Genomic DNA, 140,523 nt, shown 5'->3' on the forward strand with positions numbered 1-140,523 from the left:
TGCAGGTCAAAAGGCCATCGTCTTCCCATCAGGAAATTCTTCCAGCCTTAAGCACCTGTTGTAGCCTTCGCTTGAATTGAGTGTTTGGAAAGGAATGGTGAGGAGGTGGGAATGGGGTTAGTTAGGGGGAGGGATGAGGGTTGTAGACAGTAACGTAGGGAGGTGGGAGGAAGGGCTACAGGAACAAAGTTGAATAGAGAGGGAGGGAAATAAAAAAGCAGCTGAGCCTTTTAAAGCTTTTTGTGCAGAACTGCTTTCACACTTCGCCCTTTCATTGAGCTGATTCTCTGAGTATCGGTGAGAAAGTGAACTCATACACTCTCAATGAGGACCAGATGCAATACATTTGCTTCCCAGGCACCGCAGGCCTCTGTCGGTTTTTTTCTTCAAAAAATAAAACAGCACCAGTTTTAAAAAAAATCTCCTCGAACGCCAACTACTCATGAATAATTTTCCCATGCTAAGATCACAAACTAGAATGAAGCTTTATACTCACTGTCATGTTTCAACATAATGTGTCCAATTTCACAGAAATCTGTGTCTCCTCTCACCTGTAAGTGCCTGCTGTGGCAAAATTGTGGGTTTATAATCCTTCGCCAAAAAACTTCATCTCAATATCTAGACTGAAGCTCCCAGTGCAGGACATAACTGAGGAGCCAAGTTCGGAAACATTTCCAAGCAAAGGCAGTTGTAGCAATTTGAAATTGTCTCTCGCCAATGGCAAATGATGCTAGACTAATTTTATATTTTTTAAGGTTTTTTGTGTAAGATTGATAGATTATTCTGAAACAAAGCAAACAAGTGACTTGGTGCAAAAAAGCAGGCACAATCTCATTGAATGCCAGAACAGGATCAATGGGGCTGAATGGCCTTGTCTTATTTCCAGGCACTGTCAGAGATGTTAAACTGAGACAGTGCTTGCTCTCTCAGGTGGGCATAAAAGAGACCTTGGCAGTATGTTGGAGAATTTAAGGAGCTATCTCTGGTCTCCTAGCCAAAATAATTTCACAGTCAGCACCATCAGAAGCAACTATCAGTTTATTTTTCATATGCGCCTTACCATGTATCAATCAACTGCCCCCACCTTTCCTATATTACCACAGTGACCGTCTTTCAAAAGTAATTCACTAGAATATACATTGGGAAGTCCTGAGGTTGTGAAAGGTGCTAGACAAATGTAAGTTTTTCTGTCAAATCTGCTCCAAACTACTGCCCCAGCCCATGTCCCTTGGTGAGGTTGATGACAACAGGAAAGGTAAACGAGTGGAGGAAGGGCTGGTTTCACTGTAAACTCCTTCCCAATCCTCCACCCACATCTGTGTCATCCCAGGCTTCAGATTGTTGTTCACTCGAAGTGAGCTGCCTTTTGACAGAGTACTGGTGTACATTTTCTAGTGAGAGCTTATTTCAACCAATCATACATCGCAAACTGTCCCCCACACCCCAACCTTCTGGCTGACTCTTCTCTTTAGCTATATCAACCAACTTGTTCAATGATGTTATGACACAACTCTGGAGCATTTGGGACTCAAATGCAGGCCTCCAGGTTCAGGGTTAGGGAAAATATCACTGCACCATAAGAGCTCTATATATATTTTAATAAGATATTTTTCTAATCAACCTGCTCAGCGACATTATTGCACACCTCTGGAGCAGGTTAGACTTGGACTGAGTCTCTCAGTCTGAGGGTAGGGACATTACCACAAAAGCCCTACTGCACCTTAATATAATTTATTAGCATACCACTAATTGCTATACTGGATTGAACTTTAAGAATACAGTAAATCCTAGTCTCTTACCAGACACTGTCGAAATAACTAACTAAATAACTAACTAACTTGTCCCATAGCAGAGTAGAAACTAATTCTTGAAGGCCATTAGTGACCGACAATGTTTGTGGTAGCAACCCACATGATGTCAAGGTCTGGGTTGGAGCAAGGACATGGGAGAAGGTGCTCAGATTCCAAGATTATTAATTCAATATTGAGTCTGGAAGGCTGCAGACTCCCCGCATGGGTGCTGCAGAACTTCATTGTAAGTTGTACCCGTAACTCCTAAAAACACCCAATCCTATTGTAAGCTGCTCTTGAGTGTTAAGTCGTACACAGTTTTATGTGGTCCCAAGGCAGAATTCTTATATTTTACTCAAATAATGAGAAACTAGTTGCAACCTTTCCCAATCAACCTGTTTAGTGATGTTACTACAGTCCTCTGGAGCAGGTGGGGCTTGAACATGGGTCTCTGAGTCCAGGGGTGGGGACACTACCTCTGCACCACAGGTATGCACCTTAGTACAAATAGCCAATTGGCTCACAAAACCTGTTGGACTTATTTCCTTTAATGCTTAGATAGTTAGCATAGAATGAACTGAATTAGATACCAAAACAGACATTTGCCCCCTCCCTAGCTGTCCCTTAATTCTAAGGGTCTGCATTGCCCTTAATGGGGTTTGCATGTACATTAATCAATTAGAAAACATGTGTGATTTACTGGTTAACAGGGTTAATAAATGAAAAAAAATGCCATAGGTGGTTTGGTGATGGGGGTAACAAAAACCATTCAGTTGTGTGTATCAGCACCTCTGGATATAAAAATAACTAACTCTGAGGCCAGGAATGTGGACAGGCAGGAAAGGACTCAAAGCTCAAAAGTCATCATGAGATAGTAAGAACTGCTGATGCTGGAGTCAGAGATAACACAGTGCGGAGCAGAAAGGAATACAGCAGGCCAGGCAGCATGAGAGGGACAGGAAAGCTGATGTTTCGGGTCTGGACCCTACTTTCTTCAGAAAGAAGGGACCCGACCCAAAACGTGAACTTTCCTGCTCCCCTGATGCTACCTGTCCTCAAATGTCTGAATACTGCTTGAAATCAAAGGCCTAAATATACCAACTCTTACTTTGAGTCATCTGTCCTATTTCCAATGACTGCTAGGCAAAATCAGTGTATGCCCGTTTCCCTTCTACTCCTCAGGACAATAAATTGATGGAGATCCATTTTTAGAAACTAGTTTGCAGGGTAGGAACCCTCCACAGTAGGATGAAACATTGATTCTTCAGATCGACCACTATTACGTGACTGTCCAATTCAATGGAGAGTGAAATTGGGAGCAGGAGTGCTTTGGAGTTGTGTGGAATGCAGAGAGGGGAGGGTAGGAAATAGAACCAAACCTGTACCTGATCCAAGCGCTTTCCCAAAGACTAGCTTTGTTTAAGATTTCCTCTATGTACTGTTTATACAGTGCCTCAGGGGTTAGCACTGCTGCCTCACAGTGCCAAGGACCAAGGTTTGATTCCACCCTCAGGCAAGTGTCCATGTGGAGTTTGCACATTCTCCCCATATCTGTGTGGGTTTCCTCTAGATGTTCCGGTTTCCTCCCACAGTCCAAAGATGTGCGGGCTAGGTGGATTGGCCTTGTTAAATTTCCCACGGTGTCCGGGGATGTGCAGAATAGGTGGATTAACTGTGGGAAATGCAGGGTTACAGGGATAAAGTAGGGGGCTGGGTGTGGTTGGAATATTCTTCGGAGGATCGGTGTGGACTCATTTGGTCAAATGGCATGCTTTCCCACCGCTTGGATTCTATGTTTGTGTAAAGGTAATTCCGCTCCCCACCCCCCACCCCCCCCCCCCAACCCGGCCCCGAAATGATGCTTTCACATCTCCACACTCTCAGCAGGAGCACTTGTAACTGCTCCCTGAATGTTAAGGTTTTTATCTGTCGAAGTAGGGGAGCCTTAAACCAATCCACCGCACCTTACTTTTTCACATCACATTCAGGTGTGCAATAACAGCGAAAAACTTTTCATTTATACAGCACAGTTAGCATGGTAAAACATCACATGGCAGGTGGGAAGGCACATCATTTAGGTTTTGAATCGAGGAGGAAGAAACAATTGATGCCAAATTTGAGGGTACATTGAAAATAGATACAATTGGCACTGGGGAGACCTTGAAGTGAAGGAGCCTTTGAAAAGATAAAACCAGGCAGTCAGCTAACAAGGAGCAGAAAGTAATGTGGGAATCCTTCAACGTAAGCTGGGTGGTCAGTAAAGCTCATGTAACAGCTTACCAGTGACAGAGACAAAGCTGAATTTAAGACTGTTAAAGGATAGCAAGTAATTACAATGAAATGGCAGTGGGACTGGACTGTAGATGCACTTGACAGCCCTTTGCTTGTACTGCATAGAATTGCATTTCTCTTCATTTCAATGTCAGTCAGGTTTATTTTCTCAGGGTCTCCACATGTCCTCAGAAAATGTAAATGTTTGGCACTTTATTTGGTGCATTATCACAACCTTAAGAAAGTATTGTAACTTACTTTATCTTTTGAACTCCTTGCTATATGAGGCAGAATCATTGTGTATATTTAGGGCTGAAACAGATTCTTGATCAGTAGAGGAATTGAGGTTTATGGGGAAAATGCAGGCAAGTGAATGTGAGGCAATTTGGATCAGCCATGAATGAAGAGGCAGGCTCACTTTCATCTTTATTATGCTTTTACAGTCTTATATATTCAACTTCCTGACCTCACAACATTATTGTGATAAGGGGTCATTATTGTTCAATGCTTTACACGTGGATATTGTCTATTTCCATCTATAAAGAGATCTCTCCTGAGCTTGATTGAAAAAAAAACATTCATCATAAACATGTTTCTTTGTATTTTCAAATTTCTTTTTCTCCAGGACCACCACATTCCCTGTAGCTGGGAGAAAAGTGGTGTAAAAAAATTTTCCTTTGGTGAGAGACTAAACTGTATAAAACTGACCAAAATTCATTGCTTAAGCACCTGTACTATTGACTAATTCTAATCCTTTGAAAGCAATTTCCTGTGGATTGTGTTTTGTCATGGGACAGGGCAGTTTATTTGTCCAACAAGCTTAGGTCAATTTGTTATGATTTACTTTTAAACACGTCACTAACATTCTCATTTGGAGGTCAAACTTGTTGCTGTTTCCCCTTGGGGTTTAGCCAGTAAAGTTTACAGCCCAACGATCTATAAAGAACAGGACACTCCCAACTTCATCCCTTTGCGTTCTCAGTTAAATGATTTTATCTCGAGTGTTTGCTTCTGCTGACGATTCAGGGATGTGGTTGACTAAGCAGCAAACATTCACTGGAGTAGATCTTGGCTATGATTGTTAGGGATAAAACCAATCTTGTACCAACATTTATTACCCATTCCGTATTGTCCATTTACCTGAACAGCTTGCTAGGCCATTTCAGAACCAACTGTATTTCTATGGATTACATGTCAGTCAGATTCAGTTACAACAGCATATTTCCTGCCCTATGGTACACCAGTTGATGATACTTTCAAAATCACAGGGCTGTTTTTAATTCCAAACTTTTATTCACTAAATTGAATTCCATCAGCTATATGTGGTGAGATTTACTTGCCCATGTCCCCAAAGCATTTTTCTGGCCCTCTGGATTATTAGCCCACTCACATTAACGCTGTCCCAACACCTTAGAGAGCTGGCAGCCCATCTCACTGATTTTAGTTCCTCACAGTCTTCAGGAGAAATGAAAATAGACTGCGGACTCTGTACAGAGCTGGATGAAGACAGCAAGTCAAGCAGCATCTTAGGAGCACAAAAGCTGCTTGGCCTGCTGCATTCATCCAGCTCTATACCTTGTTATCTCAGATTCTCCAGCATCTGCAGTTCCTACTATCTCGGCGGACTCGCTATCACTTGTTTTGTACTATTGAGTAACATCTACCACAGAGGCCATGTAACTTCCAAAAGAACAAAACTTTCGCTAACACAGCTAACGCTGAATGCTTTTGCCTCAAATGGAAATTGTTTCAACACTAGCATGCTTCATTTTAATGACCACCCTCCCACATAAGCATCCTGTAATGTGCATAATGTACAGTTTAATCCTGCCTTCTTCCCTCTTATTCCTTCACCTCCAGATAATGCTTAGTAATACTAAGGCTTGTTACCATGGAGAGCAGAACTCCAATACTGTACACTGCGATGGCTGCAGTACAATGTAAAACAGTAGCCGATGAAATTAAATGTAGAGACGTAGACGTAAAAGGATCGACTCAGAATGCTTTCTAAAAGATGAGAATCGCAACTGAATGAGTGAGCAGAGAGATTTTGATGTCGGAGTATAGGAATCAATATAATCCAGAGGAGATGTATAAAATTAATTTTTAAAAACCTTCGGACAGCAGTACATTATTTCAAGGGTTCTGAAATACAAAGTGTTGGAGGTTGTAAAACAACATTCAGTTCCAGGTGCCACATTATAGAAAAGATGTGTTGTCTTCAGAAGGCTGCAGTGCAGTTGCGCAGAATGGTACTAGAACTAAAGAAATGCTAAAAGTGAGGCCAGGTTGTGTTACTGGCCTTGAATTCCCTTGAATTTAGAAAATTACAGGATATTCTAATTGAGAAGTTTGAGATGGGATAGGAGCTGATAGGTTGGACAGAAAGAATCTATATCTCATGGTGGGACAGCCTAGAATGACAGGAAATCGGCTCAGAATGAGAAGAAGGCGTTTCAGGGTACTGTCAGATAGCATTTCTCCACACAACGGGAATTGAAAATCCAGAGCTGCTTCTTCCAATTTGCTGCTGAGTCTGGAGGTCAATTTGAAGCTCCAAAAACTAATTTATCCATATTTCTATTATCTAGGGGCTTTAAGGGTTACAAACTTAGCAGATAGAATTAAGATAAAGATCAATCATCATCTATTTTGACAGTGAAACAGGGTCATGGGGCTGAATGGCCTCCTCCTGAGTCTAAGTGGCTTGTAGTGATATAACACTGTGTGACTCCCGGTGTAGTATGATTCCAGCACAGTGCTGCTAATTAAGGTTAATTTACATGGATATACAGTATTATTATTAATACTCCCCCAACTACAACCGCCCCAAAAGATAGCACTGAACATTGAACTGGGTACAAGGCCCAACAGCTTCTGTACAGTGTCTGCCATTTGTCTTATTGAAAAGGCTTGTGTTTGTATTATAGTCTGAAATATGCCCTGATTTAGAAAATGACGACAACTTGAAGGGAAACAGGTCACACCGCTCCGTGATAAACAGCTTGCCATTAAAATCTGAGCTGTTCCTGGCCCAAGCTGGAAATCACGTGTCGGAGCACAACTGTAACTTGGGTGTGCTTGCCTTTTTTTTTAATCCACCAAAATCAGTGATTCAGATCGACGGGACTTGTCCCAACACTGTTTTGGAATTTTGTATTTCTGAATAGAATTTGGTTTACTTAAGGTATAACCATTGCACCTGTGTGCATGAAGTTTGTACAGTAGTTGAATCCTGTTTACAAAGCAGAATAGTGCAACTCCCATCAATCTGCATGGACTCTATTGGCACTGTCTCCCAACGCAGTACCTCAAGTTGACTCAGTCCTCAAACTTGTATTTATCATAGATGAAGGTGACAGGAGTTTGGCAAAGAAGCACATTTTTTGCAAGTGAATCCACTGAGCTGACATTCTCTTTTAGGTTTCCAGCATAAGGCTACTGAGGAGACTTTGTGCGGTGTTTACATTAAAGAATTTAGTTGTGATAGTGACTTGGGGTCAACACAATTCAGCGCAGGCAAGTTGCAAATCGATTTCCTTTCTCTGCTGGCTGTGAAAAAACTAAACAAAGCAAGTTTGGAATGGTCTCTAGCTTAAAGGTCTTTGCTCACCTCAATAAGACCTACCTCATGAATGAAAAAGATACTTAACCATTTGTTACTCAGCCTGCCCTGAGGGACATTAGAAATGGAAGCAAGGATAGGCCATAAAACCGTGAGGCTATAAGATATAGGAGCAGAATTAGGCCATTCAACCCATCAAGTCTGCTCTGCCATTCAGTACTTTCCTAAACCCCATTCTCTTGCCTTCTCCCTATAATCCTTGATCCTCTTACTAATCAAGAACCTATCTATATTTATTTTAAATGCACTCAATGACTTGGCCTCCACAGCCTTCTGTGTCGATGAGTTCCATGGATTTACCACCTTCTGGATGAAGAAATTACTCCTCACCTCAGTTTTAAAGGATCATCCCTTCATGCTGAGGCTGTGCCCCGGGTCCTACTCTCTCTTACTAGTGAAAACATCTTCTGCACATCCACTCTATCCAGATCTCTTGGTATTCTGTAAGGTTCAATCAGATTCCCCGTATGCGTCTAAACTGTATCGAGTATAGACCCAGTGGCCACAATCACTCTTCATATAACAAGCCCTTCATCCCTAGGTTCATCCTTGTGAACCTTCTCTGGTCCCCCTCCAATGCCAATACATCCTTGCTTAGATACAAAGCCAAGAACAGCTCACAATATTCTAAATGTTGTTTGACCAGAGATTTATACAGGCTCATCTGTATTTCTGCTCTTATATTCTAGCCCCCTAGAAACAAATGCTAATACTGCACTTGCCTTCCTAACTGCTAACTGAACACAATGTTAACTTTAGGAATTTCCTGAACTTGGACTTCTAAATCCCTTGGTGATTCAGACTTCTAAAGCCTTTCTCCATTTAGAGAATGTTTCTATTCCTCCTACCAAAGTGCATAGTCTTACACTCAGCCACGTTGTATTCCATCTGTCACTTCTTTGCCCATTCCTCTCACCTATCCAAGACCTTCTGCAGGCTCCCTGCTTCCTCAACATTATCTGTCCCTCCACTTATCTTTGTGTCATCTGCAGATATAGCATCAATGCCCTCAGCTCTGTTGTCCAGGTCATTAATGTATAAAGTAAATAGTTGTGGTCCCAGCACAGATCCCCTCCCCTTCTTTGTGAAACAGGAGTGTTACATTAGCCATTTACCAATCCTCTGGGACGCTCCCTGAATCCAGTATTCCTGAAAGATCATCACCAATGCTTCTACAATCTCCTTCGGAATTCTGGGGTGTAGTCCATCTGATCCAGGTATTTTATCTACCTTCAAATCTTTCAGCTTCCCAGAACCTTCTCCCTAGTGATAGCCACTGCTCTCCCATATGATCCCCTGACTCTGGTATGCCACTGATCTCTTCCACCAGTGAAGACTGATCCAAAATATCTACTCAGCTTCTCTGCCATTTCTTTGCTCCCATTACTACGTCTCCAGCCTCATTTTACAGTGGTCTAATGTCCACCCTTGCCTCTCTCTTACCTTCTATATAACTAAAAAAATTCTTGCAACCTTCTTTTATATTACTACCCCATTGCCTACCCTTGTACGCCATCTTTTCCCACTTTATTGCTTTGCCGTTCTTTCTTTTAGCCACCTCTGCTACTCCCTTAGGTCATGGCTGTTATTTTACTTGAATAACATTTGACCAGTTTACCCCACAATCCATATTTCCTGTAATATAGAAAAATCTATTGATATTTTTCTGGAATCCATTCAACAACTGAACATCCAGAGTCCTCTGCTTCAGAAAATACCACAAATTCACAACTCTTTGAAGAATGAAATTCTTCTTCATTTTAGTTCTAAATGGCTGATATCTGTACTTTAAAAATGTGATCATTTGCTATAACCTTCAAAGTCAGACAAATCAATTAACTAATCCTTAACCAAAATTAATATAATGTTCCAATCCTAACAGTCCAAATAATGAATAATAAAATCTTGTACACCACTTAATTTTTTAAAAAATACATTACACCTACTGCCTTCCCTATCTACCCCGTTAGTTACAACAATAAGAATCTCGAAAAGATTGGACATGATTTTATTTTCATTAATTCAACTGTAGTATGATTTTATAAGCAACTTGATATCATATCCGTAATGTTAGGTTTCTATGGAGCTTTTTCCTAATTATTTATGTCAGGACTGTTTGCATTCTTTTTTTGTTGAATTACATCTTCTGATCTGCAAAGACCATTCTAGATTCTAGGTAACTCTGGAGGATCAAGCCCAATGCATACACCATTTTTGTTGCTGCCTCATTTATCTAGCATGTAAACTATCAGATTGAAGGAACTTGTTAGATTTTAGTCAAACTAATTCCTCTGCTTCTATTTCCTTTTCTTTTATGTAGAATCTCCACAGTGTGTAACGAATCCACACCAACCATCTGAAGAGCATCCCAATCACACCTCCCTACTCTGTCCCTGCAACCCTGCATTTCCCCTGGATAATGCACCTGACCTATACATCCCTGAATACTGTGGATAATTTAGCATGTCCAATCCACCTAACATGCACATATTTGGACTGTGGGTGGAAACTGGAGCTCCTGGCAGAAACCCACACAGACACAGGGAGAACATTCAAAGTCTATACAGACTGTCACCCAAAGCTAGAATCAAACTCAGGTCCTTGGTGCTGTGAGGCAGCGCTGCTAACCACTGTGCCACTCTTTAACAGGAATTCATTTCAAGCTCCACACTCTCAACAGATCCCTGGCTCCCTCCTATTTTCAGATTTTTGTTTCTTACATTATGAAATGGGTACTAATCATTAGTCAAAGATCCCTGCTATTTCCTATTTCCCATGACTCTGCCTGTAAAGGATTCATGCCTACTTTTGCTACTCTTTTCATCGTTGCATAACTTTGGAAGCTTTTGCAGTGTGCTCTTAGGTCCCTTGTTAGTTTACGCTCAAGGTCTAGTTTTCCTATTATCATCAATTTAATCAACATTTGCTAAATTTTAAATCCTCATGCTCTTCCTGACAACATTATAAACCTCATCCTTTGATCTAACACTATATTTTAACTTCCCTTGTCAACTATAGTTGGACCAGTTTTTCCTGCAAGGTTTTTTTTGCTAGTTATTTCACATTTGGCAGAATGTTGCGTGAACGTGCTCTGGATATTTCCCTCAGTTAAGATTAACTCAGGAGCAAACTTCCCTGAATGTGAAGCCAGAGTGACTTGTCTTTAAGCACTTTTGGGTGATCCCAGGCAGGGTGGCTGTAGGGAACCTGATAAGGGAAGCTGCCATTTCTTGACCACTGTTGGAAATTGCACATTCATGAACACCAGACAAGAAGGATTGGAGATAGCAGGAACTGTAGATGCTAGAGAATTTGAGATAACAAGGGGCAGAGCTGGATGAACACTGCAGGCCAAGCAGCATTAGAGGAACAGGAAGGCTGATGTTTCGGACCTAGACCCTTCTTCAGAAATGGGAGAGGGGAAGGGGGGTCTGAAATAAATAGGGAGAGAGTGGGAGGTGGATAGAAGATGGATAGAGGAGAAGATAGGCGGAGAGGAGGCAGACAGGTCAAAGAGGTGGGGATGGAGCCAGTAGAAGTGAGTGTAGGTGGGGAGGTAGGAAGGAGGTAGGTTGGTCCAGGGAAGACGGACAGGTCAAGGGGGTGGGATGAGGTTAGTAGTAGGAGATGGAGTGGGGCTTGGGGTGGGAGGAGGGGCTAGGTGGGAAGAAGGACAGCTGAGGGAGGCAGGAACGAGTTGGGCTGGTTTTGGGATGCGGTCGGGGGTGGGGGTTAGATTTTGAAGCTTGTGAAGCCTACATTGATACCGTTGGGCTGCAGCGTTCCCAAGAGGAATATGAGTTGTTGTTCCTGCAACCTTCGGGTGGCATCATTGTGGCACTGCAGGAGGCCCATGATGGGCATGTTGTCTGAGGAATGGGAAGGGGAGTTGAAATGTTTTGTGACTGGGAGGTGCAGTTGTTTAGTGCGAACTGAGCATAGGTGTTAGAACATAAAACATAGAACAATACAGCGCAGAACAAGCCCTTCGGCCCTCGATGTTGCGCCGACCTGTGAACTAATCTAACCCTCCCCCGACCATATCCCATCCTTATCCACATGCTTATCCAATGACTGTTTAAATGCCCCTAATGTGGCTGAGTTAACTACATTGGCAGGCAGGGCATTCCATGCCCTTACCACTCTCTGAGTAAAGAACCTGCCTCTGACATCTGTCTTAAATCTATCACCCCTCAATTTGTAGCTATGCCCCCTTGTACAAGCTGAAGTCATCATCTCGGAAAAAGACTCTCACTGTCCACCCTAACTAATCCTCTGATCATCTTGTATGTCTCTATTAAATCCCCTCATAGCCTTCTTCTCTCCAGTGAGAACAGACCCAAATCCTTCAAACTTTCTTCCTAGGGCATGCGCTCCAGACCAGGCAACATCCTGGTAAATCTCCTCTGCACCTTTTCCAATGCTTCCACATCCTTCCTGTAATGGGGCAACCAGAACTGCACACAATATTCCAAGTGAGGCCACACTAGCGTTTTGTAGAGCTGCAGCAGGACATCACGGCTCCGGAACTCAATCCCTCTACCAGTAAAACCTAACGCACCGTAAGCCTTCTTAACAGCACTATCAACCTGGGTGGCAACTTTCAGGGATCTATGTACATGGACACCAAGATTCCTCTGCACATCCACACTCCCGAGAATCTGTCCATTGACCCAGCATTCTGCCTTCCTATTCTGCAAAGCAATCCTCAAGCCTCCGCTTGGTTTCCCCGATATAGAAGTGGCCGCAAACACAGGAACCACCTAGAAACCAATATCCATTTCCGGCCCACCGACTCCCACAGCTACCTAGAATACACCTCTTCCCACCCACCCTCCTGCAGAAATATCATCCCCATTCCCAATTCCTTCGCCTCTGCTGCACCTGCTCCCAGGATTAGGCATTCCATTCCCGTACATCTCAGGTGTGCTAATTTTTCACCAAACTACCCCAACTCAGTGGTCAAGAACGCCCTTGACCGTGCCTCTCGCCTTTCCCCAAACTCATCCCTCACACCCCCTCCCCGCGTTAACAACCAAAAGAGAATCCCCCTCGTCCTCACGTATCATCTCACCAACCTCCGACGCCAAAGCATCATCCTCCGATACTTCCACCATCTGCAATCCAACCCCACCACCAAAGACATTTTTCCCTCCCCAGCCTTATCTGCTTTCCAGAGGGACAACTCTGTCCGGGACTCCCTTCTCCGCTCCACACTCCCCTCTAGCCCCACCGCCCCTGCCACTTTTCCCTGCAACTGCAGGAGGTGCTACACTTGTCCCTACACCTCTCCATTCACCCCTATCCTAGACCCCAAGGAGCCTTTCCATATCAAGCAGATGTTCACCTGCACATACGCTAATGTGTTATACTGCATCCACTGTTCCTGTTGTGGCCTCCTCTACATTGGGGAAACCAAGCGGAGGCTTGGGGACTGCTTTGCAGAACACCTACGCTCAGCTCGCACTAAACAACTGCACCTCCCAGTTGCGAACCATTTCAACTCCTCCTCCCATTCCTTAGACGACATGTCCATCCTGGGCCTTCTGCAGTGCCACAATGATGCTACCCGAAGGTTGCAGGAACAGCTACTCATATTCTGCTTGGGAACCCTGCAGCCCAATGGTATCAATATGGATTTCACAGTCTTCAAAATTTCCCCTCCCACTACTGCATCCCAAAATCAGCCCATCCCTGCCTCCCTCACCTGTCCTTCCTACTACCTATCCCCACCTCCCACCCCAAGCACCACTCCCATCTCCTACCTACTAACTTCATCCCACCCCCTTGACCTGTCCGTCCTCCCTGGACTGACCTATCTCCTCCCTATCTCCCCACCTACACTCACCTCTACTGGCTCCATCCCTGCCTCTTTGGCCTGTCTGTCTCCTCTCCACCTATCTTCTCTTCTATCCATCTTTGATCCGCCTCCTCCTCTCTCCCTATTTATTTCAGAACCCCCTTCCCCTCCCCCATTTCTGAAGAAAGCTCTCAGCCCAAATGTCAGCCTTCCTGTTCCTAAGACGCTGTTTGGCCTGCTGTGTTCATCCAGCTCTACACCTTGTTATCTAAGAAGGATTGGACTCAGTTTTGGTCTGTCATGTCAAATAACTCCTGTACTCCCTTAATTTTTTAATTCTCGAAGAAAATTACAAGGTTTTATCAAACCCAGACTTGACATCATCACCAGCAACACCTCCCCCCTCTACGCCACCCCCCACCTCCCCCATGTCCAGATTTGTCTTCTCAGTCTTCCTCTTTGTAACCCTGTTTCACAACCCCAGCACTTGGCCATGCACCAGGGCCTCTCAGTAATAGTAAAACAAAAGGCTCAGTATCAAAAAGCAACACATGTCCTTCCTGTGTCTCCAGCTAAATTTGATAGATGACTGTGAAGTTGTTTTGTGCTGGAACTGCGCAAAGTCAGTTCTGTTTTAAGATGAGTTGTTTGAACACAGGCTGCCACAGAGGAGGCCAAACCCCACCTACATAGCAAAGTCTGTCTACATCTGCTTAACTGCAGTGAGAGCTGATGAAATTCAGGCCACCTGTTCCTCGGCAGTAAAGCTGACATTGCTTTGGACTGGAAATTTTACCAGGACTCCTGCCAAGTCAATTGCATTTGGGTTCTTCTGATACGAGATCCACTATTTTCAGTCTCAAAGCCTTGTTGAAGAGCCCTTCGGTCAAAGTCAGCTCTTTCCCAGTGCATTGTCCGTTCCATCTCTCTACACCGTGCCACCCCAGCACTGCAGCCTCACAGCGCCAGGGACCCAGGTTCAATTCCCGCCTCGGGCGACTGTCTGTGTGGAGTTTGCACATTCTCCCCGTGTTTGCGTGGGTTTCCTCCGGGTGCTCCGGTTTCCTCCCACAGTCCAAAGATATGCAGGTTAGGTGGATTGGCCATGCTAAATTGCCCACAGTGTTCAGGGGTGTGTAGGTTATGGGGGCATGGGTCTGGGTGGGGTGCTTCAAAAGAAAAGGCGGTGTGGACTTGTTGGGCCGAAGGGCCTGTTTCCACACTGTAGGGAATCTAATCTAATCACAATGTCTGTTCACAAAGCTATGAGCTCTCTGTCCTACACTTCTACAGTGAAAGGAAAGTATAGCTATATCATGTGAATATTTTCACTTCTAAGTTGCCCGCCAAATCACATGCCATCTTAACCTGGACCCTCATTGTGCTCTATCAATATGGAAACATCCCAAAATTCCCTGGCTCACCCATTTTGGGAGCAGCATCAACAAGAAGGGCTGCAACAGCGCAAAGAGAAAATCCATACTCTCTCTGAGCAATGAAGAATGGTCAATACGTTTCTATCCTGCAGTCACTGAGTCTTGCCGAGCATGTCATCAGTGCTATTTAGTTAGTTGAAGAATGGACATTGACCAGGATAGCTGGTCTTCTTTGAAACATAGCACCAGGTGAGGGCAGGTGTTTGGTTGGTTCACCATCTCATTGAAAAGTCACAATCTCCAATGCAGCACGGCCCAAGTACCACACTTGCAGTGTGGGTCAAGCACCCGAGTCACTTGGGGAAAAAAAATCACTCGGACCTTGTTAGAGCTGCAAGCAATACAGAGTGTACTAGAGAACTCAGCAATTCTAGCTACATCTGTGGAAGAACTGAAGAAGAGTCAGACTGGACTCTCTCTACAGATGCTGCCAGACCTGCTAAATTTCTCCAGTATTATCTGTATTTGTTTTCATCTGTAGTATTTGTAGCTTTGTTACAACTGCCACTGGTGTATTGCACAGAAGAAGCTGTATTTTTATTTTGAGAGGGGAATGAGTAGTGTCACGTCTAACCCCCTGAATCTGCTTCACATTCACTGATCACCAAAACCAGATGCCCACTTGGATATCGTCGAGAAAAGAAGACTAGGGGCACACTTGGGAAATTTGGGGAAGGGTTGGAGACAATAAATAAATTATTCTTAGACTGTAACCTGCCAAGATGCAAAAAGCATGAAAAAGCCTGCACCTCTAATGCGAATGAGGCATTTGGTGTAACACAATATTGACTTAATTGTCAGGTTGCAGAAAGTCATTATTGATGTTAGATGTGAGTCGCTGGTCATTTTTTATTCTGGATCCCTTAAGCCCTGGGACATTATACTGACATTCCATGCAGTGTATTGTACTGCAGGCAAGTATGAACTTTATAAATGGTAAACCCCAATGGATCCCTGAGTAATGTCACCCAGGATCTATTGGAACCCTACTTAAAAGGAAGATCCAGTGTTCAGTATCCACACTGTTCCACACTGATTTGATGCCCTGTGCAGTTTGAAATCAGTAGAGTCAGAGGTAATGAAAGTCCCTTGCTCAGGCCTGAAGCTCAGCCGCTACAATGTGCGGGTGAGAAATGCGTGATCCTATGTATGAACCTAGGAATGTATAGGATTGGAAAAAATACATTGTACTTTCTGTCCCAAGCCACATCTAGGTGATGTACTTTGTATTCCAAGCTAGCTCAGTACTCTCTGGTGGGCCTTAGTGAATTCTATGTTATTCTTGATAAGGTAGTGTTAGCGAGTTTTGAGAAGATTTGTAGCTCAGGTTGAGGTTCTGGATGTGAGTTTGCTCGCTGAGCTGGAAGGTTAGTTTTCAGACATTTCGTCGCCATTCTAGGTAACATCATCAGTGAGCCTCCGACGAAGCGCTGGTGTTATGTCCCGCTTTCTATTTATCTGGTTAGGTTTCCTTGAGTTGGTGATGTCATTTCCTGTTCTTTTTTTCTTAGGGGATGGTAGATTGGCTCCAAGTCAATGTGTTTGTTGATGGAGTTCCGGTTGGAATGCCATGCTTCTAGGAATTCTCGTGCATGTCTTTGTTTGGCTTGTCCTAGGATGGATGTGTTGTCCCAATCAAAGTGGTGTCCTTCCTTATCTGTATGTAAGGATACGAGTGATAGTGGGTCATGTCTTTTTGTGGCTAGTTGATGTTCATGTATCCTGGTGGCTAGCTTCCTGCCAGTTTGTCCAATGTAGTGTTTGTCACAGTTCTTGCAAGGTATTTTGTAGATGACGTTCGTTTTATTTGTTGTCTGTATAGGGTCTTTTAAGTTCATTAGCTGCTGTTTTAGTGTTAGAGAAGACAAATGATTCGAGTGCTATCCACAATCTGTTGCTTTATCTGTTACAGTATCTTAGAACATAGAACTGCACAGCATGGGAACAGCCTTTCAGCCCATGATGTTGTGCCAAACATGATGCTAAATTAAACTAATCCCTTCAGCCTGCCCTTGGTCCATATCCCTCCCATCCTTTGAATATTCATTTGCTTATCTAAAACTCCCTGTTGTATCTGTTTCCATCACCACCCTGGCAACATGTTCCGCATTCCTCCCAATCTCTGTGTAAAACACTTGCCCCACACATCTCCTTTGAATTCTCCCCCTTTCAACTTAAATGCATGCCCCCTGGTATTTGACATTTCAACTCTGGGAAAATAATTCTGACTGTCAACCTTATCGATGTATCTTATAATTTTATAGGCTTCCATCAAGTCTCCCTCATCCTCCGCTGCTCCAGACAAAACAGCTTGAGTTTTTCTGGCCTCTCCTTATAGCTCATACCCTCTAATCCAGACAGCATCCTGGTAAACCTTTTCTGCACCTTCTCCAAAGCCTGTAATGAATTGAACACAATACTCTAAGTGTGGCCGAATCAAACTCTTATAAAGCTGCAACAGGACATCCTGACTCTTATACTCAATTCCTTGATCATTAAAGGCAAGCATGCCATATGCCTTCTTTACCACCCTATCTACTTGTGTGGCCACTTTCAGGGAGCTATGGACTTGAAATCCAAGATTCCTCTGTACATCAATGCTGTTCAGGCTCCTGCCATTAACTGTATATTTTCCTTTAACATTCGATCTCTGAAAGTGCCGCACCTCATACTTGCCCAGATTTAACTCCATCTGCCATTTCTCCGCCCATATCTGCAATTGATCTATATCCTGCCATATTCTTTGACAACCTTCTACACTATCAACAACTCCACCCATCTTTGTATCATCTGCAAACTTACTGACACTCCCACATCAACATTTTCATTCAAGTCATTTATATATATCACAAACACCAGAGGTCCCAGTACAGATCCCTGCACAAAACAACTAGTTACAGACCTCCAGCCTGAAAAATACCCTTCCATCACTACCCTCTGCTTTCATTGGGCAAGTCAATTCTGATTCCACATTCCCAAGTTACCATGGGTCCCATGCATCTTAATCTTCTGGATGAGCCTGCAATGAACTTGCCGAAAGCCTTACTATAGACATCCACTGCTCTACCCTCATTGATCACCTTCGTAACTATCCTCAAAAGATTAAATCAAGTTAGTAAGACATGATCTGCCCCACACAAAGCTATGTCCCTAATTAGGCCATGCTTTTCCAATTGTGTGCAAATGCTATCCCTAAGAATTCTATCCAATACCTTCCCAACCACTGAGGTAAGACTCACTGATTATACTTTCTGGTTTAATTTTTCCTGCCCCTTTTAATGGGGAGCATCAATTCAGAAAGGTAGCACTGGTTCCTCACAGAGGCAGGGACCTGTGTCTGCGTGGGTTTTCTCTGGGTGCTCTGGTTTCCTCCCACTGTCCAAAGATGTGCAGGTTAGGTGGATTGCCCATGTAAAATTTTCCATTGTGTCCAGGAACATTCAGGCTTTGTGGATTAGCCATGGGATAGGGCAGTGGGGGGTGGGGGGGGGGGGGGTGCTGTGGTGGTGGATCTGAGTGAAGTGATTTTCAGAGGATCATTGTACACTTGGTGGGCTGAATGGCCTGCTTTCACTCTGCAAGGATTCAATGATTCTATATTCCTGCATCCAGCCCATGCAATGTGCTAAGTTCCTATCATTCAAATGCGTCTCAAGCACTGACCAGATTTGTTAAATTTTCCTAGTCAAACGTCAAAGAAATGCACACATTTTCTTTCCTGGCTAATTAGTGACTGAATGATCCAAAACTTTGTAAGTGTAAACAAGCCTGCTGCACCACACAAACTCCAATCCCTACAAAAGGAGCTAAGCAGCTATTTCCCCTGTAAATTCCCAATTGGATTTAATGATTGGATTCAGCCATTGTTCCAAACATCTGGTCCTGTAGCTGGTTGATTTCCAACATTGATCTGCGTTTAGTTACTATCTTTAATCGAGTAAAACTTTCTCACAAGAGATTCATAAAACTAATAGCCGCCATGAAGTCCCAAAAAGACAGCTAACTGGAGGCTCAGTTAAAGAGGCCAGTTTTGCAAAGCAGGGCTTAGAGAGGCAGAGAATGTTTGAGTGGGAATTCCGGAGTTGAGGATTGAGATAGCTGAAGGCACAGCCATCAATGGCAAGAGTTGAAAATTGGACATGCACCAATAAAGAGGTTAAAAAATTAGGAAAAGCAGAGAAATGGGAAGTAAAACATAAAGGAAGTTTACAGGTATAAGTGAGCATTACACCATACAGCACACAAGTTCCATATGGTGTCACCTTACTGTGAGGTCAACTCTGTACTTTGTCTAGGTGTCTGTACTCTTCATGTACCCATTCAAGAGTAGTGTCTATTGTCTTGGAGTCCTGAAGTGATGAAGTGGAGTAGAATTTTATTTGTCTTTTTCGCTACAATCTCAGGTGAAGTTATGATGCAGTTGCTGGAATGACAGCTCTGTGTGCTGTGATTAATGCAAACACCCTCTGGTGAAAGCATGGTAGCACAGAAATTCTTCTGAAGGCTGAATTCCCCTTCACCTGTGCAAACAGAAACAATATTTTGTAACAGGATGAGAACTTGAAACCAACGAGTGATGTTGTCTTTCAACTCCTTGCAAGTGAGTTCAATGCTCATCGGAGTTCATGAACTGCTGCTGAGCAGGCTTTGAAATTCATGGCACACCATGAGGGCAGGGAGGAGAACGACTGTCAAACACATCTATTTATTCAGCTTTCTCTCCTCCTCAGCTGAAACGGCTGGCTCCTGCCACAGTGCAATCCCATTCCTCACCCAGTTGACTATTCTACATGGGTGGGCCCGGCCAGATCACAGTCAAGCAGCAACTAGAATCAGTTGCAGCTTTAAATAAACCAGACCATCAAACAATCTGCAGCCTGTGTTCGCTGGTTACTCATCAGGCACAGAAATGCCCATTTTTTCCTTTTCTTACTCGAAGGACAATTGTTGGACATTGCCAATGTTCTGCTGAATGTGGAATATGGTTAATGTGCTAAACTAAAATACACCATTTGTGGTGTATCCAGCACTGGATCAAAATACTCAAGCAGGCCTTGTTTTATCTTGCAATATAATAAGACAGAATGGAAAAGCTGAACAAAGGATTGGTGGCACAGTAATATGATGGCCAATACTCCTGCCTCACAGTGTCAGCGACCTGGGTTCGATTCCAGCTTCACGCAACTGCCTGTGTGGAGTTTGCACATTCTCACGGTGCCTGAGTGCTCTGGTTTCCTCCTACAGTCCAAAGATGTGCAGGTTAGGTGGGTTGGCCATGTTAAATTATCCATAGTGTCCAAGGTTGGGATGGGTCTGGGTGGGATGTTCATTGGAGGGTCAGCATGGACATGATGAACTGAATGGCCTTCTTCTCCACTGTATGAATTCTATGATCTTTCATTTAAGATGTTCCATAGCGTGTCACAGCCAATGAAGTACTTGGAAGTATAATCACTGCCATCACATAGGGAACTGTGATGGTGCTTTGGACACAGCAAGTTTCCAGAAACTGGCAATGAGGTCAATGATCAGATAAAGTATTTTTGTGATTTTGGTTGAGCAGAACTGGGAGACATACTCCACTTCTCATTAAAATAATTTCACATCTTACCGAAACCTGAGGACTTTGCAGGTCTGATCTCTTTGAGCATTTTTTTTATAAACTTTCATCAGTTTGAAGCTCTGCTTTTATTCATTCGTGGGATGTGGTGTTACTGGCTAGGCCAGTATCTGTTGCCAAAATCTAATTACCCAGGAGAAGTTGCCGTTGAGCTCCCTTCTTGAGCTGCTGCAGTCCTTGTGTTATAGGGATACCCACTGTTCTTTTAAGAGGGAAGTAGCTGAATTCTGACCCAACAACAGGGAGGCAACAATCATATACTTCTCAGTCAGGATGGTGTGTGGTTTGGAAGAAAACTTACAGGTGGTGGTTTTCCCATCTACCTCAACCTTTGTCCTTCTAGATGGTACCATTCTGGTTTAATTTGAAGTCTGACTTTGGTTTGATCTTTTCCAAGCAGTTTAAAATCCAAAACATTAACACGTATTTCCATCGTATTTATCTTCCTTTGAGGCTGAAGCTCCCCAGTTTTTCTCATCTGCCTTAGAAAATGATAATGTCTTTGTGACTAATATTGTGAAGCATTTTTTGGGTCAATCACAGGCCCCGAACTGAATCATTGACACAACAGTGGATGTGAAAGACTGCATTGTTATTTTTGCCTCTAGCTGTGTTGCTACCTGATGTAGCAAATTAAAATGCTAATAAGGCATTTTTTTAATCCACATCTGTTAGATTCCATTAAAGAAGGCAGTGTACAGGAAAAAGACTTTAGTCATTGCTGTATGTGTGCAGAATGTGAGAGAAATACCAAAGTGTATTGAGAAATGAACACAAAAACATAAAATGCAACACATACATTGTTTTCCTTTTGTTCCAGGGATACTGACATAAGGAATAATGGACTGAATGGCCTTGTCCTGTGCTGCATCACTCCATGACTCTATGTTGTTGATGCTGGTAAGCCTGCATATATCGTCCCCTCTTGCTCCTCCAAGAAGGTAAGACATGAAAGGTGAGGAAGTCTAAGTACAAACTGATGAAAGGCAAGTTTGCTCTTTGGGCAGTGCCAAAGTAAATGGATGCTTCAAAGGGATGGATTACCAGTTTTAGCACTTACAGCTCTTGTCAAAGGTATGGGTTTGAAGTCTGATTCTGACATTTGTACTCAAGAGCTGACCTGCTAGAGCAGTACCAAGGCCCCAACATCTCCCTTAGCTGGATGCAAAAGATCATCATCGCCAAAAGATGCACAGAAGAGAAATCTCTAGCTGTTATGATACGATGGCAATCTAACTACAGTTTGTAGGATCTTGCTGTGTGCTTGAGAAGTGCCTACCTCAATTAATTTCTCACAGTCCAAGGTAGCTTTACTTCAAAAGTGGATCATTGACTGTACAATGGTTTGTAATGTCCTAGAGCCTTTCTCATGGAATGATGCTCGAGTTGGGCTGAATGGCCTCTCATTAACTTTGGAATAAGTTTCCATGACATCCTCAGATGGTTGCATAAAAGGCAGATGAAAACCTGAAAGGGTTAACAGACATCACAAGATAAGTTCAACCCATCAAGATATGAAGAACTGTGCCTGGGAGGAGCGATCCAGTTACTGGTTTATTTGTTGTTGATCTAAATGCTAAATTCCATGTAGCCAAACAGTATTATATACTTGCTGTCCATTTAATCTGAGATCTGACAAGAGACCCTCATGTAACTCCGATGAAATACAGCTAGCTATTAAGTACTCTGTAGTAAACCAATTCTGTTCAACAAGACCAAACCCATCTTTTGCCTATTATTGGCATCCTTCCCCATTTGGCATCTTAGCAAGGCACATGTGGAGCATCTAGATCAGACTAGAATCTCCATTCAATGTTCTGGGAGGTCTTCCCTGCCAACGCAGCTATCCTTCCAATGAAACGTTGAACCAGTGACTTGTCAACAATTCCCAGGAATTGCCTGGTTTTCTTCACCATAAGATACAGGAACAGAAACCATCCATTCAGCCCATTAAGTCTGCTCCACCATTCAATGATATCACAGCTGATCTGATAATCTTCAACTCCTGTCTTTCCTCCATAGCTCTCGATTTCCTTACTAATTGAAAATATGATTATTTTAGCATTGAACGTACTTAACAACCTAGTGTCTAAGCCCTCTGCAGTAAAGAATTCCATAGATAAACCTCACTCTGACAGAAGAAATTTCTCATCATTTCTGTCTTAAAATCTTATAAGATGATGCCCTCTAGTCCTAGTCTTTCCCGCAAGAGGAAGCAACCCTTCCACATCTATCATTTCAAGTGCACTCATAATCGTGCATATTTCGTTAAGGCCACCCCTCATTTTTCTAAACTACAGTACAGGCCCAACCTACTCAATCTGTCCTTATAAGACAGTCTCTGCATAGCCAGGATCAGCTGGGAGAATGTATCCTGGGCTGCCCCACTTCCACTAACTCTTTCCTTCAAGAAGGAACTGAATATGCTCACAGTAATCCAGCTGTGGTCCAGTTTGAAAGTGGTGCTACCTTCCCTTGCCTCTTAAAAGTCAAACTGGAACTGAGGGCACCCTGATTTTTGAGGAAGAGCGCAGAAGATAAATTTTTCAAGGGTTGGTTAGCTTAGTTGACTGAACAGCTGGATTGTGAGTGGTGCCATCAGTATGGTTCAGTTCCCACCGCAGCTGAGGCTAACATGACAGACTGTCCTTTTAATCTTTCCCCTCACCTGAGACATGGTGACCCTCAGGTTAAATGTCACCAGCTCCTGTCCCCTCTCTCTCTCATGGGAGAACAGCCCTATAGTCCGGTAAGACTATGGGGACTTTGCCTTTCCCTGTAAATATCACCCCAGTGGGGTAATATGGTGTGCAGGCAGCATGGTGGAGCTGGAGTCAGAAATGTCTATGTTAATGCAGCTGACTCTTCCCAATTTAATACTTGAAGGTATTTTCCAGTAATCCGTTGATGAGTGGGGAGCAGAAACTTTGGCTGACTTTTCTCAATTCCTAGTCCAGTGGCAGTTAATCCTACTGTCTCATCATCAATCTTGTCGCATGTGCGCTGCTAATGTTTCTGCTTGTTTCATCCTTTTCGATTTCCATTTAGCACATGCCTGTGGTCAGTCTGCAATCTCACTGAACCATCTAACCTCCCTCACCTGACATCATTCTCTGTGTGGAAACTTCCCATTCACATTTCTTTGTCTCCGCAATTCAGATAGTGGCATAAATCTACCTAGGGTCATCAATTACCTTGGCAAATTGGGTTGGTGATTACAGAACTTCAATGTGATGCACACATGTTTCTCAAAGGCCACCTGTAGCTCAGTTACAAACTACTGAAGGTAATAAAACTGACTGGGTGTGCAGGAGTGTGGGGGGCGTGGATATTGTGGGGGGTACTTCACAGAAACCTGCTGAGACAATATGAAGCAGGAAATGCTTCCTTGTTATTGGCAGTAGCTGCTATTCAAGACTACAGTCATGGACTGATTTGTTCCACTTACCAAACCTTGTCTGAGGCTGGGACCTTTTTTAACGTTAGGGTCTCAGTATAATTTAAAATAATCATTGTGCAACCGAACCCGAATGTCCCCGATTCCAAATTAGGTTGATGTTCAGTCAACTAAATCAATCCAGGGCAGCAATTGACGTCAGTATCTTTAGAGCCGAAAAAGTAAAGGTATCAGTCGACAGACTGTGTTTGTGTGTGTGTGTGTGTGTGTGTGTGTGTGTGTGTGTGTGTGTGTGTGTCTGCGTGTGTGTGTGTGTTTGGGTATTTGTGTGTGTGTGTGTGTGTGTGTGTGTGTGTGTGTCGGGGGGGCATGTGAGAGTGTGTGTGTACGTGTGTGTGTGTGTGCGCATGTGTGTGTGAGTGTGAGTGTGTGTGTGTGTGTCTGCGTGAGTGTGTATGTGTGGGGGGGGGCATGTGAGTGTGTGTGTGAGTGTGTGTGTGTGTGGGTGGGGAGGGACATGTGAGTGTGTGTCGGTGTGTATGCGTGTGTGGTGCACATGCACCAGAATTCGACAGTACACAAATATTCCTGTGTTGCCATGTGTAAAGGTAAAGTTGCCCTAATCCTAGCAGATCATAGGCCTGCTCTCTCATTAGACAGCATTCACCAATGGTTGTTTAAACATAGAATAGAACATTACAGCACAGTACAGGCCCTTCAGCCTTCGATATTGTGCTGACCTGTCATACCGATCTGAAGCCCATCTAACCTACACTATTCCATGTATGTCCATATGCTTATCAAATGACCTGAGGGCCACCATGCCTCAGGTAAGGAGAAGAGTGGGGAGGCTGAGAAGTGGACTCCTTCATAATAACATGAGTCAGTGCAGGAATTGAACTCACCTTACTGGTATCTCTCTGCAGCACGAACCAGCTGTCCAACCAACTGAGTTAATCGTAATAAAGTGTGAAGCTGGATGAACACAGCAGGCCAAGCAGCATCTTAGGAGCACAAAAGCTAATGTTTCGGGCTTAGACCCTTCATCAGAAAAAGGGGACGGGAAGAGGATTCTGAAATAAATAAGGAGAGAGGGGGATGTGGACTGAAGATGGATAGAGGAGAAGATAGGTGGTGAGGAGAGTATGGGTGGGGAGGTAGGGAGGGGATAGGTCAGTCCAGGGAGGATGGACAGGTCAAGGGGGCGGGATGAGGTAGTAGATAGGAAATGGAGGTGCGGCTTGAGGTGGGAGGAGGGGATAGGTGAGAAAAAGAACAGGTTAGGGAGGCGGGGACGAGCTGGACTGGTTTTGGGATGCAGTGGCGGGAGGGGAGATTTTGAAACTGGTGAAATCCACATTGATACCAATGGGCTGCAGAGTTCCCAAGCGGAATATGAGTTGCTGTTCCTGCAACCTACGAGTGCCATCATTATGGCACTGCAGGAGGCCCAGGATGGACATGTCATCTAAGGAATGAGAGAGGGAATTGAAATGGTTTGCAACTGGGAGGTGTTGTTTATTGCCAACCTAGCGGAGGTGTTCTGCAAAGCGATCAGAAAGCCTCTTCTTGGTTTCCGCAATGTAGAGGATTTCACCAGCTTCAAAATCTTCCCTCACCCCACTGCATCCCAAAACCAGCTCAGCTCGTCCCCGTCTCCCTAACCTGATGAAGGGTCTAGGCCCGAAACGTCAGCTTTTGTGCTCCTAAGATGCTGCTTGGCCTGCTGTGTTCATCCAGCTCCACACTTTGTTATCTCAGATTCTCCAGTATCTGCAGTTCCTATTATCTCTGAGTTAACCATATCTAGGTTTATATACAACAAAGACCATAACACAAATGAGATACAAGGATTCCTCTTCTGGTGATAACAAAGTGTGAAGCTGGATGAACACAGCAGGCCAGGCAGCATCTCAGGAGCACAAAAGCTGACATTTTGGGCCTAGATCCTTCCTCTTCTGGTGGACTTCTTTCCAGCTAAACTAACTTACAGATTGTAGATTAACCCTAATAATAACCCTAAAACTAATTCTAACCCGAACGCGAACCCTAACCTTCAAGTACTACACTGTGTGGAGCCTGTGGTCATGTGACATTGGGATACTTGACTAATTTACATGCCGTGCTTCTTAAGGGGAAACCATTCCTAAAGTGATAACACAGCATTGCGGATCTGACTTGTTATGTGGAGGGTGGCGTCCTGGATGTAAAACTGGCCTTGAGTAAAGAGATCAAAAGATGATCACATTGAAGTATTTAAAATGTTAAATGGATTTGATAGATAGATACAGAGGGCAGAATTTCCCCTCCAGAAAGTGATGGAGAGGCTGGTGGAAGGGGGTAAGTTGACATCTCAACATCACAGGATTTAAGTTCTGGACAGGTAACCTTCCTGCCCCATTGAGGCCCCTGAAATAGTCAAATAATAACCCCTAACAGGCCCGTGATGCCACCACCACAATTGGCTCTGATTCTGTCCTTGCCATGTGAGACACTGCTGCCATACCCAACTGATAAAGCAGGGCAGCCAATTGCTGGCTTTGGAGTGGCAGGAGATGGGCATTGAAATGCTCCAATCTGGGAATGATCGGGAATCAAAGATGGGTGGGGATGGAGTGTCCACTGAGAGCCAGTCCTTGCTTTTGTGCCTCTTATCCCTCTCCTGACCCTCTCCCCACAGCACGACCCTCCCGTCTCTCCACCCGCACCCCTGAATAAGTACCCTACAAGAAGTAATCTACCTTGCCTGCTGTTCCTGCACTAGGGCATGGCTGTGCCACTAGCAGCTTCAGCCTCTGATTGGCCAGCAGCATCAAATGGATAGCACTGTCTCAGGAAGTGATCTGCTGAAAGCTCATCAGTTGACAATTTGGGTCCAATGGACTTTCCCAATCAGAGTGAATAGGTGGTTGTTGGGGGCCATATGCTGTGAAGTCCACTACCATCCTTAAGGAAAAAGTTGACGATCCTGCCCAGAGAACCTGTTCCCTCTGGAACAGGTATTAAACAAGGGTAACTAATCTTTAAGATTTGACCTAGAAACCTCAGGAGGAAAACCAGGAAGCGGGTTCTCATGCACAGGATCACAAAAATCTCAGATATTCTTCCCTGAAAGACTGTGGAAGGAATATGCAACTGAATTACCCCAGACTGAGGTCGATAGATTTTTAAATAAGGGCATTGAGAGATAGGAGGCCAAGGCAGGAAAATGGAGTTCAGATCAGCCGTGGTTTGGTTAAATAGTGAATTGGGTTAGAATGAATTAATAGCACCCCCCACCCACTCCTTTTTTTGCCTAATGTCGCTGACCATGAGTGGCTGAGGAATTGTGGCTATGACTGATAGATTCAGAATGGAAGAATCAGAAACCTTAGGATGGACAGAGAGGAAATGAGACAATGCAGGAAATTGGGTAATAGCAGAAAGTGTGTAACAACAGATCATCCTGTCTGATAATTATCACTGTTCTTTCCCTGCCACAGAACAAAATCCTGGCATTCCCTTTCCAACAGCACTATATGTGTACTGCATAGCACCCATGAACTGTAGTGGTTCAAAAGGTTGACTCAAAACCACCTTCTCATGGACCACTAGGGATGGGCAAAAAATGCTGGCTCGCTGATGAAGGTCACATGCCACGAAAGAATTTTTGAAGAGCTGTTTCTTTCCAGGTTTACAATCATGACAGACAGCTCACTTTGCTAGTTTCCGGTCTGCTGCAACATCAACAAACTGAAGGCCAACCCAGAAGGAAAGGCAGGATTCGCAAAGTAACATCCCTTTGTTATAGCTTCACCATCTCCACTCATCACAGCATTGACCCGGATCTCGGAAATAGGTTTCCCTCTCTCACTTTGGCTGCATCCAGGTGACAGAGAACATCTGTGTCTTAGTGTAAGTCTTTATGTTGTAGTCAGAGCTTAAGCATTCTGTTTTTCAATACTCATACACAGTTTGTGGGCGTTGCTGCCAATGTTAGGAACTATTGTTTATCACAAATGGCCAAGAGAATGTGGAAGTGGATAATTTAGTGGTTTTGCCAGCCATTTCAAAGGGCAGTTAAGTCTCAACCACATTGATATGGAAGCTGAGTCTCACAGAGACCAGACTGTGTAAATGTAAGCAATTCCTCCCCTCAGCAAAACCAACCGAACTTCTACAACATACAAAATAGGAGCCGAAGTAAGCTTGGTATTCAATATCATCACGGACTAACTATTTATCTTAGTTCCACTTTCCTTTCCACTTTCCTTTCCACTCTCTACATTCCATTTCTCTCTGAGGTATCAAAAATCTTTAATGTATACAACAATGGAGTATCCACAACTGTAAGAGTATCTGGGTATGCAGGAATGTAGAGTTAAGGTTTAAGTAAGATCAGCCATGATCTTATTGAATGGTGGAACAGGCTCGAAGGGGTGAGTGGCTTTCTCTTGGTCCTTATTTGTATATTTGTAGCAAACTAGGAGTAGAAAATCCCAGAGTTATAGCAACCCAACAGCTTGACATTCAGTTTCACTAATGTCGGCTATATCTTTTGTACTAATCTCAAATAAGAAAGAAACATGTTTAAATGGGGTCATAGCATCAAGCCAACAACTTTATTCTGATTATCCCATTTATCCCATTAATCTTTCTCAGCATGATCCACTATGCTTTCAACCTGACTAAATTTATCTTTCCTTTCAATACTCCCCTTTGTCATATTTTCTCTGAGTGCCAAAGCTTTAACTTGTGATATATTTTCAAAAATTACAATTCAACAACAACAAATGAAGCTTTCAAAGGAGAATCTCTTTGTTAGCTTCACTTATATCCTGTCCCCATCTCTTTCATGAATTGATTTAGATCTCGACTGATTAAATTTATATCAAAGAATCTTAGCTGTCATCACTCACAAGTAAAGATTAGATGAGCTATTGGGGAGCCTTGGCACTTGTGCTCCAGACAAAGTTAGTCCATGTGGGAGGGTAGATGAATCAATTTGTTTTTCATACAGGACTGTACACGTTGGCTTCAAAATTAATCTCTGATTAGGATTGTGTTAAAAAACTGATTGGCACACTATGAGTGCAGCTAGTTTCTAATTTCAATTACCCTTTCCTCCCCATACAACCATGTTTGTTGTTAAAATGAGTTACTGGTTATAGGTGTATCACTTCGATGGACAGTCAAGAGGATTTTAGATGTCCCTTTTGTGGTAAGAGGAGGACTGGGAAGATCAGTGGGAGACAAATCACATTACTCACCTCCAAATGCTGTAAAACTTCATATCAAGGACGATGTATCTGAATATCCTACTGGCCATGCAAAATACAAGGTGCATAAGAATCCTGAGGATAAAGAGCAATTATCACATGGTACAGTTCACTCAGGGCTCTGAGTTGCTGGGGCAATATCTACTTTTTACCATCATGTTGAAGCCTGGAGCTTTGTATAGTGATGGCAGAGGCTCCAATGTTCTTTCCACCATGTGGCTGATCAGGAATCTCTACTTGATACTAAGCCTGTTTGGCCATGTTATGAGCACACCTGCATTGGTCATCCAGCCTTGACCATGGAGCTTCTGGCTTAGACACTGCCCGATGTTCCACAAGACATCCAAATGAAGAGGAGCAGAGAGCTATTATCTTTCGAATGATTTATTTCCTAAAAATGCCATTGTCGGCAAGTAACAAATGGCAGAACTGATGGATTTAATTGGAATAGATGAATTGAAAAGCTAAATGTCTCCATATCTCCATATTACACAGAAAGCATACTATTCAGAAGGCTAAGCATAGCTACCCCTTAATTAATGATGTCCAGAATGACTGGGCTTGTATTCACTGGAAATTAGAAGAATTAGGGGGGATCTCTTCAAAACATATAAAATCTTCATGGGACTGGATGCAGGAAGAATGTTATTGATGATGATGATGATCCTCTCTGATGAAGGGTCTAGACCCGAAACATCAGCTTTTGTGCTCCTGAGATGCTGCTTGGCCTGCTGTGTTCATCCAGATCCACACTTTATTATCTAGAATGTTATTGATGTTGGGAAAGCCCAGGACTAGGTCTCACAGTCTAGGAATAAGGACTGAGCTGGGGAAAAATTTCTCTCACAGAAACTGTTGGGGCCAGTCCGTAAGATATATTTTCAGAGGGAGTGGAACATGGCCCTTACAGCGAAATGGATCAAGTGGTATGGAGAGAAAGCGGGAATGGGATACTGAAATTGATAACACAAGGATGTGTTACAGCTTTGTCGAATATAGCTCACTGGGATCTTCCATTTCTGCCTTACTTACCCCCAGTTTCCTCACCATGAGAATGAACAAACAGAGGAATGCTGCCAAATTGGAACTGTAAGATTCCTACTAAATTCTATCCTGTGTCTAGAATGCTATGATCGGCATAGTATTCTTTCTACCCAGCAAACTTCATTTAAGATGTAGTTCCACTCCAAGTTTAAACCTGGTACAGTGTGGCTCCTGGTCTGTACTAATTCATAAGTTGTATAAGTTGTTGTGAACCGAGATAACGGGAACTGCAGATGCTGGAGAATCTGAGATAACAAAGTGTGGAGCTGGATGAACACAGCAGGCTGAGCAGCATCTCAGGAGCAGAAAGGCTGACGTTTTGGGCCTAGACCTTTCATGTTATGAAGATGTGTTATCAGAAATATCAATTTAGAATACCATTGACTAGATCTATATCTGTATTTTGGACTTCTTGGAAAGGGCATTTTAAGATGCAAAGGTGACCAGTTGCAGCAGGGAAAGATATTGAATTTGTAATAGTTCAATTTTAGAATACTTTCAGAGAGAGGTAACTTGACCTACGTTATGAACGTAGTAGAGCTGTTGGATTTCAACAATTACTTGCCTGAAGTCACGTCTTGCTCTATCTCTGACTTCTCTCTCATCAAAATGTAGGCATTGAAAAGCAACTGAAAGGTCTCATCACCACAAGTGAAGGGTCAAAAGGAGAATTGAAAATCAATATCACTGTCTCCAAAAAAGAAACTTTACCCAGGAGGATACTCTATGGCAAAAATTTGTGTGCAAACTGACTCCAGCGACACGCCGATATTTGCCTATCAATGAATAATTATGTTTTCTAAAATTAACTGTTTGTGTGTGTGTGTGTGTGTGTGTGTGTGTGTGTGTGTGTGTGCGTGTGTGTGTGTGTGTGTGTGCGTGTGTGTGCGTGTGTGTGTGTGTGCGTGTGTGTGTGTGTGTGCGTGTGTGTGTGTGTGTGTGTGTGTGTGTGTGTACGCATGTGTGTTAAGAAATCTAGTTGTACATATTTGCAAAGCTCAAACCTGTTAAACCTTGCTTGAAAAAGTTTTGCTTGCACTAAACTAGTTCTAAACTTGTCATCAAAGGAGACTGGTTGACTTATTTGTTGTTGTGAGTTATGTGCAGTCTGATCATTGGTGATATCAGCTCTCCTTTAAAATGCTTTGTTGTGACTGGTGGAGGAGTAAGACAAGAAAAGGAAACAGTTCATCCTCCTAATGTGATCATAACAAAATTGAGAGTTTAGGCCCAATTTACTTTTCAGGTTCAATGGAGTCTGAAGGTATCCTCTTGACCCAACTCCAATTTATACCAGAGATGATAGGAGCTGCAGATGCTGGAGAATCCAAGATAACAAAGTGTGGAGCTGGATGAACACAGCAGGCCAAGCAGCATCTCAGGAGCACAAAAGCTGACGTTTCGGGCCAAGACCCTTCATCAGAAAAGAGGGAGAGCGAGAGGGTTCTGAAATAAATAGGGAGAGAGGGGGAGGCAGACCGAAGATGGAGAGAGGAGAAGATAGGTGGAGAGGAGACAGACAAGTTAAAGGGGCGAGGATGGAGCCTGTAGAGGTGAGTATAGGTGGGGAGATAGGGAGGAGATAATTCAGTCCAGGGAGGACGGACAGGTCAAGGGGCAGGATGAGGTTAGTAGGAAGGAAGTGGGGGTGCGGCTTGAGGTGGGAGGAGGGGATAGGTGAGAGGAAGAACAGGTTAGGGAGGCAGGGACGAGCTGGGCTGGTTTTGGGATGCAGTAGAGGGAGGGAAGATTTTGAAGCTTGTGAAATCCACATTGAGACCATCGGGCTGCAGGGTTCCCAAGCAGAATATGAGTTGCTGTCCCTGCAACCTTCGGATGGCATCGTTGTGGCACTGCAGGATGTCCAGGATGGACATGTCGTCTGAGGAATGGGAGGGGGAGTTGAAATGGTTCCTGACTGGGAGGTGCAGTTGTTTATTGCGAACCGAGCATAGGTGTTCTGCAAAGAGGTCCCCAGGCCTCCACTTGGTTTCCCCAATGTAAAGGAGCTTTTGTGCTCCTAAGATGTTGCTTGGCCAGCTGTGTTCATCCAGCTCCACACTTTGTTATCTCTGATTTACACCAGATTTGTGTTATTTCTGTGGATTGAAGTGTGAAGCAAAATGGATGCTGTAGGTGCAGCACAAATGAATACTCAATGAAGTGTTTAACCTTTGATTTCATAGACCTACGGCAGTGTCTCAGGGAGTAAATACATTATACAAAGTGAATCACACCACATCATTGTGCAGCACCAAAAGGAAGTGGGAACATCACAAGTTTCACTCCCCACTTGTGAACCAGAAAATCTTGCCAGATTTTACGCTGAAGACTGCATCCCTTTGGAAAATGAAGACAGAATGTCAGGTGAGGCAATCTGGTTAAAACAGGAAAACTCATTCATTTATTTCACACTTTTCACAAACACTGGATGTCTCGAAACTCATTACAATCAGTGAAGTGCTTTCAAAGTGTAGTCATTGTTGTCTGAAACCATCATAAACCCCCCTGCCAATCATTGTTTTAGTTTAATGGCTGAATTCAGCATATTTTAACATGTAACAGGGGACATTTGGCAATTGAAGGCTAGAACTGCTGACACCTGTTGCAGTGGATGTAGTGTGAGACATTGTCTTCAAGAACAAAGGGTCAAGGAATTCATACTAAACTAGAAAGACATTCTCAGCTACATCCAGTATTGGATTTAATTGGAAATAGGTGTTTGCCTTCGAGAATAGACTAAGTGTCTAGCAACAGTCCAATTATCACTTCAGTGTTTGCAGCATTGTACAGTGGTTCTGTATTTGCTTGCCCAAAGCAGCTGAAGGTATTTACAGTAGTTGCACACGTCAGACCAAGAGACTCCAGCTGTGCCTCAGGTCAACAGTCATACCATAATATCAGTGATATCATTCACAGAGGAATGTCCTCTTCCCTCAAGTGTCGGAGGGTCTTTGGGTCAAATGGCAGCTGCTACAAATCGCTGTCAATCAAGATCTCAGCTGACAGCAGTGGGATATGTGGAAGGGCTGGATGGTGAGGTCACAGCTCCCTTTCTGCACAGTAAAGAAACCTTCGCAAGATCAAATCAACAGCAATGGCCAATTAATTCAGCATGCTGTTTTCTGGAGCAGTCACCATGACAACACCACTTTGGCACTAATTATTTTTGACTCTCTGCCCAATTAGTTGTTTCTAATAAGAAGCGGTTTCATAGATTTTTTTTCACCCTGTATGGTAATCCGAACCACTTCTTGCACCCCGGAGACCTCAGCTCAGCCCAAACCAGAGATTAGCAAGGGAGAAAGGGAAAGGGATATAGCAGCTCTCCCACAGCCAAAGGGCATCTTGTGTGAGAAAATTTTACTCTCTCTTTAAAACAAAATCTCATTCTTGAGCAGTAATTGCAAATAACATTTAACAATTCTTTCTTATTTTTATTTATTTTCCAATGCTGTTGAATGATAAATGAGGTTTGTATATTGAATGTCATCACAAAATAGAATTTCTCATGAGGAGAAGAATTCACTGTTGTGGTGTGCAAAAATAGAATCATACAGATATGCAGCCCAGAAACAGACCCTTTGGTCCAAATGTTCTATGTCAAAGGGTCTAGGCCCGAAACGTCAGCTTTCCTGCTCCTATGATGCTGCTTGGCCTGCTGTGTTCATCCAGCTCTACACCTTGTTATCTCACATCTCCAAACTAAACTAGTCCCACCTGCCGGCTCCTGGCCCATATCCCTACAATTCCCCACAGAAACTGATGGTGAGGGGAGAGATAGTGAAGACAGGAACAAAAGGAAAAAAGGCCTGTAATCAATTACAGAATGTTGCCAAAATGTGGGGACTGGCAATTTGGACCCACAAGCCCACACCAACCCTCCCAACCCCCTAACCCTGCATTTCCCATGGCTAATGCACCTAACCCACACATCCCTGAACAATGTCGGTAGTATAGCATGGCCAATTCACCTAACATATACACCTTTGGTCTGTGGGAGGAGACCAGAGCACCCAGCAGAAACCCATGCAGACGCAGAGAGGACATGCAAAATCCACACTGACAGTCACCCAAAACTGGAATTGAACCTAGGCCCCTGGCAGTGATAACCTACTGAGCCACCATGACATCCTTCAATTGAGAAGTCCCCATAGAAATATTCCTCTGAGATCCCTAATAGACAGCCATAAGAGTCCTAGCAGGTTTCAGTCCCATGAACTGTTATCCTGAGATAATCTAGACGTACTTCATGATACAGTTTCCCAGGAATGGTTTCTTGAATGACTAATAAATCTGCAAACCCCACCAACCACACCCCCTCCCCCGCAACCAGTCCGATCTTCCACATGTCAATCACTCAAAGAAAAATGCGATTTTTGGACATCCAGTCCTAACTACACCCTCTTCATCAGTTTGTACAAGTGAACCCTAGTCATCTTCACCATTTTGTCACATCATTCTCTCAGGTCATTCTTTGTGTTCACTTCCTGGGTAGTTAGAAGACAGAGTGGATCAACAGCCCTTCATAAAATGCACTATCAGGTGTTATTAGCAAAGGGGTGGTGGTTGACTCAGTCAAATTACCATTCATGCGTTAACAATGAAAACCTGCCTCTCCACCTTCTCTATGTGATGTCCATGCTTTAACATTAAGCACATCAACCCTTGCTTCCTTCTAAGTTTCCATTCCTTCAGTAAGTACAATGGCCAGTTGATGCAGATTGCAGGAAAATCACTGGAAACAATGTCAACAATTGACAGCATCTGTTTTATACCCTAGTTTGTTGTCCATATTAATATACCTCAGTATTGAAGAGCAGGTATAGCCTTCAGGCGAAGGAGGGTTGGAGATTGGGAAATAATTTCACCCGTGTATACTTTTGATTTTATGCCAGCTACTGCTCCATGCAGCCATTCCGACAACATTGTTATCGTTTGTCAATGAAGTGGTCTGAACAGGAGACGTTTACGTTCCTTCAGTCTAAATAAAATAAGAATAAAACTAAGCCTTAGCTGGCCAGTACACCTGGGAGCATGTGTCAGATTGTAATTTCATCCCATCTGGTAAATGCAACTGTCTGGGGCAAAGCTACTGAAAGATGCTGGCTGTATTGGATTCAATAAAATTCATCCTGATTGTAATTGAACCTGAACCTGCTACAAATGAGGTATTGCAGTACACTTCAGTTGAGATTCAGCATTGTACTATAATCGCAGATGTTTCTTGGATTAACCACTACGCATTGAAGAGAATATCAGTTAACGACAATATTAAGTTGAATCTAAATGGCCAGATCGTACATTCACATGCTTCTAAGTGAAACAACTCAATAACTTCTGTTTTGTGTGCAAACAGCAAATCTTTTATTTCAAGTGCGGGTAAGCGTACTGGCATCTCATGGACATTTTATACCCAGTGGCATGAAAAGTACTGGTTGAGACCACATCTGCAGGGCTGTGTGTGGTTCTGGCCTCTGCAATTACAGAAGGATATCGTTGCACCAGAGGCAGCAAACATTCACTAAATTGTTCCTCGGATAAGGGTGTTTGAATTGAATTACCTTAAACTTTGTTGACACGTTCACCCAATTGAGTTCAGTGTAAAGTTTGCAATGTCTCCACTTACAGCGTCATCTTAGGTACAAGTTACCTGGGTTCAGATACTTGAGTATTAGGTATAAAATAGAAAAAAAATAAAATTTCCAGCATAGGAATAAAAAGGAATTTTTTTTCAAAAAGTACTCAGTTTACAGCCCTTCCACTCCAGTATGTGTTAGCATCTAGCCTCCAGATTGCACCAGGCCAAGCCTCCAGACTAAGCTGAGCATCAAAATCCAAGGCCTCGTCTCCAGTCCACATAAAGGCCTTGCCTATCTGCGGTAGCCTCCAGACCAGGACCCGCCTCCCCGCCACAGCCTCCAGTCTGGAGCTGCCCTCTCCCCAACCTATGATGACCTTTGATAAGATGCTAAATAAATATTCTCAGGAGTTTAGAAGAGTAAGAAGCAATCTCATTGAAAGCTACCGAATTCTGATGGGGCTTGAGAGGGTAAATGTGGAGGAATGGGCTCTGGTGGTTGGGGAAGTGAAAACACAGGGAGCACAATCACCAGGTTGATTATTTAAGACTGAGATGAGGGGAAATCAGTGTGGAATTCTCTCCTGAGGGTTGTGCATGCTCTGCCATTGAATATGTGTGAGGATCTGATTTTTGGTCTCCTGGGCAACCAAAGACATGGGGACTAAGCAACAAAGTGGAGTCGAAGGCCAGGATTAACAATAATGGTACTGAACGGTGGAGCAAACTTGACAGTTTTTTTTTATTTTGGGCAATAAACAAGGCCGTGATTTCTGCCTGTGGTTCAATACAATGAAGGATCCACCTATGACTTCTGACGCTGGATTCCACTTTGCTATCTCATGCATTCCCAATACTTGTGCCCTGAGATGGTCATAGGGCAAGGAGAAAACAATCATTCAAAATAAAACCGTGGATTATTTTCTCACTTGTCATAAAATGGTTCTGAAAATATTGTTGATCAGTGTGGATTAAAAAAAAATTCCAATAAGGACCTCAGGAGATACAGAACCCACACTCACAAAGCAGAAGAGAATAGCAGGGATGCATTTTAGGGGATGTTAGACGACAACATGAAGGATCAAAACAAAAATGTTGGAAATGCTCAGCACATCCATCTGTGGAAAGAAAAGCGGTCAATGTTTCAGGTCAAGTTGACCTTTCAACAGAACTGATCATGCTCTGATTAAAGGTGATCACAACCTGAGCTCTATTTATCTCACAGAAAGCACCCTGACCTGCTGAGTATTTCACAGGAATTTAGGAAGTGGAATAGGCCATTCAGCCCATCAAGCCTATTCCATCCTGCAATTAGATCATAGCTGATCAGTTACGTCAACACCACTCTCCTGCACCATCTCGTTCATGTCATTAGTGTCTAGAAATCTATTAATGTCTGCCTGAATATGTTTATTGAATGAGCTTTCTGGGGTAGAGAATCCCAAAGATTCACCCTCTGAGTAAAGAAATCCCTCCTTGTTTCAGTCCAAAATGGTCTCGTGTTGATTGTGGCTAATATAGGCTAATATCTGAAACGCTGTCTTCTCCTTTTCTCCAGATGCTGCCTGGCTTGCTGCGTTGTTCTAGCCTCCTGTTTGTCTACCTAGGATTATAGCATCTGCCATTTTTGTGTCTCAGAACAATTTTCTGACAGTTTGCTGAGTTTGTTACGCAACAGTTTAGATATGATATATTCACTAATTAGACAAATAAAGTATGAGACCATGACAAATGCAGACCCTTAACCAATCCCAATGCTGTTCTGGAGGGACTCGGGCAGTAATTATGGAGTGTTTGTCCCAGACCCCATACAGTCTTTGGTGGTGACAGTCTTTGTTCTTTTCTGAGGACAATGTAGAGAAACTCCTATTCTTCTCCCATGGTGATTCGTTCTGTTGGATTTCCTTGTTTTTCTCTCTCTCATTCTCGTTCTCACACTCACACTCACCATAGACCTTATTTTGGGTTTGGTAGCTTACTATGTCTTCATTCAATTGTCAAAATCCCTTTGGCCAGCTACTCATGACATCAGATGACCATAGCCCCTTGTTCACCTCCTATTGCAGGTTAGTTTTCATTCTAAGAACAAGAACTGCTTATTTTCCAAAGCACTGCATTCACACTAAGGCACTGTGGTGCCCAATAAATCTTTTATTTATGCTTGTACAAGCTTAGTTACTACAGTAACACAGTTACATGAGGTCTCATGCTACACAAGAAGTACTAGCTGTGGAATGCTAAGAGAACACAGTTTAAAACATGACCCCAATTTCCAACATTACCCTTGTCCTGAGGTTATATCTCTGGATTCGTCACTCGCCAGCCAGGAGGAACCTCCAACTCTGTCACACTCTGAAAAAATCACCTCTCATTCTTCAAAATTCTTGAGAATTCAAACATCGTTTCCTCAATCTCACCATCCCAGGAATCAGTCCAATGAATCTCAGACTGAACTCTCTCTGTTGCATTTGTCCTTCCTTTGATTACAAGGCCAAAACTGGTACTTAATTTTAGTGTTTACAGATTACAGATTTCCCAACTTTAGCAGAATACAGCTTATGTAACAGTATGTAAGGGAGACAATGATCTAGTGGTATTATTGCTGGACTGTTACTCCAGAGACCCTAGATTATGATCTGGGGACCTGGGTTCAAATTTGAATTCAATAAATATCTGAAATGAAAAGTCTAATGATGACTATGAATCCATTGTCGATTGTTGGAAAACTCATCTGGTTCACTAATGCCCTTTAGGAAGGAAACTGCCATCCTTATCTGGTCTGGACTACATGTAACTCCAGACCCACAGCAATGTAGTTGACTCTTAACTGCCCTGACCTTATTTTAACCTGGCCTAAGTCTCAATGCTCCCCCCAGCATAGGTGTACCCCCACCCCACACCTCCTGATATCATCAGCCCCTCATCATTGTGACTCCCTCTGTCATCCTTGACATTCACACAGCTTTCCTCATTTCCCACATGACCTTCACTCTCCCCATAATCAGGCTCCTCTAACCAGCTTCCAACACTGAACTTCCCCACATCATCTAGCTTCCTCCCTCTGTCTCCCCCCAGCTACACGCCTTCAATTCCACCCACGCATTGGGGCTGCCACGTCCATTCTTCACTCAGTAGGGTCTTCATTGCCTCCTCCACACCTTCTCCTGGCCCTTCAGTAATATTGAGCAAATTAGGACAATGGTTGTGCTGTAAAGGTATTGCGCTAAGAGAGTTATCATAAAGATGGGTTCAGTCTTATCCACATTTCCCATTCAACTAATTAATTATTAAGGAGTGTCTTTAGTTGGCAAAATAATATCGAGCCACCTAGCTTTACTCCCGCACTTTCAGATGAACTCTGATATGTGGGTGTGTGCCACACAATAGAACCACCTCCTAACCTACCCCTGTCACCCATACACTTCTCCCAGCACCCAGCACCCACCCGTAGCCATTCCTCTCTCCTCTGTTAGCCTTGAACCTTCCCTATTTCCTGAAACCTATAAACATTGCATAAGAACATATGAAATAGAAATTAGCCATTCATCCCCTCAAACCTGCTTACCATTCTATAACATAATGGTCGATCTTCTCAAGTACCAATTCCTTATCTGTGCCAGTTCTTGAGAGCCCTCAACTTCAAACATCTCTTTCTTCTTGAAATATTTTCAGCGATCTCTCCTCCATAACTCTCTGGTGTGTAGAATTTCAGATATTCATTATCCTCTGGGAAAAGAAATTCCTTCACATCTCAGTTTTAAATGAGTGTCCCCTAATTTTGTAACCATACACTTGAGTTTAAGATTCCCTCAATAGTGGAAATGTCTTCTCAACATCACCCCTGTCAAGTCCTCTCTCAATCTTGTACATTTCAATAAGATCACCCCTCATTCTTCTAAACTCTAATGAATAAATCTGTTGAACTGTTTTTGATAAATGAATCCCAGAAATCAGCCTTCTGAACAGGTTCTGAAGCCAATATATCTTTAATACTTGGGTTAAAACTGGATACAGTATCCCATGCGCAGTGTCACCAACACCATGATCACTTGTAACAAGCTTTTCCATTTTTCAACTCCAACACATCAGCAATAAAAGCCAACATTCCATTTGCCTTCTCAACATCTTGCTGTACCTGTATGCTAACCTTTCATGTTTCATGCAAAAGAACAGCCAGATCCCTCTGCGTTGCACTTTTTGGAGGCTTGTTTCTTCCTTGCAAAATGCATGACTTCACACCTTCCCATGTCAAATTCCATCAGCTATGTTTTTTTTGCCCACTCACTTAGCCTATCAGAATGGCCTTCCAGAGTCCTTATGCACACCGCCACACCCACCCCCCCACCTATTTTTGTATCATCAGCAGATTTGAATACATCACCTTCCTCATTCCTTCTCTTTAGCTGAACATACACCTGGTACCAATTCCAATACCCACTTTAACTTTGAACCTTCCCAATGTCCGCCCCACTTCTTTTGTTCGTTTCCATAACCCATCCCAGGAGACTTTCTGATACCTTGGACTGGAATGCCAACCACATTCTACTCTCCCTGCTGACTTTCACTGTTCCCTCAGCTGCCTAGAATCAGTTCAACACACTGTAAACAGCACTAACCCTGGCATCCTTCTCCCTCTTACCATCTCTTCCCAGAAAGTCCCCTGCCACCATGTCCCATATTATAACCACCACTCCTACGATGTTAAATCCTTCCTAACTCTCCAAATCCCTGCATGCTCCTCTTATTTATCTCCCTCTCTGTTCCTCTTTTCCTTTTCTCCTTCCTCACCCCTGCTGCCACCACCCAATCTAATCATCTCCTCCACTTGTTGAACAACACAGTCCAATGAGGAAAAAGAAGCCCATAATCTCTCCAACCCCAGCAGTGTGTTACTGTTGCTGTTGTATTACCACACATGTGCAACTGCCAAATTTGACAATGTGAATCTCATTCCTGGATAACATAATTGGAAAGGTGAACTTAATCCTACTGAGAGAGCTTCTGAAGGAGCATAGAAGACATGCAAATGTAGACACAACAACTTCTCGACATTTATTGTCAGGAAAGTCAAACCATCATCGGACATCCAAGAACTTAATATTACAGCTGCATCCTACAATTGGGCAGCCACATTTTGGTCTCCCACGTATTTAAAAGCAGGGAGATTGTTTCCGTTGGTGTGTGAAACTAGAACTAGGGGGCATAGCCTCAAAATAAGGGGGAACAGATTTAGGACTGAGTTGTAGAGAAAGGTCTTCATCCAAAGGATTGTGGATCTGTGGAAGTCCCTGCCCGTTGAAGCAGTTGAGGCTACCTCTTTGAAGCTTTTAAGGCAAAGATAGATGGATTCTTGAAGAGTAAAGAAATTAAGGATGAGGATAATCAGGCGAGTTATTGGAGCTGAGCCCATGAAAAGATCAGCCACGATCTTGTTGAATAGCAGAGCAGACTCGACGAGCCAGATGTCCTACTCCTGTTCCTATCTTGTGTTCTTATGTTCACGCCAAACATTCACCTTGCTCCCTGCTCGCAGAAATGAAAAGGCACAGAAATTCTACCCAGTGATACTTTGGAAATTCTGGATCTGGTAACCAAAGATGGTACTGGCAGATAAGCTAACAGATTCCTAGCATTAAATCATGAGGGGCCTGAGTAGGAAAGCCTAGGGCACATTCCAGAATAAACACCATTCAGTTTGAAGGAGATAAAAGCAGCAGCCTCAATAAACCTTGGAGGCATTATCTGGACAATGAGCACTGGCAACCATTCAAAAATACTTCTACTGAAAGATTGGCATGCCCTCAAAACTCATCTTCCTGAATTGTATAATTAATTGACTAAAATTATAGGCAAGAATGAATTAATTGACTAATTGAGTAGGTGGCAATTTGGAAGCTGTAAATTTCCAGCCCCACACCAAACTCACGCTGTTAGTATTGCTAAACGTTGTTAAGAGACTTTTGTTTATCTCCATTTAAACTACATATAATCATTCTAATTATGTAGAATTACACGGAATTTGTACTACAGGAGCAAGCTATTCAGAATAGCTAGTCAAAACTAGCATTTATGCTACACGTGAGCTTCCTTCTGTCTCACTTTAATTGTCCTTTCTTTGCTTCCTATACTAAAATTCTCCCTGCTTACCACGATCTCTTAAAATGCCCAGAAATAAGACCACAAACTGTCAGAACTGTGTTCTGATGTACACGTGTATGGTGCCAGGTCATTGGTCAACAAAACTGAAATAATATATCTAAATTACACCTGCAATGCAACTCAAACATGGTGCGAATACTGGTGAGATAGTGGGGTCCAACTGTAAAGATAACAAAGCGTGAAGCTGGATGAACACAGCAGGATCCCCCTCATTCTCACACACCACCCCACCAACCTCCGGATACAACGCATCATCCTCCGACACTTCCGCCATCTACAATCCAACCCCATCAGCCAAGACATTTTTCCATCCCCACCATTGTCTGCCTTCCGGAGAGACCACTCTCTCCGTGACTCCCTTGTCCGCTCCGCACTCCCCTCCAACCCCACCACACCCGGCACCTTCCCCTGCAACCGCAGGAAGTGCTACACTTGCCCCTACACCTCCTCCCTTACCCCCTTCTCAGGCCCCAAGATGACCTTCCATATTAAGCAGATGTTCACCTGCACATCTGCCAATGTGGTATATTGTATCCATTGTAACCGGTGTGGCTTCCTCTACATTGGGGAAACCAAGAGGAGGCTTGAGGACCGCTTTGCAGAACACCTCTGCTCAGTTCGCAACAAACAACTGCACCTCCCAGTCGCAAACCATTTTAACTCCCCCTCCCATTCCTCAGACGACATGTCCATCATGGGCCTCCTGCAGTGCCGCAACGATGCCACCTGAAGATTGCAAGAACAGCAACTCATATTCTGCTTGGGAAACCTGCAGCCCAATGGTATCAATGTGGACTTCACCAGCTTCAAAATCTCCCCTTCCCCTACTATATCCCAAAACCAGCCCAGTCTGTCTCTGCTTCCCTAACCTGTTCTTCCTCTCACCCATCCCTTCCTCCCACCCCAAGCCGCACCTCCATCTCCCACCTACCAACCTCATCCCACCTCCTTGACCTGTCCGTCTTCCCTGGACTGACCTATCCCCTCCCCACCTCCCCACCTATACTCTCCTCTCCACCTATCTTCTTTTCTCTCCATCTTCGGTCCGCCTCCCCCACTCTCCCTATTTATTCCAGAACCCTCACCCCATCCCCCTCTCTGATGAAGGGTCTAGGCCCGGAACGTCAGCTTTTGTGGTCCTGAGATGCTGCTTGGCCTGCTGTGTTCATCCAGCTCCACATTTTGTTATCTTGGATTCTCCAGCCTCTGCAGTTCCCATTATCACTGATACAATTCCAACTGTAAAGATACAGGTTCTTCCGTTTTAGTACATCATGCTTTAACACAAGGTGAACAAAAACAGATTTAAACTACCAGCTTTTCAGTGTCCAGTGAAGAAAATACAAGAGCAAAGGCACTGCCGGAAGGTATATATTTGGATAATATTTTTAAGCCTGGATGTGGTGTTGTTAACCAAAAGAATTCTTTGCGGGTCTTTGGACTCAAAGGAATACTGTTCAGCCACAGAGGAGGCACGTCTAAAAAAATGTTGCTTAAACAACTAGCACTCGAAAGTGTTAACTGAGGTTATGATGAAAGTTGTGTACTTTACATGATATTTATATAATTTTCTGAAGCTGTATTTCATGAGTGTGTTGATTATTTCTGTAAAGAGTTAAAAATATCTAAGTCAGAGATTCCTTTTTGAAACCATAGCCTAACCCAGTAATTGTCAGAGAGCAGGTGATTGAAAACCACTGCAGTGTTAATGGAAGCTTGTTGATACAGTGAGGTTTACAACAAGGAGTGTAAATAGTAAAGGTATTAGCTTGCTTTTTGGTTTAGAATAAGTAAGAATTGATTTTGGCTCATAAAATCCCAGAGTTTGGAAATCTTTTAATACAGTCCTGGAAGAGATCTGACCAGGGTCGGAAGCAAATATAGTTTATTTCCGAGAGCGGGGTCTAGGGCAGTTCAGGGAAGGAACTTTTACTCTAATATAAAAGTTTAGTTTGTAAAACTTCCACACCAGAAGTGCTTAGAGTCATAGTCATAGAATGATACAGCACAGAAAAAATACATTTGGTCCAATTCATCCATGCCAACCAAACATCCCCAATCTGACCCAGTCCCATTTGCCAGCATTTGGCCCATATCCCTCTAAACCCTTCCTATTCGTGTACCTGTCCAGGTGCCTTTCAAATGTTGTAATTGCACCTGCTGCCACCATTTCCTCTGTCGGCTTGTTCCATACATGCACCGTACATGCACCATACATGTTTGCTCCATACATACACCTCTGTGTGTAAGTTGCCACTCAGGTCCCTTTTTAAATCCTTCCCCTCTCACTTTAAACCTACGCCATCTAGTTTTGGACTTCTTCATCCCAGGAAAAAGACCTTGGCTTTTCAACCTATCCATGTCCCTCAAGATTTTACAAACCCTATAAGGTTATCTGCACCCTCCAACACTCCAAGGAAAAGAGTCCAAGCCTATCCAGCCTCTCCCTACAGCTCAAGCCCTCCAACCCTGGCACCATTGTTGTAAATGCTTTCTGCACCCTGTCAAGTTTAGAAAGATGATCAGAATTGTACACAGTAATCCAGAAGTGGCTTCACCACTGTCCTGTGAAGCTGCAACATGACAATCCAATTCCTATATTCATTGCACTGACCATTGAGGACAAGTGTGCCAAACACCTTCTTGACTATCCTATCTACCTGCGACTTTACTTTCAAGGAACTGTGCACCTGGACCCCAAGGTCTCTTTGTTTGGCAACAATTTGCCTACAATTAACTAGATAATTTCTCCCCTGATTTGTCTTACCAAAATGCAACACCTCATGTTTATCTAATAAAAACTTCATCTGCCACTGCTCTGCCCATTGGCCCATCTGATCAAGGTCTCGTTCTGCTGTTAGATAACCTTCTTCACTTTCCACTAAACTGCAGATTATTGGAAAGTGAAGAAGTCTATGTTTTCAGAGATAATGGGAACTGTAGTTGCTGGAGAATCCGAGATAACAAAGTGTGGGGCTGGATGAACACAGCAGGCCAAGCAGCATCTCAGGAGCACAAAAGCTGGCGTTTCGGGCCTAGACCCTTCTATGTTTTCAGTCTGGTGAATATTCCTGTAAGAAAGCTTTACATTTCACAGGACAGATCTGAGTAGATGCTGTTAAGCAAAACCCAAAGAATTGATACAGAAGGATAATTTGTCTGGATTTGAATCAATGTGAGATAGTCATGTTGTGGAAAAGCTGAGACTTTTCTTTTACTTAGCATTTTAGGAACATTCACATTGTGTTCAAATTTATATAGCTTGTTTTTAGTTAGTTCTTTTCCTTTAACGTAATAAACTTCTGTTTTATTGTTAAAGATAATCTGCAGCTATATGTGCCTATGTTTCAATGAATGACCACCATATTAAATAAAAATAACTACGATCTATCAAGACAAATCTAATTCTGGGATCTGACTTGTCTAGTAGTCACATGAAGAGATGAGCTCCATCCATTTGGATGTAAGAACATAGGAACAGACCAGGCCATTCAGCGTGCCCTGCCATTCAATAAAATTGCTACTGATCAAACGCTTTGATGCGTTCTACTCACCCCAATCCATAACCCTGTAAGCCACTGGTAATCAGGACCTAAAAGGTTGATTCTCATGGAGCTAACAAGTTTAGGTATGTGTACCAGATGTTCTAAGTTGTAAGTTGTTGGGGGATGCCGAGTGGTATTATCACTGGACTGTTAATCCAGAGACCCAAGTAAATCTGATCTCACCATGGCAGCTGGTAGAATTTGAATTCAATAAAATTAGCTCCGGAATTAAAAGCCTAATGATGCCCATGAATCCATTGTCAGAAATGCCAAGCTGGTTAGGGAAAGAAACTACCATTCTTAGGTGTTCTGGCCCACTTGTGACTCCAAACCCACAGTCATGTGATTGACTCTTACCTCTGGGTTAAAGATGCTGGTTTAGCAGGAGAATTAGTAATAAAGACCAGTTCACGCACTCATTTCCTGCAGATAACAGTAATGTGTAAAATTTGAGCCTGATAGTCTTACAAGAAACTGATTCCGTTTTTCAAGACTAAGGTTAGTTTCTGTTGAAGACTTCGTAAAGGCACTTTCCTCACTTGATATCAGTAATGTATACCAATAAAAGTGATTGTGATAGTGAATCTATGTTAATCATCTCAGATGATTCTGGTGAACTCAACCACAACACATAGCATTCTGGGAGAGGTACAGATTTTGCTATATATACCATATGTGACAATATTTCAACGTTAAAGCAATGATTGACTGAGGAGCAGATGATACTCAAGGTCAGTCAGAAGATGATAATGGGAACTGCAGATGCTGGAGAAGCCAAGATAATAAAGTGTGAAGCTGGATGAACACAGCAGGCCAAACAGCATCTCAGGAGCACAAAAGCTGACGTTTCAGACCTAGACCCTTCATCAGAGAGGGGGATGGGGTGAGGGTTCTGGAATAAATAGGGAGAGTGGGGGAGGCGGACCGAAGATGGAGAGAAAAGAAGATAGGTGGAGAGAGTATAGGTGGGGAGGTAGGGAGGGGATAGATCAGTCCAGGGAAGACGGACAGGTCAAGGAGGTGGCCATGGGCACCCGCATGGGCCCCAGCAATGCCTGCCTCTTTGTAGGTTACGTGGAACAGCCCCTCTTCCGCACTTACACAGGCCCCAAACCCCACCTCTTCCTCCGTTACATTGATGACTGTATCGGCACCGCCACTTGCTCCCCAGAGGAGCTCGAACAGCTCATCCACTTCACCAACACCTTCCACCCCAACCTTCAGTTCACCTGGGCCATCTCCAGCACATCCCTCACCTTCCTGGACTTCTCCGTCTCCATCTCAGGCAACCAGCTTGTAACTGATGTCCATTTCAAGCCCACCGACTCCCACAGCTACCTAGAATACACCTCCTCCCACCCACCTTCCTGCAAAAATTCCATCCCCTATTCCCAATTCCTCTGCCTCCGCCGCATCTGCTCCCACAATGAGGCATTCCACTCCCGCACATCCCAGATGTCCAAGTTCTTCAAGGACCGCAACTTTCCCCCCATAGTGGTCGAGAACGCCCTTGACCGCGTCTCCTGCATTTCCCGCAACATATCCCTCACACCCCGCCCCCGCCACAACCGCCCAAAGAGGATCCCCCTCATTCTCACACACCACCCCACCAACCTCCAGATACAACGCATCATCCTCCGACACTTCCACCATCTACAATCCGACCCCACCACCCAAGACATTTTTCCATCCCCACCCCTGCCTGCTTTCCGGAGAGACCACTCTCTCCATGACTCCCTTGTTCGCTCCACACTCCCCTCCAACCCCACCACACCTGGCACCTTGCCCTGCAACCGCAGGAAATACTACACTTGCCCCCACACCTCCTCCCTCACCCCTATCCCAGGCCCCAAGATGACTTTCCATATTAAGCAGAGGTTCACCGGCACATCTGCCAATGTGGTATACTGTACCATTGTACCAGGTGTGGCTTCCTCTACATTGGGGAAACCAAACGGAGGCTTGCGGACCGCTTTGCAGAACACCGCCGCTCAGTTCTCAATAAACAACTGCACCTCCCAGTCGCGAACCATTTCCACTCCCCCTCCCATTCCTCAGACGACATGTCCATCATGGGCCTCCTGCAGTGCCACAATGATGCCACCCGAAGGTAGCAGGAACAGCAACTCATATTCCGCTTGGGAACCCTGCAGCCCAATGGTATCAATGTGGACTTCACCAGCTTCAAAATCTCCCCTTCCCCCACTGCATCCCAAAACCAGCCTAGTTCATCCCCTCCCCCCACTGCACCACACAACCAGCCCAGCTCTTCCCCTCCCCCCACTGCATCCCAAAACCAGCCCAGCCTGTCTCTGCCTCCCTAACCTGTTCTTCCTCTCACCCATCCCTTCCTCCCACCCCAAGCCGCACCTCCATTTCCCACCTACTAACCTCATCCCGCCTCCCTGACCTGTCCGTCTTCCCTGGACTGACCTATCCCTTATACTCTCCTCTCCACCTATCTTCTTTTCTCTCCATCTTCAGTCTGCCTCCCCCTCCCTCCCTAATTATTCCAGAACCCTCATCCCATCCCCCTCTCTGCTGAAGGGTCTAGGCCTGAAACGTCAGCTTTTGTGCTCCTGAGATGCTGCTTGGCCTGCTGTGTTCATCCAGCTTCACACTTTATTATCTTCAGTCACAAGATGATCAGTTTTGGGTACTATACTCACTGCAAATATGAAAGATAGATTATGCGATGATGTTTGTAAGTTTGCAAGGATCATAAAGACTGACATGAAGCATTTCTATAGGTACGTGAAGAGAAAGAGATTGGTGAAGACAAAGGTAGGTCCCCTACAGACAGAAATGGGAGAATGTATAATAGGTGACAAAGAAATAGCTAAGCAACTGAATACATACTTTGGTTCTATCTTCACTAAAGATGACGCAAATCAGTTACCAGAAGTGTCGAAGAATGCAAGATTTAGTGAGAGGGAAGAATTTAGGGTGATCAATAATAGTTGAGAAATAGTGGTGGTAAAATTGATGAGATTGAAGGTGAATGAATACCCACAATCTGATAATCTATATCCCAGAATAATTAAGGAAGTGGCTCTAGAAAATTGGGTGCAATGATGGTCATCTTCCAGGATTCTATAGACTCTGGAACAATTCCTGAAGATTGGAGGGTAGCTAATGTCACTCCAATATTCGAAAAGGGAGGGAAGAGAAAAAACAAGGAATTCTAGTCCAGTAAGCCTAACGTCAGTAGTAGGGAAAATTTTCAAATCTATTATCAAAGACTTTATAGTGCAGCATTTAGAAAGCAGTGGTAGGATCAGACAGAGTCAACATTGATTTATAAAGAGGAAATCATGCTTGACAAATCTGCTGGAATTCTTTGAAGATGTAACTAGTAGAGTTGACGAGGGGAAGCCAGTCGATGTAGTATATTTGGACTTTCAAAAAGCATTTGATAAAGTCCCACATAAAAGACTATTGTGCCAGATTAAAGTGCATGTAATTGGGGGAAGTATTTTAAGACGGATGGAAAACTTATTGGCTGAGAGGAAACAAAGAGTGGGAATTAATGGGCCTTTTTTAAATTGGCAGGCAGTAACAAGTGGGGTGCCACATCAATGCTGGGACCCCAGCTATTCACAATACATATCAATGATTTGGATGAGGAAACAAAATGTAACATCCCAAAGTTACCATGATACCAAGTTGGGTGGGAGGGTAAACTGTGATGAGGATGCAAAAATCCTTCAGCATGATCTGGACAATTTGGGTATGTGGGCAAATCAATGGCAGATGCAGTATAATATGGATAAATGAGGTTATTCACCTTGGAAGCAAAAACAAGAAGGCAGATTACTACCTGAATTGCTGTAAATTGGGAGGCGAGAGTATGCAGCAAGACCCGGGTGTCTTTGTGGACCAGTCACTGAAGGTAAGTATGCAGGTGCAGCAGGTGGTAAAGAAGGCAAATGGTATGTTAGCCTTCATTGGGAAAGGATTTGAGTACAGGACCAGGGATGTGTTGTTGCAGTTATATAGGGCCTTGGTGAGGCCACAACTGGAATATTGTGTGTAGTTTTGACCTTCTTTTCTGAGGAAGGATGCTCTTGCTCTCAAGGAAGTGCAGCAAAGGTTTACCAGGCTGATTCTGAGGATGGCGGGTCTGACGTGTGAAGAGAGATTTGCTACATTAGGATTATTTTCGCTGGAGTTCAGATGAATGAGGGGGAATCTCACAGAGACTTTGAACATTCTAATGGGACTGGACAGGATAGATGCAGGGAGGATGTTCCCAATGGCAGATATGTCCAGAATCAGAAGTCTAAGGATTCGGGGTGGACAATTTAGGATAGAGATGATGAGGAGACATTTCTTCACCCAAAGAGTGATGGCCCTGTGAAATTCATTTACACAGGAAATAGTTGATAGCAAACATTGAATGCATTCAAGAGGCAGCTCGATATAGCACTTGGGGCGAATTGAATCAAAGGTTATGGGGAGAAAGCAGGGTTAGGCTATTGAGCTGGACGATCGGCCATGATTGTAACGAATGGCAGAGCAGGTTCGAGGGGATGAATTGCCTTCCCCTGCACTTCTATGTTTCTATGATGCCCACAGACATTGTTGCCTGGCAAGAGCCAGGAGCAAAATGCAGGAAAATAATGACAAACGAGGAACAAACAGGTAGGAAAAGGTAGGAAAATCAGTGCATGCTGATAGGAAGATGAAGATACAGGGAGAGAAAGAGACTTGTTGTAAAGGTAGAGTTGGTAGTGCTTGCCAAATGTTTGACTGCTTTCCAAACACTCCCAGTTTCTAAATTGAAATGGCATCATTTCTGGTAACAATCAGCACCTGACAGAGACAGAGCATCAGATCCAACTGTTCATTTATGGACTCATGGATGATTTTGAAAACTGAGAAAAAAACTTTCAAAACTGGGGAAATGTTCTAACGAAGGTTCTGAATTCCTGACAAGATATCTGCTTTCCTGCCCTCGCAGCAGGTGCCCAGAGTGATTTGATCCCCATTAACACTAACACTGATATTTCAGATTCACTGTAACACTTCCTGATGGCCTAGTTTAAGAGAAAGTTGATCTGAGCTGTTGTTTGCAGTCTCGTATCAGGTCTCTCAGTGACAACCTCAGTTCATAATCAATACGATAGTAGTGACTATAGTAACCCGCCTTCATATTGCCCTCAGAAGGGGCACAAGTGTTGGAAGTTCCATGTGTAGGATTCCCAACCCAAGTTCCTGTAGGTTTCATCACGTGCCCTGTTTCCAATCGTTCCAGTATCCCACTCTTACAGTTAGTTGTTCCACTTGCCCGTTCTCATAATTCCCACCAAGCAGAGTGTGGGCAGACTGTATTATCTTGTTAACTTTCAGACATCAGCATATCTTCTCACCATCTGATTTCTGCTCTCACTGGCGAATGAAAATGGCCAAAGAAAGCTCTGTAAGCGTTTTATATCTTCTTGCCTCTAGCTTTTTATTGCAGCCTGTGGTTGCTTGCTGCAGTGTCCTGGAGGTTAATTTTCAAAGTTTGAGGAGTCTAGATAAATCCTGGCAAGCATTTGTGTACACAGTGGTAACTCAAGTGGGAATGTGCCATCAGCAATGCTAGGGTCAGTAGCTGTAAAGATGTGCACATCAGAAACTAAGATTGTAAACATAGGTTTAATCTCTGAATGTTTAAGCAAACTACCTTTTGAATAATTTTATCAGCCTTCAAAGATTGCAGGTGATTTGATTTTTTTTGTATTCGTTTATAGGATATGAGTGTCATTGACAAGGCCAGCAGTACAGACCCTCCCCTCCCAACGTGCCAATGTCTGACTCAACAAACACTCATAATTAAAAACACAATTGCATACAGTGGTGTAATTTTAGAGGCCTAACATACAGACATTTCCTGAACGTATGAACAGATCCTTTACATTGTCCTGTATTCTTGTGTTCTGATTTGCAGATGAATCAACTACAAGCAGACTCAGGAACGGACCCCATTCACAATTGCCCCGAGTTGCAATTTCCTTGAGAAGGTGTTGTTGAGCTACCTTCATGCATTAGGTGCAGTCTGTGTGGCATAAATGCCCCCACACTGCTGGGAGGGAGGCACATCCCAGGTATTTGACCAAACTAAAGAGATAATTCATGGAAAACTACTTCTATTTCTTGGTAACCCCTAAGCAGTAAATTGTAATTTATGATTTACACAAGAAGTTCAAAGAAACAAACTAAAAAAAAAATTATTGGTGATAACAATTATTAGAGTGAAGAGTGCATCACTGCAAGTGTTTATTGAACATAAACCATTCTCCCAATGGTGATGTTTAATGGCCAGGAGAAGTGAGGTGGCCACTTGATAGTCTCCTTGAAGCGCCTCTCTAATGATAGCTTATGGATCTCTGTCACGGTCCACTAGCTGGCCTCCCAACACAAAACACACATAAAACAGCAACCAGCTGGCAGCCAGTAAATGAAGGTGTATGGCCCAATCTGCTCTCTCAGGTGCACATAAACATTCAGGCACTTTTTCAAAGAATAGCAGAGAGTTATTTTCATTGTCCTGGCCATTCTTTATCTCTCTCAATCAACATTAGAAAAAGAGATTACTGCACATTATCACTTTGCTGCCTTTGGGGAACTCGGTGTGCACAGATTGGCCCCACATGTTCTAGGTTTCCATTTGCTGTAAAGTGCCATACAGATGCAAGACGTTCTTCTGTGGATTAGCTGTGCTAAAACCCAAAGACAACAGGAACAATGGGTCTCGAGGTAGCACGAGGTGAGAAAAGCAAGTGGATAATACCAATAGTGCCAGGTGGCACTCTGATGTGGTTCGTGTCTGTTCTTAATACATGGAAACATCTCCCAATTAGCAGGTGAAGACACGGAGAGGGTCCACTAGGTGTTAAAGGTTGGGAGCACCAAAACTGCAGGAGTCCCGACTCGCCTTCAGTGGCTTGGAGGTGCTGTCATGCTCCTTGATAGCCCTGTAAAGAAGGCATTGAAACTCACCATTTTTGGGCTTCCATTTCACTGAAACCTCAGTGAGACCTGTCTACCATTTAAACACCGAGAAAAATCCAGCGTAGCTCATACATTACTGTGGCTCTCCCTTCAGCCAGAGCCAAAACAACTGTATTAAACCTGCTGTGAAAACCTCCATGTGAATTAACACGGCCAGTTTCAAGAGGAAATATATTAAATGAACAATTAAAGATCTGGATGAGAAGATAATGAAGTTTTTAAGGTGGATTCTAAGATATATGCCTAAAATTTCACGTACAGAAGTTGGAGGGCAGAAAGTGGAGGACAGGAGGAAAAGTGGTTAAGTCAGTCCCAGTGGGTGACGGCTGTCACAGGGTATTTTCGGATGAGCTCCAGTGGATGGCAAGACGATTAGGCATGACATCTGGGATACAGTTAGACCTAACTACATAGAAAGACCAGCACAGAGAGATTACAATCAGTTGGTTTGATGTGGACCAAGCAGTGTTGTTGAAACGATGGGCTGAATGGTCCCCTGTGCATTGAGCTTCCTAGGAGTGAAGAAGTCAGTCATAAGGCGTGTTGCAAGCAGTGAGCCAAGTCAAAACCATTTGTGATAGTAATAAGACCTTTTGTGCATTGAAATGTGGTAGTGTACTTTTATTAAATGTGTACGTATTAACAAGGTCTTGTTAGTTTATAAAGTATATGAACAGGAAGGGATTAAATGGAACGCTGTGAGGACTACTTCAGGGAAGAGGGGAATGTTGGCATTCAAGAAACAATTGGAAAAAATGAAGCTGAGGATTTAAACAGATGCCTCAGGACAAACATTTTTTTATTGTCACTTTTATTATTATTGGAATAGAAACAAATTATTTTAATAGATGTAGATTCTTTCAGTGTGTCAGGCTTTCAGATAGTTGACAAGGAGAAAGTTTATAGCAAAGTTGTTTTCCAAGTTCCTTTTGAACTGAATAGACCATCGGCTTGAGGTTTGTAGACAAGTAGCATGGGAACTAGAGACCAGAAAGCTCCTTACTTATAGAAGAGCTTTTTATGTTGTTTGGTTGGCACTGTTACTTTGAACTGTGTAGCGAAATTGTTCCTCCCGCTCCATTGTATCCTCACTGCCTCAGCTGACAGTCATGACTCAATGGAGTGTTTTGTGGCCCCTTGTTCGCTGGCCTCACATTGTGAGTCTGGGTTGATGCAGGTGCACTCCTGGGGCTTTTCTTGTGCAAAGTATTCAGAGGAACTTTATCTCAAGACCGGGTGAGAGGGGAGAACCAAAGTAAAGCGATTTTTTTAGAGGGTATTTTTGTCTCTTTTTAAGAAAAGTGGCCTTTCAAAACAATTCTAAACATCAAACTGTCGTTGCTAAGCAATGCATTAGAGATATGTAGATTAAACAGAATGGCTGTGAGACACTTTGAAAGGATGATTTCCAGCTTTTTTTCCCAGCTACAAATCGTTGATAGGCTGGGGATGCTCTGCTATGTAAAGAACTGCAAATGATTTTTATCCCACGATAAACCTTGCATTTGATGTTCCTTAAAACTTCTATTGTTGTCTTCTGCTCTTCTGCCTTAAAACAAGTTCACTCTTAAGTTCTGAAATTAAAATTCAGGAGATAATGAATTAGACTTACACTTATAACGTGTGTTGATATCAAAACAGATCAATGCATTTCACACAGCGATGCCTTGAGGGATGATTGAATAAATTTCTGCAGTGCCATTGTCCGTAATTGGGGCCAGCACAATGTATTATTCAGGCACAAGCGCTTTTTTTGATCTGCAAAATGGGTCTGAATTGTCTGGCAGCTGGGCAGGAAGCCGTACATGCCTTAAAAGATCGGATTTACATATTATGGCCCTTTGGTTGGCTGCGGTGAATTGAATCCATTTTGTGCATGTTCATTTCACAAATGAAAGCTTTGCATCATGACTTTGTGCAGCTCTGTTTCACAGCACTCCCAGCGATAATGAAAATAAAAGTTGGGAAGGAGGTAAACTGGGGGTATGGTGTGTTACGTGCTGTGGAGAAATGATGGTTTAGCAGTAATGCCACTAGACTGGTTAAAGCACTCTGGGGTGTGGGTTCATATCCCATCACCTCAGACAGGGAGGGGATGGGGGGGAGGATTTTAAAAAGTAAGACTTGGAAACAAATGCACTGAGCATACTGGAACTCTCCTTTGAAATATACAAGATGAGTTGGACACATTATGTGTCATTTGCAAGTTTTATTGATTGTTTTAGCCTTCAGGCTTGGAGAATTTGCATTCAACTAATAAAATCTGGAATTGAAAGTTAGTTCCAAAGCCACCATTATTGTTGTCATCATTGTTATAGAAAACCAACCGGGAAGGAAATCTGCTGCCCCAGCCTGCTTTAGTCTACACATGACTCCAAACGCATGCCAATATGGTTCACTCTTAACTACCCTCTGAAATGACCCAGGCCAGCAAACTGCTCTATTCAGAGGGAATTAGGTTTGGGAAACAGATGCCACACTTTCCAGTGACACTCACATTCCATGAGTGATTTTTTTTCTAAAAATTGCATTTATACAGCGTCTTTACACTGGAAAATCCCCCGAAAGAATCCTATCAAACAAAACTTGATACAAAGCCACATGTATATAAATGATTGGAACAAGCACCTAAAAACACAGTCAATGAAAAAAAAATTTAAGCAACATCTGGAAAGGCAGAAAGTGAAGTGGACTGATTCAGTGTGGGAACTGGACAGCTTAGGACCTTAGCAGCTGGACTTATGGTCCCAGAGATGTGCCAATAAATCTCAGAGATGAACCAAGAGGAAAAGTTGAAGGAGCACAGAGAACGCAGAGGGTAATAGGGTAGAAATAGTTTATTTGGATAGGGATGAACAAATCAATGGAGAGATTTGAAAGCAAGGATAAGAATTTTAAAATTGCAGCATTGTGATTGTAACAAAGTGTGAATGGGGTCACAGGCATCAGAGCTCTGGATGAGCTCAAGTTAGCAATGCATGTGACACAATTGCACAAGATCATATTCCCTATAGATTATTCCTGATTCAGGCACTGACAAAAATAATAAAGATGCAGCATTATCCTAACTCGGAGCGGCAGATCATGGCAGGACAGCTTTGATTCTTAATCCACACTGAGTTTACTCATCTCAGTGAAAGTTGAGGATGCTACAGCTGAGAAGGAGTTGAGGTGAAGTTGAAGAGGAGAATCACCCGCATTTCTGAGAGTTACCAAATGACTCCTGCTGCAAAGCATGTGCCATGCAGGGACAGGGACATGCTCAACGCAATAGCACACATGGAGGGATACACAGAATATATGCCCATGGGCAATGTTACTGGAACTCGGTTAGCACCCAGGGCAGCATCTTCTGACATTGCTGACCGCTCAGGAGAAGAGTGGAGGGAATTTGAATATCCTCTAATGAATTTCATATGCCCACAGACATGGCACAAAGCCCACCCCACCCTCACCCATTCTAGAGGAGTTTACAACATTATAATATCATTTTAGAAAGCCATTTGGAAAATGTTAACAGTATTTAAAGATGAGTCATGTATTTCGAATTTATGTAAGTTGTGAAGCATTTACATTATCAAGTTCTCTTTACACAATCTGGTCATTTGATGTGGAGTTAGAACTTTGCTTGATAACAGTCCAATGGCTCTGGATTCAGTGCTTCTACTGGGTGTTCTTCTTCTGCTTTCCTGGTTCATTCAGGTCTTGAACAGCTTGCATGGCTCATTTTGGTAAATAATCAATTTCTCTTTTCAGGTTTGCTGGAAGTAAGTTTCTTTGACTCAGTCGGGTGTCTAAACTATTTGCCTGTCTCCATTAATCTGTTTCTTTGCCTTGACTGGTATTGTTTCATTTGCTGGCGGTTTAGTCAGATTCTTTCTATTCATTTCCTGCCTCCTCTATCCACCAGTTTTTCTTTAATCTTCATTCCTTTTTCACCTCTCTTGAAACAAGCATAAATTCACTACCTCATTTTAAAGCATCCATTCATTACATCTAACAGTGAGTGTAGGCAAGCTATTCACCTCACAGGGATATCATATAATAGTCACATTCAGCCAATGGTCAAACTACCTTCCTTCATTTCAGCCCATTGTGATGCTTTATACTGTTTCTGCCGGTGCCCCAACTGAGATTAGCCAGCAGAGAACTGGCCTCAGACTGAGTCCTCTCAGGTCTGCAAGCCCCGGTTGTTCAACGCTTTTATCACATGAGCTGCCCACCGTGTTTAAAAGAAACAAACTTTATAGGAATCGAAAAAAAGCCAACAGACCCAATGAACCTGACATATTTTGATGGATCAAGCTCACCTCCACTTCATTTCTCTCCTTTCTGTATCCAGAAAAAATGTCAAATGGTCTCTTGATCTCATTTGTGCTGTCTGCTTCAATGACTTTGTTTGGTAGCTCATTCATAATTTGACTCTACTTTAATTGAAAAACCTCCCACGGCTTCCATTTCTACTGCTCCTGTTCTCATTTTTAACGCATCTCCTGGGATTTTAGCTTCTGACAATTTTGTGCAATTTGCCTAGCTCACTTTTTCTATTTTATTTATAACGGTGAAAGCACCAATTAAATTACCTTGATTGTGAAAAAGGCCAACCCAGAGACCTTATGATTTGAAATTCTTGCTCTTTTGTGTCTCACTTTTGTCCACACTTGAGAGGCACAATATCTCTAAGTGATGAAGATGATCAGAGCTGCAAATAATGTGAACAATATACCTTAACAAATGCTGCCACTTCCTCAGCATTGTACAGTGAAAATCAATGGAAGTGAAGTAAAACATGAAACAATTTAATGCAGTATTTACAATCCACTATTCCCTCTTGTTTATTGTTCAATTCACCATTCCTGTTGTGAGTGGGCACAAGGTCTTGTAACTGTTGGATTTATTAATGGGGACCCAATTTACCCTCGGGAATGGGGCTATTGATAATAATCATTCTTGACAAAAATATTTATTTCATTTTTCGGTGAATTTTGTGCATACAATGCGAGAGAAATTGGAAATATGTCCCCAAGGCAAACTGTGCATCATGGTGTCAGCATAAAGACCTCTCCCATCTTAGGTTTTGTTTTAAAATATTTTGTAGAGGATTTTTGTTATGCATTAGGGCAGTGATGCACTGGTGCTAAGGCATAGAAATGTACTTCATTAAAACCTGACAACCATTTTAAGGTCACATGATCAGAAAAGTAGTGACTCCACAGCATTAATCCAGAGGATTGAGATTATAATAGGATCATCTAACAGGAAAAGCAAATATACACATTGTCTGTTATCACCTACAGCACAAATCTCTGATATATCTCTTAAATCATCACCTTACTCATTAATCAGGTTCTGACAACTCATAGTGGAGAGATTCTTATCTAGTCACTGCCTTCTATGAAACTCTTGCATTTGGCAATTCTGTAAAGATAAAACTTAGGGTTGTAATGGGTGTTTAATTAAAAGAATTTCTGTTTAGCTATACACATGGAGTAAAAGTCAACCTGTCAAAGCTGGAATTCAATCAGGAAAGAGATCTTTCATTGGAAGTCAAGCACTTTATTCATGATCCAATCTCCCAAAAAAGTTATTTTGCATTTCTTTAAACAGGAAGGGTGAAATCACACTGTGTGATAGCAATGAGAGATACAGTGAAAAACTAGTTTTAGAACTGTTTAACCCCTTTAATACAATAGCACATGGAGAGACCTATGTTTGACTCATGCCAAGCAGTGCAATTCCATTTGGAGTCAGAAGGTTGATACAGGCAAAGTGCTCAAGACTGGGAAGCAGGCTGTGTAACTGGGCTTAAGGGACAATTAAATATAATTCTTGAGTTTTAATTACCCACATATTCTTCTGTGCATTTGCACTGCATAATCTTTCCTGAATATGTCTTTACTAAACTGTGCACACCACAGATGCCAACTATAGCTCCACCATCAATGTTAGTGTAACACTTTAGTGGGCCTGAAACATCCCCATGTTCCAGTACAAAGAGTTGTCCACAAAATCACAGAACAGTTATGGTGCAGAAGCATGTCATTTGGCCCGTTATGCTTATTTTTGTTTCCTGGTGCCAATCTCCTGCCTTTTCCCCATATCACTGCACACAATTTTTATACATATAACCGTCCAACACCCTCTGAATGCCTCAATTCAATTTGCTTCCAACACATTTCCAAACAGCGCCTTCTCTACTCTAACCAATAATTGTGAAAAAGATTTTTTGTAGATCACCCTTGCTCTGTTTGCTTTAAAACCCAATGATATAGACTGGCATACTTTCCAAGGTCCAGGACCATGTGCTGAAGGACACACGAAAATGTGAGGAAGCCACCCATAAAGGCACAATGAGAGAAAGGCCACTATTTAATGTCCTTCAGCCAAAGTATTCCCATAGTGAAGTTTGGGAAAAAATCCCTACAGGTATGTTCAACTTTCAAAGACTATGATAAATACAACTGTAATTGTAATTGAGAGATAATGGGAACTGCAGATGCTGGAGATTCCAAGATAATAAAATGTGAGGCTGGATGAACACAGCAGGCCAAGCAGCATCTCAGGAGCACAAAAGCTGACGTTTCGGGCCTAGACCCTTCATCAGAGATGAAGGGTCTAGGCCCGAAACGTCAGCTTTTGTGCTCCTGAGATGCTGCTTGGCCTGCTGTGTTCATCCAGCCTCACATTTTATTATCTTGTAATTGTAATTGTACTGATTAACGCGCAGCATTGAAAGAAACTGATTTGGTTTGTACTGTGCGGAATGTCAACTTTGCTTATTACGGCAATGTACTTTCATGGATTTTATGAATAAAATGTACTTTTGAAGGAAAGGGACGTGTTTCTGGAGAGATACAGGAAGGGAGGGTGGATGCCCTAATTATTGGTTTGTTGGATGCTCGTGACTTTTCCTATTCCAAATACTCTTGTTAGGACTTATGAAGGCTTATTGAAAACTTTGTACATTGATTGCTTTCCTTTCTGAAGTTAAAACAGAAAATTCTGGATTTTCATGTCAGCTCAATGAACAACTGAAAGGGAAAAGATGGGTGATGATGGTTTAGGATGTGCACGCATGATCAGATATCGCTTCTTCTTCATTTTGTATATTACTAAAATATTGTTTTCACTGAACACTGTTTCCTTTCTACAAGCCCAAATTTACAGTGGAAACTCATATTCCGCCTGGGAACCCTGCAGCCTAATGGTATCAATGTGGACTTCACCAGTTTCAAAATATCCCCTTCCCCTACTGCATCCCTAAACCAGCCCAGTTCGTCCTCTCCCCCCACTGCACCACACAACCAGCCCAGCTCTTCCCCCCCACCCACTGCATCCCATAACCAGTCCAACCTGTCTCTGCCTCCCTAACCAGTTCTTCCTCTCACCCATCCCTTCCTCCCACCCCAAGCCGCACCCCCATCTACCTACTAACCTCATCCCACCTCCTTGACCTGTCCGTCTTTCCTGGACTGACCTAGCGCCTCCCTACCTCCCCACCTATACTCTCTCCACCTATCTTCTTTACTCTCCATCTTCGGTCCGCCTCCCCCTCTCTCCCTATTTATTCCAGTTCCCTCTCCCCATCCCCCTCTCTGATGAAGGGTCTAGGCCCGAAACGTCAGCTTTTGTGCTCCTGAGATGCTGCTTGGCCTGCTGTGTTCATCCAGCCTCACATTTTATTATCTTGGAATTCTCCAGCATCTGCAGTTCCCATTATCTTTAATTATTTACCATGTGGGATGTTTAGATTAGGTTACCTACAGTGTGGAAACAGGCCCTTTGGCCCAACAAGTCCACACGGCCACTTGGAGCATCCGACCCAGACCCATCCCCCTATAACCCACACACCCCTGAACACTCGGGCAATTTAGCATGGCCGATCCACCTAGCCTGCACACCTTTGGACTGTAGGAGGAAACCAGAGCGAACCCACACAGACACAGGGAGAATTTGCAAACTCCATGCAGACAGTCACCCAAGGCTGGAATTGAACACGGGTCCCTGGCACTGTGAGGCTACAGTGCCAACCACTGAGCCACCGGGCCACCCATGTCATCAGCACCAAAGATTTTCCAAAGGGTAATGTCAAGCATCTTGGAAGAGAAACAGGGAGCCATTTGACATACAAAGGACATCGTAATGTGCACGGTAAACAAAAGAGGAACATAATCATAGGATCAGGAGTATGTTCAAAGCACTCCAGAATGCAGGACTTACACTGAATAAGAAATGCCAAATCTACTGATTGAGTTACATTCCTAGGACGCATTATACAACAACAAAGCATCACTGTGGGGCTAAGGAAATACAAGAGCCTTCAATGAATTTCTGGCACCGAAATGCACTGATAATGTCCAGCGCTTCTTTGGCATGATGAGTCAAATGACAAAGTTTATCAGCAATTTAGCCAGACTTACGGAACCTATAAGAGCTTTTGATAAAGGCCAGCAATGGCATTGAAGACTGCAACTTGCAAAAGGATTAAAGCTACCTTCTACCGATGTTGTAGATTATTACAATTCAGGCTTCGTCAATATTGTAGACACAGACGCATTATCCATAGAATGAGTAGCTAGCCTTATTCAAGTGCAAACTGATGGAACATGCAATCCCGTCCGTTTAATGTGGGAACTTAGATAGAAACTGAACAGAGAAGGAATCATAGAGTAGGAAGCTTTTGCTCGGGAGTGTGATAGGTTCACATACCGCATCATGGGACTGATATTGCAGGTTGAGATTGACCACCAGCCTTTGATAATTTATTTGGATCTTAGGAAATCTTAGTTATATGTCTAAGAATTGAGAAATTCAGTTTTAAAAGCTAATGAAATTTGATTATAGCATAACCTATGTTGTAGGAAAGGTGCAAGTATATTCTCAATGGCAGCAGTGGACTGAACAGAAAAACAGGATCTCAGTCTTGTTGTGGAAGTAGAGTCTTATTCTACAGTAATTACCAACACTTTACTGGCAACTGAAGGAAGTCGCAGACAAATTCATGCAGCTCAAAAATCTGACAAGGATTGCACAAATGTCAGAAAACTTTGTCTGCTAGGGTGGCTGAAATATAAGCCAGCAGACTAACTTTAGAAAAGGTACGCCAAGTGAAAACAATGCTAGCTGAAAGTGGAATATTTATTGATATACTAATGTGGAATGGCTATCTGAAAGTCGATGCGAAGAAATATTCAACAGAAACTCCTGGCGCAGGATCATGGTATCCCAGACCACAGAGGAAGAGGAAAAAAATCACTGTGGCGGCCAGGCTTTTCAAGAGTCAAAAATATTTACATTTTGTTGTCCAACATAGCTGACAGCCTACAGAGCCAATGATCCCAGCGAGATGTCTAGGCTTGGTCAAACATAACCTCCCTGTATCTCTGAAAGAGAAAGCAATTAGAGGAAAGCCACAATAAAAGGTGGTAGAGGTGATACAACACTAAACAAAGGAGAAAATCCTCTGCCTGACTTAAAATCAGGGCAGACTTAAGATGTAGGTATTCACTTTACAAGATGCTAGCTGTTCTACCTTTCTCCCCAACAATGCTCAACCTCAATAAGCCTATATGACATTATCAAATTGAGAGGGTGTCAGAAGCTACAGTCATAAAGTCATAGAGCCCTAGGGCATGGAGATAGACTCTTTGGCCCAAACTGGTCCATGCTGACCAAAATATCCAAGCATGCCAACCCCTTTTCCCTACACGTGGCCCATATCCTTCTAACCATTTCCTATCCACTTATTCGTCCAAGTGCCATTTAAATGTTGCTAAAGACTAATGCCTTCTCATCCTCAAATCCCCAACCCTGGGAAAAAGACTGAGTACATTCCCCCTATCCATACCTCTCATGACATATTACACTTCTATAAGATCTCTCCTCACTCTCTTACACTCTAAAGAGGAAAGTCCTAGCTTGTCCAACCCTTCCCTGTAGCTCACTCTCTTGAGCCTCGGAAACATCCTTGTGAATTTCTTCCGCACTCTTTCCAGTTTAATAACATCCTTCCTAAAGCAAAGTGACCAAAACTGAAAACAATACTCCCAGTGCAGCCTTACCAACATCTTGTACAACTACATCATAACTTCACAGTTGCTATGCTCAATGCCCTGACTGATGAAGGCCAGTGTGCCAAAAGCCTTCTTCACTGCCCTATCTGCCAGTGATCCACTTTCAAAGATACGTTCACCTGAACTCCAAGGCCTCTCTGTCCCACTACACTCCTTAAGACCCTATCATTCACCATGAAACTCCTCTCTGATTTGACTTTCCAAAGTGCAACACTTCACACTTATTTATAATAAATTCCATTTGCCCCTTTTCGACCCACTTCCTCAGCTGATCAAGATCCTGCTGCAAGTTCTGATAACCTTCCTCACTGTCTACCATGCCGCCTACTTTAGTGTCATCCACAAACTTACTAATCATGCCTTGTACATTCTCATCCAAATCATTAATATAGGTAACAAACAGCAATGGGCCTAGCATTGACCCCTGAAGCAGATCACTAGTCACAGGCCTCCAGTCTGACAAGCATCCTTCCACTACTACTCTCTGCTTCCTACCATCAAGCCAACTTTGCATCCAATTTGTCAGCTCTGCCTGGATTCCATGCGATCTAATCTTCCAGAGCAGCCTAACATGTGGAACTTTATCAAAGACCTTACTGAAATCCATAAAGACCACATCTACCACTCTGCCCTCATCAATTTCACTGGCCACTTCATCAAAGATCTCCAAACAAATTTCTGAGGCATGATCGCCTATGCATGAAGTTATGCTGACTACTCCTAATCAAACTCTGTCTTTCCAAACGCATGTGTATCATATCCCTCAGGATCTTCTCAAGTAACCTACTTAGCACAGGCATGTTAGGTTTGCTGGTGTATAGTTACCAGGAGTTTCTTTGCAGCTCTTCTTGAATAAGAGCACAATATTCGCTAACCTCCAGTCTTCCAGGACCTCACCCGTGGCTAGCAATGATGTAAATATATCAGACAGGGCCCCCACAATTTCTTCTCTAGCCTCTTACAGAGTTCTTGGATACATCTGGTCAGAACCAGATTTATCTGCCTTCGTACTTTCTAATACTTCCAACAGCTCCTCTACTGTGATATGGACTTGTCTGCAAGACATCACCACTAACTTCTCCAAGTTCACATCTTCATGTCTTTCTACTTGGTGAACACAGAGGAGAAATATTCACTGAGGACTTCATGTATCTCCTGCAGTTCTGAACGTACAATGGTCAGAGAAACAGATCAACAGAGATCTTAGATTGTCAGTATGCCTGAAGGAACATTCAAGAAAAAAAGGAAGGTTTTGATCTGACATGAACCATGAAGTGAGATGAAGTATGATTATCACCGTATGTGTATACAGAGATATATAACCATTTCAGAAACATAACCACCATTGTATTGAATGAACCAGATCAGAACATCCAGTCGGAATTCTAGACCATCTCAACCTGTGAGATTCAGACCATGAGGTAGCAGTGAGCCCATAATGGTGAAAGCAGCGATAATGCAAATAATGATATTAATTATTGCATCAATGCTTATAAAAACAGTATGAACAAATAAAGTAAATTACTGGTTCATGTAGACTAACGAGAGAGAAATTCGAGTGTGGGGTCTGCAGGTGTACTACATTGCGATTTACATAAACCATGATGGAGTAAATGATCATATGATTCTGACATTAATTATACAGAGACACCAGTCTAAACTGGGCATGTGAAGACAGAGGTTTAAACACTAACAGGAGAGCTGTCCTTGATAACCTGCTATGTATAGATGTAAAGGAGTGTTGTGGTACATAAGAAGTTGAAGTGTCTTACTTAGAGATTGGGAACAAGTAGCCTCAGGGACGATACATGTGCAGACGCCCCCAGCCTGACATGCTTCAGATGGTTATCTCAATGTGCAGGTGGTAATATGAGCTTAAAGCACAATGCGAAGCGAAGAAAAGAGAAGAATCAAGGAAAATATATTGAGATTATCCATGCACAGCAAGCAACCTATTGTGAAGCTATCAGCTGTTCGGTGGGTGGCTCTTTAAACAAAGACAGGCAAAATCCTGTTCCAAATATGTGACTAATATGTGCAGAGTTACAACTGCATGTCTGGAGGGAACCCAGTTCCCTGTCATTCTCCTAGTAACTTATATATAGTTACAATAAAGCTCTCCAGTTGTAACTGATATTGTGTTTACTGCAGGTACAAAGTGCTTGCGTTAAAGCTATTTCTGTTCTTGGTCAGATTCCAAGAACTGTAATAACTCACAGCTACACCCTAGACTGAGTCACTCTCAGCTTAGACTGGTGGCCAGGTACCTGATTTCCTCAGTTTTTCTGAACTTTGCTGTGTTTTGTAAGAAAGAAAGCTAGAACATGACTGCATCTTGCAAACATGCAAATTAGGACCAGACCCCTTTGAGTTTCCATAAGGTCCTGTGATCCACCCCATCCAAACCATAGTAAGCCATTCAGCCCCTCAAGCCTACTCTGCTATTTGGTATGGTCATGGTTAATCTGTTTGTGGCCACAATGCTACTTGCCTATCAACACCCGAATTCATTTTTTAACCTTTGTTTCTTGCTTTATGACTTTCAAAATGACTTACAATGGCCCAAAATACAGGGGCAGGATATTGGAAACTTTCTCTCACTGTCAGATGCTCCATAAAGAAATTCTGACCAATGTGTTTTCCCAAACTTTGAAAGTACTTCATCAGCTGTAATGTGGTTAAGAGCATCCTGGACTCATGGAAGGCATTACATAAATCAAATCTACCTTTTCTTTCCTTTCTGTTATTGGGTTTCTTTTCTTTTCATTTAATTTGAAGACTTCAGGATTTCCAGCTCTCCAGGATTAGAATCATAGAATCCCTAAAGTGAGGAATGAGGCCATTTGGCCAACCAACTCTCCAAGGAGTCTCCCACCCAGTTCTACTCTCTCCCCACATTTGCAATGGCTAATCCACCTAACCTACACATCCCTGAACACTGTAGGCAATTTAGCATGGCCAATCCACCTAACCTTTGCATCCTTGGACTATGAAAGGAAACCGGAGCACCCAGCAGAAACACACACAGACACAAAGTGGAATTGAACCAGATCCCTGCCATGTCAGGCACCAGTGCTAATTATTCTGCCACCTAATTGATCAAGAGATTCCTGTAATTGAAAAGTAATCTCCTTGAACAGTGAGGTACTCAGAAGAGGGCTTACAAACCCAGCTGATAATGGCCAATGATTAATAAGAAACAGCACAGATAGTTCTCTACATTTTCAAATCAACCAGCTCAGAGATGTTATTACACACCTCTAGAGCAGGTGGGACTTAAACAAAGGAGTCCTAGACTAAAAGTAGGAACAATACCACTGTGCCACTAGAATTTTCAGATAGTTCTCTATCAGTTGGTGTAGCCGTTCCCACAAAATGTTCGTTCCATTCACACAATTGACCAGTTTCAGCAACCCAGGGTATTGTGGGTATCAGACATCACCATTCAGCAAACATGGTCAACACTACTGAAAACAAAGGAACACCGTTGATGGAAATTGGTTTAACACAGAGGGCAGCCTTATTTCCTTTGACCTGTTTTGCTCTATTGGTAGTGAATAATTTCATGAACCTGACTCTATTGGTCACCCCCTTGATCAGCGCATAAGCTCTGAATGACCCAAAAACCATTAACTATCACCTGCACATCAATTATGACTCCTCCATTAATAATGCTGGCCTTCCCCTGCAAACCCACAAGATTCTATGATTCTCCTCCCGCCAGCTACTAATGCCAATATGTCTGACACTCCTGGATTGGATCTGAGTAAAGATTTCCATCTTCCCTCTGTCCTCCTATTTTCCATCCTGTTTTCTGTCTACTGTCATGCTGTTATGGTCTTTTGAATTCCAAATTCATCTCCATATTCTTCTTCCTGCTTGAAGCCTTGTCTCCATGTCCCACGTTTGACATAATTCTTTTGCAGGACCTCGTTGCCTCAGGCCTCCACAATTAGATTTTTCCTTCCATTGTTTTTGTGCCTAATGTGGCCAGACATCTGGTTCTAAGAATATCTCACATTGAGGTTAAATGATGAGCGAAGACACTTAACCATAGCACAACTACATAATCTTCACAATGCAACTTGTAAAATTGCATGGCTCATGTGATTAAATGTCACATGATCAGACATTGCAAGGGCAGATGACACATAATCATTCTCTCGGGACATGTCCAGTGAGTGATCCCAACCCTATACTAGTGTCCAAGTTGCATGATATGAGTGATATTATTTCCAGGCAGTAGAGATAGGAACAAGCTATGAGATCTGTGCCCATCTAACCTATTCTGCCAGTCCACTACTCAGCTCCAATTTCCTGCTCTCTCCCCATAACCTTTCAGCACTTGAAATCAACTCAATGTCTTAAAAATAGTATTCAACCCTCTAGGGGGTAAATTAGATCAGAAATCTTCAATCCTTTAAGTGAAGCAATTTCACCTTAGTCCTAAAGGATCAACACTTTATCCTGAGACTGTCACGCCCAACCTGTGATTCTTTGAAGGAGCAAATTAGTGCAGAGGCTGGAATCTGTATTGAAAACAAGAATGCTGGAAATCACAGCAGGTCAGGCAACACCCTTGGAGAGGATGTTCTAATGAAGAGTCGTCTAGGCTCAAAACATTAGCTTGCTCTCTCTCCATGAATGCCGCCTGACCTGCTGTGATTTCCAGCATTTTTTGTTTTTAATGTGATTCTTTGGAGTTGCAAACCAGGTTATTTTAGATTCTAATCCTAGATCTTACTTAAACTTTAATCATGCAACTCTATTTCTGTTTCACAAAATTGTTAGCAGTTTGCTGAACTTCCTGCAAAATTTTATTGGAAAGAAAACAAAACTAAAAATAAGCTCAGGTGGAGTCTTTAAGAATGCAGACTGATTGTCTGTTCTGATTGGAAAGGTACACTCAGAAAGATTTTAAGTTTTACAACTTTGGCATGTGGATTTCAACATGGAAAATTACCACTTGGGCAGTAAAAGAAAGTGAGAGAAATAAAGGCTGCAGTTAATGACTTGTGCCAACAGGGCAGTCTGTCCCTGTAATAATAACTGACTGCTTGTGTTTTGTTACAATTTCAATTCCTGTTTTCAGATCGCTGTATGGTCTTAAACTCTCCCTATCTCTGTAACCTATAACCTTCCTTGAACTCCATACTTTTCCAATTCCAGCCCCTTGTATTTCCCAAGTTTCGTTTCTTAACTATTGGTAACAATGCTTTCAACTACCTGGACACAAGGCTCACCAATTTGTCGTGTCGGACTCAGGTTACCAACCAATGGTAGCGTACGGTTGGGGTAGTATGTCACCACTCCTCTTCCACTCTACTAAATGACCAAAAACCAGTTTAGACAGTCTCTGGCAGGATGCTATAACAAAAAGTCAAAAGGCCCATGAAAACTCATTAATAAGAAGTCAAAATATTGCTTTCAGCACTCCAGCTACACCAGAGCAACTCTCCCCTCTACTCTTTCAGAGCAAAACTTTGATCAGGTTAGACAGCCCCTGGTGACCACTATAATAAAAATAAAATCAGTCAAGGGAAACTTACCAGAATATCGTCACCCATGATAAGAATGCACCCAGAACTTATGGTGCCCACCAGAATCTTCCATTCACGATGTTTTTGGATCAACCTGTTCAGAGATGTTACTATGCCCCTCTGGACTCAAACCCAGGCTCTTTGTTCCCAAGGTAGAGACACTATCACTGCACTATAAGACAGCCAAATCCTCATTTCTGTTCTTTTAAAATTAGGTTAATGAGCCACTTTATGGGGCACTGTAACAAAAACACAATACAACATAGAACATAGAACAGTACAGCACAGTACAGGCCCTTCGGCCCATGATGTTGTGCCAAACTTTTAGCTAAACCTAAGGTTTCTCTAACCTCCACTCCTACCTTATATAATCATCCATATGCCTATCTAATAGCTGCTTAAATGCCCCTAATGAGGCCGACTCCACTACCTTCTCCGGCAATGCATTCCACGCCCCTACCACTCTCTGAGTAAAGAGCCTACCTCTGACATCTTCCCTATATCTACCTCCACTCATTTTAAAACTATGGCCCCTCGTAATAGCTACCTCCACCCTAGGAAAATGTCTCTGGCTGCCCACTCTATCTATATCTCTGCTCATTTTGTACACCTCTATCAAGTCACCTCTCATCCTTCATTGTTCTAAAGAGAAAAGCCCAAGCTTTCCTCATAAGACCTTCCCTCCATTTCAGGCAACATCCTGGTAATCCCCTCTGCACCTTTTCGACCGCTTCCACATCTTTCCTATAATGAGGTGACCAGAACTGAACACAATACTCCAGATGTGGTCGAACCAGGGATTTGTATAGCTGGAGCATAACTTCACGGATCTTGAACTCAATCCCTCTATTAATGAAAGTTAACACCCCATACATCTTCTTAACAATTCTGTCCACCTGGGTGGCAGATTTCAGGGAACTGTGGGCATGAACCTTAAGATCCCTCTGCTCCTCCACATTGCCAAGAATCTTTCCATTAACGCTGTATCCTGCTTTCAAATTTCTTCTTCCATAATGAATCGCCTCGCACTTTTCGGGGTTAAACTCCATCTGCCACTTCTCAGCCCAGCTCTGCATCCTATCAATGTCCCTTTGTAGCCCAGAACAGCCCTCCGCATTATCCACAACTCAACCCACCTTCGTATCATCCTCAAACTTACTAATTCACCCTTCCACTCCTACATCCAAATCACTTACAAAAATCACAAACAGAAGAGGACCCAGAGCAGATCCTTGTGAATATACCACTCGTAACTGAGCACCATGTTGAATATTTACTGTCCGCTACCACCTTTTGTCTTCTAAGGGTCAGTCGATTCTGAATCCAATCTGTCATATTTCTTTCTATCTCACGACTCCCTACTTTCTGTCTGAGCCTACCAATGGGAACCTTATCAAACGCCTTACTTAAATCCATGTATACCACACCCACTGCTCTACCTTCATCCACGTGTTTGGTCACCTCTTCAGAGAATTCAAAAGGTTTGTGAGGCATGATCTACCCCTCACAAACCCATGCTGATACCACAAATCAAACTGTGCCAATTCAAGTGATCATAAATATCTCTCAGAATCCTTTCCAATAATTTGCCCACCACTAAAGTAAGACTAACTGGCTTGTAATTTCCAAGGTTATCCCAATTCCCTTTTTTGAACAAGGAAATGATGTTTGCCTCTCTCCAATCTTCCGGCGCTATGCCTGTGGACAGCGATATAAAGATCACCGCCAAAGGCCGACAGTCAATTGAAACTTATAAATAGTGAACAGAAACTAAGTCAAGATAATATTACCTAGGGAATCCTGCTTTCCAGATACTTTCTAATCAACTTGTTCACATTGATGCAATGGTCAAGCAAGCACAAAATCGCCTCTTCTTCCTCAGGAGGGTAAGGAAACCCACATGTCCATAAGGACTCTCACCAACTTTTATAGATGCACCATATAAAGTATTCTACCTGGGTGCATCACAGCTTGGTACCACAACTGCTCTGCCCAGGACCATAAGACACTCCAGAGAGCTGTGAACACAGCCCAGACTATCACCCAAGCTAACCTTCCATCCATTAATTCCATCTACACTTTTTGCTGTATCAGAAAGGCAGCCAACATCATCAAAGACCCTTCCCACCCTGGCTATAATCTCTTCCAATCTCTTCCATCAGGCAGAAGATACAAAAGCTTAATCACTATACCAACAGGTTCAAGAACAACTTCTTCCCTGCTGTTACTAGAGTGCTGAATGGACCTCACACATTTCAAATGTGATGTTGATTTTGCTTTTGTGCACCTTCCTTGAAGCCATAACTTTGTATTCCTGATTCTTTTCAATCACCCTACGATCTTTGTATATTATGATCTGCCTTTGCTGCACGCAAAGCAACTGTAATAGGTACATGTGACAATAATAACTCAAATTGAATCACAGGCACTATTACACACCTCTGAAACACACGGGATATGAACTTGGGCCTTCTGGCTCAAAGATAGGGACATTACCACTGCACCAGAAGAAAAGAGTCTGTCGGATTATCAGTGATAGACAATTAGTAAGGCTTAACAAGAAGAGTTAGTCGGACAGCATATATTGAACGTTAGCAATTTGTTGAATTTAAATGAACATCCTCAGCATAATTATGACTATCAGGAACCGTAGGGGACACATTTGTCTCCATCAGGTTCTTGCACTGGATTCCATGATACTCCACCCAAAGGCTATGCGGCATAATCAGATTGGGCAAAGGTTAAAGCAACTTCAGCATTAATTCCTGCAGAACTATTACTTAATATGAAAGAGTTCATTGAATCATAGAGTCATACACCACAGCAACAGGCCCTTCAGTCCAAAGAGTCCATGCCGACCATAATCCTGAATTAAATTAATCTCACCTAATTCCCAACCTAAACCTCTCCCCCACCTTTTCCTCCATTAAGATGCTCCTTAAATCTTACCTCTTTGACTAAGCTTTTGACCGTGACCCTGAACATTTGAGTATGTGCTTGCTGCCAAAATTTGTTTGTGGACACTCCTGTGAACCGGCTTGGGCTGTTTTACTATGTTAAAACTGCAAAATAAATGCATGTCTTAAGAAAATGCTCTGGTGCCTGCTTTCAAAACCCTCAAAAGGTGAACACTTAATCTGATCGGAAAAGCGCAAGGGAAGAAAAGGGAAAGAAAGGAAGAAATGGCAAAGGAAATAGAAGAAATTTATTCTCCTACCATTTCACAGAATTACAGAATAATTATGACATAGAAGGAGGCCATTTGGCTGATCGTGCCTAGACTGACTCTTCAATAAAAGATCATTACCTATTTCTTCACCTGTATTCCAGGCATGAGCCTTCCTGTATTTATTCACAATAACACCTCCAGGACTGACTTTAACAGAAAACATCACACCTTGATCTCGTCTGTCGATGGAAACCTCTTGGGCCAAGTAGCAATTAATTTACAGGCTGACGTGAAATTTCAACTCTTCACAGTTATTCCTTGTAGAGCACATTGACCTTACACTGGAGCTTCCCATGAATGAACAGAATTCCCTGGTGGTCAATTTCCAAAGGAACGGAATTGAATTGAAGCGCCAAGTAGGTAACTGCAGGAGGAGAGATTACACCTTCAAGATAGAAAATCCTTTTTGAGAAGCCCTGTCAAAATGAAAGTAAAGGTCAATCAAAGGTTGTATTTTTCGTAAAAATTGAGGACAAAGAAAATAATAGATTATTTCTGTTGTGAGTTTGGTTAGAAAGTAAGGTATTGATGGCTAGGACTTTAGCAAATCTCCTTTGCTTACACTGCCAACGCATAATCAATGCTCTATTATTACTTTGTCAAATGCTCTGACAGCTTAGAGCATGTAATGGAGGGAAGACCTGGACAATGAGTTAGTCTTATTATCAAACTCTTGCTCATTCCAGATGTCACTGTTGTTCTGTCAATGTTTGCAGCCATCTTTTGTTTATTCATTTGCAGGAGGAGAGCATTGCTGGCCAGGCAGCATTTAATACCCATCCCTAATTGCCCAGAGGGCAGTTTAAGAGTCAACCACATTGCTTTGGGTCTGGAGTCACATGTAGACCAGGCCAGGTAAGGATGGCAGTTTATTTCCCTAAAGACAATTAGTGAACCAGATGGGTTTTTCCGACAATCAGCAATGGATTCACGGTCGTCATTACATTCTTAATTCCAGATATTTCATCGGATTCAAGTTTCACCATCTGCCATGGTGGGATTTGAACCCAGGTCCCCAGGATGTTATCTGGGTCTCTGGATTAACAGTCCAGCGATAATACCACGAGGCCATTGTTTCCCCTTGCCTTCTTTCTTGAGGGTTGCCGAACCATGAGGAATACTCAAGTGCAAAGATAAATTGGGGTTAATCCTGGGTAATTTTGTTTACAACCTGAGGACTTTAGGAGCCGAGCAAGAAAGTAGAGTTTTGGTCACAATCAAATTAACCATGGCCTTGTCAAGTGGGAGATCAGACTTAAAGGGAGAATAGCCTGCTCTCTGATTCTTATGATCATGGGGTGGGTTGCAGGGTCTCACAAGGATGCTAAGGATGAAATGTGAAGGGTTTGGCTTGGAGAGGTAATCACAATGTGTTTACTGGGAAAGATGGCAGGACCGTTTACAATGCAAGGGTCTAGCGTTATAACAGAAGATTCAAGGGTTACAGAGGGAAGGTGCATGATGATGCTGGAGGATCGAGGATGGCAAGGTCAAAGTGGAAGGTAACGGGGAGGGATGGTGGGTAAACATTCTCTCAGAGTTTAAGTGGACCTTCACGAAGTCAGTTGTAGCTGTCTTGTAGGACAGACTGGGCTGCGGGTAGGTTTGGGAGTTGGATAATGAGAAGACTAGGAAATCTCACTGATTGCAGCGATATGGATGAAACCCATGGGTACCCTGGTTCATAGATCCCTGTATGCCTTTTCCTTGAAGATCAGTAGGTGCAATATCTATGGGTTTCTTAGACACAGTATTCCTTAAGCCTTGGGAGCAGAAGGAGAGGAACAAAGAAAGCGGGGCTCTCATCAAAAAACAAATTAGCCTACAGGAATCTGCAGGATGTCATTAAGGTAGGCAATCAGCCATAATCTTTTGAATAACAGACAAGCCCAATATAGAATACAGCAGAATCACACTTTCTGTCTTTTTTAATTTATTCTATCATGGGGATATCATGTTTAAGGCAAGCACACCATTATGGGGCTCACAGCACTGGGGACCCAGGTTTGATTCCAAACTTGGACGACTGTCTATGAGCAGTTTGCACATTCTTTATGTGTCTGCGTGGGTTTGTTCCACAATTCAAAGATGTGCACATTGGGATAGACTGACTATGCTAAATTGCTCATAGTGTCCAGGGATTTACAGGGTAGGTTGTTTGGCCATGGTAGGTGCAGGGTTATAGAGAAGGGCAGGTGTCTGGGTGGGCAGGTCTTCAGAGGGTCAGTGTGGACTTGATGGACTGAATGGCCTGCTTCCATACTATAGGGCTGTATGATTCTAACTGAGGCAAACCAATAGTACCTAGCCATTCTTCTAGCATAAGGGAAACTGAGGCCAATTTTAAGGTCTTTATGATTGAGCAGCTGAGATTAACTATCAGCAAAGACCAAGAATTGAAACTGTGACCAACTGCTCTCCATCTGCTTATATCTTAGGGATTTCTGTTGACTTGTGTATCTTAATGGAACTTGCAGATTCCATCGGTCCTTACCCAGAATGAAGGTGGGATCCTCCAATGGGATCCCACACACCATCACTTTATTGCTCTTGTTTCGCTTGCTCACCACTCCCCACTTTGTGAACTTTAAGGGTGCGAACTGCAAAGGTAAAGCAGACATGGCAATCTTTCAGGTTCTGCTATTGAGAGCATTGTGCCAGGTATTAAATTCTGCCTTATGTGAGCATAACTGCGTTAAAGCATAGAACATGATGTTTGCGCCATAGGGCCTTGAATGTTCTTAACCAGGTCAGAATCGGAGCTCTGTTTTAGTATATTACAGAGCCACAATTAAAAAGCGAAGATGCCACAAACATTTTGAAAAGCCACACACTGCCATCTGTAATGAGGTACAATGTCATTATAACAAACTGCAACAGCTGTAATGGTAATTAATGTGAAAGTGTCCCCCTGTGGCTATGCTGAGCAGAGAACAACTGGGAAATAGACAGGGTATGTTTCGTTTCATCAGCATCCTGCTGAAATACTCAGCCAAAGAGTTCCGGCTTTCTAGACACAGGTTCAAGCAAGTGAAAGGCTCATTTGCAATTGATGCCAGGAAGTTCATCACAACAAAGAGCGATCAACACACGGAACGGAATTCCAGATCAGATAATGGAGGCAAAATCTTGGAGCAGATTCAATTGTTTTTTGCTTGACTTGACTACCTTCACTGTTGCTCGTCTGCTGTAGCTTCTGAGTGAGGTCTAACAGGAGCCAGTTGTTTGGCAATTGTGACCCAATCAGGTGTGGCTACATGCATTTGCCCAGTAAACTTGTATTAATTTGAATAAAGTTGACATCGATTAAGTGTGACCAAGCATGCATAATTATCAGTGGGGAATCGGCAGAGAACATCTGAAGCAGACGGAATTCTTCCGTTTCTGTTGAGGAGTCTTTAGAATTGCAACGAAAATATCAGAGTTACAGTATCCTAAACAATTGTTTGTCCAACCCTAGTCTGTGCAAATTGTAAATGGGATTAGATAGTGAGAGACACATGACTGAAATAATCTAAAGACAATTCTGCACATATCAGTGTGAGGAAATATGCTAGCACCACATCCCTAATCTAAGATTTGGAATGGAAATTGCTATAGCACAGGTGGGCGAATAAATAGACTATCCACATTCCAGTAGAGGGAAAAAAAAGGGCTGTGGGAATTAACAGAAATGCGTACTTTGAGCCCTCTGGCAATGACAAACATGAAGTAGCCATTCTTATAAACTACAAAGACCAATTGTTTCCAAAATGCTGTATCAACAATCTTTTTTCCACCCAAGAACAATCTCAGAATAGAACAAGTTGCCAAAGAGAATAGTCACAGCTTCCTCACTTGAACTCACCAAAACTCATCTCTAAATTATTTCCAGCAGGCCAGGCCGGGTTTCACAACAAGCTACCTGCATAAATTTTGGCAGATACAAATATTAAACTATAGTGGTGACACAACTTTTGCGTAAGGTAGTAGTTCTGAAAGAGTTCAAGGTTATGTTATATTGAGCTCCACACATTATGATGATGGCATACAATCTTTGGGTGTGGACAGCTGAGTTCTGTATAAGCTCCCAAAGAGAGCCGATGTGTTCTGTACAGGTCCCAAGAGTTCTAAGTAACTCTGCCTAATGAGTTAATGTAAACTATACCTATTGCCATCATTCTATAAACTATCACTTCAAGTAAGTCCAGAGCCTCTTCAGGTTTAGACTCATTGGTGGTCTATCACTGATAATGAGATAGGCCCTACACTTAGTACATAGAAAGGAGGATTGGTGGCTCAGATTTATTCAATCTAGAATGCCTTATGCTGGCGGCATTTCATAGAATAGAATCGCTACAGTGTGGAAGTAAGCCATTTGACCCATTGAGTCCACACCGACTCTCTGAAGAGCATCCCACCCAGATTCACACTCCTCTCCTATCCCTACAAACTTACGTTTCCCTAGCCTGCACATCTCCTGGACATTGCGGACAATTTAGCATGGTCAATCCACCAAAACTGCACATCTTTGGATTGTGGGAGGAACTAGACCACCCAACAGAAACTCATGAAGGCATGGGGAGAATGTGCAAACCCCACATAGACAGTTGCCCGAGGCTGGAATTGAACCTGGGTCCCTGGAACTGTGAGACAGCAGTGCTAATGAGGCAGCAGTGGTATCTGAAATTATAACAAACTGAAGCAGAAGTACTAATTGTTACAGAGAAACATTGCATGTAGCAGTATTATGTGAAAAATAGTAGATTTCCATCCTTTACTGTGTTTTTAGTCTCAATGATGTGTACCTGTTTGTGTTTCCATCGCATAATCTGTAACTATGTCACCTCAATGGGTTAGAGTACCAATTATCTGATAGGAGGCTCCTTATCACCAATCTAATCATTTCCTCCCACCACATACCAGCATCAGTGCATTATCCCTCATTTACTGTCAATCACAGGAAGTAACGCCAAATCCCTGAACTTCAACAAGGCCTTAGATCAGTCAGGCTTTACTTTTTAATTACACATCTTCTTGGCCAACAATGAACAAGAAAGATTTGGAGGGTTACGGGCCAGGAGCAGGCAGGTGGGACTAGTTTAGCTTGGAATTTATTCAGCGTGGACTGGTTGGACCGAAAGATCTGTTTCCGGGCTGTATGACTCTATAACACTGTGACCATGATTCAATCACTATTCTGGGTGAACAGATTGCAGCATGGTTCTATGGCATCTCTGTATCCATCACTTTAATGGTGGTGTTTATCTATTTACATTACATGGGCTAAAAGAAAAGGCAAAAGAATTGCTCTGAATTGTATCATGGCATAAATCATTGGGACTTGTTCGCTTTTAGTTTCTCAATACATTTAGTTGTGAATTTGATGATGCAGATTTGAGAATTTTGAGGGATGGTAAAAAGGTAAGTTAAAAATAAACTATTTTAAATTGAAAGAACTAACTGCCAAGTTGCTACTGGCAACGCACCAAGCAGCATTAAGTTCTATAAGGATCAGCTCTCAGTCTGCGCTGAACTAACTGGGGAGGAACAGGGACATGGCAACTGAACTGTACATGCCTTGGCAAAGGAGGGGGAAAGGTCAAGAAGTCCTGCTCCTAATGGTTATTAAGTCTTGTTCCTGGAAAAAGTACACATTGGGTGACAACAAGTTTGACCTCAGCTCTGGTAACCCCTCTTCTGCCTCGCAAACAATCTTCTGCACCAACCTGTCCCCCCAAACCACAGCCCCACTCCCAATTGCAACTAAAATTCCAATTTCACCAAGGATAACAAAAATTGCTTTAGAAACTTAGCATGCCTGGCAACATCTATGGGGAGAAAACAGAACTAATGTTTCAGATGAGTGACCCCTTCTCCAGAGTTTCTGCTTTTGTTGGTGTAGAAGGAAACCATTCAGCCCATCAGGTCTGGACCTACCTCCAAAAGGCATCCCATCCAGACCAGTAACCCCCACCCTATTCCTGTAACCGTGTATTTACCATTGGCTAATCCACCTAGCCTTTTTTTCTCCTTTATTCATTCACAGGATGAAGGAGTTGCTGGCCAGGCAGCATTTATTGCCCCATCCCTAATTGTCCAGAGGGCAGGTAAGAGTCAATCACATTGCTGTGGGTCTGGAGCCTCATGTAAGCCAGACCAGGTAAGGATGGCAGCTTCCTTCCCTAAAGGATATTAGTGAATCAGATGTTTTTTTCCGACAATCGGCAATGCGTTCACCGTCATCTTTAGATTCTTAATTCCAGATATTTATTGAATTCAAATTCCACCATCTGCCATGGCGGAAGTTGAACCTGGGCTCCCGGAATATTATCTGAGTCTCTGGGTTAACAGTCCAGCAATAATACCACTAGGCTATTACCTCCCCTGCACATCCCTGGACAGTACGGGGCAATACAGCATGGCCAATCCACCTAACCAGCACATGTTTGGACTGTGGGAATAAGCTGGATCTTCCAGCAGAAACCCACACAGACATGGGGTGAATGTGCAAACTCCACACAGATAGTCACAAGGCTGGAAACAAACCCTGTGAGGTAGTAATGCCAACCACTGAACCACCCTCGACTGATTCTCCATTCCTGATCTCTGGGTCCATTTATTCCATATTCTCAAATTCCTTTGCATGAAGACAGTTTTTGCTGTCTTCTGAATTCAAGTACCAGACAGAAAACACTTTCCAGCAGCTCTCTCGCCATGTTAAGCACCAGAACTGGATCACCCACTCCACCCATCTCCCAGGCTTAGAATCCATGTTTTTTCCCAAATTCATCCCATGGGGCATCATTCTGGTGCATTGTCACCTCCTGGGAATAAAACCAGTACACAGTTCTTAAGAGTGGATCACTCATTTTGTGCATTGCTGAATGTGACCATTTTTGATGAGCTTTTCCTTATGGTGCGTCCAATTTTAACTCTCTCCAAAACCTGCATCCAACTGCACAAGTATAAAATTGGTCAATTAATGTCTCTTGTTGAATGCATTTGGAGACTGTGCACATTGTGAAAAGTTCATACTACATGATGGAAATGGTAGGGGGTGAGCATGGCGTGAGGAACAGAGGGAGGAGGATGTCATTCAATGCCTTGAGTTCATTCTTCCTTTCAATGAGATGATGATTGATCTGTATCTTAGCCCCATCCACCCATCTTGACTTTGAAACCTTTTGTGCCCTTGTCTAGGAAAAAATATGTTGACCTCAGATCTCAAGTCATTCATTGAACCATCATCTATGGATTTTTTGTGACTGAGAGCTCCACACACTTCTATCCCGTTTTGGGTGAAGACTTATTTCAAAAGCTCTCCTGTGAAAGATCTGCCTCCAATGTTCAATGTGAAGTTATTTAGAGAGTATCATTTTGTAAATCCTTTCAACACAAAGGGTGGACAATGAGAGGGGGAGAGATTTTCAGTCAGCCACTTAGAGTTATACAGGAAAGAAACAGACTCTTCGGTCTAACCATTCTAGGCTGACCATAGTTGTAAACTAAACTGGTCCCATTTGCCTACAGTTGGCCCATATCCCTCCGGACATTTCTTATTCATGTACTTATCTAAATGTCTTATAAACATTGCAAGTGTACCCACATCCATCACTTCCTCCGAAGTTAATTCCAGACAAAAAAAATTGCCACTCATGCCTCTTTTAAATCTGTCTCCTCTCACCTTAAAAATATGGCCCCAGTCCTGAAATCCACAACCCTAGAGAAAAGGCACCTGTTATTTCTATCTGTGCTGAATATTACATTGGAATCTCTGCCATTGCAATCCATTCCTCCAGGCTACAGCTCACAGGTGACAATTTATGTTATCACAGCAACTGGGACTACTTGGCTGGATGACTGGTATCGAACTGATCTGGGAGAATGGTACAGGGTTTCATCCCCAGTCCTTGTGGAGAGGATTTAGGAATTGTTTCCTTGCCTTAACCCTGGTGTAGATCACAGCGTGGAAGTCAGACCTGTCCTGAAGAACAATTACAAGGATCTCAGTCTGTCTTCAACTAGCAATTACTGCCTCCCTAAAATTTCAGGCTGATCAGCGTTCATAGAATTTGTTAGAGAGAAATCTCTTTGGGAAGAATCCATGAATTTTCAATTGGTTCTGACTACATGAGAACGTGCAACAACGCTGAACCCCTCAAAATTTATCTTGATATCCCAAAAATAAAGATATAGCCAGCAATCTGCAAAGCTAAATCAGTCATTTTTCACAAATGCTCAGGGCATTATTCACGAGGATGAGGCAAGCCCTAACAAACAGAATAATATTAACTCTCAGATGCCTCAAGGGCGATATTGTGAAATATTTTCAGCGCTGATGCACAGGTAACATTAGAATTCAGCAATTCCTGTTTCAGTCAGGCAAACACTTTGAAAAATGTGATCTCAATTACGTGCATCACATTTCGCACACCGCATATCAAAGCAGCCTGACCATGTTTTCTATCAAAGGTCGGTTTCTGCAGTACGCCAGCGCATTTTGTTGGAAATCTGAATTTGATTTCCCTTATTCTACTGTTGCAATACAACATTGTAAGCCATGTCTGAAAGATTTGTTACACGTCAGGCTTCTTTCTGGCAACCGAGCGATGGGTGCCTGGCAATGTGAGTTTATTTGGCCCAGTTGCACATTGAGCAACCAAATTTCGGAAGTAATGTGTTGATCTGGATGTGTGAAATTAATTCACCATGTCTGGCCAAGTCAAAAAAAAAGAGCCTTTTAGCTGTGAAAATGAGCATAGCTGCAGGTTTGTACATTTATAATTGTGTTCCTTTTCAAATTAATCAAAGCAAATATATAATGACAAAATTCACAAACATTTCAGCAGAAAAGGCAACACTTTCATGCTGCTCACTCCATGTTGGGAGCTCTGTCTGCACATTATATTTTACTCCTTGATGTTTATAACCTAATACTCTCCCAAATCCTCTGATTAACTTAGCTCCACAGTTGTTTATGCTTTCCATATCCTAAGAAATTCATACATAGAGAATGTTCTACTCTTCTCCTTCCTGCACCAGCACCAGTTCTGGGTTTATTATCACTGATCGGCAGAAACAATCTTTACGCAACTTGGCATCAAATTCTTTTGTAAATTTGATCATTTTTATGAGATTCTCATTCAGCCTTCTGTGCTCTGGTGAGCACTAATTGTCGCTTTTCTTGTCCTAAGCTCATCCTCCCTTCCTTGATCTGCATTTTCTCTGTTGTCCTTTCTACAAGATATTTCCCAAAATGTTACTGTGCCTCCATCCACCAGTGTCCTTGTTTCAGCTTTTAGGACAATACACATTTTACCGTCAATTCTGAGGAAGGGTCGCAGGACCCAAAACATTAATTCTAATTTCTCTCCATTGATGCTGCCAGATCTACTGATCATTTCCAGCAATTTCTGTTTCTGTTCCTGATTTCCAGCATCTGCAGTGCCTCAGATCTACACATATTTACCCTGTTTGCGAGAATAGTGGGGGTAATGTCCCTGGACTAGTAATCCTGAGCTCCAGGTAGTGTTCTGGAGACCCTGGTTTGAATTCCACCCAGGCAGACGGCGAAATTTGAATTCAATAAAAATCTGGAATAAAGACTTTCCCAATAGCAACCGCATCGCTTGTTGCAAAGATTCATCTAGTTCAATCATGTCCTTCCGGGAAGGAAATCTGCCATCTTTGCAAATTTTGGTCTGGCCTACATGTGACTCCAGCCTCACAACAATATGGTTGTCAGCTAGGGAATGTAAGTAAATGCTGACTTAGAGAATGATGCCCAAATTCTGTGAATTTATACTAAAGCCCTGATATCGTATTCTGCATGTTCATTCTATATCATCACTAGTTTGTCTTTTTTAAAAATTAAGTCTGTTGGTTTTGAAAGGGTTATTTTGACCTTGTTACCCCATCTTAAATACATCCCAACAAAACTGGCATGGCAGTTCAGTGGTTAGCACTGTTATCTCACAGCACCAGGGATCTGGGTTTGATTGTCTGTGTGGAGTTTGTACATACTCCCCATGTCTGCATGGGTTTCCTCCAGGTGCTCAGGTTTCCTCCCACAGTCCAATGATGTGCAGGATGGGTGGATGGGCCATGCTGAATTGGTCACAGTGCCCATTGATGTGTAGACTAGATGGATTAGCCATGGGAAATGTAAGGTTACAGAGCTTGAGTGGCTCTGGATGTGTTGCTCTTCGGAGGGTCGGTGTTGACTTGATGGGCCAAATGTTCTGCTTCAACACTGTAGGGTTTCTATGATTCTGTGAAAAACATCAAAGTCTCAAGAAGTCATAGAATATTATAGCTCAGAAATGGCCCATTCAGCCCATCAAGTATGTTCTGTTCTCTGTTTGAGCCACTTAGTCTGACCCTACACTCCCACTCACTTCTCATGTTCTTTAATGATCTGCTGGTGTCGGCAGCTTAATGGGAGTACAGAGTTAAAGTTTATTGGGTCAATTTTCATGAGGTGCTGTAAATCAGTTCAAAATGGTAACAGCTGGCGTGAATCTCAGAAGAGTACTGAAATTTTGCAAGGCCAGGCTACTTGCTTTATTATTCTGAGCTTCTCGTCCAGATATGGCTGGGTGCAGCAATTACGCGAGTGATGGGAACAGAAGGCTACTTGTGAGTGAAATATAAAGGGGTTGCACACAATTAAAAATGGAGGGGAACAAAACAGCTTCTTGTATATGGTAGACTTCATTGGCATCGTGATGGATTGCCAATTATTGCCAAGAACCAAGGAGAGAGGGCTAACAGGTGTTAGGCAAAAATAAAAGGAGAGCAAATGCAATATAGGGACTGAATAGGCTGGCACTCAATATCTTTTGGCTGCTGCATGCTCCTCAGTTTTGCATTTAAGGACAAGGGGCCAGGTTTTAACCAATTCAAAACATACCCATTTGGACTGTTTAAAATCAGGCAAAGTGAGTCACAGTGATAATGGGAACTGCAGATGCTGGAGAATCAAAGATAATAAAATGTGAGGCTGGATGAACACAGCAGGCCAAGCAGCATCTCAGGAGCACAAAAGCTGACGTTTCAGGCCTAGACGCAGCATCTCAGGAGCACAAAAGCTGACGTTTCAGGCCTAGACCCTTCATCAGAGAGAGGGATGGGGTGAGGGTTCTGGAATAAATAGGAAGGGGGGGAGGCGGACTGAAGATGGAGACAAAAGAAGATAGGTGGAGAGGAGAGTATAGGTGGGGAGGTAGAGAGGGGATAGGTCAGTCCAGGGAAGACGGACAGGTCAAGGAGGTGGGATGAGGTTAGTAGGTAGGAGATGGAGGTGCGGCTTGGGGTGGGAGGAAGGGTGGGGGCAAGTGTAACATTTTCCTCCGACACTTCCGCCATCTACAATCCAACCCCACCACCCAAGACATTTTTCCATCCCCACCCCTGTCTGCTTTCCGGAGAGACCACTCTCTCCATGACTCCCTTGCTCGCTCCACACTGCCCTCCAACCGCACCACACCCGGCACCTTCCTCTGCAACCTCAGGAAATGCTACACTTGCCCCCACACCTCCTCCCTCACCCCTATCCCAGGCCCCAAGATGACTTTCCATATTAAGCAGAGGCTCACCTGCACATCTGCCAATGTGGTATACTGCATCCATTTTACCCAGTGAGGCTTCCTCTACATTGGGGAAACCAAGCGGAGGCTTGGGGACTGCTTTGCAGAACACCTCCGCTCGGTTCGCAATAAATAACTGCACCTCCCAGTCGCAAACCATTTCCACTCCCCCTCCCATTCTTTACATGACATGTCCATCATGGGCCTCCTGCACTGCCACAATGATGCCACCCGAAGGTTGCAGGAACAGCAACTCATATTCCGCTTGGGAACCCTGCAGCCCAATGGTATCAATGTGGACTTCACCAGCTTCAAAATCTCCCCTTCCCCCACTGCATCCCAAAACCTGCCCAGTTCATCCCCTCCCCCCACTGCACCACACAACCAGCCCAGCTCTTCCCCTCCACCCACTGCATCCCAAAACCAGCCCAGCCTGTCTCTGCCTCCCTGACCTGTTCTTCCTCTCACCCATCCCTTCCTCCCACCCCAAGCTGCACTTCCATCTCCTACCTACTAACCACATCCCACTTCCTTGACCTGTCCGTCTTCCCTGGACTGACCTATCCCCTCCCTACCTCCCCACCTATACTCTCCTCTCCACCTATCTTCTTTTCTTTCCATCCTCGGTCCACCTCCCCCTCTCTTCCTATTTATTCCAGAACCCTCACTCCATCCCCCTTTCTGATGAAGGGTCCAGGCCCAAAACATCAGCTTTTGTGCTCCTGAGATGCTGCCAGGCCTGCTGTGTACATCCAGACTCACATTTTATTATTAAAGTGAGTCACAGGCTTGGTTCTTAGAACCACAGGTTGCACACACCAGGCAACCTACAATGTGTTACTGAAAACAAATTAACAGGCCAATTTTAACCCCGTCAGCCTAATGGGAATGGGGTGGGGCAGGTGGTTAACATAATGGTCAGTTACTACACTATACTTACTCACATGGCCCAGCTTGTCGCGAAATTGACTGTACCTACGGAGAGCGAGGCAACCTTAACAAGCAGATTGGTACGGGTAAATTCATTTTGAGTCTAATGTTGAGTTTTCACAATTAGCCTGCTCTTGAGTAGGCAAATGGGACACCCATATGAAAAGAAGGAGGCCCTCTTGTTGAGGCCGGTTGTGACCCAATCATATCATCAGAAATCGGTAACTTCAGGTGAAGGCTTAAGCAGAAGAAGAGTGATGGCTTCCCCATCAGGTGGGTGATTGTGGTCAAGAGGATGCCCATAGGCACACTTTTTTTTTGCCTGGGGCTGTCTTATGGGCTATGTGGGATAGGGGCTCTCATCAGCTTCACGGTACAGCCTTTCTCAATCCAATCCCTTTACCCCCTTCAAATATCTCCAGAGACCCTGAGTTCAATTCATCCAATGACCAGTGACTGTTCATATATACCCCTCCACAGTCAATGACCCGTGCCCTGGGCAGTGGCTGTGATTCCAGGCAAACCAACAGAAATGAAGCTCAGTAGTTCAAATTGCAAGGCCTCCACATCCTTCAGTTCACCACTCACTTGGAGGAATCTTTGCAGTGTGTGTTCATACCTCTATTCTCTTTATCCTTGGTACAGCAGAAAATAGAAGCTTCACCAAAAGAATGATTTGTGACTGCCTAGAATAGCAACAGCTGGGAGAAGCAGAGCCTTCCACAAAACCATTTACCATAACAAATAGAAATTAAAGCCTATAATATCTTCATCCTGTTACAGCCTGATTAATTATGGAACGGTCATTAAATGAACTCAGCACTGATCAAGGGCTTTGCCACCTGCAAGTTCAGACAGAAAGGCAGATCACTCATCTCCTGTGGAAATGGATAACCACTTCCTGCTGGAATGATCGAGACATACAGAGTCACAGCATCGTATCATCAAACAGACCCTTCGGCCCAACCAGTCCATGCTGACCAACATCCCAAACTAAACAAGTCCTACCTGCCAGTGCATGGCCCATATTCTCCCCAAACATTTCTTATTCAAATACTTATCCAATTTCTTTTATAAACTATAGTTGTACCCACACCCACCATTTCCTCTAGAAGTTCATTCCACACACAAAGTACCCTCTGTGTAAAAAGGTTTCCTCCCATGTCTTTTTAAAATTTTGCTCCTCTTACCTTAAATACATGCCTCCTATTCTGGAACTCTCCCAACTTAGGAAGAAAAACACCTGCCATTCACCTTATCTATGATTTTATAAACCTCCATAAGGTTACCTCGCAACCTCCTACGCTGCAGTGACAAAAGTTCCAACCTGGCCAACCTCTCCTTATAATTCAAACCCTCCATTTCCAGCTTGACAACAGAGATAAGAAATGAGTAACAGAAAGGAGGTGTGGAAAGATTGTGAGACAATGAGATCAAGAGAAAGAGACTTACAAGGGTTGATAAGTGAGGTCCTCTATTTATCAGTCTCCAACAGTATGGTAGAAGTTCCCAATCTGACACCTGACAAGTGGGCACTTCCTTACTCCCCTATTGGAGGCTTAGGCACCTGCTTCACACTTGGAGCAACAACCTTAACAAACTACTTCTAGGGAGAATCAAAGAGAATCCTGGAGAAACTCAGCATCTCTGCAGAGAGAAACAGCGGTAATGTTTCAAGTCCGTTTTGACTCTTCTTCAGAACTTCTGTGGAGAAGTCAGAGATCGTGCAGCACCTTGGGACACCAAGGGAGGCAGCCTGTCTGAGAAGCAGATGGAAAGTGAGAAAGTAACAGAGCCAGCAATGGTCAAAAACTGAATGAGACAAATGGCAATTTCCTGACAGCTGAGAATTGCATTTTCATGGGTAAACAAGTTGCACAGCTGGAGCACTGATCCGCTGAGCAGGAGTCTCATGATATTTGCAGTTGTAACAGATGTATAAACTATCCAGTTTCCACCAGGCTTAAAGGTCAAGCAGAAAGACTGTGATTTTCCTTGTCTGCTATGACCAGCAGTTTAAAGCAGGATATCATGAGATAATGTTTGGACTGTGTAATTGTACAAATACCACAATCGACAAAGCAACCTGCTCTACTCTGCTAAACTGTCATGGGGAAAATAAAAACTCCTGTTTCAATGATTTGCTGCAAATTATCTCTCTGTGACTCTGAGCTCCATTCAGGAACATGAAGCTGTCCCATGTGTCCCGGATACAAATGGTGCCATGAGTTATGGACTCTCTTGTAGATTTTACAGTCTTCCGCACTATGGGCAAATTCTGTTACTTATATCAAGTTTTGGATCTGAGAATGTCTTTCAAAAATAATTTGAGAAATTTGCCCATCATTTTTCAAACAAGTCAGAATGGAGTGTTTTGTTTGTTCTGTCTTAACTTGGAATAATCTGGAATATGTTTGGAAACCATTCTATTCTGGGAAAATCAGCTGTGATGTATTTAAAAATCTGGAGGCCTCCACAGTAAATGGCAGTATTGAGAATTTGCACCTGTCTCCTTTCTTTAGACCTTTCTCTCCCAGGCCCTGTTGTCATGGAATTTAGACCCTGATCATTGGAGTTTAAACAGCAGGGAGGCGCTGGAGTTGATTTTGACTTTGGTACAGAACTGTCACTTGGTAACTAGAGAATCACCCATTGAAAAGATGGAGTTTACCATTCAATCCCTCCCCAAGTCCCATCCTCCTGGCCCTCTCACAAACTGGAATTGTTGAGGCATCCGCTATAAGACGAACCCTTACCACTGCTCGCCGTCTTGTGAGGACAATCTGGATTATTGTTCATCATTGGGAAACTATTTTATATTCAACTTGTTCAAAAATGTTATTACACACTTCAGGAACAGGTGGGACTTGAACCCAGGTATCCTGGCACATCGTTGGTTAGATTTGATGTCTCCAGTCTTCTCTTAGCTAGAGATCTACAGTGCCTGCTACTCCCACACATCAGAGGGAAACCATTAGGTAATCCACCAAAGAGAAGAGAATCTGGACTTAAATAAGTGGTAGTCTATTGCATGATAGCAACTAGGTTTGAGTTACATTGGTATCATAGACAATGCTACAAGGCCCATGAGGCAGGCTGAAAGGGTAAATGCTTTAGACGATGGGTGTGTTTGCTTTGAGACCCAGAACTGTACCCGACTTAAGAGATAATGATACCTTCATATTGGATGGTGTTTAGTGCACTTATCAACATTAATCCTTCCAGAGCTGAACCCCTTATAAAATGGCCTCATCTAAATTTGACTGCTTTGCCTCACGCATCAGTTTGATGTGCTAAGAATGAATAGAGACAAAAGGTAACAAGGGGTTGTGGGAAAAAGGATCATCAGCATTGGAGAGTAGGCAGCACAGTGACTCAGTGGTTAGCACTGCTGCCTCACAGAGCCAGGGATCTGGGTTTGATTCCACCCTCGGGTGTCTGTCTGTGTGGAGCTTGCACATTCTCCCTGTGTCTGTGTGGGTTTTCTCCCACAGCCCAAAGATGTGTAGGGTAGGTGGACTGGCCATGCTAAATTGCCTGCAGTGTTCAGGGACCTGTAGATTAGGTAGTCTATAGGGGAATGGGTCTGGGTGGGATGCTCTGAGGGTTGGTGTCAATTTGCTGGGCCAAGGGGCCTGTTTCCACACTGTAGGGATCCTATGGTTTCCAGCTAGCAGAACCCTATTCAAAAATAGTTGGGGTCAACTGAAGATTTCAAAAATGAAATGGATCCATTTTTGTTAGGGATGATATAGAAGAGATATGGATTGGAGATTTGGGTAAGATACAGGTGAGCCAGAATCAAATTGAATGGTATATCAGGGGATTGATGGATGACAGCTATCCTTAACGATGAATGAAAGGAAGAGTTAATCTTTCAGAATTTATCCTAATCAGTTCACATTGTTGCAATGAGGAAAGAAATGCTGTTTATCAAGCTAAATAGTAGCCTCATGGGATACTATTCTCAGCAGGTTTTGAGATTCTGTAAACTAGCCCAACACCTACAGAATTGTCAATAGGAACAGCTTTTGCAAACAAAGGCAGTGTTTTTATTTGCTCTATTTGATTTTCAAGGTATCAAGTTTGTCTGGAATTAAACCTTGTTTAAATGTTGTTTTAAGGATCTGACTTTGTCAAAAAAAACTTTGGGTGGGTCCTCCCAGTTCGTTTCATAAAAGAGAGAATCAGAAAAGTAGAACAACTCACGGCGACCTTTTAAAATGAGGTTCTGGTGTTTGGATTAAACTCTTGTAGTTTCTTTATTTTCTGGAAGGGCTCATCACACAATGCTGACTGACACTCAGTGAAATGAACTGAAAAATGTATAGTCCACAGAAGACACGCAGCAACTGTTTGGTGCTTTCCAGCTCTATTTATAAAACCCTGGTTTCATTTTTTTCTTTAAAATAGCCTTCTCAATGTGTCCTGTCGTGTTCAAAGATTTACAGGCGCCCTCCCAGCTCCCTCTGTTCCTGCGCACCCTTTAAATATATACCTTTTTAGTTTCTATTACATTTCCTCATTCTTCCTTCCAAATTGTATCACGTCACATGGCTCTGTGTTAAAATTAATCAACCACATGTGTTCTCATTTCAACAGTCTGTCTACAAACTCCTGAAATCCATTCTCAACTGCTTCACATTTCTGAGTTTTGTATCATCTGGAAGTTTCAAAATGACATCTTTATACCCAGCTCCAAATTATTAATATATATCAAGAAAAAGCTGCTGTCCTAATAGTGACCTCTGGGGACCTCCATTCCCAATTACAAGTAATTGTCCAGTATTCTCTGCTTTGTGTCTCTGTAGACTGCAGTGATTGTAATGAGGTCAGCCACATGGGCCTCATAAAATATGAGTTCCTTGATTGGGCTGTTTACCTGGCCCAATCAGGGAGCCCTGGCTGTCAGGTATAAACAGGAATGTCAGAGGTTCTTTTCACTCTGAGAGCTGGCTCTGAGGAAGCTGGATCAGTATCAAGTTTTCTGCGTGTGTAAATAAAGGGTGACTTGGTGATGGGATACTGACCTCTGTGAAGTTATTTCATGACAAACCCGTATTCATGTTCCTACTGACCCTTTAACCATATAATTCATTTAGCTATTGCATATTTACCTACTGGAACTGGGGAACTGAGTATGCTGATTATGCAGTGGTAGGATCATGAAAATGCTACTGCATGGAAGATGGCCATTCAGTCCATTTTGCTGGTGCTGGCTCTTTTAAAGAGTTATCCAATTAATTCAGTCAATAAGACATAATTTCAAATGTTTACTTTTCTGTGAATATAAATCAATAGGATCCATCATCTTCTTTTCTGTCTCTGACTGTTCTAAGACCATAAGATATAACAGAAGAAGTAGGCTATTCAGTTCATTGTGTTTACTCCACTATTCAATGAGATCATGACTGATCTAACAATTCTTAACTCCACTTTTCTGGCTTTTCCCCTTAATCCTTGATAGCCTTACTATTTAAAAATCAATCTATATCAACCTTAAATATATTTAGTAACCCAGCCATTATGATCTATGTTCTAACTCTCTGCAGTAAAGAATTACAGATTGACCACACCATGAGAGAATAAATTCCTCTTCCCTAGCTAGGCAACCCTTTACTCTGAGATTATGACGTCTGGTCAAACTCTCACACAAACAACCTCTCAGCATCAACTCTGTCCAAGTGCTCTATGAATTGTATATGTTTCAGTAAATCATCTCATTCTTCTAAATTCTAAATAGTACAGGTTCAGTTTACTCAAGCCCTCCTCATATGAAAATTCCTCCATACCTAGTATCAGCCTAATGGGCCTCCTCTCATCTGCTGCCAATGCCAGCATGACTCTCCTCATATAAGGAGACCAAAATTGTTCACAGTGTTGAAACTGTGGTCTAACTCATATAGTTTTAGCAAGTCTTCCCTCTGTTAATATTCCATAAGCATATATTTTTATACTTGCTTTCTTATCTATTATGTATCATCTGCAAACATGGTGATAGTACATTCACTTCCCTCTTCCAAGTCATTAATACGTATTGTAAATAAATGTGGCCTCAGTCTGAGTCTCTGTAGCACTCCATTTGATACAGGTTGCCCTCCTGAACATGACCCCATTATGCCAAATCTCTGGCTTCTATTGATTAGTTAATCATTTATTAATGCTATACTACTCCCAAAACCATGGGATTTTATTGCATTATGTAACCTTATGTGTATCATTGTGTATATTCCTTCTGTGTGTAATTTATTGAATACCTTTTGGAAGTCCAAAAATGTTGTATCTATTAGTTCCCCTGTATCGATCCTGCTTGATACCGCCTCAAAGAGCTCTAATAAATTTATTAGGCACAATTTCCCCTTCATGAAGCCTTCCTACCAATTCTGCTTAACCATATTACTGGCCATATTTTTAAATACTCTGCAATTACATCTTTTATATTAGACATTTTCCCAATGATGGGCCTTGACTAGTGCATAATTGTCTTTGTTTTCACTCCTTCCCTTTTTCAATAAGAGTGTTGTATTGGCAGGTTTCCAATCCTTTGGGGCTTTTGAAGACAAAAGATTCTTGAAATATTACTATCGATGCTTCAGTTACTATCTCTGTACCCATTTCCTTTAATATCCTAGGATGGAAACTATTATGTCCAATGAAAATATTAGCATTTAGTCCCATCAGTTTCCCTGATAATAATCGATTCTAGTATTTTTCTCTGGCAACTGATTTTTTTTCCTTATTCATTCCCAGGATGAGGGTGTCACTGGCTAGGCTGCATTTATTGCCCATTCCCAATTGCCCAGAGAGCACTTAAGCGTCAACCACATCGATGTAGGTCAGACAGGGTAAGGATGGCAATAGTGAACCAGATGGGCCTTTCCGAACAATTGACATTGGATTTATGGCCATCACTAGACTCTTAATTCCAGATTTTATTTTTTAAATGAATTTAAATTCAACCATCTGCCATGGTGGATTTGAATTCGGGTTCATAGAACATTATCTGGATCTCTGGATTAATAGTCCAGTGATAATGTCACTAGGTCTTTGCCTCCCCCCTCAGTTACTGTACTTATTTTGTATTTACTTCCGAACCTTGATTCTTTAGTATCTTCATAGAATCCCTACAGTGTGGAAACAGGGCCTTCAGCCCAACAAGTCCACAATGACTCTCAGAACATCCCACCCAGATCCATCCCCCTATAACCCACATAATCCACACTTCCCTCAGCACTATAGGCAATTTAGCACGGCCAATCCACCCAGCCTGTACCTCTTTGGACAGTGAGAGGAAACCAGAGCACCTGAAAGAAACCCACACAGGTGCAGGGAGATTGTGTAAACGTCACACAGACGGTCTCCCAAGGGTGGCATCGAACCCAGGTCCCTGGCACTATGAGGCAGCAGTTCACTGAGCCACTGTGCCGCCTGTTAAGCTGCGAAGACTGTTCTCAAGTATTTATTCAATTCCTCTGCCATTTCCTGGTTCCTCATAATTATTTCCCCATTCCTTTTCTCCAGAGTAACTGTGCAGCTGTGACCTCTCTCTTTTTATACCTTTACAGACGATATTGGTGTCCATCCTAATACTACTTGCTTGTTTATCCGAAAGGGTTTCCTTTCTCCCTCTTTATTATTTAGTTTGTTATATTTTGTTGTTTTTTTTAAATAAACACTGGTCTTACTGACCACAGAACCTCTCATACACTGCATCAAAATGAACAGAATGTACCATCATTATTTGAGAAATTTACTACCCAGGCAGCATATTATTGGGCTCTGAGTGCCCTGCGTTATGCCGAGATGTGTGGTACATTAGATGAGAAGTTTGGTAAGGACCATATCAACTTTAGAATCATCTTGCTACACCTGGTGTGTTTTTCCCAAACGCATGGAAAGATTCTCAAGAGGCAGTGGTGAGTTCAGACTTGATGCTCATTATTCCTGATTAAACACTTTATTAACAGCCTAATGAACCACTCATTGTAATCTTACCAAACTTGCCATGCAAACTAGCCAATGGGAAAGCTCAACAAATAAACCAGAGTGGGTTCTTTGTGGGTTCAATCTGCTGTTTGCTCCAAAACACCCCAACATGGGCCTCAACATGTCAGGCATGCACCCCCTGTCTATGAGCATTGACATCTGACATGTGCCAGCCTCTAAGAACTCTCACAGCACATCTCTGATCCACTTACAAGAATCTTCTACATGTCAATATTGCACCTCAGGTTGCAATGCTGCAGCAAGGACACTGTGTGCCCAGGGAAAGATAGTCAGCTTATAGTCCCCACCCGAAATGTCAGCTTTCCTGTTCCTCTAATGCTGCCTGGCCTGCTCTGTTCCTCCAGCTCCACACTCGGTCATCAGCTTATGACCAGGTAGGCAGTATCTACAGGCTCTTCGCTCATGTCATAATGCTCAATCATTCTGACATTTCCTGGATGGTTGCCAAACCCCTGCATTTTATTACCACTTTGCATAATTCTCCTTAGCCAGCGATACCAAGCCAACACTACAGCTCTGTCATTCTGCACCATTTAGCTCAAACACAAGGAAGCTTGCAATGCTTGTCTGCAAACCTTATTCTAGTCAAGGGTGATACCTTTCACTCGGGGGCTCCTGGCACAGTAAGTCAAGACCAGCGTCTAACACCAATCCATGAACTACTCAGGTCAAACACAGCCAGAATGTCATCTATATGAGGGATGAAGAGCTGAATGATGGGCAGCGCACCATCTGCCTTGACTCTTTCTATCCTCATGTGGGCTCTTTTCCTGCTGGAATGAAATAGAGGTAAATATTGTGAAAATTGAAAGTGGGGGACACAGCCATTACTATTTGTGCAGGTGGGCAAGTGTCCTGGGTGAGTTGAGTATGCAGCACAGAGGGCACGCAGAGCTAGTGATAGCAGAGGTTTGGGTGAGTAAGAGTGAATGTAGGAAGATGCTGCAGGTGATTGAGAGAGTGGGAGAGAATGAGCCTTAGTGGGAGGTGGGTGCTGTGGACGTAGGGTAAATGTGGGGTATCAGAGAGAACATGGTAGCACTTAAGAGATAATGGGAACTGCAGATGCTGGAGGATCCAAGATAATAAAGTGTGAAGCTGGATGAACACAGCAGGCCAAGCAGCATCTCAGGAGCACAAAAGCTGATGTTTCGGGCCTAGACCCTTCATCAGAGAGGGGAATGGGGTGAGGGTTCTGGAATAAATAGGAAGAGAGGGGGAGGTGGACCGAAGATGGAGAGAAAAGAAGATAGGTGGAGAGGAGAGTATAGGTGGGGAGGTAGGGAGGGGATAGGTCAGTCCAGGGAAGATGGACAGGTCAAGGAGGTGGGATGAGGTTAATAGGTAGGGAATGAAGGTGCGGCTTGAGGTGGGAGAAAGGGATGGGTGAGAGGAAGAACAGGTTAGGGAGGCAGAGACAGGCTGGGCTGGTTTTGGGATGCAGTGGGGGGAGGGGACGAGCTGGGCTGGTTTTGGGATGCGGTGAGGGAAGGGGGGATTTTGAAGCTGGTGAAGTCCACATTGATGCCATTGGGCTGCAGGGCTCCCAAGTGGAATATGAGTTGCTGTTCCTGCAACCTTCAGGTGGCATCATTGTGGCACTGCAGGAGGCCCATGATGGACATGTCGTCTGAGGAATGGGAGGGAGAGTGGAAATGGTTCGCGACTAGGAGGTGCAGTTGTTTATTGCGAACCGAGCAGAGGTGTTCTGCAAAGCAGTCCCCAAGACTCTGCTTGGTTTCCCCAATGTAGAGAAAGCCACATCAGGTACAATGGATACAGTATACCACATTGGCAGATGTGCAGGTGAACCTCTGCTTAATATGGAAAGTCATCTTGGGGCCTGGGATGGGGTTGAGGGAGGAGGTGTGGGGGCAAGTGTAGCACTTCCTGCGGTTGCAGGGGAAGGTGCCAGGTGTGGTGGGGTTGGAGGGCAGTGTGGAGCAAACAAGGGAGTCACGGAGAGAGTGGTCTCTCCAGAAAGCAGACAAGGGTGGGGATGGAAAAATGTCTTGAGTGGTGGGGTCAGATTGTAGATGGCGGAAGTGTCGGAAGATGATGCGTTTTCTCCGGAGGTTGGTAGGGTGGTGTGTGAGAACGAGGGGGATCCTCTTTGGGCGGTTGTGGCGGAGGCGGGGTGTGAGGGATGTGTTGCAGGAAACGCGGGAGACGCGGTCAAGGACGTTCTCGACCACTGTGGAGCACTTAACACTGGCAGGGTGGAAAAGAGCATTGACCTCCTTCCTACAGTGCTGGTCATTTCTCAAGACAGCTGAGACTGCTTCAACATGGGTGGCAATTTCAGGGTAGGTTGGCACTGTCCGGTTTTGTGGTATTCACTGCTGTTCCTGGTGAAACAGGAAACCCTACCAGTGCATCACCCCAACCGGCAGAATCTCCAGGACCATGCCCACAAGTGAGGTGCCAATTTCCCCTGTCTGCCACAGGGGCTAAATGGCAGGAACCACGCAGGGCGGGACTGAAAGTAATTATCTGGCTGCATAACAGGTATTTAAAGGTGGTGCTGATGCCAGGAATGCCAGTCAATTTCACAGTAATCCTGAGAGTGGCAAATTGAGCTGGGAATGTCACATGGTAAGATGGGTTGGCAATTGGATGTGATACTCACCATTAGGGCTGAAATGCTAATGAAAACAGTGAGTTTCATAAAACACAGTGGGAGAACTTACCGATGGTGAGTATCACTCCATCAAACTCAATGCGACTCACACATAACCAAAAAATTGTAAGTTTCATCTCCCTGTATTCTCCTTACTGAGAAACCTGGGCTAAAGGAAACACCTTTTCACAGAGGACTCCACTGAGGTTGAAAGGGAGTTGGGGAAGATTTAGGAATTTATTTGTCTTTGAACTTGCAATTTTAAAGCCCGTAGATTACAAGAGGAAGGAGAGTTTGAGCTTCTGGAAAGAATGCACTGGAAAGGGACATGGTGCGAGGAACCTTGATTTCAACAGACTGAGAATGCAGGGGTGGTTATTTGTGGAAGACGGTGTTCTTATGGCCTAGTTACAACAATGTGAAGAATGCTGTCAATACATTGACCTCAATAATAATAGACGTAACAAAGCTTATGACAAAGAGCTAGAACTAAAGGAGGAGGTTAAGATGAGAGAATGGTCACCTAGTAAAATGAAAAGCTTTTTCTTGCTTGCTCTAGAGATTGCAAAAAGAGCTTTGCTAAACAGTGGAGGAATATTGGAGTTCTCAGAGAGGCTAATCTGGTGAAGATGAACATTTTTAAATGAACAAAATTCCTCTCTATCTGCTGCCCAGCAGAGCAAACAGAAGATGGGAATGATAAGTGCTTTGGACTTCAACTTACTTATCCCATTTAGCAGACTATTCAACAGGTTATAGTCAGATTGAGGATGGAACAAAACTCAAGAGTTAAACTGGCTTTAGAATCTACATTGTATGAAAGGGTCACCTGCAGACAGCTCTCTAATTTCCAAATCCAACCGAAATGTATAATGATGAAATGACCCCTCACTCAGGTTCATGGGGGTCTCTTCACAAATCTAGCCTTCAGGTCTCAAACTACTGATACACAAACAATTAATTATGAAACAAGTCCTGCACTCAGGCCAGAGCTAGTAATGGTCCTGCCAAAATCCTTTCACCTCCTGCACCCACAAGAAAATATTGGAGGATGCTGGGGAAGGCTGAAAGCCAAGGAGAGTAAATCATTTAAAGTTCTTGAAGGTCTACATAACCTCACTGAGGTTATAACCAGGTCAGCTCAATGGACCTCATAAAATATGAGTTCCCTAATTGAAGCGGTTAACCTGGTCCAAACAGGGAGTCCTGGCTGACAGATAAAAACGTTGAGTGTCAGAGATACTGACACTCTGGTTCCTGACTCTGTATGAGACAATACTATAGTCAAGGACTGGCCATGTGTAAATAGAGGGTGATGTGGTGATGGGGTACTGGCCTCTGTCGAATTATTTCATTCCTGGTAGCTCTGGTGGTAATAGAATCTCTTATATTGGTGACCGCTTGAGGTTGAACTCAATTGATTGGATACTTTTTAGTAACAAACAGAGACCATTTTGTTTAAGTGCAACATTCATTTCAGAAAGGCCACCTGGGTCACTCTTCACCTGGCTGCCTGCTTATTAAAGAGATAATACTGGTTCCTTGGGGTTTTATTGTCACAGAATGTGATTGCATCCAGCAATTCTCAACAGTTCCTGCCTATAAATAAATAGTACGCAGAAGCTGAAATGTGTTACGCTACCAATTTGTACTTCACATTCTTGACTGAATCTGTCACTGAGAGAATCGTGTTGAAGCCTTTGTGAAAATACCAATCTCCAATCCTTGATGAATCTCAACTGTCTAAATTTTGAGTTATGTTTACAAAAGTGAGAACAATCATATAATAAATGATGCATGAAACCCATCAACACTGTTGGTCAAGTTAGAGAAATACTCCACGATATAATACAGCTTCCTACAAAGATAATAGGGAAAACTTGTCATTTTCTATTAGGCCTGCCATGACACTAAAGTAATTTGTAATCCAGAAATTGCTTTGTTTAAAGGTGTAGCTACTGTTGAAATGTAGGCGATGTGGCGGCCTGGTTGTTGCTTTACCAATGGTTAAGTTAAGAATACGGAGGAAACCCGAACTCGAGGACCTCAGAGATCTCAGACTGTTTTGGTGTTGGAAGAGGTTACAGGGATATGGTGAAGCTTGTCCAAGGAGGGATTAGGAAACATGGTTGAAAGATATATTGGAAAACCTTGGTAATTATTTATTGTGGTAATGTTCAATTAAGAATGGGAAACCACTTCAATTCCCCTCTTCTCAACTTCCCTAACTGTCCATGGTCAAATGGCCTGCCAAAATTCATTGGATCACTTTTGAACAATAGCTGAAATATTGACTCTGTTTGTCTCTCCATAGATGCTACCAGACCTGCTGTGTTTCTCCCGTAATTTATGTTTTTTTCTCAATAGCCAATCAGAAATGTTTCTGGAATGTTGCTGCTAGTAGGCACAATCACCATTGATAAAGTTAGTGCTTTCAAGGCCAAGAGGGAAGGGATCTGGGACAAGAGAACAGGTCAAATACTAATTTCTCAACTTCCGTTCGTCAGTGAATTCATTTCAAGTGTGTATAATGGCTTGTCAGCCCAGAGGTAAACCAGCTACACCCACAATTCTTTGATGTATTTTTTTGGATAAATTCTTTAATGTTTGGACTTGCCCAGAATTAACTTCACATGGTCTCTATACATTTGATTTCCCAATTCCAATCTGCTAGTGTAAACAGTGATTAAGAACTCATTGATAACAGGTGAATGTGAATCAATGATGCTGCTTTGAACTGCATTCCTCCTGGTTTTTTAGCAGTTTTGGAATGAGCAACTGCTGCCTGTGATTTCTTGTGTAAACTGTGCAACAATCTGACGAAATATCTTGGTCATTCTGCTATGCAACCAGCTGTATTTGTTCATCAGATAAATCTCAGCCATCCCACACCACTGTGTGATGTTAACCACCTCTACCCTTCATGCCACGTTCTTCTATGTACATTTCACACTAATCCCTTTGCTGACCTTAGACCATTTCCGAGATTCTTTTGTCGCCCCGGCTTTCACATTCCTTCTTCCGCAGGCCTTAACTTCTCTAGCTCTTGGCAACTTGGACTTATGGTCCTTCAAACTCTCCATTGCTGGGGATTGCCTGAAGTTTATTTTTTGTTCATTCATAGATTGTGGATGACACAGACTTATTGTCTATCTATAAATGGCCTTGGTAAGGTAGCAGGAGCAACTGAGTTCACTGAATTGCTGGAGTCACATGTAGTCCAACTTGGGAAGGATGACAGACTCCTTTCTCTGAAGACCAATAATGAACCAACAATTCAGCGTATGGCCATCATTACTGATAATAGCTTTTTATTCCAGATTTATTTAACTGACTGCATTCAATTTCCCAGCTGCCACAGTGCAATTTGAGCTCGTTTTTTTCTGAAGTATTCGTCCAGGGCTCTGGATAACTCATCAAGTAACATAACTATTGTATTACCATACCCATAATGTTATTCTGTTTTAAACCTATTGATGGATACTGATTTCTATTATACACTTTAGAATTAGGTTTAGGTTTTATTGTCACATGTACTCAAGTACAGGGATGAAAGAGTACAGTGAAAAGTATACAATGTCGCTATTCCTGGCAGCATCTGAGGTACAAAGTACAAAATTTGCATACAGAGTAGAAAAATACAGAAATAAGTTAAAAGTTAGACAGTTCTCCTTGCTGTAAGAAATTTTTTTTAAAAATTCATTCATGAGATGTGGGCATCACTGGCTAGGCCAGAATTTATTGCTCATCCCTAATTGCCCAGAGAGAAGTTAAGTGTCAACCACATTGGTGTGGGTCTGGAGACACATGTAGGCCAGACCAGGTAAGGACATTAGCATAACAGATGCGTTGTTCCATACAGTCAACAATGGATTCATGGTCTTCATTAGACCCTTAATGCCAGAGTTCTTTTTATTAAATTTAAATTCCACCATGTGCCATGGTAGGATTTGTACCCAGGTCCCCAAAACATTAGTCCGGCTCTCTGAACTAATCATTCAGTAATAATGCCACTAGGCCGTTATCTACCCCAAGTCAAGAAGTAAAGCCAAAGATCAGCATAGCAGTTCTTCTTTAGCTGTGGTTCTGCAGACACTCCACACTGGGATTTCCTCATGAAGGTTTGCACTGTCTATGAGGGCTCGATCTCTCCTATGCACTCTCCTCCATGCTGCTGTCTAATGGAAATTAGAAATTGGCACAACTGTGTATGCAAAAGCAAAAGATAAAAGAAAGAATCACATTTGATATATATGAAACTATGTCATTCCAACATTACAGCCAAAATAGAATAAACTCAGATAAAATATTGAGAAAAGAGAATAGTAGAACAAAGGTACATTAGAGTCATAGAGTCATATAGTCATTGAAATATATAGCACAGAAATAGACCCTTAGGTCCATGCGACCAGCTATCCTAAACAAATCTATCCCCATTTGCCAGCATTTGGCCCGTATCCCTCTAAACCCTTCCTATTCAACTACCCATCCAGATGCCTTTTAAATGTTGCAATTGTACCAGCCTCCATCACTTCCTCTGGCAGCTTATTTCATGCACCACCCTTGTGTGAAAAAGTTGCCCCTTAGGTCCCTTTAAATCCTTCCCCTCTCACTTTAAATCTATGCCCTCAAGTTTTGGATGCTCCCATCCCAGGTAAAAGATCTTGCCTATGTATCCTATTCATGCCCCTCATGATTTTATCGATCTCTATTAGGTCACCCCTTGGGCTCAAATGTTCCAGGGAAAATAGCCCTAGCCTATTCAGCCTCTCTCTGTAGCTCAAATTGTCCAACCCTGGCAACATCCTCGTAAATCTTTTTTGCACCCTTTCAAGTTTCACAACATCTTTCGTTTAGCATGGAGACCAAAATTGCACACAATTTCACAAAAGTGGCCTGACCAATATCCTGTACAGCCTCAACATGACCTCCCGATTCCTATACTCAATGCACTGACCAATAATAGCAAACATACCAAACGACTTCTTCACTATCCTACCTGTGACTCCACTTTCAAGGAACTAACAAACTTGTACTCCAAGGTTTATTTGTTCAGCAACACTCAATTATTTATATAAATGACAAACAGCAGTAGAACCAGCACCAATCCTTGTAGCACATTGCTGGTCACAGGTCTTCAGCCTGAAAAGCTACCCTCCACCACCACCATCACCCTTTTACCCTTGAGCCAGCAGCATGGACAGCAGAGACTGCGTGAATCCCTAGAAGAGTATAAATGCAGTAATAGTATACGTGAGAGGGAAATCAGGACAGCAAAAAGATGACATGAGATAGCATTGGCAAAGAGGGTTAAGGAGAATCCAAAGGGATTCTACAAATACATAAAGGACAAAAGGGTGGCTAGTGAGAGAATAGAGTCCCTTAAAGATCAGTGACTAGTTCTCCCTATATTCCATTTGTTCTAACCTTATTAACCAGTCCACCATGAGAAACCTTGTCAAACACCTTACCGATGTCCATATCGATCCCGTCCATTGCTTTATCATCATAAATCCTTTTTGTTACTTCTTCAAAAAACTTTATCAAGTTAGCGAGACATGATTTCCCATGAATGAAGACAAGTTGACTATTCCTAATCAGTCCTTTCGCATCCAAACACCTGTATATCCTATCACTCAGGATTCCCTCCAACAACTCGCCCACCACCGATGTCAGGCACACCAGTCTATAGTTCCCAGCTTTTCCTTACCATCTTTCTTGAATAGTGACACCATGTTAGCCAATCTGCAGTCTTCCTGCACCACATTTGTGGCTACTGATGACACATACATCTCAGCAAGGGGCCCAGCAATTACTTCCCTCACTTCATACAGTGCTCCAGGATACACCTGATCAGGTCCCAGGGATTAATTCACCTTTATGTGTTTCAAGTCATCCAGCACTTCCTCCTCTGTACTGTGGACATTTTTCAAGATGTTGCTATTTATCTCCCCACATTCTCTATCTTCCATATCCTTCTCCACAGTAAACACTGATGCAAAATATTCATTTAGTATTTCTCCCACTTCCTGTGGTTGTAAACACAGATGGCCTTGCTGATCTTTAAGGGACCCTATTCTCTCACTAGTCACCCTTTTGCCCTTTATGTATTTGTAGAATCCCTTTGGATTCTCCTTAACTCTCTTTGCCAATGCTAACTCATTTCACCTTTTTGCCCTCCTGATTTCCCTCTCAAGTATACTATTACTGCCTTCATACTCTTCTAGGGATTTAACTCAGTCTCTGCTGTCTATATCTGACATATGCTTCCCTCTTATTCTTGACCAAAACCTCAATTTCTCTGATCACCCAGAATTCCATCCACCTACCAGCCTTGCCCTCCACCATTTTTGGAACATACTGTCTCTGGGCCCTCATTAGCTTACTTTTGAAAGCTTCCCATTTTCCAGCCATCCCTTTACCTGTGAACATCCTCCCAAGTTCTTTCCTCATACCATCAAAATTGGCTTTCCCCCAATTTAGAACTTTAGCTTTTAGCTCCCTTTATTGAAGCTTTTCATCTTATACTCATCAGGACAATTCTCAAGACTATCAATGTAGAAGGGAACAACATTTTTATAGTGCATGAGAAGAACATGCTGATTGGTTGGCAAATGGACTCTGATAGGTGGTGATATTGCAATGGAAAAATGCACCAGTTAGGTGATAACAGACAGTTAACTGCCAAGCATTGTTTACATTTAAACTAAACAAATTGACTCTGATTGATCAAAGTATTCCCCAAAGGAATCCATCAGAGAATGGCTATCATCTATTTTTTTAGGTTAAAACAAGCACAATCTGTGTACAAGATAATAAAATGTGAGGCTGGATGAACACAGCAGGCCCAGCAGCATCTCAGGAGCTTTTGTGCTCCTGAGATGCTGCTGGGCCTGCTGTGTTCATCCAGCCTCACATTTTATTATCTTGGATTCTCCAGCATCTGCAGTTCCCATTATCACTGATACAATCTGTGTACATATTTTTTTTTCTGTGAACAATGGGGCTTTGGGCAGCAGAAAATTACTGCTGATACTGGAATCTGAACTGAAAACAAAAAGTGCTGGAGGCAACAGTGGGTCACGCAGCATTCATGGAAAGAAACCTCAAGCCCAGATTCTGTTTATTTGTATTCTCATTAATGAGAAGTGGGCATTGCCAGCATACCAATATTTATTGCCCATCCCTAATTGTGCAGAGAACAGTTAAGAGGCAATCAAATTGTTTGGATCTATGTGTAGGCCAGACCAGGTAAGGCTGCAGATTTCTTTCCCTAAAGGGGAATAGTGAACCAAATGTGTTTCACTGCCAATGAACAATGGCCTAATGGTATTATTGCTGGACTGTTAATCCAGAGACCAGACAACATTCTGGGAACCCAGGTTTGAATCCCACCATAGCAGATGGTGGAATTTGAATCCAATAAAATATCTGGAATTAAAAACCGAATGATGACCGTGAATCCACTGTCAATTGTCGGACAAACCCATCTAGTTCATTAATGCCCTACGGGGAAGGAAACTGCCATCCTTACCCGGTCTGGCCTACATATGACTCAAGATCTACAGCAATGTGGTTGACTCTTAACTGCCCTCTGGGCAACTGGGGATGAGCAATATATGTCGCCTAAACAGTGATTCCTCATCGTGTAAATGAATAAAGTAAACAATGGCTTCATGGTCATAATTAGAATCCTAATTCCAGATTTTTTTAAAAATTGAATTCAATTTTTGCCATCTAGCCATAGCGGGATTTGAACACATGGCTGGATTAAGAGTCTAGCAATAATACCACTATGCCATCAACCCTTCTGATGTATGTGACTTCTAGTATTCACATGTATGCCATGCTGCAATCCCAAATGACAATCCTAAATTGTCTGATAGCATAATCATGAATTTGCATCTCATGCTGGACTCTATGTGCAATCACAACACTTGACTGATTTACATTGTAGTGGGTAAGCTGTTGGAGGGCATTCTGAGGGATAGGATCTTCTTGTGTTTGGAAAGGCAGGGGCTGATTAGGGATAGTCAATGTGGCTTTTTGCGTGGGAAATCGTGTCTCACAATTTGAATGAAATTTTTGAAGAAGTCACAAAAAAGATTGGTGACGGCAGAGTGGTGGATGTGGTCCATGTAGACTTCATCAAGTGTTCAACAAGGCTTTGCATGGTGCACTGGTTAGCAGGGTTCTATCACATGGAATCCGGGGACAATTAGCCATTTTGATCCAAAATTGGCTTGAAGGTAGGACACAGAAGGTGGTGGTGGAGGGTTGTTTTTCAGACTGGAGGCCTATGACCAGCAGTGTGCGATGAGAATCAGTGCCATTCCTTTGCTTTTTGTTATTTATATAAATGATTTGGATGTGAATATATAGGAGGAATAGTTAGTAAGCTTGCAGATGAAACTAAAGTTGATCGTGTAACGGACACTAAAAAAGCCAATCTCAGAGTATAATGGTGCCTTGATCAGAATGCGGCCAATGAGCCAAGGATAGGCAGGTGGAGTTTAATTTAGATAAATGTGAGGTGTTGCCAGGGCAGGACTTATGCACTTAATGGTAGGGTCTTGAGATGTGTTGCCAAATAAAGAGACTTTGGGGTGCATGTTCATAGTTCCTTGAACGTGGAGTCACAGGTAGACAGGGTAGGGAAGAAGGTGTTTGGTATGCTTGCCTTTAATGGTCAGTGCATGGACTATAGGAGTTGAGAGGTCATGTTGCACCTGTACAGGGCATTGGTTAGGCTACCTTTGGAATACTGCATCAATTTTGTTCTCCTTGCTACAGAAAGAATGTTGTTAAATTTGAGATGTTTCAGATAAGATTTACAATGATGTAGCCCAGGTTGGGGGATCTGAGCTATAGGAAGAGACTAAATAGGCAATGGCTATTTTCCCTGGAGCATCGGAGGCTGAGGGATGACCTTATAGAGGTTTATAAAATTATGAGGAGCATGGATAGGGCAAATAGTCAAGGTCTTTTCCCAGGTTAAGGGAGAACAAAACAGCATAGCTTTAATGTGAGAGGAAAAAGATATAAAATGGAGTTTAAGGGGCAACTTTTTCATGCAGAGGGTGATGCATATACGGAATGAGCTGCCAGAGGAAGTGGGGGAAGTTGGTACAATTACAATATTTAAAAGGTATTTATTGGGTACGTGTATCGAGAGATATGGGCCAATTACTGGCAAATGGGACATGGTTAGATTGGGATGTCTGGTCAATACAGACTGGTGGGAGAAAAGGATCTGTTTCCTTGCTGCATGACTCTGCGACTCTATTTGAGTTTCTATTTAAGACAGGATGCAGATAGAGATGCTGTAACACAAAGCTAGTCACAACCACATATACAGCCTTTGAAGCAATATTGCCTGGCTTATTTTCTAGGGCAGGCAAAATAAAGCTTTACAGAGTAACGCAATTAAATGGGTGGGGTACAGTCTATGGGGTAAATTACATATGGTGAGTAGAAGGAATATGTTTAATGATGTTAATTGCCGTCTTCTCATACTTTGGATTCTGAGGTTCTTAAAAGCCTTGCAATATTATGTGGGAAGATGGAATGGTTTCTGTCATAGGTTTCTAACCCTACCACTGTCTTTAGTCTTCTGAGTCACAGGAAGAAAAATGCGTTTATTTTGGCCTCTTGCTGATCTGCCTCCACATCAGCTTTGGGAGCTTCAGCTATCTCCTCCTATCAATAGCTAGTTTCAGCCACACCTGGAATTTGAAACTGACCATCTCCGTTAACAGGTGGGTACTACACTGTTGCATTTTTAGGGCTACCAACCATTAACCTTTCATGTCAGAGAAAATCCAGAGGTCAGAACACAATTGTTGCAATGAGTCATTAGAGGCCAGGATGGATTGGAGGCATTATGGAAATAGGGTTGATCTCTTTCACACGAATGCTGAGAGCAGAATCCTTTACATGTGGCGCCTGCTCCTTTTGACTGACTCCATCACAAAATACCCCTCAATGCAGAAAAAGTTGTGCACTGTAATATGTTCTCGTGAATGTCCAAAACTCAAGCAGATAGTTGATGTTTTGAGGCATATTCACAAATCTTCTGCTGCCAGAGGGAAAGTTACAACTAAAATTGAGCCTGTTTGTTACTTTATTCTTACATGGCATGTGAGCAACACTGGAAAGGTCAGATTTTATTACCCACACTAATTGGTTTTCAATTGAGCAGTTTGTAAAAGCCATCTCAGACAGGCAGCATGGTCTCTCCTGCTTAGTGACCTTGATTCTAACTTTTTTATAAATTAGTTGCATTTAAATTTTACCAGCTGACATTGTGAGATTGGATCCTAAGTACTCACAGGCTTAGTCAGAGCTTTTCGATTACTAGTCATAGAAACATTGAAGATAGAAGCAGGAGTAGGCCATTCAACTCATTGACCCTGTTCTGCCATTCATTATGATCATAGCTGACCAGCGAGCTCAATACCCTAATCCTGCCCTCCCACTTATCCCTTTGATCCCTTTAGCCACAAGAGCTATATCTACTTCCTCTCGTAAATGGAATGTTTTAACCTCAACCACTTTCAGTGGTAGTGAATTCCAGGCTCACCACTCTCTGGATGAAGAAACTTCTCCTCATCGCAGTCCCAAAATGTTTACCCTTTATGCTTAAACTATGACACCTGGTTCTGGACACCCGCACCATTGGGAACATCATTCCAGCATCTGACCTCTCTAGTCCTGCCAGAATTTTATGCATTTCTATGAGATTCCACACATCCCGTTCTTCTAAATCCCACTGAATACAATCCTCACCAACTCAATCTCTCCTCACATATTGATCCTGCCATCCCAGGAATCATTTGGTAAAGCTCTGCTGCACTCCATCTACCACAACAAAAGAACATCCTTCCTCAGGAAAGGAGATCAAATGCACACAATATTCCAGGTGTGGCCTCATCAATGCCCTGTAATCGCAGTAACATATCATTGTTTGTGGAATGGAATCCTTTTGTTTCGAAGGCCAATGTACAGCTTGTCTTCTTTACTGTCGGCTGCATCTGCACGTTTACTTCAATGACTTGCGCACGAGGATACCAAGGTTTCATTGAATGTGTCTCAATTCCAGTGACATTACCACAATGCACCAAGGCCCTCACACATTGACACTACAGTAGAGTAGCTACAATGGACTGAAATGGTCCTTCCATCCCCTCACACATGTACATTAAAAAGGTGCTAATCTCCATGAGGGTTGTGAAAGCAAAATGAAGCAATGATTTCAAAAGAAAATTGGTTTGATGCTTGAAGGAAATGGGCCAGTGGGGGAGGGAGGTTGGGGGTTATGCAGGTGGGAGGTGATGGAGGTCAAGAGGAGAAGTAAGTCTGACTGTGTTGTTCCTGGGAGAGGTGATGTGCACTCGATGGACTGAATGGCTTCCTCCTCTGGTGTAATTGACTGTCTGGGCATGATTTTCCCCTCTTTGGAGGTGATGAAGTAGGTGGCTAAAAGGCAGATAGTTGGGTGGGTCGGACTTCCACCACCTCAATAATTAAGTTCTTGCTGAGAAAGTCCATTGACAACCTTCTCAATCCACCACCAGCCAGAAATAGGACCATATCCCTGACAGGGAAGACAGAGTGGCCTCCATTTTCCCCAGTTTGGCAATAACTGGGGCAGGGTTAGGACCACTGTGCATGGTCACTGAAAGCCATACCCCTGCCCTCATCCATGAATCCCTGACATCTCTTCCCTCCTACTCACCCCATAGACCCTATTCTGCAATTGTTGTCCAAAAATTAATCACATCCCTGCTGATCACTATAACTCTCCATAAATTGGTACTCCAGCAGAGCTTTCAGGTTCCCTGAGGCTGCCCATCTCTGATTGACTCACAACTTCAGGCAACACATGACTTAAGTGGCAAAGTTTCTGATTGGACAAGATGCTCACCAAATGGTACTTATTATTCCATTGGTGTGTGATTCATCTATGGGATGTAGACAGCGCTGGCTGAACCAACATTTATTGCCTGTCTCTGAAGGTGGTGATAAGAAACATTCTTGAACTGCTGCAGTCCATTTGCTGTAGAAAACCTCACATGCCCTTAGGGAGGGTTTGTGACCCAGACACACTGATGGAATGGTGATATATTTCCAATTTAAAATGGTTCGTAGCTTGGAGAAGAACTTGGTGGTGGTGTTCCTATCTAACTACTGCCCTGTTCTTCTAGATGGGTATTGGTAATGGTTTACTGTTGAAGGAGATTTTGGGGAATTTCTGCAGTGTATCTTGTAAATGACACACACTGCTGCTATTGAGCATTGGTGGTGGAGGGAGTGAATGTTTGTGGATGTGATTCCAAACAAGGGGGCTGCTTTGTCTTGGAAATTTTACAGGACCTGTGCTTATTCAGGCAAGTGGAGCCTATTACATCACACTCCTAACATTAGGGGCGGCACGGTGGCTCAGTGGTTAGCACTGCTGCCTCACAGTGCTGGGGATCTGGGTTTGATTCCACCCTCGGGTGACTATCTGTGTGGTGTTTGCACATTCTCCCCGTGTCTGTGGGTTTTCTGCGGGTGCTCCGGTTTCCTCCCACAGTCCAAAGATATGCAGGCTAGGTGGATTGGCCTTGCTAAATTACCCATAGTATTCAGGGGTGTGTAGGTTAGGTGAGTTATCGGGGGGTGGATCTGGTTGGGATGCTCTGAGGGTTATTGTGGGCTGGTTGGGTTGAAGGGCCAGTTTCCGTACTGTGGGGATTCAATGGCTCGCTTTGCAGATGCTGAATAGGCTTTGGGGAGTCGGGAGGTGAGTTACTTGGTACAGATTCCTTGCTCCTGATCTGCTCTTGGAGCCAAATTACTTTTATGACTAGAGGCAGTAGGAACTGCAGATGCTGGAGAATCTGAGATAACAAGGTGTAGAGCTGGATGAACATAGCAGGCCAAGCAGCATCAGATGAGCAGGAAAGCTGACATTTCAGGCCTAGACCCCTAGGCCCCGAAACATCAGCCTTCCTGTTCCTCTGATGCTGCTTGGCCTGCTGTAGTCATCCAGCTCTACACCTTGTTATCTCCACTTATACAGCTAGTCCAGTTTAGTCTTCTAACTAGTGGGAGAAGGAAGTTAATTATCCCTGTAATTAACCAGCCCAAAACATTGTGCACAGAGCACTAAATCCCAACTGATGATCTGTGCCTCCTGCTGGGAGTGTGCAATTGGTGCAGTTTGTCACCTTTCTGTGTTATGTGACACGTATGTTATAGTTACTACAGTGGCAATTGCAAGCTTCACCAATCCACAGAAACTAGATTTGGCACAACCCAGGCTGTTATTTTCAATCAAGCTATGAATTAAAGTACTTAAGCATCTCAACTGGATTTGCTTAAAGCTACCAACTGAAGTAAAATTGGGAGTGAAATTTGTCCTCATTCCATTTGTAGCTACACTTTGTTGATGAGCCAACAATTCTTGAGACTAACAAATATCTATTCTTGTTCAGCTTTGAGTGAGATGTGCTCTCTCACTCTCTAAATTTCTCTTCATCTGAAGGCTAGGATGTCTCATATTTATAAAGCACAGGTACAGTGACAGAAAAGCAGACAGAGGCATAGAATCTTTACAATGTGGAAGCAGGCCATTTGGCCCATTGAGTCCACACTGACTCTCCAAAGCATATCCCACCCAGACCCACGCACCCACTCCATCCCAATAACCCTGCATTTCCCATGGCTAACATACTTAGGCTACAAATCCCCAGACTCTTTTTTTAGCATGGTCAGTCTACCTAGCCTGCATACATTTGGACTGTGGGAGGAAACTGGATCATCCAGAGGAAACCCACGCAGACACTGGAAGAATGTGCAATCTCTACACAGACAGTCGCCCAAGGGTGGAATCGAACCCTGGTCCCTGCCGCTGTGAGGCTGCAGTGCTAACCACTGAGCCACTGTGCTGGCACGATAGTGATAAAATCATTCGCTGAGCTAAGCCCAACACCCAAGCTAGTAATCTTGGTACATGCATTCAAATCCCACAATGACAGAGGTAGAGTTTACATCGAATAAATAAATTTGGACTTGAACGTTGGTCTCAGCAATGATAGCCACAAAAACACGGGTGGATTTTGTGAAAACTCACTGGGTTCATTCATTTCTTTAGGGTAGGAAATGTCCTGTTCTTATCCAGTTGGCCTACATGTGACTCCAGACCCACAGCAATATTATTGACTGCCTGAAATAGCCTAGCAAGCTAGTCACTATCAAGGACAATTAAGGTTGAGCAGCAACTAATGGCCTTCCCAGCAATGCCCATGTTCCTTAGAAGAAGGAAAACAAAAGGAGTGTTGCATCGAACTCTGGACCCCACAATTAAGGAAAATTGTGAAGACGTTTGATAATGAGAAGAGGGTATTTACCCAAACGGTTCCAAGGGTGAAGATATTTAGCTTTGTGGTTGGATTGCCTATGAAAATACAAACTGTGGGCATTTATCATTTGATTATATCATTGCTTGTGATAAACCCCACAAGGCCCAAAGGAAATCACTAATTAATCTCCTTGTGGAGCACATTGAGTACAAGTTCCTTTGGTTACAGGCATTGGTCTGCCCAGCTAGAACTCATCACCCTAGCATTTTGTAAAGCAGATACAGGGATAGGTCTGCAGAACTGACTTTCCCTGATTGGGGACTAGCCACATATGCCACAAGTAGTGGTCGTATTTTGGTGTTTATCAATAAATAGTGTTCCTTTCCAGTCGGGTTTCCTGAATTATTGCATTGCTGATCTGATTGTGACCTTAACTCAATTTCTCTACCTACCCCTATAAACCTTGACTCCCTCGTTAGTCGAAAATCTTTCTAACTCAGCCTTAAAAGATATTCAGTAAAGCAGTCTCCACTACTGTGTGGAATAAGGAATTCTACAGACTAACAACTCTGAGACAGAGAATTTCTCCTTATCCTGTTCTTAGACGGAGACATATTTTTTAAACCAGTGTCCCTTAGTTCTGGTTTCTTCCATTTCACAAGGTGAAACGTCTTTCCTCATCCACCTGTCAAGCTCCCTCAGGATTTTATTTGTTTCAATCAGACCACCTCCCATTCCTTTAAACTCCATTGGGACAAGCCCAGCTGGTCCACCCTTTGCTCATATGTCTATATCTTCATCCCAGCGTTCAGCTGCGTGAAACTGCACCACTTCTCATGCAATTATATCCTTTCTTAAATAATGAGGTCAAAATTACCAGTATCACCAACATCTTCTACGACTGTAACAAATCCTCTTTGCTATTGAATTACAATCCCTTCGCAACATTCCTCCGTAATCACTCACCTTCATTATAATATGATGTGATTCATGTACCAGGATACCCAGATCTCTCCGCACCGCAATGTTCTGCAATCTCACTCCCCATTTAAGAACTACTCTACTTTCCTATTCATCCCGCCAAATTCACATTCCCCCAGAAAATGCTGGAACTGAAGCTGTTCCTTTCAGAGCAGCAGAAGTTGAGGGGAAATCAGATAGAGGTGTGCAGGATCAGGAGTCTAAATATCAAAGGCAAAAAAAGGCGTTTTCCAATAAGCACCAGGGAGCACACATTGAAACAACTGGGCAAAAGATACATGGGAAATATGAAAAAGAATTTAGTTACACGTTGACTGTTCATGCCTCAGATCTCATTGCCTGAAAGTGTGGGAGAAGTGGAGGCTATCAATGATTTTGAAAGGAAATTGAATAGTCACTTGAGGAAAATAAGTTTGCAAGGCTACAGGAAGAGAGGGAGAAAGGGGACTTACCTGTATGCTTTACACAGATCCAGCATGAGTTGAATACACTAAGTTGGCTCCTTCTCTACTATAATGACTCTCACCCAATATGAGTTCAAATGTAAAGTAAACTCGAGAGTGAGCATTAGCAGACTGCCTGAGATAACAGGCGAAGCTCCATTATGGCACATTGCTACCTTGCTCAATGTCTACATATAGCTTCTTCCCAGCGTCACTCGCATAACTTTCCTTTTGATAGATCAGGGACGCAGTGAGTAATTTCAGTTCTTCTTTTGTCCCTGAGATCTGTTTCATTCTTCTAACTGAATAAGAACAATTTAAAGCTGACAAAATCTGTTTTGGTTCAGTGGTTCTCAAACACTTTTGGTTAAGGGAACCCTTTCAAAAAGAATGTTACACATGTACCCTACCCCTCCATCTAATTTATAGCTACGCTGCCAAAGTTGGAAATTAGAATTTTAACAAAACCAATATTTACTTCAAGGCTACTCCCAGTATTTGTTCATGAACAGTCTTCTCTAAGGTGAGACAGTCAGCCCATTCTCCATTGTGTAAGTAAAGTCTTTACTCAATTCCCAGCTAGTCTCTACAAAATGAAAAATAATTTTCTATCAACATCTTCAGGCATGTTGCAACACACCCCGGGGATGGGTGGGACTTGAACCCAGAATTTCCTGACCCACTGCTAAGACCACAAGAGCCTACTCATGCTTACATTTTATCTTGCAGGCTCCCAGTTTGAGAATGACTGCAACAATCTGCAAGCATGGGCCATTCTTCTTTTCATTATACAAGACTGATTATCCAGCATAACTGGGTACAATTCTTTTCACCGTTCCCGTTTACTCATGTGGGTAATGAGCACAATGCTGAAGATGAATTGACTCTTCTTTCTCTTACACGGTTGATTGGCAGCCCGAAATGTGTGGCCCTTTTGATTTTGGTCTTAGCCTTACCATGCACTTCACAATAGAGGGGTTAATAGTATGGAAATAGCTTTTAACAGGGCGGCTATTGACTGGTTCACAGCACCTTCTGCTGTCATCAGCCTAGATTATTGCAAATTGACTAAACTGAGCCAAGCCAGGAATACTCCTTTAATAAAAGCATCTGCTTGTTGATCACATATTCAAATCAAAGTGTTCGAAAGAAGGGTCACCTGGTTCCGAAACATTAACACTGATTTCGTGCCAATGATGCTGCCAGACCTGCTGGGATTTTCCAGCAATTTCGTTTTTGTTTAAAATCAATCTGGACCTGCCAAATATCCCACATTAGCAATCAAAACAATCTACAGATTTCAAAAGGCAATCTTGCAAACCAGAACCTTTTAAATCTTATGATGACATATTTGTGTTAACTCCTGTCATTTTCTTCAGATCAAATTTGTGGCCGTGGGTACCTGCTTGAGTCCCCATTATGTTGGTCTCTTTAATTGGTGTTTGGAATATTCCTTGCTCCAGTCCAACTCAGGTCTCTCCCCACAACTCTTTCGCTGGTATATCAATGACATTGTCAATGCCGCTTTCCTCTTTCATCTGGAATTGGTAAGACTGACCCAAGTTTGTTTCCAATTTCCACCCCACTCTCACTTTCACCCGGTCCATTTCTAACTTATATCACTTCCAATAGATCCCCATTTTCATTTCTGGGATTAGCTGGCTTTTGATATCTACTAGAAACCCACTGACTCCCACAGTCATGCATACATACACATAAACTAGATATCTTTGTACCCTACTTCCTGTAAGAACTCCATCTCATTTTCCCAGTACTTTGTCTCCATCCCATCTGCTCTGATGACGTCACATTCTGGAGTCCTCAGAAACGTTCACACTTTTCTTAAACCAAGGATTCCCCACTACCATGCTTAGCTATGTGCAACTCATTTCTTACACCTCTGCCCTCACCCCTTCTCATAGCAACAATAGGGTCCTCCTGATTCTCACTTTCCATCCTATCAGCTTCCACATCTAAAGGGTCAATACCTGCTATTTCTGCCACCTCCAGCAGGCTTCCATCACGAGACACATATTAGGGAAGAAAACTGTCATCCATACCTGGTCCGGCCTACATGTGACTCCAGGTCCACAGCAATGTGGTTGACTCTTACCTGCCCTCTGGACTATTAGAGATGGGCAATAAATGCTGCCTGGCCAGTCACGCTCTCATTCCATGGATGAATAAAAACAATTCCCCACCCCTCCCTTCTGTGTATTCCACAGGAGCCATGCCCCTTTGTACACCCTGGTTCACTCCTCCTCCATTCACAACATGTCCCCACACCCCCAAAGCACCTTCCCATGAAATAGAAAAAGGTGCAACTCTTGCCCGTTTACCTCCTCCCACTTCACTAAGACCTCAGTCACACCTTCTAAAGAAGCAGCGATGTACTTGCACTTCACTCAATGTGGCCCATTGTATTCCCCGCTCTCAGTGTAGTCTCCAGAACACGTGCAGATGAGCCGCAGACTGAGCAACCACTTTGTGGAGCATCTCTGCTCTGTCAGGAAAATTGACCCCAACCTTCCAGTTGCCTGCCACTTCAATACGCTAGCATGTTCCTAAGCCTATATTTCTGTCTCAGGCCTGCTGCAGTATTCCAGTGAAACTCAGCACAAACTGAAGGTACAATACATAGCTGTCCACCAGGTACCTTACAACCTTCAGGACTCAACAGTGAGATGAACAGTTTCAGAATGTGAGCACCTTCCTCTATGTTCTATGTTCCTCTCGGTCCTGTTTTGTATGGGTTGCTCTCTGTGCAGCCAACCCATTTTCAACTATTTACACTTCCCAGTCCACCATTCTCCCTCCCTCAGCTTATCATCAACAATCCTTGTCTCTCTCTCTCTCTCTCTCTCTCTCTCTCGCTCTGGCCGGGGATGCTCCATGTACACTATTCACTCTTTCCCCCCCACCAACCCCATCCTCTCTATAATCAGCATAAATACCTCCCTTTCAGTTCCAACAAAAGGTCCGTGACTCGAAATGTTAACCCTGCTTTTTCTCTCTCCAGGTGCTGCTGGACCTGCTGAGTTTCCCCAATATTATCTGTTTTGTTTCAGATTTCCAGCATCTGCAGTTATTCGCTTGTAAGGTTGGTTGACTGAGGGAGCTTATCAGAACCATAAACACACTTGCCATGATAGAAAGCCATGTGGAGCACAAAAATAATTCCCTATTTTCCTTCCGGCCAACAAGTATCACCTGAACTTGGAGTGTGCGATAATGAAGATATTACACTTGAATGCAGGAGCCTAATAGCAGCTGAATCATTGGCTGGTGTAGGTTGGCTATACCTCTGGTGATCTGTAGTCCTAAGATCTGTGCAGAAGTGAAGACAAATGATTAGCAATCCTTTGTGCATCTCACTTCCTTACCACACAAGTTCTTACAGCAATACCTGAAGGTGGATGGAACAGGTTGTTGACACCGTCCTGTCTGCTTGCCCCACCCTTATCCAGGTGTCTTAATAATACACACCTGAAGCAAATTTCTATCCCGTGATCTATCATTTGCATTTGTGTGCTATTAGATTCTTTATCACTGAAGCGAGGAGGAGCCAATTACGCTGAAGTCAGTTTTAAAACCGAAGCACCTATTGGTTTCGGGTACGATTCATTTATTTTCTCCTGAAGCTTCTGCAACGACTGCTACTTCCCAGGGTGCCTGCACTCATTAGGTTTTGCTTTTTTTAAAATTTCAATAGCTGATATCGGTTTTCAACCATTAGAACACTCATAAGTAAAGCCTTACACTCTTCTTGTCTTAACACACAACTCAATCAACTGAACATTCTGCTGAGTAATGCGGAAACCCTTTATTTGTTCTTTCTTTCCACCTCCAATCTGGGCATCAAGGCTTATGGACCCTTGAGCTATGCTCTGAACTTGATCAACTTGTCTCAGCACAAGTCAGAAAGTTGTCCTTCCTCAAACCTTCTCGGTCCAAATAGCAAAGCTGCAATCATGACAGTGAATGCAATTACGAAGCCACACAGTGGAGAGGAATGTGGAAATTCAAGGCAACTCATTTCTACAGCATTTGTAATGTCACAACTAAAATAATTCCACAGAGGTCAGCATCTTGTCACCAAGTCATCTTTTATTTGTCTTGAAACTTATCCAGCTCTCAGAATGAGCAGAACCTCTGACACTCCTGTTTATATCTGTCAGCCAGGGCTCTCTGATTTGGGGCTGTTAATCTGGCCCAATCAGGAAACTTAGATTCTATGAGGCCCACCTGGCTGACCTCGTTATAAATACTACATTACTCCCACCACCCCTGGATCTTAAGATATAGGCTGGTTCTTTTTTGTAGCTCCTCGTGGCACTGGGTTCGGTTCCTCTGACCCTGCCTCTGATGCAGGCAGCATGTAATGCACAGTGGGTCACCTCTTGCACCCAGACATCTGAGAAAATTCAATCTCCTCTTCAGGTGACAAAAGCACCGAGGCAACAATATCAACTGTACCCTTCTCTGATTCCTAGGTGTCTTCAATGCTTGACAGAGAGGGAGAACCCGCACATTCTGGATCAGTCAGAAAGGCAGTTGAGGAGCAAGGCGCGTCTTGCTCCTGTTTGACAGTTTGCAGCATGCATATGGTCCATGTGCTTGGTCAGGATCATTGCACCTATTCTAACTTGATACATCACTGAACCTGACCTCACATCAGCCATGCTACTTACCTATGCAGGGTCATTCCCATGGTTCCTCACAAAACTTCACCCCTTAAAGTAAACTGTCTCTCTTGCTTAGTAGAGTCTTGTGCCTGGCATTGGCATTCCTAATGCCATTTCACCTTCACCCCCAGGATTGGGAAGATCAGATTTAACCTGGTGCAGAGTCTTCTCCGGATTAGCAACTCTGCTGGAGCTATCCCTGTCATTGCCTGAGGAGTGGTCCTGTAATCGATTAGAAACTAGGTCAGCTTGGTATCCAGTGAAACTGTAACCTGTTTCTTCAAAGTTAGGACTGTTCTTTCTGCCAGACCATTGCATGATGCATGGTATGAAGCTGACCTTATATGTTGAATACCATTTGGCTTTAGAAATACTCAAATTCGCTGCTGGTAAATGATGGCCCGTTATCTGTGACCGATACTTCCAAGAGTCCATGTATTGCAGAGGATGCACACTGTTTTTCTATCATCATTTCTGTATCTGACAAAAGAACTCTGTACACATCTAGCCACTTTGAGCGGGCAACCACAATGAGTAAGAACATTGAGCCCATGAAAGGACCTGCATAGTCAAAGCGTCACCGAGTCCAGGGTTCACCTGGCCATTTCCACAAATGTGGGGGAGCTTCTGCTAATAGTGTCAATAAGGACAAAAATTATGGGTACTGCCTCGCCAACATGACTATGTCTGCATCCAATCCTAGCCAGGTGACATAGCAACTTGGCAACATCTTCATTTTGGAAACCCCTGGATGACCCAAGTGGAGTTCAGCCAGTATTTGGCAGCAATGCTTGTTTCGGACAAGCACTCTCGACCCACATAATAATGCACCTCCCTCTGCTGTGATCTGGTCTCTCTGGGTCCAAAAGGATTCAGTTCTGGTTGTGGTGGCCTTTTGGTTTCCCCCATCATCACCAGTTTTACCAGGATCGGATCTTTCTGCATCCAAGGTATGATATTGTCAGCTATGACTGGAAGTGTATTCAGAAAATTTAAAGTCAGCGACAGTACCACTAGTGGTGTTTCTGCCAGCAAGAGGCAGCTCAATGCATCCACTTTTTTACTTGGCCTCCCAGACAGTGTTCCAACTTGCAATTATATGCACTTAGTATTACAGCCCAGCACTGAATTTAGGCTGAAACTATGGGCATCACTGTCTTGTCCTCTTTAAGTTAACCTGGGAAAGGTATGTAGGCCACAATTGCTATAAATTTACATCCGTAAAGATATTGGTGAAATGTCCTGGCTCCAAATATGACCACCAAACCTTCCTCTGTATCTGGGCATATTTATGCTGTGCATTAGCCAAAGTCCTGGATATATGTGCAATTGGCATTCCTCTCCATTCGGCCACCTGAGAGTTAATACTATCCTGATGCTATACGGGGGGGCATCACATGTCAATAGAGTGCCAGCACTGTAAAATTTCACAATTAGAGGAGGCTTGGAAAATAATATTCCTTGAATAAATGCTTAACTCTTGAAAGGTTTTAGTATCTTATGTCTCAAGGAAGGTTAGGCTCTAATAATTGAAAAAGATGCAGATCCACAAGCTGTCAGGAAAATTACTCGTTATTTTTCATCTGCCCCAAATTCATTTGCCCAGAAAAAGTAACACATTTTTCAACATACTGGGCCCAGTTGTCAATAGTAAGATTGAATATGTCAAGTGCCCCAAACAATAGTTTGAGGCCACTAATGCTTACTCCAACTCAAAGACAACTGTTGCAAGCAAATTTCTTCGGGAGTGTGCTTTTCCCTCATCACAACTAAAATAACTCCACAGAGGCCAGCATCCTGTCAACAAGTCACCCTTTATTTATGCATGGGGAGTCCTTACCACTGATGCAGCTTCCTCAGAGCCACCTCTCAGAGTGAGCAGAAAGTCTGACAATCCTGTTCTTGTCTGTCAGTCAGGATTGGACCAGATTAACAATCCCAATCAAGGAACTCATATTCTGTGAGGTCCACCTGGCTGACCTCATTGCAATCACCACTGCAATCATTGACATATTTTAGAAACATTTCATTAGCTGTAAAATGCTTTGGCACTTAAAGTCATGAGTAAAAGAACAAAAAACTTCCCCTTTGGCCCACCAAACATGTGCCAACATATGATGCGTGTCTAAACGAAAAGCCTTTTGCCTCTACGCAATCTGTATCTCTATTCTTGTATCTGTCAAGATGTCTCCTTAGCATTGCTATTGTATCTGCTTCTACCACTTCCTCTGGCAGAACATTACTGCCCTCTGCGTAAAGAAAACTTGCCTCTCACATCTCCTTTAAAATTACCCACTTTTACCTTCAACCTATGTCCCCTAGTAATTGACATTTCTACCCTGGGAAAACGGTTCCGATATCCATTCCTTCCATACTTTTCATCATTTTGTAAACATCACTCGGGTTACTTCTCAGCCTCTGATGTTTGATTGAAAAGAAAGGCACTATATTCAGTGGCTCAGTGCTAGGGACATGGGTTCAATTCCAACAATGGGCAACTGTTTGTTAGGTGTTTGCACATTCTCCCCCATGTCTGTGTGGGCTTCCTCCCACGGTCTAAAGTTGCGTGGGTTAGGTGGATTGGTGAAGCTGAATTGCCCATGGTGACCAGGGGTGCACAAACCAGGTGGATTAGTCACGGGAAATGCAGTGATACAGTGAGATGTGCTTTAGAGGATCAGTGTTGACCAAAAAGGTTGAATGGTCTACTTCCACACTGTAGAAATTCCATGATATAAATTCAACGCTTTGTTTTCTTTTGTATGTTGCAGTCAAATTAGCTTGTGATAAATTTGATGACATTCGAGGTTGATTTATTTGTACATGTGTGTCAGATTTATGACAGCACTAACATCTCTGAAAGCTGTAGGTTCAAAATCTGACCTTGAGCACATAGATCATGCTTAAAGTTCAAAACACCACTGCAGGAGCACTGTGGGCTTTAAATAGCCAATTAAAGGTGGGAATCTATGATGTTTAGGGCTTATTACCAAACAGCTGAATTTCCAATTACCAATGGTGAACCAATTGCCATCATTGTGTGTTAGAGATGGGAATTGGAGGAGTGCACAGATCTCAAAAGTAGTTATAGGGATTGGGAAAATTGAAAATTCTAAATCAAGGGGTTGCCAGATGCAGGTCAGCGAGTTTAGGCACAAATGATTGAATGAAATTTTGACAACACAGTTCTCTGAATGCCCTATTGGTATCTGAGAATGGGTAATTAACATTTCACAGACCAATAAGAGTGTACAGGAAGTATTCCACTTATAATGCAGTGACATGTGTATAATATGGAGCTTCCTTCCTAAGTACACTTAATTGCAGAAGTTCAAGAAAGTTGCTCACCACCACTTTTCCATAGCAATGAGGAATGAACAATAGATATTGTGTAGCTGGTGACATGAGACCATTAGTCCATCTGATGTAGGAGCAGAATTAGGCCATTCGCCCCATTGACTATGCTCCACCTTTCCATCATGGCTGATATGTTTCTCAACCTTATTCTCCTACATTATTCTTTACTAATAAAGAGCCTATCTAGCTCTGGCTTAAATATGCTGAATGACTTGGCCTCCACAGCCTTCTGTAACAATGCATTCCACAGGTTAACCACCCTCTGGCTAAAGAAATTACTCCTCATCTCAGTTCTAAAGAGTCATCCCGTCTTTCTAAGACTGTGCCCTTGAATTCTGATCTCTCCTAATGATGGAAACGTCTTCTCCACATCCTCTCTATCCAGGTATCTCAGTATTCTGTAAGTTTCAATGAGATCCCGCCTCATCCTTCTAAACTCCATAGAGTACAGATCCAGAGTCCTCAACCACTCCTCATATGACAAGCCCTTCATCCCCAGGATCATTCTTGTAAATCTTTTCTGGGTCTCTTCCAATGCTAGCACATCCTTTCTTAGACATGGGCCCAAAACTGCTCACAACATTCTAAATGCGGTCTGACCAGAGCCTTATACAGTCACAGCTACACATCTCTACTCTTATATTTTAGCCCTCTTGAAATGATTGCTAACATTGCATTTGTCTTTCTAACTGGAAATGACTATTATGAGGGGGCATAAGTTTGAGGTGATTGGAGGAAGGTATAGGGGAGATGTCAGAGGTAGGTTCTTTACACAGAGGGTGGTGGGTGTGTGGAATGCACTGCCAGTGGTGGTAGCGGAGTCAGATACATCAGGGACATTTAAGCGACTCTCGGGTAGGCACATGGGTAATAGTAAAACGTAAGGTATGCAAGTTAGTTTGATCTTAGAGTAGGAAAATAGGTCGGAACAACATCATGGGTCGAATGGCCTGTACTGTGCTGTGCTGTTCTATGTTCTATGTTCTCTATACTAACTGCGCCTGCGTGTTAACTTTAAGAAAATCCTAAATCAGGATTTCTGAGTCCCTTTGTGCTTCAGATTTCCAATTTCCAAAGCCTTTTCCCATTTAGGCAATAGTCTATGCCTCTATTCTTCCTACCAATGTGCATAAGCTCATACTTTCCCAAATTGTACTCCATCTTTCACTTCTTTGTCCACTCTCCTGGCCTGCCCATGTCCTTCTGTAACCTCACCACCACCTCAACACTATCTGTGCCTCCATTTATCTTTGTGTATATGCAAATTTAGCACCAATGCCCTCAGTTCCTTCATCCAGATCATTAATGTATAAGATGAAAAGTTGTGGTCACAACACAGACCCCTGTGGAATTCCACTAGTCACCAGCTACTATCCTGAAAGATACCCCTTTATTCCCAGTCTCAGCCTTCTGCCAGTCAGACAATCCTCTATCTATGCCAGTATCTTTCTCTCAACATCATGGGCTCTTATCTTATTTAGCAGCATCCTGTGCAGCACCTTGTCAGAGGCCTCCTGGAAATCTAAATAGATCACGTTCTTTGACACTCCATTGTCTAGCTTGCTCATTATCTCCTCAAAGAATTCTAATACAATTGTCAGACATGACGTCTCCTTGATGAGGCCATGCTGACCCAGCCCTATGTTACTACGTGCTTCCAAATACTTCACAATCTCATCCTTAATAATGAGACCAAAAACTTACCGATGACTGAGGTCAGGCTAACCTACTTTTCGTTTCTTGTCATTGGCCTCGCACAGGGGAGTTACATTAATCATTTTCCTATCCTCCAGGGTGCTACCTGAAAGATCATCGCCAATGCTTCTACAATCTCGGTAGCTTCCTCTTTCACAATTCTGGGGTACAGCCCATCTGATCCAGGGAATTTATCCACCTTCAGACCTTTCAGCTTCCCTGGGATGTTCTCTTTAGTGATGGTGGCTACACTCAACCCTGACTCTCTTGAAGTTCTGGCAGACAGCTAGTGTCTTCAAATTGTGAAAACTGATGCAAAGTACTAATTCAATTCATCTGCCATTTCTTTGTTCCCCATTATTACTTCTCCAGCTTCATTTTCCAATATCCATTATTGCCTCTCTCTTACTTTGTAGGCATCTGTAATAAACTCTTGCAGTCATCTTTTATACTAGTAGCTAGCTTACCCTCATATTTCATCTTCTCCACACCACACCTCCCACTCATGCCCATTTCTTTTATACTAATCCTCTATTACTTTTTAAAGGCTTCCCAATTTCATAGCTTCACGCTAATCTTCACCCCATTGTATGCTTTTCTTTTGCATTTATGCTAGCCCTGACTTCCCTTGTCAGCTGTAGTTGCCTCATTCTCCCCTTAGTATGTTTCTTCTTCCTTGGGATGAATTTCTGTTGTGTCTTCTGAATTACCCCAGGAACTGCTGCCATTGCTGTTCCAACATCTTCCTTGCTAATCTTCCCTTCTAATCATCTCTGGCCATGTCTTCCCCCATGTCTTTCTGGTTAGCTTTACTCCATTATCATACCAATATATCTGATTCCAGCTTCTCCCTCTCAAACTGCAGGGTGAATTCATTAATACTTTGGTCACTTGCCCCTAGGCATTCCATCACCTTAACCTCCCTAATCAATTCTGCCTCATTGCACATCATTCTATTTTCTAAAAATTTCAGAACTAATGTCTTGTTTTTGTCTTTACCCAAAGAAACATTGTTTTCAAGTTCACATGCTCAAATGCTTACATTCCTGAAGACACCTCAGAAAGAATGAGAATGTCTAATGGTTAATAAATTTCACAACCTGTTAAATTAATAAGAATTATCAGCCAGCTTTTTTGATGACTAAGTTAACATTGCTATAAAAACAGAAGTAGCTGGCAAAGCTCAGCAGGTCTGGCAGCATCAGCATGCGAAGAGAAATCACAGTTAACATTTCGGATCTGGTGACTCTTCCTCAGAACAGCGTACTGAGTTCTGAGGAAGGGTCATCAACCCTGAACAGTTAAGTCCGATTTCTCTTCACAAATGGTGCCAGGCCAGCTGATCATTGCCAGCTACTTCTGTTTTTATTTTTGACTTACAGCATCCGCAGTGCTTTTGGTTTTGTTTAGAAGTCAATATTGCTCCTGTAATCAAATGATGACAGTACGCCAGAGATTCTCCACGCTGGTATCCACTGGAGACCACGATTTGAAACTTGGAGAAGCAGGAGGTACACCCAAAAGTTGCAGTAAACTTCTCCCTTCCCCTCTCGTTCCTCCCCTCAAGGGAACACAACACTGCAAAGGAGACCGTACTCCAGGTCAGATGAATCAATGGGTAGCAATCATATATTAATTATTAGCAGATTAACTTCCTTGAGAGGTGACAGCTACCAATGATGGCTTAACCTTTGTTACTGAACAACTTCACCACATGCAGGGAAATTGAGCTTAAGGGAACTGAGCCCGTATCGAATTTAATGAGAGACGACATTGTACAACAAGTAAATATTTTGGACAGAACAGCTGGAAATAGAATAGCTGGGGATATCTAGAGCCAATATGAACTTTAATGTAATGTCAGGGCAGTAGTGGACACCAATAAATATTTGGGGATGTCAAGTAATCTTAGATAATACATTTTCATGAGTACGGTCATTTATTTTTGTGTCTTTCATGCATTTGAGTTGAAGAAGATTGGCAGTGGGTAATATAAGGTGTTTCTAATTAAAAATACCCAGTACTCACAAGATCTTGAAGATCAAGTCTAGTATGTTGCTAGAGAAATTAAAGAAATTTAAAATGAAATTAAATTAGATAGAATTCAATGCTGACTCTACGGCTTCACTCCATCACTGACAGAATTTAAGGAGGCCAACCTGGCTTGTTGAGTGGGCTGTTGGTGATGATGGAGCATTCGTAATGGACCATCTCTAGGCCCTCGGAAGATTACCACCCCCAAACCCCCCAGGTTCTCTTCTCCCCCTGGTCTCGTGTCCTCCACCTGAGTCATATCCAGCTAGCATTGCAGCCAGCAAGACCCCCAACCACTGACATTGTGGTCCAAACTAGTTCAATTCATCAAGGCCACTTCATCAGATCTTGAGCACAGTACCAACCACTGCTCTGAGGTCAAACAACTTGTGCTCAATGGGTCGAATTCCCGTCTCCACCAAAACTGGAGACACCCATTTGTCACGTGCCTGGGCCTCCCCTGGAGATTTGAACGAATGTCAGGGTTCTCGGGTTGAGGGAACAGGGAACAAAGTATCTCACTAAATCCAGCCCATACCATCAGAGGGAGCATTTCAGTGGAAGGAAAGTCAGTTATATGTTTCTAGATAGATGGGGTGGTGGGGGGTGAAGGTGAGGCTATTCTCCTTGGGGAGAGAAAGTTAAAATGAGATTTGAAAGAGATGTTCCAAATCATTTGGGGTTTGGATGGAGTAGGGAGGGACAAAACTGTTCCCACTGGTGGAATAATTGAGAAACAGAGAACACCAACCTGTGGTACTCAGCAAGGGAAGAAACGGTGACATCTGGGGAAGACAGCAACTGGTTAGGATTTGAATTGCACTACCTGACACATTCAGACGCAGAGTCAATCGTGGTTTACCCAGAAGAAATAAGCCATTATCCAAAGACAAAGCATTTTCAGGGCTTTCTGGAAAACAATGGGACATTGTGTCTAAGTGAGTTTCTCCTGGAGGCACGATTTGGCCTCCTTCTATTCTGTACCTATTTCATGATTCTACCATCTCAAGAAGTAACATGCATTGTGTAGTCAATAAAGGCATTGAATACATTCTTGGTAAGGAGGTGTTGGGAAGGTTTGTTGGAAAAGAGAGGATAAGTGGGACTAATTGATAACTAGCACAAGGCATGATTCCCACTGTGATGTATGATTCCATGGCTCTATACACTTATTGGGGGTATCTCTTCCATCAATGGCACACTTGCTTATATATTAGCTTTTGTGAAACCTATTTTCCAGTCATACAGTCCCATATTAAAGATAACTGTTTATCTGACTAGTATACTGGTCAGGTTGCTATCATCATTTGACCTTTATAGGTACTATACATGTTTTAATTTTGGTTAGCTCATTTACTTGAAACATGGCATCAGAATTATGAAGCAGAATTTGACTGCATTTTAAAGGTGTAAGTACTATAAAAAACAAGCAAACAAGACCTAAAACCATAGACTGCATCTCTAAGGTTGTGGAAGTATCGAATAGCTCTGAATTTTTCCTTCCAAGATGCAATGGAAGAGAAAGGAAATGTGAGTTAAAACTGGTTACTCTCGGTGATAGAACTATGAAATTTTTGCAGAATTAAACAAAAAGTTAAGCATAATAGCAGCGATTCTGTTATCTGTGCTGGGGAAACAGTGCTAGTGAGCAGTACTCCTCCCTAGATGTCAGTGGGGAGTCTCGAACTCAGACACAAGAGATTTCAAAAGTATAGAAGACATACTTTGAACCCCAGCATCGGGGTTCAAGGTGAGTGTGATACTATTAGTTCTCTTTCACAAATCAAGAGTTAAAAGTGGAATGTTGCAGCATTTATTTGTTGGTTACACAGGTCAAGTAGCATTTGGAAAAGTTAGATTTGATGCTTTTGAAAAACATGCAGGCATCAGATATCTTTGGATTGAAAAGTTGCCTTACCACAGGGGCTTTGGAATTTAATTTGCAGTTTGACCCAGAACGGAGAGAACAGTTGTACTCAGGCTTCCTAAAAGCCTGCAACTGAACATGGTTCTTCTTCTTTCAACCTGAGTGACAAAAAAGAGGCACTCAAAAACTCAGGAAAAAACCTAGATCCAACTGACTGACTATTGGATGGCTGTTCTTCTTGATTATAACAATGTGATCTCATGGCAAGAAACAAAACAAAAGAACTGGTCCACAGAATCTATTTGCCTATGATTTCATTTCATGATATTTCTATAGAACTTCCTATCTTTTCTGTCCTATTTTGAATAAATGTGTACGGTTTTGGATGTAAAAGGGATATAGTTTAAAATTGCGTGTCAGAAATTAATTATTCATTTTGCCACTTGCTAATGGATAAGTTTATTACAATAAATACTTTTTTGTTTTCCTGTTCATTGATGAAACCTGATGTGAGGTTTTTTTTTCTCATCTTAAGTGGTAGTCAGTCAGGCAAATTTACCATCTTAGTGATTGGAATGATCATTTGTATGTTTGTGGTGGCCTGACTACCAGTCCCATCAGAGCTTGATATAGAACACAGTTTTGTTAACGAATTATTGTTGATGAATAATTTTTTTTGTCCTGCGTATTGGGTAACTTTAAAAACTTGTACCCATTAATGTTAATACAGATACTTTTTGACATTTCTATGGAAAAGGAAGGTGTTTAGAGAAATGTAGTTGTATAGTGTGCCAGCTGGTTTACAATCACGTGATCTGTATGTATGCTGTAGGAGCTTCAGTTAAATCTTTGGCGGTCTTTAAGTATATTATTTGAAACAATAACAACAGTTGGGAGTTTTCACATGCCAACTTCCCTGCATGTGCCCAGTTTATCTCGCAATAAATGCATTAGACATGTCGAGAATATTGTGATGTTCCTCATTCTCATTCTCTTCTCTCTAAACACTGTTTCATTTCCTTTTTCTGGTACGGGAAAGGCATAATTTTCTGAAGCTGCAGCTGAGGCATATTGCTGTAGCAAAATAGCTTTAGTCTGTACTAACCTTTTACTGTAAGGTTTCTCAAAGTTGGGATTTGGAACACTAAGTTCGGTCTTGAGCTGAAACTTTGGTATCCCTTGGTCTGAGACATCATTGGCTCGCTGTGGATCACTTACTGAGTTATAAGAGTTGTATTCCCTTTCTGATAGGTTGTCACAGTGTCCCCATCAAACCCACGCTCTCAGTTCTTAATGACGATCATCAAACACTGAAATCCAATCCCAGAGGGAAAATGTTTGGGAAGCACAGTTTTACCTTCCTTGAGTCAGGAGAGTTTGATGCTGTCACCAGGCACTGAGCATGAGCAAAAATCCCATACTGTGGCAATAATCCCTCCTTGACAATTGTTAAAAGAATCAGCGTGACGATTGCCTATTGAGTAATGACTATTGCCACAGCAAGGATAGAAGACTTTCCTGATTGTGACGCTTTTCAGTGTATTTAACAGAGGAGAATTTCCATAAAAGCCTCCAGTGAAAAATATCCACTTTACCTGAAAACCATGTCTGCCTTGCTCCTACTACACCACAGTGGCCATAATGTATTCTGTGATGTTGCCACGGGAGACAACAGCAATAATTGTTTCTAGAGTTACCATTGTGAGGTGCATACAGAACACCCAGTCTGCTGTTGCTGCCAGTTGCTGAATATTGACACCTCGCCAAGACTATGTTGGGCTCATTGCTGGCTCCACCCACTTAAGGTTTGTGTCCAATGTGTTTGCGAATTAAGGAGTGGCATTTTGCAGAAGTGAGGTGTCACCTATCGTAAGGTGGTTTTCTAGAAAGAACAAGTTTAGAACGCCTTCTGTAACAAGGCCTTTAAATTGGGGACGCTCAATAAACTGAAAGAGACAGGTAGATGTCTCATTGAGAGGAGCACATGGAAAGCTGTTCAAGGAAGTAGGCATCATTAATTGACTGTAAAATTGCACTAAAATACTCTTCTGGGGACTGTGGTTGTGCAATTGACCTTAACCTCTAGGACTTGGGTTCACACCAAGCCTAGATGGATGGGTTAGTTGTGTCCTCAAAGGTAACATGTAGAATGAGTTATGAGCAGGCTCAATTAAGTGGCCCATACTGCAGAGCAAAACTGTCCCAAATTCTGAATTAATTGACAACTCTGGCACAGAGATCATAGAATGGCAACTGGAGGTTGCTGCTGAGCAAGAAGGTTTCATTCTCAATATTGAGCTGTATTGTTTCTCTTGTCAGAGCACTCAACAGGGCAGCACTCCCACACACAAAAGTATATACCTGATAAAGGCTTTGAGGTGTTTTAACATGGCAAAGTTCTATATAAATGCAATTTTTATTTCCTTAATTCACCAAGCTTCCAAGGTGCCTTTCCTCTGTATTCCAAATTAGAGGCCAGACAAACTCATTAAGTACAATCTATACAATTGCAGATGGGCTGATTTTGGGAAAGCTAAAATAATTGAAGGACTCATCAGGAACACCAGCTGATTCTCAGTGGAGTATTGGCATTGATAGACATTCAACCTTAAGGTCACCAAGCTGAATCTTGGAATGCCAACAGTGTAGAAGCATGCCATTCAGCCCACACCAAACCTCTGAAGAGTATTCCACCACATCGCCACTACCACACCCCCACCCCAAAGTACTGTAACCCTACATTTCCCATGGCTAATTCGCTAAGCCTGCACATCTTTGGGCTGCGGGAGGAAACCCACACAGACACAGGGAGACTGTGCAAGCTCCATACAGACAATTACCCAGAATCAAGCCTGGCTCCCTGGCATTGTGAGGCAGCAGTGCTAACCACTGAGCCACCATGCCATCTGTATGACCCCAATGAATGGGTCATTCTATCTAAGTTGATAGGAGAATTATAAAAAATGATTTCTGTCAAATTGGGGTGTCTTGTCATCTTAGTTTAGGTGTTAGGAGAGGAAAACAATAATGGATTTAGTCAAAAGCATGGCCTTCATTAAACTAACTAAAATAATACCGTTATTAGTCCTGACAAGCATACGCCTAACAGAATCCAAGTGACACTGTGAATCCTAGAAATGCTGCAGAGTTCCAGCGAATCACAGCAGTGAAACAACATCTCATCTTCGGTCTAGGTACTTCACAGCCTTCTGGATTCAATACTGAGTTTAACATCTTCAAATTATGAACCATTTCTTACCTTTTAGCTTGTTACATTCTGTTATCATGTCCTCTTCACCGCCTCCCCCCCCCCCCCCCCCCGCCCCCCCACCATCCTAGTAGGACTGTCTGTCCTTTAAAGTCTGGCTGGAGACACACCATTGTTCTGCCGTTCTCACATTCCAATCACTTAATCTGAACTAACAACATCTTTTCTCCACCAAGATCTCACACCCCCCCAATGCCAAACTATAGCATAAATGCTGATGCCCCACAACACCCCTCCCCCACTCCCACACTTCAGCTCTGATGAAGAGTCATCTAGACTCAAAATGTTAACTTGCTCTCTCTCCATGGATGCTGTCTGACCTGCTGTGATCTCCAGCATTTGTTGTTTTCAGTGAATCATCTTACGTGGTCACAAATAATTTCATCTCCAGATAGAAGATGTGAAATGCCTTAGAAAAAGAAAGAATGTTAACGAGAACCGGTAAGAGTTTTGGATACAAGCAAGAAAGTTTTGTAAGTAAAAGTTAGAAGTTCAAGAAAGCTGAAGCGTTTTAACTTAAAAGCAACAAACTAATGGTGTGCATCATCACAGTGCACAGTTCTATAATGCTAGAACAATTGCCAGAAGTCTGAAGTTGTCTAAACTCAGCCTAGAAGGTGACTGAAGAAAACGATGGCTAGCAGACAATAACTGACCACGGACAGCCTTAGAAGTGAAGCTGAGGACTCCAGCTGAAGTTACACATGGGATGCTAATCTACTGAACAAATAAGGTAGTGTGCCTGCATCTAAAATACAGAGAACAGCCTGATCCCAAGTGCAAGCTTATTAATGATACCTTGAATAACAAGCTACAAATGTAACCTTGCTAAGCCATTTAAACATTGAACCTGTAATCAAGGGGATTCTCGTTACTGCTTTGATACTGTGGCAGACTTAAACTATTTTGCCTGAAATGTAAACTGTTAATTAATAATATTTAGCCAAGTATTTTATGAATGCATGACATTCAAACCATGTTAGTCTTGTTACTATGCATGTGTCAAATAAAGCTGTTAGTCAATGCACCCTCCCCACCACTTTGCCTAAAAAAAGTGCAGTTAATCACTTCATTCAAGCACATCCTTACTGTGATAGTCCAGTACAAGGGGATGCTGCATTTCTAAGTCCCTCATATACAGATTTCAAGACTCAACCGTTCATTTTTATCATTGTAGCAATACTCCCTCTTCCAATACAGTGCTCCCACCCAGGGTCATGGTTTCAGCAATTGTTGCCATGAAAGAAATAAAATAAACAGACAGTTGAGGTGCTTGGTGGCTGTCAACATGTATGAAGTTGATTTGCCAATATCAGTGCCGGGAAATGAATGCTTTTATGTCTTTTGTATCCTTTGTTAAACTCATGCATGTTTGTCCTCCATTGCTTGTCAAAGAAAATAACTCCTCCCCTGGACCCCCCTCCCCCCAGTGCTTTGTTAAACAATCCATTCCAAATAGCTGAGCACAAATTTGCCACAAAACTAAAAACAAGGCAGCTTTGAGGAAGGTGCCAATTTCAGTGCAGAGACTTGCCTCAGATGGCAATGAAAGTTGGAATTCATGCTGTACCAATTTTACAAGTCCATCGATAGAATCAGATCTTTCAAGTTATAGCCTGACCTTCAGCAAGAATCAGGGTTATAATCTCTGCAGTCCATTGTGAAAATGAAGAGTCGGTAATACTTCAAAGGTGTGCTGAACATTGGAGTTATAGTTTTATAGTCCCTTAGACTAGGTAGAGTCTCTAATGTTGTAACTTCAGCTCCAATCAACATCTTTTCTCCACCAGTACCCTGCACCTACTACCCCACGCCCACCCCCAGCTATAAACAGGATTCAGGTATTACAGCCATAAGTTCTGAGTCAGCTGTCCTTGTGAGATAACTTGAGATCAAGTGTGTGTGCTAGTTACAGAGTTAGAATTTCTCTTAGAGATGATGGGAACTGCAGATGCTGGAGAATCCGAGATAACGAAGTGTGGAGCTGGATGAATACAACTGGCCAAGCAGCATCTCAGGAGCACAAACGCTTTTGCGTTCCTAAGATGCTGCTGGGCCTGCTCTGTTCATCCAGCTCCACACTTCGTTATTTAGAATTTCTCTTGTCAACTTGCTGAATTTCTTTTGAGCCAGTTTCGTTTTCTGGCATCTACAATGTACAAAGTGAGAGACTAAACTGTCTCCTGAATCTGAAATCTGATGTTTTGGGTCAGTTGTGGGGCTTCTAATAAGAAAAACTTTCAGTCATTGGGTAGTTATTTTCCCGATAACTAAGTTGATGAAGGTGAGGACGTAGCTCGGTCATATTCCTCAAAGGAAATGAAAGTTTTGTTCATAGAAATAAAGCCCAGGAGATAATAAATACATTTATTGTAGAGTTTGCAGAAGAGAGAGATGGGAACTGCTTACCATTATGGGGCAACATTGTATCACACTTGGGGGGCAGGGGGTTGGAAGGTGTTATCACATTTAAGAAAGGAATATGGCAGAGTAATACACTCATGTTGTTCAAAATAAACATTTTGTTATCTGTGCAAGTGTGATCTTTAAGCAAATCTTTTTCAGGTGTCATGTTTTATAACATCAGCAAAAGCATTCAGTTTGTTGTTTGGAATTAAGGGCCTAATAAAAAAGGGTCTCTGGCTTTGTGTACTTCCAAATCAAAAGGACAAGCCTTCTCAAGGTCTTTGCTGTGTGCTTAAGCTTTTAGTCATCCATTTTTCCTGGCAGCTTAGAGTCAAATCAAAGTCTGGACCATGGATACTGACTAGTTTGCTAACTCACCAAAACAGATATGCATTAAATGTCAGCCATCGCAAGTCAGCCTAATCCTGATCCCTTTAACACTTGTAATTTTCAGCAAGGTATCGCAAGACAATGACCGACGCGCGATAGAGAGCAACACGTGCTAGCAATCTAACATGAGATAATGACCAATGCAACATAGAGTCATATAGCACAGAAACAGACCCTTTGGTTTGGCTTCTCCACGCTGACCAGATAAGATAGTGAGTAACGCGAAATAGTAATCTAATGCAAAGCAGAGATTCAACATGAGATAGTGATCCAGTGCAAAATAATGGCCAACAGATGATAGTGATCAACATGAAATAATGACTAAAATGATAGCACAAAATGGTGACAGATAGCATTTATTGAATATGAACTTGAGCCTTCGAGGTAAGCCATAATATCACCAATACAATTGTGGTACCTGTGTTAGTGTAGCTCTAAAAGGTTGGCACAATATAGTATGGAACATGTACCTCAGTCGCATTGCCAATGTACAGTGTGTTAATAAACATACATTTCAAAAATGCTTTGGCTGTGAAGTACTTTAATTGGGGCTTTCTGGGGTTGTGAAATGTACTATATAAAGGCAAGACTTTTCTTGCAAAGTGAATGCTTCCCTCTGTGGAATGGGCCATACTCCACAGGCCGATTTTATTTTTAAAAATAACTTATGGCATATGAGCATCATTGGCTGGACCTTCTCCTATTAATTCTGGAGGAGGTGGCATTAAATTGCCTACTTGACCCAATGCAGTTATTAGGGGTTGCAGAGACATCCACAAGGGAGTACCAGGATTTTGATCCAGTGATAATTAAAGAATGACGAATATATCTCAAAGTCAGGATCAAGTGTGACTTGCAGGGGCTCTACTCTGATTCCTACATTCCTGAAATGCCAACTGACGCTTTTAAAAATAAAATGTAATGAAATTAAGACATGTCACAATTCTGGACCAACCGGCTGAGTAGGCACCAACACCCAGTCGCAACAATTAATCATCTCATTTGGAAAAATCATTAGTTGATAATGGGGTCTAAGAAACTGATATCAATATATTGATTATTTTTTTTCACATAACGCATTTTCCGCTCAGTGTTTGAATTTCTTCAAAGGCGTATCCTTCAAAAATAAAGAAGCTTTTCCCCTTTAAAAAAAAACTTGATCCTATTGTCAAATTTAACAAGTGGAAAATCGGCTACACCCACGCGGGAATTTTGTCGATGCCACTGTAAGTGTGTGTGTGTGTGAATCCATCTAAGTGAACATTATAATTTTCCTCTTGCTGTGTTTGTCAGTCTGTAATGTTTTAAAATTCATTCCCATCTCCCTGTCTCCTATTCGTGTCTCACTCTCTCTCACATACAAACAAAGTAGTCTTAGATAAGTGTATTGCACTCCCAGTACGTGCTGCAGTTTCCTTTCCTCTCACTCTCTCTCTCTCCCGCTTTGCATTTTAACAAAGCTTTTAGCACGTGGATATCGATGAAAGTCTCTCTCCGTCGCTCATTCCTTCATCTCACTGCCGCTTCTGTATCACAGGCTGTGTGCAAACCAACCCTCTCCTCCCTCCCCTCTCCGACAGCCAGGACCCGATGGGGTCAACGTTGGCCAGAAAAGGGACGATCTTGGAGGTGGAAGCTTTCTAGCACAGACGCGCACACACACACAAAACTGAAAAAGGCACAACAACAAAAATCTCACACAAGCCAAGCTTCCCTTTCCTGCAGCTCAGGGGCTTTGAGTAAAGTGGAGGAAGGACCGGGAGCTGTCATCACATCAGCCGGACAACAGTTACATGCAGCGGCCGAGGTAAGCGAAGGGAGAGCGGGGCTGCAAGTTCAGTCTCACCCGGAGTGAGTAAGTGACAGAAGAGGCGCGCAGCTTGTGATTTCTGTAAATACAGCAGTCTAGCAATAATGATAACAAAACCGGTCTGACTGCTATCCAGGATAACACGCATTTCGGTATATTCCCGTCAATTTTAACGCGATCTCTCAGTCTTGTGTGTGTGTGGGTTTTTATATGTAATTATCTCCAGCCTTTTTAAAGATCGTGGTTTGCATTTATTTTTGGTAGTCTATTTCCCCCCTTTTTCTTTCCACCCCAGCTGTAACAATTTCTTGCAGCTTTTCCCCACCGCAGTCAAGTCCCCACCCGGTTTGCAAATGGATCGGAATGTGGCCTCGTCCGAAATTATTTGAACGGGCAACTTGTCAGTCTTTACAGAGCCTTCGCGGAAACTGGTGCAAATGTTGCATTTTTGCAACTTGTGGAACGGGGAAGGGCGTGCAATTTCCTGGCGCGTTTTCTATTTGTAGCAAGGCCTCTAAAGGTTAAATTTAACATTTTTTTCTCTCTATTTGTAAAATTAAACGTTAAAGGGACAATTGTTTTATAGACAAGAATGACACACATCAAACTATGCTCCTGATGTGTATTGGCGGAGATGACATTTGTAAATCACCCGCGGTTGTATGATTATCCAACATCAGAATAAAGTTTTCGTGTTGTGTTTGGGAAGAATATTTGTGGTTTGCTAGTTGCATATTAAAGGGGTGGTGATGTTATGATTGCCTCTTGTGTGTTATAATTGCTGGAGTGATCTGATTTAAATTGCACAGCGAACGGTTCCCGCTCTGCTTGTTTTCTGTGTTTCTCTCTCTCTCCCCTCCACTTGTTCCTCATTTCTAAGAACAGAAACGTAACCAGCAGATTGACAATTTTCAATGGAAACTGTATCCAAGCCAGCCGTGCCTCCCAGTGTCGAACAGCGACACCTTACGGGATGGACAGGAATGGCGAGATCGGCCACAGAGCATGTTGCTGTCCCCCTAATTAGGAGCACCCCCAACTCATTTTCGTCTGCTTTACCTGGGCAGTTTCTTTCGGTCAGCACAGTCACCATCGGACTTACTTCGCCCATTGGAACAATAGAGATGCATTACTATTTGTGACTACTAGGCACTTGTCCTTTTGTTGGGCTAATTGGGAGGTGGGGTGTTTGAGGGGAATTAATGTTAGAGAATTTAAACCCCAGATCATTTAAAGTTTTTTGCAGGTCCATCTTGGATGTCTTTAATTTCAGCAGGCCTGCCGCTGCTGGATTACTGTAGGACACTTACAGTCAGGCTGTCACTGTTAGGCGATAGTTTTGAGTGATTAATCAAACATTTGGAGATTAATTAAAACATTTTATGAACGAAGAGGAGTCAACAAAATTGAAACAACCGAGACGGAGGAATTAATACAGTGGACAGAGTCTTCCTCGGCAGATTTTAGCCCTTAATTAAAGCAAAGAACTGTGGATGCTGGAAGTCTGAAACAAAAATAGAAATTGCTGGACAAAATCAGCAGATCTGGCAGCATCTGTGGAGAGAAGAAGCGTTGTTGGATTCAGTTGTTAATTCTGCTTTCTGTCCACAGATGCTGCCAGATCTGCTGTTCTCCAGCAATTTCTGTTTTTATTTCAGTCTTTAGACTGTGTCAGTAAGATTATCTGGTTTTATCCAATTATTTTAATACATTAGTTTGTGTGTTGATCCAACTCTCCAAACAGAAATTACTCTCATAGGAAAATAAGCCATTAAAATTTGATCTAAAAATTAGATTAATCCTTCTTCCAATAACAAATCTCTTCCTAAATTTATACTGTATCAGTTTATGATTTCTTTGAACATGTAGGGTGACCTTGAAGAAGAAACTACAGATTACCAAGGTTACTGTTGTATTCCATTTTTTTTGAACAATTAATTTTAAGCTTATCAGTTAGCCCTTATTGACCAATGAAATGGATCCAATTGATATGTGAATCCATTGAGGGAACAGTTTTACATTGAACAAAATTGTCCTTATTCAAAGTAGGCATTATGAATGTGAGATAGTAACTAACTGATGCAGAAAGCAATTCAGAAGAAACTTATATATTCAGAGGGTAATTAGATTGTAGAACATGCCACCACAAACAGTAGTGGAGATGGAACACAATGATCTGGAGGACACTAGGTTAGTATGTGAGGGTACACAAAATGCTTTGATAGGTTCGATAGGGACTGAGGGAGCCAGGAGGGAGTTTCTGATGGACAGCATCATACAAAAGTTAGTCCTAGTGGCTTGTTTCTGTGCTGGAAATTCTATGTTTGCTGTGCAGACAGTGCCTACATTGAAAAAGTACTCAATGGCTGCAATATGCTTTGGGATAACATAACATTGTGAAAGGTACTGCATAAATGCAAGTTCCTATTTGCTGTAGAAAGTGGAGGTTTAGAAGCTTCCAAGCACCTGACAGCTGCATATAACCACATTTCTCCAGCTCATTAATCTCATGCTATAAATTATGACCTTTTCCAGTGGGCCAAATTTAGTGCTCATGTCGCGGTAATGTTGTGATCCAGTTGTAGCATTGTATGGGACTGGCTACAATGTCAGCACATTGACAGCAGGGTGGACAGAGTTAAAATACAAATTAACTATGACTTCTTTGAATGCTGGAACATGATCGTAGACTTCTTTTCAGCTTCGTATTTTAAATCACCTCAATCTGCGAATTCCAACTCCCAGTGTCATTTTAAATGTCTTCATGCCCCTTCATGTTTCACGTAAACTCTTGGTCATGGGAGGAAAATAAACAGAATAAATCCATGAACGTTTTTCGATAGTGGAATTACTTTTGGCCTTCACACAATTTGTCTGTTTTCCTCAATAAACCATCAACTTAAGTTTAGGTTAAAATTATTAAATACATAGGTTTAACAAAAATTGAACATACAGCTAATTAACAGTAATACAGTACATTCCATCTACCTTCTTGGAAAGCATTAACTAAATGTTGACTGTTCTTTACAGATTATTTTCATACAAGCAGCTTTTTCTCTTGTATTTCAACCCACTGCAGAGCTATGATAAAGCTAAAACCTCCAAGCTCCAAGCTGATTCAATAACTACATCTCCTTAAATATTCCCAAAGACTCACTAAATTTGAGTAACTGTCAACCACATTGAAAAACAACAACTACATAAATAACACAGTCGGTCCACATTCAAAGCTAACTCGTCTCTCTGTCACAGTTTTGCAGACTGTTTATGAAATCTTTCAACACCAGTGTTCAGTTGAACTGTTTGCAAGGTTCAGATTGTCATAGCCTTTTCTTAAAAAATTCTGTATTTTCTGAATTCAAATTTTCCAAAAATAAAAGCAGATAGAATTGTTTTAATTTACTTTGTCAAATTTCATGCAGTAAAAGCATGATTCTGTCATTAATGAAAGTGGCAGCTGCCCTGACAATAGTTACAACATTTCACTGTAAGTCACTAGAAGCCTCTGACCTATTGGTCTTCTAAGTGAGGCTCGGATGGAGACAACAGTTTAAAATGACTTGTGACTTCTGAACCAACCAAGATCTCTGCACTCCCACAATTCTGTCATCTTGCACATCTTCAATTTTTGTAACTCAACAATTAGCATCTGTGCTTTCAGGTGGCCAAACATTGAAATTTACTCAATAAATCGTTGCTGCCTCCTTTCTTCATGATGCTCCTTAAAACCCAAGTCTTTGATCAAGTCTTTGCCTTGTCCTAATATCTCCTTACGTGGCTCACTGTCAACTTTTTGATTTAGAGGATGTTTTGTTCCTTTAAAGGCACTGTCTAAATACAGGTTGTTGTTGGTAATATTTCTTTATACACTTGAACATTGGCAAGGATAGATTCTGAACAGTTTTCAGAATTGGCCCCTCCTTATCCAGCAACATTACACTGCCAACAACAAGCAGATGCCACTTGTCTGAATGCTCCACATCCAAGTTTTTAGGTAATGAACATAGACCAGTTCTCTAACTTTCATATTAATTCCCCAGCATCAGGAAGAACAGTACAGGCAATGATCAGCATGACTGTAACATTCAGATAATCGGCCATATTCTTCTTGATGCAGCTTTCATGTAACTTTATTCAACCCCAGATATAATCAGGCCAAATTTAGATTATTGACACTCTAAACCACTTTAAGGAACTGTTTCCAACATTAGCACATGATAACTGACATGCCCCAACTACTCTGCATGGTCTCATTGTCAAAGGAACCAGTTCTATAGGAAAATGTGGAAGGAATGTGTGCAAAACACGTTAATCAAAAACTATAAACATATCAACCAAGCTTTTAAAAAATGTATTCATGGGCTTCAAACTTTACTGGCATTTATGGTCCATCCCCTTAATTGCCTTTGCGAAGGTGATAGTAAGTTGTCTTTATGAACCATTACAGCCTTGGAATATAGGTTGCTGTTAGGAACATTGATAAATGATTTGGACAGAGACAGAAACAAAACGTCTCCAAGTTTGCAAATGATAAAACAGTCAATCTGGATAGACCGTGCACCATGAATAACATCAAATATGATTGAGTATAGACAAATGAGTAGTCAGTGATAATGCTGTCTAGGCCCCAGCTTTCTGATGCTGGTGGATACGTACTTAAGGATCACACAGAAAAAAACTGATGCGCTTGCCATATTTCACATCTGGAGAGTCCAGCTCCAGACTTACTTCCTCTTAAAAAAAATTTGTTTGTGTAAAAGGCATTCAGTGGAACATCCTGAGAAGCGGAGGAACTTCCAGCAATGCACATTGATGTAGGATTGAGCTGTTGAACAAAAAACTCATAAAGATCAAGCTGTTGTATACAGTTTGTGTCTCTCCAAAGTTCTCCAACTTTGCAACAGTGATTTCACCTCAAAATTGCCTTGTTTCCTGTCTGTGTTTTAGGATGTCCAGACCTCTTTCTTAACACATTACAATTAGGGCTGATATTTTGTGTTTTTTAACAATTTCCTCCCCCCCCCCCCCTCCCCCACCAAACCTGGAATGGAATTGACTCATCTAAAGTTGCTATCTAAGCTTGAGATAAAAGTACATTGCTGTGGTGGTGTAAAAGAAACTTTACTGTCTCTGTTATGTTGTACCTGCACTGGGAATGTGCCATGTGGAGGAAGCTTTACATTGTTAATGCAAATAATGTCACACTCATGTAGTAGGAGGAGCTCTTTATAAAGGTTGCAAAGTCTCTGAAGTGAATAGGAAGCAGAAGATTCATTGAGCTTGCTGAGTGTTTAGCCAACTCACTGTGAATTGACTCACCAATTCACCACCAGCTGTTGTCTGGAGGAAATTTGTTTATTCCAGATGCGATTCCTGTCATTTTCATTCCAACTCAACTTTTCTTCCCATTTCTTCTCTGATGGTGGTACCATTCCTGGGGAAAAGGTTGCCAGCTAGTCATCTGAATGGTCAATCTAATGTGCCAACCAAGATGGTGGCAGCTTGACCAGTGGCAGAAGGCAGGGGGAGGTGAGCCTTGTCCTGACATCATCTGAAAGCCATATGGGAATGGAACTAGCCCATTCAGCCCCTCGAGCCTGTTCCGCCACTCAATGAGATCATGGCTGATCTGTAGCCTAACTCCATAGATTTGCCTTTTGCCCCAAATACCTTAATACTTTGCATAACAAAAATGTATTTATCTCAGTCCTAAGATTAACAACTGACTTAGCATCCCCTGCCATTTGTGGAAGAAAGTCCTAGATCTCTATCACTGTTTGCATGTAGAAGTTGACCCACACATCTCTCCTGAAATGTTTGGCCTTAATTCTCAGCCTATGCCCCCCAGTTCTAGAATCCCCAAAATAGCTCATTTTTATCTACCCTGTCTTTTACTGTTAATATCTTGAAGACTTCAACAGATCACATATTATTTTTTCTAATTTCTCAGGAAAACAGGCCTAATTTGTATAATCTCTCTTTATAATTTAACCCCTGATGTCCATATATCATCAATGGGGAGGTGATGATCAAGCAGTATTATTCCTGAACTGTTAATCCAGACGCCCACGTAATGTTGTGGGGACCTGAGTTTGAATCCTGCCATGGAATTTGAATTCAATACAAAAAAACCTGGAATTAAGAATCTAATGATTACCACGAATCCATTGTTGGCAAAAACCTATCTGGTTCACTAATACCCGTTAGGGAAGGAAACTGCCATCCTTACTTGGTCTGGTCTACATGTGACTCCAGACCCACTGTGATTGACTCTTAACTCCACTCTGGGCAATAAATGCTCAGGTTTAGCCAGCAACTTCTTTATCCTGTGAATGAATTTTAAAAATCTTCTCATGTTGGTCATGATTGGGAACTCTGATTATTTTTCCCCCTCCTTCGCTGAGGCAGTAACTGCTGTGTCCCTTAGAATGCACTTGCCTAACAGACTGGTTATCAAGGAAGCAAGTGGCTCTGCCCTGGTGCTGGTCAATGTGGTACTCACAGGCAAACAGTTGGCATGTTCAGACGCATGGTCTGCGCAGACAATTTAAAAAGTTATGATTCCTGACTTTGTGTTTTTCCACAACTGGACAGCTGTTGGACATGGCATCCAGGCACCTCAGAGATTAACACAGTAACTCAGTCATGATACGGACCTATTGAGCTGCATGTTCTTGAAGGGTGGAAATTGACACAGCACAGAATTCAACCAAGGAAGGTGGGGGAGTTTACTAGCTGATACAAGATGCCCTCAGATGGTAGTACGGTAGTGGGGGTGTGAGGGGAATTCTGAAGAATAGGTAAAAATGAGAAACCATGTGCTGAGATGTGCGCCTGAAAGAAATCACAATAGGAGTGAAGAAAGTGAATGTAAAGGTCCAGAAAATGATATACATACAGTTGGTGACATTTTCTTCCCTCTCTGTCTATTCTGGCATTTCTTTCCCTTGTTGAATCTCTGCCGTGATATTCCACAACTAAAGAGTGACTCTGTTTGTTTCTTAATTTCCTCCTTAGCCTTTGCCAGTGCAGAATGGGCATATATACCAGATTTCCTACAGACATGGGCGTGGACATTAGGCTAACACTTCACTGCAGAAATGAGGAGAATGTAGCATTCTTGGAGGAGAGTTTAAACCAATGCTGTGTAGATGGAATTAAAAGATTCCATGAGATTATTTGAAGAAAAACATTGAATTCTTCACGGATGCTGCCAGATCTGCTGAGCTTTTCCAGGAACTTCTGTTTTTGTTCCTGATTTACAGCATCTGCATTTCTTTTGGTTTTATTCAATTCTGTGTCTTGGTCAACATTCCTCCTGCAATCAGCACCAGCTTGAATGAGCTCTTTGGACTTTCATTCACTTTATTCTAGGTGAGATGTTTCAGTGTTCAAATTGGACGAAGCATTTACTTACACAGGTTAATGCATTCCAAAAGGAGGCCGCGATGTTGTAAGATGTTCTGAGGCTGTTAGTGGAACTACACAAGTCAATGTTGTCTTCATTTGAGGAAGCTTCACTTACAATATCATATTTAGGACAGCAAAAAGAAAGAAGAATAGCAAAGCAAATTGGATTGTCCCAGCATTTACAGTGACAAGTACAGACCACCTACAATGTTCACAGAGAGCTTTTGTTGTATTGTGGAATTCAGATGTAGCCCAGGCTCCAAATTTTCCTGGCATTCGCCATTTTAAAAAATACACTTTTTCAAACCCCACAGTCAGGCAGGTTATAATAATTTGAGTTTTAAAAAAAGAGAATAGTATATACTGTCTTTCTTTGGGCATCTACAGCAATTAGTGAGATAACGTGCTTTGACACTGTGAATGAGATATGATTCCTTAGGTACCAGACTCCCAATGGAAATCACATCCAGTTTTTGACAGCTGTGGTATATGTGATCACCCCCAGCCCTGCAACCCTCCAACAGCTCTGTGCTCCCCCAACTCTGGCTTTCTCCATTCTGCTACTAGTGACCATGCTCTCAGCTGCCTGTGCCCTAAGCTGTCCCTTTCTAAACCTCTCCAACCTCTCTGTCCTCTTTCAAGACATTCTTTAAAAAAAACTCTTCAAGCAATCTACTGGTCTCTGCTGTAATAGCCTCATGTTCCTTGGTGTCACAGCTTGTTAGATGGCACTCAAGTGAAATACCTTGTGTGGGTCTACTCTATGAATAGCATTGTTTAAACACAAATTGTTTTCTAAGTTTGTGGGTATTGTGTAGAGAGTGCAGGATTTCTGGAATTGGAATTACAGGACTGGAATCACAGCATTGTCTGGCTACGTCACATTGCTATAATGACATAACAAATTGACCACCAAATACCAAAGGAAGAGGAGGGACAATCTAGCCCACCCACTCCCATATTAGTATCGTAGCAAAACAAAGGCAAATCCAATTTGCTGAAGAAGTGGACGGATAGAATTCTGATACCAGTAATGGCACAGACTGAGCGGGTGTCTGGTCTGGTGCCAGCATCAACTGTTTGATCTGCCGTTGATCTTGTGCCACCTTTATTCGTGCTATGCATTTTCACAATTGAGTTTAACAGATTCCTGGACTGCGATGTTGGTCCTGTAACCTTAAACCAGCTCGTCAAGGAAGCCAGCCAGTCACGCAAATCACCCCTCTTTTGTTTCTCCAGCCCGGGTGCCTGCCCCATAGTCATGGGGCAGCATTGGTGAGATTACTCCACTTTATTTAATCTAAACTGCCTTCTGCAGCTATACTCCTTTTACAT

General features: G+C 42.7%; 1 protein-coding gene and 1 long non-coding RNA gene across 3 annotated transcripts in view; one reads left to right on the forward strand and one right to left on the reverse strand.

The window, feature by feature from the left end:
- Positions 1-53,398: 53,398 nt before the first annotated feature.
- Positions 53,399-121,564, reverse strand: LOC125467367 (uncharacterized). Of its 2 annotated transcripts, none has more exons than XR_009442887.1 (3): positions 121,384-121,564; positions 71,446-71,783; positions 53,399-54,099 (listed from the first exon to the last, which is right to left on the reverse strand). It is a non-coding gene; the product is annotated as an uncharacterized LOC125467367 (long non-coding RNA). The 2 variants fall into 2 exon arrangements; XR_007250622.2 differs by lacking the exon at positions 121,384-121,564 and adding an exon at positions 85,320-85,609.
- A 9,623-nt stretch (positions 121,565-131,187) lies between these two features.
- LOC125467288 (repulsive guidance molecule A-like) overlaps positions 131,188-140,523 on the forward strand; it is a 47,455-nt gene continuing 38,119 nt past the window's right edge. The window contains exon 1 of the mRNA XM_048562937.2: positions 131,188-131,775. Coding sequence (XP_048418894.2) covers positions 131,449-131,775 — 327 coding nt within the window. The 5' untranslated portion in view covers positions 131,188-131,448. The remainder of the gene's footprint in view (positions 131,776-140,523) is intronic.

The sequence above is a fragment of the Stegostoma tigrinum genome, chromosome 33 (genome assembly GCF_030684315.1).
Source record: "Stegostoma tigrinum isolate sSteTig4 chromosome 33, sSteTig4.hap1, whole genome shotgun sequence".
NCBI classification, from domain to species: Eukaryota; Metazoa; Chordata; class Chondrichthyes; order Orectolobiformes; family Stegostomatidae; genus Stegostoma; species Stegostoma tigrinum.